Source organism: Cuculus canorus, chromosome 3, assembly GCF_017976375.1.
Source record: "Cuculus canorus isolate bCucCan1 chromosome 3, bCucCan1.pri, whole genome shotgun sequence".
Taxonomy (NCBI): domain Eukaryota; kingdom Metazoa; phylum Chordata; class Aves; order Cuculiformes; family Cuculidae; genus Cuculus; species Cuculus canorus.
Genome location: NC_071403.1, coordinates 80,791,135 through 80,913,030, shown reverse-complemented (window position 1 = coordinate 80,913,030; position 121,896 = coordinate 80,791,135). Strand labels below are relative to the sequence as shown.

Below are 121,896 nucleotides of genomic sequence, written 5' to 3'. Positions count from 1 at the left end.
GTCATCAGCAAACTTGCTGAGGGTGCACTCAATCTCGCTGTCTATATCATTGGTGAAGATATTAAACAGCACCAGTCCCAACACGGACTTGTCACGGATCTTCATTTGGACTTTGAGCCATTGATCACTACTCTCTGAATATGACCATCCAACCAGTTTCTTATCTACCGTTACCTCCACCCATCCAATCTAAATCTCTCCAACTTAGAGAGAAGGATGTTGTGGGGGACTGTGCCAAAGGCTTCTGTATGCCGTGCTCTTTAAAAGAATATAGGCAGAGAACACCGCGACGCCTCCTTCATCTCTGCAAAGCTCTTTTCCCGTCAAGCGATTCTATGACTCTACGGGAAAAAAAGAAAGCAAAAATCACTTGTGAGAAGACCCTCAAGTCTGCCTCTATGGGTTTTCTCTTTCAAGCCTTGGAACGAGCAGACACTGTGTGAGGAGCACTCGCCGCGTGCCTCTGCGGCGGCTCAGGGTGACCGCGCCCCCCGGCCCCGCCCCCCCCCCCGCGGCCGAACATGGCGGGGCCCGCGCTGCTGCTGGCGGCCCTGCTGGCGGCCGCCGTTTCCTCCTCGTCAGCGTCGTTCTCTGCCGGGCTGGGCAGCCCCGGGCAGCCGCGGCGCCGCGTGCAAGTGCTGTGCGGCTCCAACTGGAGCCTGGCGCTGCAGGGGCAGTGGATGTTGGAGTTGTGAGTAGCGCCCGCCCGCCCGCCCTGGGGGAGCGGGCACAGCCGGCGGCAGCGGGAAGGGGAGAGCTGGGCAGGGAACCCCGGCGTGAGGCGGGCAGGGAGGGCGGGAACGGGGACAGAGAGGGAGTACGAGGGTGGGCAGAGGCCTGGAGCACCTTCCATACCAGGACAGGCTGAGGGAGTTGGGCTTGTTCAGCCTGGAGAACAGAAGGCTCCCAGGAGACCTTATAGTGACCTTCCAGTACCTGAAGGGGCTGCAGGAAAGCTGGGGAGGGACCGTTTACAAAGGCTTGTAGGGATAGGAGGAGGGGGAATGGCTTTAAAGTGGAATGGGGAAGATTTAGACTAGACATTAGGAATAAATGTATTACTGTGAGAGTGTTGAGGCACAGGTTGCCCAGGGAAGCTGTGGCTGCCCCATCCCTGGAGGTGTTCAAGGCCACGTTGGATGGGGCCTTGGGCAGCCTGATCTAGTGGGAGGTGTCCCTGTCCATGGCAGGGGGGTTGGAACTGGCTGATTTTTGAATTCCCTTCCAACCCAAACCATTCTATGATTGGGAAAAGGTTCCTTGCCCAGGGTGTAGTGGCACACTGGAACAGGCTCCCCAGGGAAGCAGTCATGGCACCAAGCCTGACAGTGTTCCAGAAGCATGTGGACAGTGCACTCACACAGATCATGTTGAATGTTGGGATTGTCTTGTGCAGGGAGAAGAGCTGAGCTCAATGATCCTCGTGGTTCCCTTCCAACTGGGGTCATTCATTCTGTGATTCTTTGTGATTCTGTGACTCTGTGACCTGCCTGGTGTTGGGGGAGAGGGGCTGCACAGTGCTTGGGCATGGGGCATCCAGGCAAAGACACCTAACACCTGCGATCACCGCTTCCACCACACGTTGCTGGCCCTTGGCCTGCAGGGACATGCTCACCTTGTTGGAGGTGATCTGATAATGGGATATTTCCTCCAGGCTCTGGACCTGCCTGGACTCACAGTGTCCGAGTGCCTCAAGGTTAAACTGGGCCCTATCTGAGTTGTGGTGTCAGTGATGACATTTAAGCAGTGATGTTCAAGACAGCTGCCTGCTGGGCAGCAGTGTCGGTCACTGCACCTTGCTCTTCTTACCCATTTGGGACTTTCAGGCATTCTCTGCAAGCTAAAAGTCTGCATTTTGTAGGTTGTATTTACCAGGAGTAGGCTTCCAAAGTGGGAAGTGTCACATAATATCCTGAGACATCCTCATTTCTGGTCCTGTTGCTCTAGAGTTCTTGTCTGAGGAGATGAATCAGATTTCATTAACTTTTTAGTCCTGCTGTTGCTTTATCCAGCTAGAGGTTTGCCTGCTGAGGCTAGAGTTTTAAGTGCTTTAAACTAAATGTAGTGGTGTCATGACTTCACTTATGACTTGATACTGTTCTTAAAATGCATGTGACATTTTGTTCTTGGAGGCTAGTTCACTTGTCTGTGTTTAGAAGCCAGAAAACAAACTTGAGGGTAATTTTAAGACGGCAGTTAAAAATACCCAATTGTTTAAGTAGGCTGGAGACTCGCACGATATCTGTATGCTGTACAGCTATGAAATAGAATTTTATTGTGGCATGTGTGGAATTGCTTGAGTCTGGACAGTTTGAAACCGACTGGGTAGCCTGTGAAACAGACTAGGCTACTGATCAACATCAGAGGTCATGCTCCCTCATAAGTACTTGTCCACCTGCTTGTAAGTTTTGGTTTAGTATTGGAGTTATCTCCGGTCTTTTATGAGGAGGAGGGACTGTCACTTCCCTGTGGGCTTCACTGCTCAGGGTCTTACTGGACATCTGGTGAATATGTGGAAACGATCGTGAAATAGCTGATTGAGAGACCCAGGGATACTCACTATTTTGGCTAAGGATTTTGGTTTGATTTTAAGTCTTCTGATTTTTATTAATTTTAGGGCTGTTGATCTGGATGGGAGTCCTTCATCAGTTCATTTGTAGTAGATCTGTTGGCAAGACTGTAATGTCATTCATCAAAACTTCTTTTGTTCAAATAACATCGTGTCTGTTTATTAAGTCCTCTCTTTTCCAAGCAACACTTTTTTTTTTTTTTTTAAATGCAAGTATCATTATAGGATCTCTATGAAAAACAAAAAAGACAAAAAACAATTGCTCACCTGCTTTAGATTACAGGTAAATTGCTCACCTGCTTTACATTACGGGTTTGATGCCTCTTGTCCAGACAGCAATGGGTACTACTGGCTCTGTTTAGTGTCAGACTTTCTATTTGTGAAATAGCAGTGTAGGTGAATTACTGTATGCTACCACTGTTTTGTTGTTCTCAGGTGCACAAATAGAGATACTTCAGTCAGAAATTACTTGTGTGTGGGATTTGCAGTGGAAGTAGGATTTTTCTTTCTTCATCCCTTCTAGCTGAAGTATATGTACTTTGCTGACTTTTGTAAATATTTGTTATCCATAGCTGGCAAAATTGCAGGCACTGCAAGCACTGCTGCATTTCATTGATAAAAAAGTTCTGTGTCAGTTAGTGTCTGGGAAAGATATTGCAACATTTTTGCTTATTGTCACTCTTGCAGCACACAGATCCTTCCTGATGCGCTTCCAGTGCGATGCTGGAATTAACTGTTTAGAAGGTCTCCATGTTGACTTATTCTAGTCTGTAGCTGCAAGATAACAATTCCTTAATATGGGGATGTTTTTCTTTATTTTTAATATTGTTGTCAATAGGAATATAGAAAACTAATTCCTAGTGTGTTTATTTAAAAGTGTGTTTTGCATTTGTAAACATAGCTTGTTCCAAGCTTGATCGATCTTAATTTAGCTTTCTCTTCTTTTTGAAGTAGATAACAGCAAACACATACACTACACACCCCCAACAGTAAACTTGTTGTTTTTATGCCTCTGGTTACAAATAAAACTGTTTAATATATTACTGTCGCACCCGCAGTACTCTAGGTACTTGCCCATCAGGAAAATCTTTAGTTCTCACACAGGATGTTAAATATTTTGGTTCCCATTTGTTTCAGCACAGACTTAGTGCTGTATGTACCTAAAAAAGAATTTCTTAGTTTTCTCTTTTACTTCTAGCCAGGTGAAAATCACGAGAATAGTGTAAGTAATAGTCATGTTTGCAAGGCTGATTTGTTAAATTTATGGCATAGGCCCATACTTTGTTTTCTCATTATCTTTTGTTGTTAAACATTGCCCTGCTATCAGGTAGGCGAGATTATTGCAAGGGTTCAGTCCTCCTACTAGTGCTTTTTGTCTGTACTTTCAAGGGAGTGTCCTGAAAATCTAGCTGAATGTTTTGTTATTTACATGGTTTAATACTTTTAAACAGTTGGCTCAGAACACTGTGTGTGAATAAACTCCTGAAGAATTCCACAAATAATTTAACAATTACTGTATGTTAGCTTGAGAGTTCAATAAGACTGGGAATTGGGAATTTTCTGTCATTTATGAGAGTATAGCCTCTTACTTCCTTGATTTGTTACTATCCAGGCTTTTTGTTGTCCTATTCTTCCTAAAAAAAACAACCCCAAAAAGCGTGAGGGGAGAGAAAAAGAAAATGAAGTTACCAAAACTCCAGTTTGGTTCTGAAGCATCTGCAGCTCTCCTGACTGAGTAAATAGGAAGTGACCAAATTATCTATGGACTCATGAAATAATAAAAGATGAGCTGATTACTGTGCCGTGCATCGGCTGAACAGAAACTGATAAAATGTGAAACTGAACTATCCTCGCCAGCAGATACTTTATTGTTGTAGGAGGGAACAGAACAGTGTAGAATGGACAAACTTAAGCCACTGAAGTTCTGGAAGATTTCACATATTTTTTCAGTGATTGCTTTGCTCTCTATTTTAAAAATATTTTCTCCATATTTAAAAAATGCTTATGGATGGGGAACTGTTAGGGGTCTCTTTTAATTGCAGAGGGTACTCCTATCCTTTTCTTGGTTTTGAAACTAGGGAGCTGGGCAGTGAAGATATATCCTGCTTTGCTTCCCATCTTGTTCTTGGTAGTTGAAAATGCATTTTATTACTGAGCTATAGGACAAATGGAAAGTAGCACTTGAAATATTGTCTTAGAGAATACAATTTGTTTGGCACGTAGTGCATGGTATGCAGTTACTTTTCTGTTTTATTCAGATATTATTGGAAAAGAGATGCACGTCAAGTTACTGAAGTAAATACAGTGAATGAGAATTCGTAAGGTTGAGCTGGCACCCTTAAACAAATTCTCCAGAAGTGTGCCTCCTTGTAGTTCACTTCAGCAGGCCCATCTATCATTTAAGGCATTTGAATGATTCTCCTGCATTGGCAGGAGAATCCAGGGAAGAACCCTTCTTTGTTTGCTCTGAGATAGCCAGAGTTTCAGTAATTTGTAAAAAAAAATTTCACTGTTTCTGGAGTAAGTGGTTTTAGGTTGGAAGGTCTTGCCTGTCTGTTTTGAAGGGATTTTGGCACGCTAGAGGAAAATTCTTGTCAGCTTTGTCTGTGCTATTATGGTACAGGTCTTGGTAGATTACTTAGAGACTAACTTCTATGTCTTTGGCTATCACTTGCTCACTTGAAAAGTAGACTAAAACCATATAGTTAACCTTCTGAAGCTTATCTTTTGTTGAAATTACAAAGCTGCTTATCCTGCCTCAAGACCTATCTGGATTTAGGAATAAAAACAAATCAAATAATGGTCTTAAGGTAACACCCACAGACATCAGGCACTGTCTTTTCTTTTATATTTATGAAATCTGTAGCAGTAAGGCAAAACTACTCAAAAGAATAAAAGAAATAATTATTTCATTCTAATATTGTTTTACTGTTCTATTAGGTACTGTCTCAATGTTTGCACTTATAATTTTAATAGTACACCTGATCTGAATTCCAGCAAATAGCTTGGTTTACTGTAAACAGTACCTTTTAGAGTAGTTGTGTCTTGAATTGAGAAAAACTAGACTAAATGAGGAAACTTTCATCTTGCCTGTTCTGCTGTTTTCTCTTCAGCAAATCCTCTTGTGCTTACATCTGTAAGTTGTTTTTCTTTTGTTCCTAGATTCTTGCAACTTTGTGAAATTGCCATCAGAGCCAAGTGTAGAATGGTTTGGAGGGTTGCATCTGTTCAACACTGATAGTTACCCATAATGGAAGGGGAAAGGCAGATAAAAGGAGTCAGTTACATTCATTTGAAAATGATCCGAGTTGGTTAATTTTGTAGCCAGCGGAGCAGTTGCAAGAAGAGAGATTAGGGACTTGGAAACTGTGTATCAGAAAATCTTAGTCATTCTATGTTTACTGATCAGGTTTGTAGTGGTAGGACTGAATGACGTGTTTGAATGACGTGTTCTTAAACTGGTTTTAACTTCAAGTGTTTGGTTTTTTTTTTAATTCCAGCTATTAGTGGAGTTGCTAGTATTTGAAAGCCAAAGTTTCGTCTTCTGTGCATTAGGTCAGAGGTAGACATAGTCTTTGCTTTGACTTTTTTTAAGAACTTAAAAGTTTTCCTTTTGGATTGCTTTCTTTATACCTTCTGAAAAAGCTTCAGGTATTATAATGGAACTGGAATATAATATGGAACTGGAAAACACCTGGCTACTTTGAAATGATGATTTTAATCTGCTTAAGTCGACTATTCTTGCAGTGTACTTGGCCAGCAGATAGGTGTTAGTTCCCTTATTTATGGAGTGTAGGCAGTGTATGAGGATATGTCAGTTGTAAAACTTCGTTCTATGTAAGAGGTCTGGTGATGCCACAAATAAGGTATATGTTGAGATGTGCATTGTGGTGAATAACTTGGCAATGTGTAGTTTACAGGTATGTGGAGGTTTTTATCTGATTATTAAATGGTGAAGATCAGTGAATTGCTTCTTAATGTGTAACAGATTACTGAAAACTTTCTTCCTTAACCAAGTAACCAGGGCTTGACTTAAATTCCAGTGGACTTCGATTTTTAGAAAGACCTGGATGATATTTTTTTGGCAAACTTGTAGGGCATAGGGCACAGTGCAGACAAGTTAACAGCGAAAGGTATGACCTTGTGTAAAGGGAGAAGCTAGAGGAGTAGCAGCCCTAGTGTTGATGAGGTTGCTAATTGTTTTCTGGTCTGTGGAACACACAGAAGAAAGTTGGTTACACTTGCTACTGTAAGTGAACTGATATTGTATCTTGTGACTCGATGAAGCCTGGTTTCATGCACACGCACAGACCTGCTTTCGTGCTCTGACAGTTTTTTTTTTTTTTTTTTTTTGGGGGGGGGGAATGCAGAAATGGTAGTTGTGCTCTGACTCCTGTAGAAATAAATACAAGTCAGCCACAGTTCTAAAGGAATCATTAGCAGGCTGGACTGAAATAAAGTACCTCCAGAAGTGCAGTTCTTCAGGGTGCAGATTTTTAAACTTTTCGTAAGGTGACCTAAGCGTGAAGTATTTTACTGTTCTGTGTCTTACTGAAAGAGGAAGTATAAGGAGGAAGGGAGGCACAACAAGGCTTTGGCAATCGAATATTTTTATTTCTAGAAGGCACTCCTAGATTACCTGGTGCTTCAAATGCTGCATAACAAATGCAGACATTAAACCTTCAGAAAAGTGAGGATGTTCAGGTAAACCACCGTGATAGCTCTTGTGAAAATCTGATATCTATTGCGAGGTCTCTCTTCTATATGTGAGGACAGGGTGTATCCTGGCTGGCAAAAATTGAACGTGCAATTTCTGGAATGTAAACCAAATATTTTATGCTTGGTTGTCTGTGCTAATGTTCAGCTTGAGTGGATGGATCTTGTAGCATTGTATGTGACTGTTGCCACTCCACTTCCAGTACTGGTAGTATAAACTAGGAAACCAATAACTAAGGCTTTTTGTGAGGGTCATTGTTACATTCTCTCACTGCCAAAATGAATGTGAAATGTAAACATAAGTGTTGATATGGGCCAAATTTCTATTTTGATATCAGATAGTAATGGTTATATTAATCTTGAAAATCTTATGGCATGAGTTTGACACATCTAGAGAAGCTGGTTTTAGAAAACTTTCTGACTTCTGTATTTAATTTTACACCAACATCAGCTGCATTATCTGATAGATGTGTGCAGTTTTTTATGTGTCAGTCAAGCTACTGTAATAAAATAATACTCTTTTTAAAATACAGTATCTGTCTGGCTACTATTAAAAGCACTCCATAGGCCAGTAGCACAATGTGAAACAATTCTGCATGCAAGCCTTGTTTCCAGCATCTCTTTAAAAGATACTGAGGGACTGTTTCATGGCAGGGTAAAATATGTATTTTCAGTTAATATCACATGAAATAACATTGATTCAAAACCCCATGGTACTAGCTTTCATACTTAAAATCATAAATTACTAGTACAGTAAAATACAACACATTTTTAAGTTGTATCCTTTTAACTTCCAAATGACAAGATTTCCTTTTTTAAACACTGAGGTTTCAGAACTACCATAAAGCACTCAGACTACATTTTACTTTATTTCTTCTGTGAAAAATTACCTGGTTTAGGTTCTGTCTTATTTATGTGAAACATCTGTGGGTGGCTGGGGACATCTCTGTCTGCAGCCACTAAGAACGTAAGCCTTCCTGATCAGAAGACGGTCAGAAAGGGACGCTTTTTGGTTGGTTAGTAGTTCTCTCAGACAAACTGAAGGAGTAAAGGTGTTCCTTGTACAGGTTCCCAGTTAGAGTGTAGTGATTATGTGGGCTGTTAAGGATTATTTGGCTTTGCCCATGAAGAAATCTATTCCTGTTGTTAACAGTGTATAAGGGGTGTGATAACATATCTAGAGTACTGTGAGAAGTAGAGTGCCTATAGAATCTCTGTTTCTGCTCCCTTTCATTTTAAAATGCTGGAAACCTGCATGTATAGTCTTTTTTCATTTGTAAAATGTTGTCTGTGTATGGGCAATTGCTGTGGCTCTGTTACTGGCTATACCTAGCTGTTCTGTGTTACCTTAACTGCATATATGACAGATCATTGCAGGCTGCACAAGTCCGATGCAGGCTTTGCCAAATGATTCAGGGTAGAAGTTGGCAAATGGAGTTTTATCAGTTTTTAAGCATTTTCTGCTATTATCCTTTCATGTTAGCTGGTCTGATTCCATGTTGTAAACTTGGTCTGATTATTTCAGTCAGTTATGTAGAAAACTCAGCTTTTGAAACATGCTTTCTTATTTTGCTAAAATTAATCCTAGGTAAAAACAAAATCTGAGAAAGACAAGCGGTGTGAGCAGTAGGAATTTGATGTGCACTCTCAAGTCTCTGAAGAGTGCTATCAAAAAGGGCAAGCTTTGATGTATTGAGTAGTAGGCTGAGGAAAATGTAATTTCTAGAAGTTCAGAGGTGTGGGAAATCAATACAAAATGTTATATTGAAAGATGCTGCTTCAGAGGACAGCCTGGCTTTAATAATTCAGATGGCTGCAATGGAAATGGATTTATTTCATATGTAAATAAAATAAATGACAAGGGGTGGTGGGGTTTGGATATGAATTTCACACATCTGTGGAGATTTGGTTTTGGTTTAAAAATGTGAGGAGGAAGATAGGGATGGATGCAAAACTACTTGATTACCTTATCCACTTGATGTGATTAAGAAAAACTATAGGTTTTTTTTCCTGTGTGATTGATGTGTTTATATTTTCTCTGTACGGTAAATCAATTCGAATGTCTATAAGTGTAAGAATATTAAAATATTTAACCTGTCTTCCCCATTTAGCTATGCTCCTTGGTGTTCGGCTTGTCAACAGATGGAATTGGCATGGGAGAGTTTCGCAAAGGAAAGTGAACATCTAGATATCACTGTGGGAAAAGTGGATGTCACTCAAGAACCAGGTATAGTATGAAACACACTGCTTTAATAAAATGAATTATTCAATTCATGCCACTTAGTATCTGGGATTGTGCTTCATTTTGTTAACTGGAGTACCTGGGATACCAGCCAAATCAGAAAAGAGATTTCTAAATCAAAATAACATTATCCACATTTTGCTTCTCCACATAGTTCCCATCTGTGAGCCTAAGTTTCTAAACTCAATTTGAAGGATTGAAGAACTGAGGGAGTGATCTGGCTTAATACTGTATTTAAAGGGGCTTATTCTCTTTTAATCTGCTTCACTGAAAGCTGTTGCCTGTCTCATTCCTCTCTCCTCCAAACTGTCTCCAGAAGAATCCAGTTCTGTAGTCTCCAGTTAATGAGAGTTTCAGGGTGTGGTAGCACTACCATAGTGTCAGCCTGCTTTACTAAATTTGTAACTGTTTCCATGGTGATGCTGGTTTATGCCTTGTTTAACTGTAGTAGTGCTTTAAAGTAAAGGCATTGTTTTCTGTTGGTGATTCACATATACAAATGTGTGTACAAAAAGAGTTTCCTAACTATGCACAGAAGTCTTAATACAGTCTTATTTATTCATTTAGTGACTCCCTTCGAAGTTCTGAATGTGTTTGTGCAAGCAGTACCAATACTGTTCAAACCCCTGCATCTCTTGTTAATGTTTCATGCCTGTTTTGGTTTTGAGGGGATAAAAGATTTTATGAGCAGTGTCAAAAGACTGACAGAGTTCAGAAGAGAAGTTACTGGAATGAAAAGTCTAAGCTAAACTGGGGTTTTTTTTTTGCCTTACAAAGTATGTGGAAAATATGTCCATTTTATTATTTGGAAACATGCCAACAGGTTAGTTTTATCAAGTTAACAGCAGGGAAATTACTTAAACTCTGGTCTGAGAGCAAATTGAGTTCACATGAAAATGCCAGCTGTTCTAGACCTTGTGTTGGTTAATGTTTTGTTAAAAGTTTAGAAATGTACAAAAACTGATGCCAAAAATCTCTCTGTGGGGCTGCTCTTTAATGCATATACTAATCATTAACAGTTTCTTAAACAGATAAGTTTCATAGATACAAACATAAGTCAGCTTCTGCACATTAACAAAATAACGGTTACTCTGGAGTTAAGGCTGCAAATAAGGATCCATTATAATGCTATCTTATTATTTTCTCCCAATTAGACAAGAGATTATTTTGCCTATACAATATTCAAATCAAAGGATTTCAGTCTTGATTGTGGCATTTGGAATATGACTGTAACTTAAAAATGCAGTTTCAGAAGAGAGGCTCTAAAAATAAAATACTTGAGATCTTTAATTATTCTCCCTGGTAAAGAACTTGAATAGAAGTATTGGGCTCTGAAGGAGTCAGTTACTTGATACGTTCTTTTGGTCTAAATATTTCTGAGTTCTGAGTGATGCCAGATTCTTAAGACCTTAGATGTGACACTTAGACAGAAGTTCCTTAAGTATTTGGATTTCTGAACTGAGAGTCTTAATGTCTGAGGATGTTTAACTTCTGTAAGTCAAAGGACAGACCCCAAATGATTTATTTGTATGAAAGGATCTATCCTATACCTGCAATATCGAGTTCAACACAAAGCATGAAAACTGTAGCCACTTCTGAAACTATTATAGAATCATGGAATTGTTAGAGTTGGAAGGGACCTTAAAGATTGTCCAGTTCCAACCCCCCTGCCATGGGACACCTCCCACCAGATCAGACTGCTCAAGGCCCCATCCAACTTGGCCTTGAACACCTCCAGGGATGGGGCATCTACAGCTTCCCTGGGCAACCTGTGTCAGTGCCTCACCACCCTCATCGGAAGAATTTCTTCCTAATGTCTAATCTGAATATTCCCCCCTCCAGTTTAAAGCCATTCCTCCTCATGCTATCCTTGCAAACCCTTGTAAAAAGTCCCTCCTCGTCTTCCTTGTAGCCCCCCCCTTCAGGTACTGCAAGGCCACTATGGGGTCTCTCTGGACCCGTCTCTGCTCCAGGCTGAACAACCCCAACTCTTTAAGCCTGTCCTCTGATTATCTTTGTAGCCCTTCTCTGGATACATTCCAACTGTTCCATATTCTTCTTATGTCGGGGATTCCAGAACTGGACACAATACTCCAGATGAGGTCTCAGAAGAGACGAATAGAGGGGCAGAATCACCTTCCTCGACCTGCTGGCCACACTTCGTTTGATCTAGCCCAGGATACAGTTGGCCTTCTGGGCTGTGAGCTCACATTGCCGGCTCATGTCGAGCTTCTCATCAGTCAGCACCCCCAAGTCCTTCTGCGCAGGGCTGCTCTCAATCATGTCATTCCCAATCCTTTATTGAAACTGCAGATAGTTCTGACCTAGGTGTAGGACCTTGCACTTGGCCTTGTTGAACCTCATGAGGTTCACACAGGCCCATTTCTCCAGGTTCCTGGATGACATATTGTACTTCTGATGTGCAAATGCACCAGTCAGGTTGGTGTCATCTGCAAACTTGCTGAGAGTGCACTCAATCTTGTTGTCTATATCACTGATGATAATATTAAACAGCACTGGTCCCAGTATGGACCCCTGAGGGACACTACTTATCACAGATCTCCATCTTGACGTCGAGCCGCTGACCACTACTTTCTGAATGTGACCGTCCAACCAATTCCTTATCCACTGAACAGTCTGCTCTCTAATTTCGAGAAAAGGATGTTGTGGGGGACCATGTCAAAAGCCTTTCAGAAGTCCAGATAGATCACATCTGTTGGTTTTCCCATCTCCACTGCTGTGGTTACCCCATCATAGAAAGCCAATAGGTTGGTCAGGCAGGACTTGCCTCTGGTGAAGCCGTGCTGGCTGTCTCGAATCACCTTCCTGTCTTCCATGTGCTTTAGCATAGCTTCTAGGAGGATCTGTTCCATGATCTTCCCAGGCACAGAGGTGAGGCTGGCAGGTCGTTATTTCTCAGGGTTGTCTTTTCTGCCCCTTTTAAAACTGGGCACAATGTTCCCCTGCTTCCAGTCACCAGGGACTTCTCCTGACTGTCGTGACTTTTCAAATATCATGGAGAGTGACTTGGCCACCACATCAGCCAATTCCCTCAGGAATCTGGGATGCATCTCATCAGATCCTGTGGACTTATGTGTTCAGGTCCCTCAGGTGGTCACAAACCTGATCCTCCCCTACAGTGAGAGGGGCTTTATTCAAACTGGAAAACAAAGATTTATTACGGATTTGACCTTTGGAAGGCTTGTTAGGGAGCTTGTATACCTTCAGAACTACATCATTACCAAAGTTATTGAGATATTTTTATTATAGGCTTATGCTTCAGCATTTTGGTTGGTGTGCTTAAATGCTATGTCTTCTTGGTTGCACAATGATGCCCTTAATTAGCTTTGGTTATGTAACCCCTTCATCGAACTGAAAGTAGTTGAAGTGCGTTAGATTAGGGGAAAACCACTAGATGAGTGCGCAGCTGCATAAAATTGCACTTCTAAAACCTGCAGGAGAAAGTAGGCATTTAGGGTGCTTAATTACAGCAGATGCCCAAAGGATGACCCACCAGACCCTTAATGGATTTAGAACGTATTTCAGTCACTTCATGTACTAGTCTTAAAGTGCTTATTTTTTCCTCAGTTTTTCTATAGAAACATTCAGTATTTCAAGAGCAAGTAATGGAGATGCTTCTGGATCTCAAAGTTCTGCATGTTTGTGGTGCCTTTTTAAAGCTCCCCGTCACAACATTTACCTGTGATTTAAAACAAGGCTTTTTGAGTCTCCTGTAATTTTGAGAACTTGCTTAATGAAAGCAACTTTATTTTTAGATGACACCTATATTCTGTCTGTATTTTGGGGGGGGGGTGTGTGCAAATACTGAAGATTTTTTTCCTATTTTTGATTGTATTTTGACTTTATTAATGGTTGTATGTTGGTGTTTGATTTGCAGAGAAAGACAGATGTTTCACTATATTTCAAGTTAAACTACTAGCCTGTTCAAGTTTGTATTGCACACACCAAAACAATTTACTGACTGTTCTTAGCTTTTTGGAGTTGGCTCACATCTGGTTTTACTGATCTAAGGAGGTGCCTTAGACGCTTGGATGAATTTCGGCAACAGATTTTATAACTTATAGTTTATAGACTTCATTTTTTGTTCTGAGACTGTTGATACTTGCTGTAGGGTAGGCTACTGGTAAGACAAATTTAAGCCAGCTTTTTTGTTTTCTGTTTGCCTGACTAGCATTTGTAAGAACTTCAGAGTTCACATGACCTCCTCTGATCTTAAGCTTATTGTGTTTTCTACAGCTCTCCACATATTTTTTCTTGTACAGCTGTGCTTTCTGCTTTATTTATTCTACTGTTACATTTGTGTGTTTGTTTACTTTATATCTCCCCTGTGCTGGCACAGTTTTCAGCTGTTTTATAGTTTTCTACTACCCTGCCGCTCATAGCAATAAAAGGCAGAAAGCTGAAAAAATGCAATGAAGTCAACTTCCTTTTTGGAACTTTAAAGAAGTTTGTGCTTGGTTTGATTTAAACATATTAAAAAAAAAAACCAAACCTAAACAACAGAAAAAACCACAACCCCCTTTTTGCTTATTCCCTAGGGGAATTCACACTGGGAAGAATGTTACTACTAACACTTCTAAAAATACCTGGCTTAGTTCAGTCTGGCACATTTCTGTGTCCAAAGTTAGAAACTCTTCTGTTATAATGCTTTTTCATAGCTAGATTCCTGATGAAGAAAGCAGTTTACTTTATTGAAAGCTGAATGACAACTTAGTTCCCCAAAATATTATGACAGAACTTGGGAAAATTCAAATAACTAATTTGTACTCTTTATGTTGGTACTTTGTATGAGTGGCAGTTGCCCTAATGATGTTAAACTACATGTCCTGGGGTTGATAACCTCTGAAATGCTGTATTTTTTTTCCAAAATAGACTGCATTAGTAGTATGTTTTTTCATTTCTGCAGTCTTTAAGTTCATGTGTTGAGTAGTAAACAATGCTAAGAACTAAGGTGAGTTCTTCCTCTCACTTGCAAGTTTTCTAATTGTCAGGAGGTGGTAATGTCAAGTAACCCTGACTATCCTCAGATATGGGAGCAGGGAGGGAGTGATACTTTCACCTGACAGCTTAGCTAGCTAAATCATAAAGACAGCCTGCTTAGGAGGTGTTTGGGACCTTTTTGCTTCACAGCTGACTCTTTTGCAATGAAGCTTTACACTAGGAGTTCTTCATTGGTGTACCTAGCACAGCAGTGAAGCTGGAAACACTTGCACCTTTTACTCTGTAGCAGTACTGAGTGCAAGGCCAGAGAACTTCAGACACTTTCTGCCCAGTAAGCTACTTTTGATGATTTGGATAATTTCTGTCCTATGAGTTCCATTATGTTGTGAGTGTCTGGGTGATACTTGTAAAAAGATTATTGTGTATTTGTTGGTCAGTGAAATACCCACTTTCAGTGTGGGGATCAATTCCAGTCAGCTTCTTCAAGCCCTACTTCAACCTTTCTTTGTCTTTTCTGCTGTCTTATGTCTGATGCTTAGAATGCTGACATGACCCATTCTTCTGGATGATGTGAAAAATGGTACTCATGGCTTAACTTTACAGTATCTTTTGGAACAGAAGACTGAGACATCCCAGGTCTTATTATCAGTCTCTTGGCATACTCTTTGTATTTACCTAGAAAGGTATGATCTATGGGAAGGAAGGATAAGAACCTAGAAACATCCAAAACTTTGTCTTGCTACAATCGTGTTTATGAGAGACCGAGCCTTCCTACAGGATATAACAACAGTCTGGGTTTGCAGTGTATGTGGACTAATTGGAAAAAGCAGACAAGTAAATACAAAGATTATTTTTTTTAATAACTTGAAGTACCTGAGATCTGAAATGTGCAGCTCTAAATAATTTAAAATCAGCTAGAGGATCAATTAAAATCAACGGACAGAGTTTGATAGCTATTGTTGTCATTGCTGTCCTTAGTGGCTCAGCATCCTAGATGAAATAAATGTCACCTGGATGAGATTCTGCACAAGCACATAGCATCCTGGAATGTGAATGCATTTGTGTAGCTTTTCTTCCTCTTGTTTGAAGGGGCAGACTTGCTGGTCTGATCAAAAACTTCAGCTCTGTGCAAATACTGATTGGTGAAATCCATGTAGAAAAGTTTCCTTGTAGTAAACATTCTTCGAAGTCAGTTTTTTTCCTCATTTTGTCAACAATATGTAGCATCTGTTACTGTTTGTAGCATTTCTGAAGGCAAACTGCTTACCTGTATTTACAAAACAGTAGTAAAAGCTCTGCAGTCTGCTTTCTAGTCTAGAAATACAGATCTGTAGATATTTATAGATAAATCAGGATGCTGAAAAAATTCAGTTTTACGTGACCATTTGTTGTGGTGTTTTCTTCTCTTTTCTAGGTTTGAGTGGTCGTTTCTTTGTCACAACACTTCCTACAATTTACCAGTAAGTGTGGCGTACTGGAATCAGTTGTCTGTTTCAGTATGTGTTCTTTTTTGATGTCCTGTTTGAACAGTGGCATAGAAGATATAATGAACAACTGGCTTATTTCACTTCTGTCAATCTCCAAAACATTTCTCAGGGGCTCAGTGCACTTCATGAATGTTAAGTATGTAGTTTTAACTTATGGTAGAAGATTCTCCTACAGTTTTGTACCTGATAAGTGATGATTTTTCAGTCTGGAAACAATAAATATTAACTAGCATTTGTAAAAACTGGTGCAGATTTACAGTATTGCTTTCTAGAAACCTGACCATATGTGAGGAGACACATTTGACCTTATAGAAGTGTCACTAAATTTTCTTTTTGAGTAATTGTCTGCTTAAGTCACGCGTAAACCAGTATTGAAACCTTCCACCATTTGCTGTAGTGCTTCTGTTACTGTGTAGAATTCATCTATTTATTCAGTAGCGGTATGTAGCTGTTGACTCCTACTTGTCATTTGTTTTAAACGGTAACTCTGAAATGTAGGGGAAGATGAAAGAATACAGGCTTTTTATTTCAATTCAGGTTCTTGTTGAAGCTTTGATTGTATGATGAAGTCCTTATCTGAGGCGCTTTTTTTAAGTGACTTTACTGAGTTCGCTTGTTATTGATACTGTTAAAAATGGATCAGAGAAGAGATTTGCTGTATCTCTTCAATAAGATGATGTCATCCTTTAAATATTGAACCCTTTACCAGGTCATGATATTGAGTCACGCGCGCACACACACAGAGAAACACATGCATACTTTTAATTCTGAGTTTTGTCTAATAAAATAGTTTGGTTGTTAAAGCTGTTTTAAAACTGAGACATTCAGTTTCAAAACACATTGAAAATGCTTAGATGTTCAACTTTTTGAGCAAGTCACATCTATAATGTATATGGGGTTCTTTTGGTATTGTTTTTCTTTACCACAGGTGCAGTTTAAGGGATATCTGTTAATGGTGTTAATGTCTATTTCTGTTTTTCAGTGCAAACAATGGAGTATTTCGCAGATACCTAGGCTCACGGACACTGGAAGAATTTCAAAATTATGTTTTAGAGAGAAAATGGGAAGCTGTGGAGCCTGTAGCAGGATGGAAGTCTCCATCTTCTATAATGTAACACTTTGGGGTTTTTTTTATTATTAACGAGAAACATGTTTTATAGCTCATTATGCATTAAGGGTGCATTGAATTTGCTTTGAAATAGAAAAAAATACTTGCATGATGTAAAGGGTGAACCAAAGATGCAATGGCTTGCATTTCATTCTGGCTAGAGCTATTTTGTGTAAATTAATGTCAAAGATCCAGTGGATGTCCTTATTTTTATATGAGAATGAGGAAGCACTATAGTATATTTAATAATGGGGAGAGGAGCTACAGGACTACGTGCTGCAGTGAGTAGGGAAAAGGTGGTTATGGCTGCGCCTGGGTAAGGCTGTGGGATTGCTATTTCTTGATTATGCTCAACTGTCATCTTTAAAGTCACTGTCGCTGTGAGCTTTGCATTGAGCTGACTGAAGTGAACATAGTACACAGAAAATATATTTGTTTGCAGTAGCCTGCTTCTGACAATTTCTAGGGATTGAATGGCGTTGGAATTCTATGGATGGAGTCTTTTTCTGGGCAATTTGCTGTGTATCTCAGCTCCTCTCTTAGAACCTGTTTCTCCCTTTTCTTTGTATTCTAGGATGCATGGTATGGCAGGGCTATTTCACCTCTCTGGATGGATCAGGGTGAGTAACTGTGGTAGTGTTTTCCATATCCCCTCTTTATGCTTAGAATAATATCTAACCAGCATATTATTGTTAAGTCAAAACCTAACAATATTGTGCGCTTATGAGAGTTAAATTTTCCTTGCATTCGTGTGTATTGGATGTTTAATATCCTTGCACTATAAATTCTGTAGTGCTAATAGTCTATACCAAAAATGGCAGTTTGATTGTAAAGATTATCTTCGTTAAAATACTTTCTGTTCTGAAAATACTTTCTGTTCTTATTATCTTGGTATAGTTAAAAAGTTCCGTCAAAGTGTGCTGACATGGTAAAGCAGTTTTTTGAGACCTGCTGCAAAAATGGTTGTAGATGTCAGGAATTCATTTAGCATCTGCCAGGTTCTCTTAGTACTATTCTTAAAGATTACATCCAGGTTCATTTTCAGAGTTGTAAATCATACTCTTCTACAATTCATTTGCATCTAGTGAATTTTTCAGCAGAAGAAAGGGTAATGGTTTTATACTTTAGTAAGAATTTCTGCCTCTAGATTTCAAACTGTCAATCCCATTCACATGAATTTGGACGGTATTTATCAGAGGTAAAGGAGAAATATTTAGTGTACACTGAAGTATGCTTTGAGCTTAAAAATATTTCAAGACACTTTCATTTGGGAACTATCAAAGTTTTTTCTGTAGCATGAAGATCCTTAGAGTTTCCAGACCAGTTTTGTTCAGGAATCATACTCTTCCTTAAAATCTTCAAGCATAACCAAGTTTGAGTGACTGTATTTGATTGTAGCAAAAGATATTAATATTATAACATGTGCTACAAAAAATAAATGTAGTATAGAGTTTGAGCAGAGTTTCTGTCTCTTCCAGCAAGCATCTAACTAACCCAGAGTGAAGCAAAACTTAGTTATTGTGTTTCTTGTGTGAGCCATCTTTGATTCTTTCTTTTTCTGGATAGTATTGAGTTTTTATAGCCTTCTGGCATTTCTCTTCCATAGTTGCTGTATAATGACGTTGTCTCTGTCTAGTTTCCTTCCTGAAAAATGAAATGCTTTGGGAAGAGACTTTCTCTAATTTGCTTTCCGTTTTGATGAATATTTCAGCTCTACATTTCCTAGCTCCTCATATGCAGGGACAGCACAAAAAGCTTTAATAAATGTTGGGACCATTTTAAAAAAAAAAAAATTTCAATGCTTCGACATTCTGTCGAATGTTGGTTGTGGTTTGTTTTGTAATGGATGTACTATTGGAAGAGATCTAATGTCATAATTTACTTCCTACCAGACTATCTGACTTGATGTGATGCTTGGTTTAGTCAATTGAGTTTGTAGGTTTGAATTAGAGACTTCCGTTTCAAAGAAGTCTTAAAATTGTATTTGGATTATTCTCTTCAAACTTATAACTGAAATCACTCAGCGTCTGCTTAGAAGGGGTGGCTCCTTTTAAGAACTGAAGAGCTCAAGTAAGACTTATAAATGGCTTTATTTTATTTAATGAACGAATTCCCAAGTTTAAGTATGTGTTTTGATCTTGTGCAGCTTTTAAGCGTCTACCACTCTGCTTTCCAGACATAATTATGGGGATAAAGCTCTGCGTAAGGTTCTGGTGGGGTGCTTGTGAAGTGGGTAGAAAAGGACATTTTCTTTTAACCTGGCTTCATTGCTTTTTTAGTTCTGAAATATTTAAGTTCTAACTTAGCGTTTTCAAATAATGATCTTCATAGACGTGTTGGTGCTGTGACTATCATTGTTGGGGAAGCTTACTGTATTGTCTCCTTCCTACAGGTCTGTAAGAGATGAACGGGTTCATGCTGTGGGTTCATGTAGCCCAGTAGTTTGTCTCCAACAGTTGCCACCTTCTTGCAGAATATAAGGGTTGAGTGTTGTGATACTTTTCCTGTATGCCTTGAGCCTTCTTCATACATTTATCTGTAGTAAGATTACATATTGTGTCCCTAATGCAGAGTGTCTTAGGAAGTAGGAATTGTGAATCCTTTGCTTAAAAAGCCTTTCAACGGGAACAGCCCAATAAAGATAAACAAGTTTAATGCTATCATAGCACAGCATTTAAGGAATGAGTAGGGCTTGAGAGGAAAGACTTTAGTATAAATATTGTCAAATGAAAAGTCTTATTAGACATTGGTATATGTAATGGTGATGAGTCTAAATTATATGTGGTGTTAGATATGAGATTATTAAGTATCTTCTTTACATTTCCAGCAAATTCATAGCTACCTCACGGGCACTCTCGGAATTCATGTTTGGATTTCTTATGCAATCTTCATCTTAGCTACCTTATTGATTGGCCTGTTCCTGGGTTTGGTAAGAAAATGTATTACTTTTCTCAGTTACCTAGAACTTTTTGCTTTGCATTAACTTCTGAAAAAAAAGGAATAAACTTTACTGATAAGATATACTGAAGTACCTTATTTCGAATTGCTTTTTAATGAGGTATGTAATTAAAATTCTGAAGAATTCAATACTGCAGATCCGTTCTCAAGTGTTACCTGCTTCTGGTAGAGGTTAAGGCAGATTCACTCAGATAAGTAAACCTTTTTGTGTAAGTCATGCCTTAGTTTAGGTTTATTTCATCCAACTACTAAACAAGTGACTTCAATATTTTCTTTTATATTTAAGACTTTTGTACTTAAGGTTTGAATGCATGTGGTCAGAATTGTGTAAAGACTTCAACTTTTTGAAAACAGACTTTGAGGAGAGATTTTTATTAGCTGAAGTGAGATTGTATTTGTTGGAGTTAGCAATGTAAGTATGCTGCTGCACTGTTACTCAAAATGAAAGGATAAAAATATTTATTGAAAGGCTTTGAAGATCTGGGGGTTTAATTGACTTGCTCTACTCGAGGTCATAGCTTTGTGGTAACAGCTTGGTTTTAATAAAATCTGACTTGGCTTCTTTTTCCCCTTTGATCTTTTGGTTTGAGTTCTCATTAGTAATTAAAAAAATTGACCTCTCTTGTTACCAAGCAGAACTGTTGCATTTGTTTTCTCAATCTCCAAAACATCAGGAAGGTTATTCAAAATAATCTGCTAGCTATATATGTGAATGTTAAGGACCACATCTGGAGTCCTATGTTGCTTCATTGATGGAAACAGTTCAAAGTTGCTTTACCTGTGGAGCCAGGGTTATTTCCTTTCAGAATACTTGTGTAGCGTGGTTCTATGACCTCTCCAATATCAACATTAAATGAGAATCTGAGCTGGAAAAGGAGGCATAAGTGGGAACAGAAGTTCTTACAGACTCATTGTTTGGTCTACAAGCATGTTCTGCAACTGTAAAGACAGTTTAAAGCAGTTATGCTGATAACTGGTTTACCTAGCTGCTGAATTGCTATTCCATGTAGAATGTGTAAAGGTTGTTTCTTGCACTTGGCACTCTGCCCTTCAGCCGAAGTATTAGTATTAGTGAAATAAAGAAAAATTGCATGTGTTCCTCAGTAGTAGAGGGAACTGATTTCAAAGCAGTGTGTGAATTTAGGCAAAACCTTGTTTTTATACATTGTATGTGTACAGCTGCATTTTTCTAGATGGTAGTTTTCATCACTCAATGAGTGCAAATCAAGTTAGTGTAACTAGGAGCAAATGAATATGATGATTTCAAAGAAACTTTTCTTCTTCCCTCTTCACTAAAAAAACTCTAAACCTGAAAGAGCTGAAAAAAATATAAATTTAATCTCTCAGCTTTTTCTAAAAAGCTTTTCAATGATTGAAATTTATTTCTTTAACATGGTATCATCTCTTTACATTCCTTTGCATTATTCTTAGCACATGATGATGAGACACAAGCATCTACCTTTCATTTTGATTGTATGTGTTCTGCACTAGCCTACTTTAAATAACAGCAAAAAACCCCCTAAAAGACAAAATAAAGCACAAAAGTGTAAGTACACATTGTGTATTGGGGTGTCAGGAGTAGGAGCTGAATAATACTCCAAAATATAGAAATTCTTGACCAAGAAGGTTTTGTCAGTTTTACAATAAGTGAAGAAAAATTCCTCAGATGTGTTCTGGGCCTCTCTTTTTAACATGCAAGCCATTTTAATACTGAATAAATTTATGGAAGTAGGAGGCAGAAGAATTGGAGTAGAAAGCACAAATGTTGGTTGGTTGACACTGAGAACATACGTCTTTTCAATGTTTTTATTTAGCTTCTTAGGACAGCTCTTATCTCAGGGCAAGATATTATAATTTCTAAATTTTGTGTCTTTTTAAAAAGAATGAATAGGAACATACTTAATAACAAAGTGGCTGCTGGGATGGTTTGATAAAAAATGCTTTTTTTTCCTTTATACAGATATTGGTTTTGATTTCAGACTGCTTTTGCCCATCCAAGTCAAGATACAGAGCTGAAACATCTGGTAAGGACTCTTCAATCGGTGAGAGTAGGTTAAAATGTACACTTGTAGTAGGGAGAATTTAGATATTAGCTAACGTCAAGAAGTTAGATGTGAACCAATAATCCCGGTATTCATTTTAGTCACACTGACAAGGATTGATATGTTTGACTCTAAAATATTGGTGTCAGTGTCCACCTGGAGGATAGCAAAGCAGTCAAAAAAACCCAAACCCAACGGTAATTTGTTCTAGCTTCCACAACTGCGAAGAGGCTAAAGGCATTCAAAGTAAGGTAGTCATGAAGGGAGAATACTGGGTTTGTGTGTTTCATGCAGATGCATATTAACTAGACCTGTTGCTTAAATATATAAAGGAATTTGCTTTGGCAGGACACTTCCACATCCTAATATGCAGTCTGCATATTGCATTAGGAGATGCAACATTCTGAACCTGTGAAATTCTCTGTGTAATTTGTGGTTGGATAAAGGAGGACGTAGAGGGAACAAATCTAGAGACTGTTGATGTGGGGATGGGGGATGATGTTGCATCTCCTTCAAGTAAAAGAAGAAAGTTAACATCTTCCTGATCCTTAGCAGTGGAGCTTCAGAGTATTATTCTGCTCTCCTTGAACATAGGAGGCAAAATCTTGCACAGAAAATAAAGATTCTTGTCAGCACCATATGTTTATTGAGCTCCAGAATACCTTTTGGTATGTTTGTCCTATCAAGTGGTATCAACACTTAAATGTAATTAAAAAATTGTTTTTTAATTGTGTGCATCTGTATGTGTTGGTTTGCTGTTGAAGATGAAGGCGCATCTGTGGCACTTGCTGATAAGAATTTAGCCAAATCTAGAATTCATAAGTGTGTTAAATTACCATCTTCAAAATCTTAAATGTTCATCACTATAAAAAGAAAAATGCATCTGTGCATCACACCCTATATGCAGGGTGCCATCCCGTTGGCTGGTTGATGCAAGAGCAGAACCTGACAGAACTTGTTAGTATCTTATCACTTTCCAACTGTTTTTTTAATATATATTAAAAATATATATTAATATATATATTATATCTCTTAAAGAAGACAAGTAAAATTGATCTGTCTTTAGTTTGTAACTTGGTGGGACAAAATAAAAACTGTTTATGCCTCATAGGCAAGGAAGACAGATCAAAATTAAAGAGAAATACTACTAAGGATTTATTTGAAATAACTGAAAAATAAGGAAAATGTAGTCCCCTACACGTTTTCAATAATAATGTTCATGAATATTTCAGAATACATGCATGTTGATGTAATTTTAAAAGGCATTATTTTGAGATTCAGTCTGACTTCAATATTTGAAACTCTTCTTTTGTTTAGAAGAAGCAGTTACAAAGGATAATGTGGAGAATGCAGCATTAGAAGAACCGGAGGAGGCTGCAGAGCTTTCTGCAGATGATGCAGAAGAGACTGCAGATGTAAAAGAGCTTTCAGATGAAGATGCAGCAAATTCAAGTGCTGATGACTCAGAGGAGGATTTAGCACTTGGAAAAGAGTCAGGGGAAGAAGAGATGGAAGACTTAAGTGAACAACCTTTAGCTGATCCAGAGACTGAAAGCTCACTAAGACAGCGCAAAAGTCAGGTGGCTGATAATGGACTATAGTTTTTGATGGTGTATTTTGTACATTTGGACCAAAGAAGTGTCAGACCCTCTGTCTGAAGCTGAAGTTTAGACTTGATTTGTCGTTTGTGTTTACGCAAAACCTCTGCTCTGTCAGCAGGCTTCTATTTTTTAAGCTAACACTTGCTCATTGGGTTTGTTTCATAAGCACATATGCTGTGTATTGCATAACTTTAGCCATGACAATCAAAATAAGTGTATCCTATCTGTTTGAAGTCTTCTATGAGAAAGGCTATGTAACAAAGTCTCTGTTCACTGGCTATAGAATGGTCATCTATGCTTGTGTTCCTTTGTAGGTATTGAACACTTTTCTGTCTGAATATTTATTGTTTCTGACTGCCACAGAAGTACCAGATAAGTGATACAGTAGTGAAAGAAGGCACTTTCTAGTCTTCTATTAACAACGTAATGTGTAATGGGCTTATTGTTATCACTTTCAACTAAAGCACCTTTCCCTTTCATTGTTATTAATGTTTGTTTTGAAAATTTATCTTACAGTATACTGTGTTCCTCCAGATTTTTCAGGGTTTGGTAATTTGGAGGCATGCTGCACAGCTCAAACTTGTCAGCTGATTTTTTTCACTCAAGGATTTTGAGTAATTGAAAGCCTCAGGCTGAGAAGGAGTGGCAGCTAAAAATTTAAAATACACTTGGTACTTTTAAAAGGTTTAAGGGAAATTATTTTGGTTAGAGAGCATTTTTGCCGAAGCATCACTTTTTTTTTTGGTCCCCTTCAAGAGATTGTGGCAAGAAGTATATGCTTTGCAGTCAGTAAGTTGTATATTTCTTGCCAGTACAAGCTTGTCATATGCAGTGCAATTCTTCTGCTTCCAACTCAGAATACTTTTGGCAGAACTCAAACAGCTTTAGTAATATTGACTGAAGAGACACTTAAGGTTTTACCTTTGATTGCTTTTCTACTTTTTGTCCCTGGAATTGGCACATTTAGAAAAGGGAGGGACATGGGTGGATAGTTTGGTTTTGTTACCTTTTTCAAAGCAAATCTGTGTCTCTTGAACTGCATAAAGTGAAAATGGCTTGCCAGGTAGCCAGCATTAGGTTTGGGTAGAAGACTCGAATCCTTAAAGATACTGGTATTTCCCTCCTTTAATATATAAGGGTTTTTTTGGTAAAGAATACTTGCAGTGAGATCCTGTATGTTCCTGTCTTGTTGATGTGTCTTAATCTTGCTTTTTTAAAAAATTATATATATATATTGCATAAACCTTGATAACATACATGAATTTCATCTTCTTCATCAAGATGAAAGAGTAATTAGAGATGAAATAAGGTCTCATTAGAAGAGACAAGGTACAAGTGCTAAATGCTGGTTTTCTTTGAGACTAATAGGGCAAATTTGTTGAAAGGTTGTGTTTTTTTAAATGCTTGTAAAGAGCATATTTACTAAGGAAGCTTATATTTTCTTATCTGTATGCTGTTGCATATTGTGTTTTGGAACTATACTGTAGAAACTTTGCGTTTGTCTGTTACAGCTGTATAAAGAACAGAATTAAACTCCATATATTGAATATGAATTTTCCTAAGCAATATTTTCAGTCCGGAGTTTGAATTTCATGTAGTAAACGTGTAAATATGTTTTCACATATGTGAAATCGTACAGTTCATAAAATATTTTTGCAGGGGCACCCACAAAATGGACAACCAGCCACTCAAAATGAAGGCGCATTCCAAACAAAATTACTTAGTACTTCAACAAGCCAAAATAAACCACAATTTCAGATGTCAAGCTGGAATGTTACTACATAACCAACTTAAGAATTCTTGTTTCATGAATAATCCTTTAGAAGGTTGTAGAAGCTGACAGACAGCGGAACTCGGTAGCAGCTGATGTATGTAGCAGGGTCTTTTTCCAAATCGAACAAACAACTCCAAAGCTAGGCTTTTATTTCAAAAAATCAAGAAGACTGTGGCCATTGTAGTCTGGAGAAAAGAACTGTGCACCTAAATGCTCAAAGTGCTGATTTGTTGTTTCCAGGATGTAATAGCTTTCTTCATTTTCTGTGCATCAGGAGCACATAAAATTCTAAAAGCAAAGCAAGACTTCAACCACGTTTCATGAGACGAACAGGAATTGGCGTGTGTGTTCAGTTACATGAACTTGCATAAGATGAGTAGACATATCCCCTCAGTCATGGATCCAAAATTGCCAGACGTTAAAAATATGTGGGACTGTATCCAGCATAGACTGAGAGTAATGATTACTTTGGTTGTATACCAAAGAGGATATTTTTATAATGTATAGGGTCTTGTGATATGCAGTGTGTAGGAGGGATCATGTCAATACTAAGTTCTGATTCAGTTTCTCTTCTGTAATACCATGAAGACAATTATCTAATATCCTTTTCAGCTGTTTAAAGAGGTTTTAACTCTAAGAGATATGGAACATCCTTTTACTTCACAGTGGCTTTGGTGTATGGGCATATGAAGTATTAAAAAGTAGAGTGTACCTCTTTTGAGTGTATTTGGGCTTTTTGAGTGCTTAGGCAAATAAGCTGTTCTTATAAGTGCTGGATTTTATTATGGTGTCTTTGAATTGTTTCTAAAAAAACAAACAAACCCACAAACTACAAAGAAGGAAATATTACTGCTAACTTGGGTTTGACTGTTTGTGACATGTTTTGGAGTATCTGATCACAAAGTTCACTAAATTGTGATTAAGACTTCAGAAAAACTGGTGCTATGCAAGCATCGATATCTCCAACTTAGTTGAACATTTGTAGGAAAAATACTGTAGTGCAGTAGCAGAGATAGTCAACTCTGACTAATGTTTGTCCAGCAAACGAGTAGCAAACAGTAAAGGCCAAATTTGTGTTTAACAAAGACCGTTAGCTTTGCGGTGAGTGTGATGTTGCCTTCCAGAATTAGTTTTTTCCCACTAAAATGCATTTTAATTGAATCATGCAAATGTAGTACTAATTAGACTATTACTGTAGTATTAAAATTGGTCCAAAATGTCAGTATTAACCTTTTGTGCAGTCTGAGTGTTCTGTTGTCTCTGTCCTCTGTTATGATTGATTTAAAAGAGTGGAACTTGTTCTTGCAAACTCAGTATAGGCAATGTGTCCTTGGAGAAGCTTCTGCTAACACCGCTCAGAATGTTTTGATTAAATGTAGGGCTGTAAGGCTTGTAAGCTAGAGCTGTATGACAAAAATTACTTAAGATATTTGAGAACCAATTTAAATTCCAAATGGGATGTGAGCCCCCCCGAAAACCAGTCCCTGATGGGTCTGAACATGAATGCTTAAAAGCAAGTCATTCAAAAAATCTGGTGGGTTACTTCCTAAAGAGGATAGAGATACGTTACAGCCTTTCAAAACTCCTGTCCTTGAGATTGGTGTGAAACTTGTATGTGCATCTTGGGATGTTCTGTGTGTGCCAAACCTCTGTGGAGCAACACTTGTTATGTGGGTTTTCTTCATAGGAATGTTATACAGGATTGTCTTTCATATGGAAATGTTGCAAATTTATACTGTGGGTATTTTCGTAGAAATTCCATATAAATTTTGTATTCATGATTGTCTTGTAGTTATTTTTCATTTTCTCAATGTGTAGATGGCTCATCTGTATGACTAAGAAAAGATTTTTCTTTTTGTACTGATCTTCCAATTAACAATAGAGGTTGTGACTTGTGAAGATTGCTTGAACTCTTTAAAACAAACCTGTACAGTAATGAATTGCTTCCATTTTACACAAGTGAGAAAAATGCTTGGAAGGACTGACATTTTCATTGTGGTAACTCCAGGATGAGCAGAACGTTCTCGGAGAAGGTGTAAGATGCAACTGAGACTCCAATGGAGGCTGCTGGGCAAAACCACGTCACTCTGAACCCTTGATGACTCCACCTCTAGGTTAGCTTTTCTCCTCTTGAAAAATCCACTGTCAAACTCCCTGCAAATCGTGTGCTAACTCTGGGATTTGAAGGACAGCAGTATGCTTCTCCTTGCTAGTCAAGTAGAAGTATGGATGTCTAAATGGCGTGTTTTCTGACCATAGTTCACAGCAAGCAGTCGTTGCTAAAGGAGTAGGCCCTAGGGCCAGGCATGTTGGAGGGAGAACTAACTAGCAGGAACCAATGCTGCAACATATTTGGATGATGTGTACTACTACTACTGGATCCAGTACACAGACTTATCCACTTCAGGTGAGTTTCCTGAATTGTGTTTCACTGGGAACAGAATTGCAGCATGGGTTTCACAATTTGCAGTTCGCTTTGGTTTTCTTCTTTTCCATTGCATTGATTTTCTGAGGTAAAGTTGAAGGTGGAATGGTATTAAATGAAGCCCTTATGAGCATTTGTTTTATTGTTTTACTACTTAAATCAGCTGCTTCTTGTTCTGTCTCATGATGTCAGAATGTCAAATTTTCCCCATGAAAATGGACAGGTGGAATACTACTGGTGAAATTTGATTGGGTTTTGAAAAGTACTTTGTTTTAGCAATCAGACAAACATAAGCTTTATTTTCATAGAGGAAATATGAAAATAACTCTCCGGTGGTCTGCTGGAGCAGAAGAAAAGCTTGAATTTCTACCTTGGAATTTTGAACTGGACCGGTGGTAACTCCTGACTCTGGCAACAGGGCTTCCAGGTATTGTATGCTTCCTCCCAGGGGCTGATCACACACTGAAAATGAGAAGTGCCTGTTGCTGGCATCTGCAGGAGGTCTTTAGGCTGCAGTATTGTAGCAGGAAAGAAATAGATACCCTCCTTTTCCTCTTTCTGAGTGTTACCTCTCCCCATACACACAATGAGAAAACGCCAGCATGCTTGGCCCCAGGGCTGCCCAGAGGAAAACACTGCATGTTCCCTGTGATGCTTTTGCAGGTCTTTCCAGGAGCAGTCTGCCTTTCCTCCAATTTTCTGCTTGTCCTTCTATTCCTAACCCATCATGCACCAGCAGTTCACTTGTAAGTTCACTTGCCAGTGAACCAAGTCTGCTGATATCCTTGTTTCTTTCCCTTCCCTACAGGGGGGAAAAAAAGTGTTGTGTTTTACTTTAATGAAGGCTTTAGTGACTACTTCTTTTAACCAAACATCTTAATTTGTTTCTCAGTAGAAAAAAATCTTTAAAAACACTGTGTACTCTACTTTCATGTTGTCTTTACTGAGGAGAAAAGAAAGCTCTGTATTTAAGCGTACAGGGAACAAGTGGGGATTTAATAATCAAACATTTACATTTCCATTTTACATGAAAAAGCCGTTTTCCTTGGCTCATTAGAATTTCTCAGAACCTAATATTACTTCATACTTTTACATCTGTTAATTGGAATTCCAGCAGCTGAACGTAGACGCTGATGATCATCTCAGCACAGGCTGTGTGCCAGTTGCTGACATGCGAGGATGCAGAAATGATGGTGGTCATTCACAGTGTTTGACTGCCAGTACTGTATCGAGGACAAGAACAGGCTTGATAAGGGCACTTTTTAATGTCTAGTCATCACTGCAATTGGGGGGTCAAAAATGGAGCTGAGAACCTCTTTGTAGATCTCCCATGGATTGTTCTCATTGTACTCAGTCATCCAGATTCTTGCAAGAGAACTGGATCTCTGTTCAATGATCCAGTCTCCCTCCATCCCAGCAGTCTCCAGACTTCCCAACCGATTTCACAAAACAGAACTTCAGGGGCTTGTTATGGCTGCACAATCACTGTCTACGCCGAATGGCCAAGAAACTGTCCTCATCCATTGTTTTCAACTCAGTCTCATGCTGAAGTCGCATATGGTTGCTGAAAAAAAAAAAAAGCTACAAATATTTTCTGTTGATTCTTCTCACTGACGTGCAGGGGCTAAAGTAAATTATGTGAGATATTTGCTGAAAACACTTCACAATCTCTGAGTAAGTATTTTCTGATGTTATCTGGAGAAATTCACAGTTGTTAAATGAGGAATTTGGAAGTCAAAATAACCATTTACTTCCTTGAAGTTACTTGATAAAACAGCTTTGCATATCAGCCTTGAGAAATAGGTAATCACTGGGACATATAAATATTTCAACTATATACTGCAAGTAACTTTTCCAGTTAATCTTTACTGCAGTTAACTGAAGTGAGAAAAATCCCAGCTGACTCATCCTTCGCCTATGAAGCTTTTCACATGTTTGCAGGCACTCACAGCCTTTGTCCCTCTGATTCTGCAACAGGAGCACACTGCTTCAAACTAAAATGCTCTGTAGTGTGTTCCCTCCCTCTGGTGAATATCACAGATAAGGACAAGCATGTTGTAATGTTTTTTAGGACAGTTTTTTTGGTTTCCGATTGAGGCATTTTCTGAGCCAGAAGTTGTGTATCTGTATTTAATAGCCCACTGTAGGGTTTTTCTTCCTGAATTTGTGACACCCCTGTTTGTACTGGAGTGTGTAGTTTCCTTTGCAGAGCCTGGTTCAGCTGAGCTCCAGTTACATGTCATGATTCGCTGTTTCTAATGCCCCAGTGACCTGCCAAGGGAACAAGTGAAAAGCAGAAAATATGGGAGAGGATATCAGTGCTACCCTGATTGGTTTTGGACTTTTTTTTTTATTTTTGACTCTACCCTAATCACATCTGAACATTTCAATTGAATCCTGCATTGGCCTTTATTAGCAAGGTTTGCCATGGCTGCTTGGGCAAACTCTGCTGTTAAGCATGGTGCTGTTCTTTAGCTTCAGGGTTAAAGTTCAGACAGCTGATGTCTCATTAAGTGGCCACGAGGAGCATCTTATACAGAGAGATTTATTAAAATGAGGAGCCAATTACTTGGACAGAAGCTGCGTCAGAGCCAGTCTGTATGTCTGTGTCAGATATGCTGGGGAGATATTTGCTGTGGTCTCCTAGAGATTATGCCAGTAGGAGAGCCAAGTAGTCCTAGTTTAGCAGCAGATTAAACTTCTTGTTTTGCTTCCTTTTTGCTGTTATTGGCAGCTTCCATCGTGCCCCAGTTCAATAAACTGGCCAGTAATGGGAAGGAGGGAGCCCTGCTGACCTAGAGTATCTAGCTCCTGGTGGACTCCACCTGGTGGGCTGTGGAGCTTCTCAGGACAAGGTGGCTGGGCTGCAGCAGGAAGTCATTGCTCCCAGCTGGACGTTTTGTGGCTGGCGCATCTCAGGGGTTCCACAAAGGGTGGCAGGTGAGCAACTCTGCAATAGGGAAGGAAAGAGGAACTTTTAGCCCAAGTGGCAAATAGCAGCCAGTAAAGTAAAAGCAGTGCAACAACGTGTGAATATTGCAAATGAATATGTAAGTGGAGAGAGAAAGGTAAAGGTGGGAAGTGTTTTGAAGAGCTTAACGCTCTTTTAAGTGAATATAGACAATCGGTATTCAAAGAGGGGAGGGAGAAATCCAGTGGTGAAACAGTTTTGTTATCTTCAGCAACTTTTGTGCAACTTTACAACATTAAAAGCTTTTGAATTCATTAAGGTTGAATTCAGCTGCATGTATGAATATATTTAGCTATCATGTAATCCTTATGGTCTTATGCTCTAGGATAAATCCTTGTTTTAGCACTGGAGATTTTTAAATAAATGAAAGCAGACATGTCCCCAGTTTAGTGCTGGGAGTACAAAGAAATGTCAATGTTAAGTCAATTTGCATTTAAATTATATCTGACACTGATGTGTGATAAATACCTCATGGTGTAATTGTATGTATATTGATATTTGTTATCAGTAATTCCTCCCATGAATATTCTGACTGGCTATAAAAATGACCTCCTGCACATCCCGTACAACTTAATCTGAGATGCCCTCATCTGGGAAAGCATTTGGAATAATAGCTGCAGATTTCTCAGAGCCATCATTCTCTTTAAATGATTCCTGAGCCCGAGCTTACATCTGGTACCATCTTTCCTGCCTCACCCCCTGAGATATCCCTCTGAAGACATCTGACAGTCTCCTTTGAATCTTAAGCATTTTCCTCACTCTTTACAGAATGTGTATTCCTTGATGTTATTTATAAACCAGCAGCAAGGAAAATGGCTGCGGTTTTCACAGAAGTATATGTGTATTTAACTCAATGTTATCTGATTTTTTCAGCCTTACTGAAGAATGAAAAAAATCAAATAACTTAAAGCCCAAAATTACTGAGGGGAGTGAGGCACAGCCATGCCTCTATTCCATTGCATTTATTTCTCTCGCTGCATCACGAATAACACACAGTGAGCAAAACAGGCTCTCTGGTTTGCTTGCACCAGAGGTTTGCAGAGAGCATGGTGCACGCTGCTTTGCTCCTGTGCACGATGTAAAGTCTGCCACGTCTTGTGCTATGCTTAGGAAGATATGTTGCCAATTAAAATATTGATTTCTTGCTTCTCCCAGAAATCTGGTTTTAAGACAATGGCATTAATAACTGAGATGTGCACAGCCAGAAGGCTGAACTATATACACATGTGATATACTTGTAAATTTTCACTGTCAAATACCATATACCTGTTGAAAACAAAGTATATTTGTTGAATTTTAAGTCAAAATTCAATCAAGAAACCTTAATCAAGTCTGTTATGCTTTGGATGAGTGTCATCTCTTTGATAAGCTGGTTTTATTTCCAGCTAACGAGTGCATCTGACTTCATATCGTTTTAAGAATAACTAGATGGATTGTGGAGATGGAATTATCTTAAAAGGCAGGAGCCGTTTGCCTGAGGATGTATTAGACACTTAAGCTACCTGGCAAGCCAGATCCCTGCAACTTGAACCACTATTGAGGATTTTAATAGAAATATAAGGAAACCTGCTTGTGTTAGGTGTTATCCTAAATGTCCAGGCTGGGACCTGCTTTTATAAATCATCTGAATCAGGATTTAGCTTTTGGGACATAAACAGTATCTTTCTCATCTCAGTCTGCTGGAGTCTCCTGGATATTTTGGATAAGAAAGACATACCTGAGAGACAGTACATTCATGTTACTGCAAGTTCAAGTCATCCCGTGTTTGCTGCACCTATCTACTTTCCTTGATGATTATTTTTTTGTTCTGTTTGCCATACTTCATTCCATTGTGACCTAGGTTAGCCTTGACCGCACCAAATAAAACACAGTGCTGAAGTTCAGTATGACACAAGAACGTGGTGTTTAAATGGTTTAGCATTTAGAGAAGTTGAATCCTGGTGAGGTCCTATATTAATGATTTACAGACAAAAACAGAGCTTAAAAGAAGGAAGCGGGAATAAACTAACCCTGTGACATCTCCAAATATGTCTGGAAAACCAGTTTGCATTGCTGATTTTGAAGAGTATGCTAAAAAATTTCTCCCTAAATCAGTGTATGATTATTACCGATCTGGAGCAGATGACCAGGAAACACTAGCAGATAATGTAGCAGCATTTTCAAGGTAGGAGGATGGTTTAAGGTTGGGGTGGGAGATAGAGAATGTAAATTCTGCTTTATTAGTAGGTGTGGTGCAATATTAGATTTTTCTGTCTGAACAAAACTCAACTTCTCTGAAACTTTTCTGTTTTTTATCAAAATGCCTCTCAAATAATTTATTTTCGGAACAATTCTCTCTTCTTTCAGTCCTCCTCCTAACATTTTCTGTCAAAAACTGTCTCTAAAATTTATTAGCATATTTTTAGCTTTACCTGCATTTTACTTCTTTTGTTAACATAAATTCTCCGAAAAGTCCTCGGGCTCCAACATTTAATCGGCAGATTAAACCGTAATTTCTGCGTTTTGGGCTTTAATGCAGGCAAGAGATTCTCATGGTGGGGTTCTATCTTTTAGTGCCTGAGCCAGCTTTGCCTTTTGCCTGAATTAGTTAGGCAGCTTTCCCTGGTAAGTGTTTGTGCAACACAGCTATATCAGAGTTGTGTAGTGTACAAAAAGGAGTTGCATATCCCAGCTCTGGAGCAGGCCATGTAAGTCAAGGCTCAGTACCAGGTGGCCAAGCTATGCTTGAGGGGCTCCAGCCAAAGGTCAACACTTAGCCAGGGAATATTGTACATGATGGAAACTATTACAAACCGGTTTTGACTTCAAAACTGCCACTCAGAACTACTGGCAAAATCTGGACTTGGGTCACTCTTTGTCTTGGAAGTACAAGGTCAAAGTAAACCAGCATTTGCTGTTAGATTCAGTTGAAGAGTGTCAAAACTCATATCAAGTCAGTTGGTTCCCCATCCCCAGAATCTCTGCTGCTGCTCTGCCCTCAGAGTATCAGCCCAAGGGCTGCAGAGAGGAAAGAAGGCAGATGGAGGCTGATTGCCTCAGCCTGGCTGAGCCCAGTCAAACTTCTTAGACAGCTCTTGGCGTCTCTTTCCTTCAGGTGCTCGTCAGTGCAGACGTTTAACCCTGCTGCACTTGTCTTTGCTAATCTCTAAAGGCTTTATCTTAAATCCTTCTGAGCCTAACAAACCAAAACAAGATTTTTGCAGTTTATCTTTAGTCTTTCTCCGTCCCTGCTTTGCTTTTCTGCTGTAGAACAGCAATCCCATTTGCTACTCTAGTTGCCTTTATACAGGCTATGAGCAGTTCAGTGGGAAATCCTATGCACCTTTAGTAAGGCTTTAGGAAACATAGTATTAATTAATTTAATGGGATCTCAATGGCCAGATCTCAGAAATCAGCTCAGAACTCTGATTTTAGGGACACATATAGAAAAGCATTACAACTGGGAGAAGAAAACTGACCTCCACTGTGACCACTTATTCCAGACCTCTTAGTTCTATGATAGAATACCTCATCACAGACTGGAAATCCCCTTGTGCTTGGTGCTGTTCAAGCACAAGCCAAAGAACTCCTCCATCTCTGAGTAAACAGAGCAGGAGGGGCTGTAGTAGTGCTCACCTTCATTCCTTTTTTTAAGGCTTCCAGATACTAAGATGTTATTTTCCCTCATAAACCAAAATGAGATGTTAATGAAAGGCCACTCAAAAAAAAAGTGCTCAGAGGCAATAAACTGTAGAAGCAGAGAACTTTTTACTCTAGCTGCTAAAGCTAAACATGATTAAGCAAAATTTGGATCTAAACTGCCCAGAGACAGACTAACAAAAAGCTGGATATGTCCATTGTTTTGATATTAGCAAAGCTAGATGTTAGTGGTGAGACAAGAGCAGCTCTACTCTGAAGCCGTTTCCCACCACAGGGGCAAATTCCTCTGATAAGAAGACCTCCTTGCATCCGGCTGGTTACCTGTGGGGTTCAGGCTCACCTCCCCTTTCCTGGCATCTTCTATCATATTACCAGTAAGAGCATCCACTTTTAGGTGTTCAAAACTACAGTCCTTGTAGACAGCCTGAAGCTGAAGAAGGTATTAACTAGCACTGCCTTGAACAGCCCAAGACATAAAAAAGAAAAGTACAAGCTAGGTCCTCAGTGCTGGTTTCCTGCTCCTCAACAGCAAAGGTACAAAGGAGATGGAAGTTGTGTTTCTGTTTTAGCTCTCTCTTCCTTTGTCTGTATGTTTGTTTTAAATAAAAGAAGATCTAATTGCTGCAGTAGCTTTAGCCCATTTAAATGTCTTCCAAAAAGGCAGTTAATAACATCTAAGAGAGCTGACAAATGGGATTTACACTATTAAATCATAAATAACAGAACTCATTGACAGCCAAAGAGAGAGGTCATGAAGCAGACATGCTGAAGTCCAAGCTTTGCTTGTTACCTTTCCTTCACTCTACAACTACGTCTTTTTTTGGATGTCTACCAAAGCACAGAAAAGTGTGGTGATGTGCTGATTGTCACCTAGCAGATCAGCAGGAGAGCTGAGATCAGAGCCTGAAATCCAGCTCCCCCGGTGAGACAGATGGTCCCCTCCTTTCTGGTCACTGCAGTGCCAGTACAGCTGTTCCAGTGAGAATGGGCATCACAGCTGAAGTCATCTTCTGGGGCTTACCAGCTTTTACCTGCGTGAAGTGGAAAGGAGGCAGGGCTGGAGCATTGATATAGTGATTTACGGCTTTATGGATGAATGTGCTCTTTTATCTATCCATAACAAGAGAGGGATGATAGTAAAGGCAGTCAGAGTTAAAAATACCCCTTGTATAGCATTGAAAAACATAAATTAAATCATTCACAGTGTTCTTAGTGCCCTTCTGTACCTGTTTATTTGCAAAGTGAAATATTTCCAGTAAGCCGTTTGCACTTGCTGCCTGCAACCAGATGGACCTTCCTCTCTGCAAAAACAAGGTCCTTCAGTGGTCCATTGAAGCTTTGTGGAGCACAGGGCTTTATGGTCTTGATCTCAATAGCTACAGTAGTTTGTTTTTGGTTTTTTTTTTTTTTCCCTTTGGTTCTGTTCAGAAAAGCATAGTCTGATTTTTAAGGGTGCAGGCCTGCTTCTCACTCAGACTCTTACACAGCCCTTGTGTACATCTGAGCATACTACTGGTTTTCTCCCTGTTCCTGAGCACAACTTGTGGGTAAATACAAAGTAAGATGGACTTTACATCCCCGAGCTGCAAAGTTGGATAACTTTGCGAAAGGAAGAAGTACGCTCAGCTCATTTCCTACAGCCAGAAAGCTTCTGTTGATTCCTACTGTTAGAAGTTCAGTTGCAGGGTTCAGCCTGAATAAAAATGTTTATTTACACATTTATAGATATATGCTTAAATGTTTATTTTTAAATGGAAGAGAAGAAAGCATGAATTGTTAGCACATACCCTTTGTGGTGCAAGATTTTTTTTGCTGAACGAGGCTGCTGGGACAGATCAGAGAAAAATCAGTGTGGGGTTTGTCTGTGAGCTCTTTATTTTTTGGCAATGGAATGGTTTCATTTATGGAGAAGTAAATAGATTATTATTAAGGATTAATCTAGCAAATGAATGGTCGTGTCAAGAGGTGCTGCGATACCTTTGGAATGACCAAAGCAGTTTTTGGAGCAGCACAATCCATACTCATTAGATTATATTATAAAATGAATGTCCTGGCCTTTTGAAAGCACAGGACCTTGAAGTAGTTTGGACTTATAATCAGATACCAGAGTATGAAATGTCTCCAAAAGGCCTATACTTAAGATAAGGCTAACACCAGGCACAGTAACCCTTCTCTAGCTTCTAGTTCTGGGATTGACGGAAGAGCTGGAGCTCACATAGCAACATCAGTGTGTCCCTGCAAATTCCAGATAATTATTATTTATAGCTTTCAAATGATGAGATGGCACCAGTATAAGTGAGGCACTAGTACCAGAGAAGATGATTTGGGATGTCAGGGCATATGTTACTCCCTGTGGCATCCGACTGCGTTCACCTTGCATTTGCTGTACATCCTGAAACACAGTGTGTCCTTCCAGCAGCATGCTGTCTGGCAATTAAACTTACTCTCAAGCTGTTAAGGAACCAAGGGGCCTGAATGGAGAATAGATCTTATGACAAGGTCGAGATGCCTCTAGCTTGGTAGCATTAAAAAAATCGATCTGAAATCTCCCCTTTCAGCATTTTAACGGGGCACTTCTGCTTGTGTAGGAGCTTGATTCTCTTAATCCGCTATGACATGTTCTGCCACTGACTCCCTGATGGCCTTTGGAAAAGATGTTTTGGTTTTGTGTATGAGGAACAGCAGTCACTTGTTTATCAGTGACAACATCAATATTTGTTTTTCTGCAAATGTATCACCATCACGTAGCTAGGTATTAAGGGTGCTAAAATCTAGGCATATAAATAATTTAAATATTGGTTAAAAGGATGAGAATGACTGGGATCAAAGAAGCATGTGAAATTGTAGGAGGAGAAAAAGAAAGGAATACTTGGACTAATAAGTTGGTTATGTTTCTGCAATGTCTTTCATCTTGGATTTGCAGAGTGCTGTAAAAAGACTTGCAGTATGCATGGCAAGACACCCTGGGTGAGAAAATCAATTTTCCTCAAGGAAAAGCAGCCGTTGCTTAGTTTTGTACAGTACTAACATCTACCCTTTATAAGGAGAAGTGGAGCTGTAGGGAACTTTAAGGCAGCTGAGTGGGTTGGAGTTAGGATGGGGACTTTGCATGAACACTGTGTCCTTGCTCAAACATACTGCTTGTGATGCAGTGTGAAGGGATTATTTAGCATGGACTTGGAAGGGAAACAAGAAGAGCTGCTTCAAAATGTGTTGCAGTTAGAAAATTTCAGCATTTTTAACAGCTGAAAATGAGTAGGGAAAGCAGCGAGTTCTTCCCTCTTACTCAGTGGCCAAATAATTTACATTCTGAAACTTTTGGACATAGAGGGAAAAGGAAAAAACCCGCTAATCTGCCTTTCTTTCCCTTCATCCTTCTTTCAAAACAGCATTTAGCTGAAGTTGCCAAAACTGGGAGTACTCACTGCCTTTCCCACCATGGCATCTCCCTGCTTCCAGCTGTGAAGTAAGATGCATTCACTTGCAATTGCTGATAGCAGCATGTGAGTGTGGACCTGGCTCGAAAAAAGGGGGGGTGATAAGAAGAAGATGAATAAAGAAAAATATACAAGGACTTTACAAAATGTTCCAGGGAAGTTTTCCACTCAAAGGCTTGGAGAAATCAGGGGATGTGTGGCAGCCTTATGGATTCACGCTCCTGTTAGTGAGAAATACTGCTCCTGGGTTTTACTTGCTGGTGTTAAGGGCATTTCCCTATGGCTTGTCCAGAAAATGCTTCATTTCATGTGTCTGGCAAACTCCCAGCTGAAAACACCAAGGTTTTCAAAGCAAGATCAGGTTTTGTTTAAAGAGTATAATACCAAGGTAGTGATCTCTTTTGAGGGGTAGAGAAGCCACAGAAGAGACATTTACATTTACAGTCTGGGGCTAATGACCTGAGAACCCCAAAAAGCTCATGGACAGAGTAATTTAATGGAACATAAAGGCGAGTGGAAAGAAGGTTGTTTGTCACTACTTAAAACAGCATTGTTTTTCTTGAATACACTTTTTAGAGGATTTTTTTCTCTTTCTGTTTCTTTTCCCCACTAAAAGCACTACAGAAATGTTGATGCTGCAGGACTGACCCTCATGGCTTGCTTTGAGATGACAATGGTTTGCACCACATAAAAATCTGACAGGTCTGAGCCAGCGGAGGAACAAGGAAGCTGGGGAAGAGTGAGATTGCAATTCACGTACTTAATGCTTTTGAATTTGACCGTAAAAATGTGCAAGGTTATGAAAGGATTATTTCTTCTTTGTTTGTTCTTCTTTTTGCTAAGAAAGATGTCTCTGAGCTGGGAAAAAGCCTTCAGAATAAGGATTAGAAAGAAAGAAAGAGAAAAAAGTTGTGTTTTCTTTGTTCCACCCTCAGACCATCCTCCTCTGAAGAATAACAAACCAATACAGTGGCATGAAAACAAGTCTGAGGAGACATACTTGCAGTGTGTGTCTTGGCATCAAATAATAGATCTGACTCCGACAACTACACATCTCTTTCTGAGCATCATAACGATCTTTCTCCTCCCTGGGGAGTGCTCCCTGGAGAGCTGGCACAGCGTTGTGCTCTAGGGCTTCCGAAATTTGGGTCCCATCCTGTTTCTGTCCCTGTCTGCTTATGGAAACTTCTTGATCTTTCTATAATATGAAGATTTTGTGCTTTCTCTCTTTTTCTTTTTTTTTTTTTTTTTTTCTGCCTAACTTGTCAGTTTAATATGCAAGCTAAAGCTGACCATAACTCCCCGTTGGAGCATAGTCTGAGGGTAACGGTGGCTCTCCTTGCTAGTGATAATAGTAACATCAGTCTCAGGCTTTCTAGTGCTGAGCAGCTAGTTAGGTTCAGCAGTACTAAAGTTTAAGCTTTTAACTATTTTCTGCAATTAAAATTCAATAGCTAAGAGTGCAGAGTCCTTTCAGAGGGAGGAATGCCTTATCTAGAGGTTGATGTGTAACCAACAAAGGCTTGCAGAGAGCTTTTTGCCTTTTTCAGTGTACACCCGTGTGGAGAGGCAGCCCCCTTGTGACTTGCAGGAACAGTGGCTGCACTGCAACTTCACCTCGATGGTCAGAAAAAAATCCATTCTCTCAAGTGTCCCCAGGAATACAACCCTATTAATAAAGGTTTGGATACTGTAGTGTTGTGTAGTTGACCTCATAAGAGGGATCATGATCTTGTGCTGCCGTGGGGGAAAATGAAGATAGATTTCCGTGCAGGCAAGCTGCTTATGTTCAGCCTGACCACAATAAATTTAATTTCAGATTAAATGCACTTTAGTTTGCTGTGTGCTGGAGTCAGCTTCCATTTGTACTTGGGCTGAAGACCCCAGTGGAGAATAAAACCCTGCTCTGGGTTGACATGGTTTCTAGGGCACGCGTTGAAGGCTAAGCAAGGTTGGGAATGGTTGAGCAGATGGTGGGCCATGAAATTCAAGGACTAGATTGTAATTAGCCTTCTTGGGAAAGAAGTTGTGTTACTTGGTCTTTTCCTGCACCAAATCACAGTGGCTGCATTTGGTCTTTTCCTAGAAGTCTGGAGTCCCTGCGGTATGATGGGCTGTGCCGGGGACTGTGTGTTGCGCAGTAGCTAGTGACTGCCAGGGACAGGACCTCTCCAAGCAAAGCAACTCAGTCCCTGTGCCAGCAGGGATGCAGTGCAGTGGATTTCCACACACCCCTGAGCTGAGGAAAGCCACGGCAGCCATCCAGCCCATCCACTTCCCACATGGCAGCTCATTTCATAGAATCATAGGTCAAAGAATAGTTTGGGTTGGAGGGAACCTTAAAGATCATCCAGTTCCAACCCCCTTGCTATGGGCATGGACACGTCCCACTAGATCAGGCTGCCCAAGGCACATCCAACCTGGCCTTGAACACCTCCAGGGATGGGGCATCCACAGCTTCCCTGGGCAACCTGTGCCATTGCCTCACCACTCTCATTGTGAAGAAATTCCTCCTTATGTCTAGTACAAATCTGCCCCTCTCCAGTTTATAGCCATTGCCCCTCGTCCTATCATTACAAGCCTTTGTGAACAGTCCCTTCTCAGCTTTCTTGTAGCACCTTCTGGTACTGGAAGGTCACTAGAAGTTCTCCTCAGAGCCTTTCTTCTCCAGGCTGAACAACCCCAACTCTCTCAGCCTGTCCTTGTATGGAAGGTGCTCCAGCTCTCTGATCATCTTTGTAGCCCTCCTCTGGACCTGTTCCAACAGCTCCATATCCTTCTTATGTTGAGGATTCCAGAACTGGACACAATACTCTAGGTGAAGTCTCAAGTTTCTGCGTAGTCTCGCTGCAGAGACCCATAGCACAGGGACATGGAGGGCTAAGCATTCTGGCCAGACTAGTTTTATCAAAAAATCCCATGTTTTTTTGATCCCTAGTACATGGAAAGAACAACTGAAGGGGGCCACACACCCTCTGTCATCCAGTTCTGCCCTAAGGCTTTCTAGGAGGCTGTGACTCACCATAAACCTTATTATTTTGCAGCTCCCATCTTTTATTTCAAATTATATTCAATAATATTCAAAAGCTCTTTTATTCTTTCACACTTCATGGACTTTGGTCCCTCCTTGCCTGTTCTCTCCTTGCTTTGTGCATTTCATGGGTCCTGCAGTGCTGGGCCACACAATGAGGTTCTGCTCAACACATTCTGCTCCACTCAATGAGGTTCTGCTCAACACAGCTTTCACCATGTTTTTCTGGACAGCAGGAAAATCTAATCTTGCCCATTAGGAACTATAAATAACCCCAATGATGCAGGCTATTTAGTCTCTTTTATTTGTCTCTGTATCAGATGGAAGCTGTACCCCCGGGTGCTCAGGGATGTGTCAGTAATGGACCTGTCAACCTCAGTCTTGGGGCAGAAAATTAGCATGCCAGTCTGTGTTGGAGCGACCGCTATGCAGCGCATGGCTCACGCTGATGGAGAGACTGCTACTGCTAAAGGTAAACCATGCAAAGTTCCCTCTGCAGTGAATTAGAGAAGAATGGAGTAATACTGTGTCTGCTGATTGTGAAGCCTGGCTTTTATTCTTGCTCCTGATGCAGCGGCCAGGATGGGTTTGAGTTGCTGTTCAGAGTAATCGGGTTTATTTTGGGAGGGGAGAGTGTTGTTACGGTTTTCCTTTGCCTGTGTTGTGTGTGGGTTCTCCCTAGCTATGAAACAGAGATGAGAAATGCAGTGTCTAACAGTGGAATCATTTGTAACAAACACAAAATTGAAAACCACATCTATCTGTGTATCTTCCTATGCGTTTCATGGACATAACTACATACATTGTCATGGCAACATTCTTCCTGTCACAAAACTGCTTCTAAAAATTCAGAAGCATTTGCTTGAGTGAGAAAAATACTTGCTTTGAAGAGAGGTCTCTGTGCACATCCCAGGCAGGCAGTGAGATAAAGGCCCCTCTGGACTGGATGCTGCACGAGGATATTGCCAAAATGGAGGCTGCAGCCTAAAAGGCTGTGAGAAATTAGATGTTAGCCAGAATTCAGATGTGAAATGGTTTCTTTCTCCTTTAACGTGACCTGCAGAATGACACAGAATCTGAGTAAGAGGTCACGCAGTGTGCCTATTGCATACAGACAGTGTCAGGCTGTGCATTTCAATGCTCTTGTGCTGGTAGAATGAAAAAGTATACAAAACCTAAATAGGTAATACTAAAAAAAATAAAAAAAAATCTTGTGCATGGTTGAGCTATTCATCTAACAGTGTTTTCATGACCGATGCAGCACATGCTAGTGTGAAGCAAGTCTAATTACCTGCCCTGCAGTGGGAGCTGGTCCCAAGACTCACCAAAAAGCTGCATTGCATGTGCAGCATGAGGGGCTGCAGCACAACTCCAGCAGCAATCTCTGTAAAAGCACATTTCTCTGATTTTATAGTCTGTTTGGGCATACCTTTTTACTCTTCCACCAAGATTTATTGGAAGCTAGTGATTTTTATGCCTATGGTATGTGCCGGCAAGTTCCACACGATGGCGCTCGAATACCTTGAATTGGCTTCAAAGCAGCATCCGATGGGACGTTTTAGTGTTCCCCTGTCCTTTGGCAACTCTTGTGCGTTATTTCTCGCCCAGGTTATGCTGGGAGGAAACTGCAGCATTATACTGTTAAGTGCAAACATACTAATGCAATGTTAAGAGTGAGATTTGGAACACGCAAAATTCAATATGTTTCTTAGCAAAAATTCCCACTGATGCTGCAACCCAGACGCATTTTAAAGCATAAATCTATAATGGCACATAAAGTTGAGTGATACAATAAGGCTGACTACCAGGGCTGAATCATAGTAGATAATTTTGGAATTTCCTGACTTCTTGTGCACTTACGTTTTCAACCTTTAACATATGATTATTGCATTTTATATTCTTAGATTTTCAAACTAGGAGGGCTTGGTGCACTGGCAATAGTTTAAATGTGTGGTCAAATAAACATATCCATGGGAGTTGGTAAATTTTTTATTGCTTTCAAAGGAAAGCATAATTAAAATCACACCCTCTGTATTGCATTAGTGTTTCCGGTAGGAAAAGTATGATTTTGGTTTTGTGCTCTGTTAGAGGTGGAGTGGTTCAATCAGTGCCAAGCTTTTCGTTTGACCTTATAAGATGACAAAGATTAGTTGTAAAGTAAATGTTTGGCTTAAAGAGTCCCTTAAACTTGGGACATTCAACATCAGGGGTTAGGCTACATCCAACTTCTATTAAACTTTGTGATACCTCTGAAATATAGGAGAGCAGATTGTTGGTTGCTTTGAATCGGCTTTTGCTTTGGCTGCACAGGTTCACACGAGCCAAGAAAGTCTGATCCATAGTCTTGTGGCTTTTGCAAAGCCTGGGATACTTCATAAACTTGGCTTTTGGCTCAGACATGTAGGCAGCACTATAGGTGGTGGTGTCTGTGCTGTAGTGACAGCCCTTGAAAAGCATGGTGTGGTCTGAATCTTGCCACTTCCCAGCCAGGGAAGGAGGCAGTGTTCACCTTAGCTCTTGCTGGGAGATGTGGCAGCTGCCCAGAGGAGCTCTCACAGCACACGTATTTATGCCCAGCAGGTGCCACAAGTAACACATCTGCCTAGTTGGGCTTAAACCCTGAGAGATAATTTTGGGTTCACACCATCCTTATCTGCAGAGCAGATTGGTGCAGGCAGCAATAACAACTCCTTCCCCTACCTTTTTGTACTTTGAGAACGGTGTCTGATCCTCCCAGGATATACCTTTATGAAATAGCATTTTGCTTTTAATTCCTCTATTCTTCTGTAGCATGAATGCCTGCAGGCTGCAGTGTATATGCCCTCCCTAGGGAAAAAAGCATGGCATGGTGTGTCTGGCGAGGTAAACATCCCTGTCCTCACTTTGGATCTTGCCAGGATTTGAGGAGCTGCTGCCCCTCCCTGCTGCTGCTCCTCGAGGGATGCTCTCCTGCAATGAGCAAGCTAGTGGGAAAAAGTATGCATCTTCCCCAAAATAGGACGACGGCTGGCAGCCTGCCTTAAAGACACCTTCATCAACAATTCTGTTTCATTAGTAAAGATCCTTTTCTGGGAAAAACATTCGGTTGTGATTTTTAAAACTTCCTAGTGTCAGGCAATGCAACACAACATAAGTTATTCCAAAGGCTAACTAATTCCACTCTCACGCTATCAATTGTGATAACAGTCAAAACTTGTACAGCTTCAAATCCAGACATTGCATTTTGCTATACTTCTGTGAGCTGGGCTTTAAAAAAAAAAGAGATATTTTCTATATAGGCTGTAATACAGTTGCTCCTCAGTTCTCTTAGTCTTGTCTAAAGGGACCTGTAGTCCTTCCTTCTGGCGAATGCTTCTGTCCTTGAAATAATTTCAGGGATCTTGGCATTTTTTCCACTTTTTCCAGGTCTTTCTTCAACTATATTCATTAGCATTTCAGTTGTAGTTCATCCATGTATGGGGCAATTTTCCAAAGAGCAGCTTTTCTGTTTAGTAGACACTGAAAAATTGAGAGGAAAATTGTTTTGGATTAGCTGAAATGCTCAATTTGATCCAAAACACTATATTTTCTTTCATTTTCCTACTAGCTAATGCTTTTAGCCATAGTTCTGTTTTGAAACAAAAGTGTTAGTTCAGAAGAAAACATTTCTATTTTGAAAATATCAACACATGACATTTTGACTTAGGTGAACTTTTCTTGTCCTTCCCACTTGAATTTCAACCTCTAACTGAAAAATATTTGCCAAATTTGATGAATAATCTTAGCCATCATTAAAGAGCAAAGGGCTGCTCTCTAAACACTTCGACAGAATTTTTCTGATTCTACATGATTTTTTTGCTTTTCCATCAGAAGACTCCTATTCCTCCGTGCAAAGACCCTTAATTACCATCTGGATTTCATGCTGTGCTTGCAATCCAATGTGATCTCTGTGTCATCTCCCTGGAAGTGCAGTAATACTCATGCTGCTCTAAATAGGAACCACCTTTAAGCATATTGAAAGAAAATCTACTGCACAATCCAGCAGCTGAGCAAGAAGCAGCAACTTTTTGAAACCTTAACTGATTACACACAGATAGGTAGCAATATTTTATGGTTATTTCTATTCTGTTTATTTTGCTTCTAATTGCATAACACTGTCTTACTGACCGATTACCTTATATTTTTGTGCTTTAGTCCAGAAGGGGTACTGCAGTACCTGACTTCTCTCAGACTTGCTGAAAACCTGGATGAACAGTCTGACTGTTTTCTTGGCTCAATCTTTTGAAACCTTTGAATGCTAGTTGCTCAGATCTGATGTTTTTTATGTTTACCCTGTGCAATTGCTCCCAAACAACTTTGAGTTACTACTGACGCAAGAAGGGTTTCACCATCACCTGTGATGTGACTGCACAGTTTGCTTTGCCAAATAAAGAGTAGGAATATTGACAGAAAACTTTTCCCACTCCCTGCTTTACTTTAATTACTGGCAGCTCTATCGTTTCCACTAGAGAGAAAGCAACACCTATGTTCCTTTGACTCTTAACAGACTTCTGCCGTGTTTTTTGTTTGCTTTGGTGCCGTTGAGCATCTGTATTCAGATTCCTTGTGCTCATCTGACATCTCCATGACTGTGAAGGAGGGATTTTACCATCTGTTGCTCTTTGTGCTCAGCCATGATGATAACAGCAGGACTCTGTACCCACCTTTTACCTGTTACCTATGCGGTGATCCAAAAAAGTTGTTAATTTTGTAGTAAGGCTACTCCTTAGAGTCATTGAGAGGACAACATTCATGTGAGATGACATGACCTGGACTGACCTGGCCCTGAGTCCCCCCTGAGACTGGCATGGCTTTATGGAGCAAGCATACGCAGGCAGTCTGGCGTGACAGCCTTCCTAGATCAGCCAGATCTATTTTGGCCACATGTATTTTTCCCTGCTGTCTCCCATCTTCCTGCACAGCTGACAAAATGTATTGTGTCAACAAAATGATCATAGGCACAACTCGCATGCAATGTTTTATAAGGGGTAAGTGAGGAAAAGCTGGGCAGGGAGTTTCTCAGCCAAATATGTTTCATCAAAAAAAGTAAAGTTAAGTACTTTAAACAACTCTGTTTCTTAGGAAATGCAGCTCCAAGGACATAGCTACTTCTCTTGAGAAACACCATCGTGCCAAAAGGAGATCATGTAATGATCCCAAGTAATGTCCTCTGGCCCCTAACTCGGGGTCGTTGGTTTCACTGGTAAATTCAAGGAAGAACGATCACAGTTTGGCTACAGTGCTTTAGAGATGCCTCTAAAAGGGAAATGATGGGAATGTGCACAGCTAGAGAAAAATAGCAAGTTCCCATTGCCAGACAAGGTAGCCCTGACAAAATTTGCAAGTTTAAACTGGGCTCTTCTCCAGTATCCTACACTGATGTATGTTGCTTCTGGGTTGCCCACAGGGACAAGCTCCATACCCTTCCCAAACCCCTTAACAAAGTGGTGTCCCATCAGAAGTGGGAAGGACACTCTGAGATTTCAGGACGGAAAAAAGGTCTAAAAAACTTTACTGCTCCGTTCTCCTGTGGACTTCCCAAGCTTGATCCTGTCCCATGGCCAGTTTTGAATTTGTTGAATTCCGCAATAAAGGGAAGCCCCATTTTATTGAGGTTTATGTTCCCTCGTGAAAAGATATGTCCTTACTTGGCGCTTCCCTGGGCTAAGTACAAGCAAATAGCAGTGGGGCTGAGAAGCCTGTGCCTGCTCAAGGCAGGCATGGACCGAAGGCTCAAAGCTTCATTGTCCTGCTATCCAAAACTTCCTTAGCCTGCTGTGTGTGGTTAATGCCGTGCTCTCTGCACTGTCATTGACCTCAACAGGAGACTGTGATGTGTACAAAGGTAAACGTATGCTTTGGGCAATGCTTGGGATTAAAAAAATACCTTGCAGGGGAGGAGGGGGGTTAGTAAATGCAATCTGAAATGGCATGAGGAAAGGCTGGTTTACAAAAATCTGATGTTTAAACTCTGGCAAATGTCACATATTGCTGTAAGAGCACCCTGTGGGAACATGGATCCAGTACTGATTTGTAAAAATAATATTTGCAGCACCCTAAAATTGAAGTGTAAAATACAGTTGCTGGAGAAAATGAATTGCTTCTATTTTCTTCAGCTGCAGCTAAATTTGCCAGAAGTGGGAATATATTTTTAGCCTGATTTGAGGTAGGAAAAAAAAAAGAACCTGGCAACACTTCTGGAGTGTGTATCACGTGTTTTTGAAAATCTACAAAATTGTCAAAATAAGTTTTAAAATGATCAGAAAAAGCACAATTCAACTAAAACTGTAATGTGGAATCTCTAAATCTTTGAAGAATGTTGTGGAGGTGAACTTTGAACTTTGACCATGCAGCTCTGAAATGCGCATGTTGTGCTGGTGCTTTACCAGAGAGTTGTTAAGTTTATGTGATAGACGAGAGGAATTTTGTGAGTGTGCTTTCATGAACAGCATAACCCAGCTTGGGAGAGTTGAACTCTAAGCGAACTAAGCTGCTTAAATCTAATCTTAAATAAGATGAAAGCGTTATCCTCTCTATTGCCGCGTATGCAGATAAATTGAAAGGATACGGTATTATTTTGTGTTTTAAATCTTCCATTCACTGAGTATGTTTTATTGTGCAGTTTCTATTTTTATTTTTGGTTTTGCAACTACTATTTTATCCTTAGGGTTGTGGAGATAGAGTTGAGAATAAAAGTAAGAATAGAAATAAATGGATACCTAAAGGCAGACTGAACTATAATATTTACATTTTCCCCTTATCTGATCTGAGGGTTTTGCAGTTGCTGGGTTAGCAACCTTCCTCTCATTCATGAACTCATATTTGACAGAGCAACAAGAATGTGGATCCGTTGTTTCTTAGAATCACTTAATGGACTTTGTTTGGCAAATCACTTACTATGGGATTTGTGATAACCCACCACAGCTGATTTTAACAGGATTCAGGCATTTAGTATGTATGAGTTCTTCCAAAGAAACTACTTTCTAGACACTTAATCTGTGAGAAGGAACTATGTTCAGTAATTTTAAGGGGACCAATGAAGTGGCCGCAATGTACAGTATTGGTTCATTGCTGTTCATTGCTACAGTATTTCCACTGATTGAAACCTGCCTGGTGGCCCTGGAACGGTGTAATCAATTTGTTTGAATAAAGTGTTCCTAAGTTTCCACTTTAAGAGACTTGTAATCCTTATTTAATAAAATTTTGTCATAAAGGCCACTTTTTAATTCCTCAATGGCCTGGAGATGACGTTATGAAACAGAGATCCATTTACATTAAAAATATGCATACTGCGGTAGACCAGGAAAAATAAGTATAATAGTATTTTTGAGTTTTACAGTGTGTTTTCCCTTATTTTACATTAAGTGACAGATTATTAAAAAGAAATAAAGGATATATTCATAAAAATATCATTTTTTTAAGGGGACCTCCCACACCTTGGGAGTGATTTCCTTCCATAACTTTTTGAGGGTAAAAGAGGAAAGGCCAAAACACATCAGACATGAGCATCCATCCTTTTGGCCTCAGTGGAGACTTCAGAGACCCCTTGTCTGTTATACCTGCTCATCTTTGTATTTACTTTTGGAGTATTCTGGGTGGGGACTGCCACTTGGGATGTGGTTTTCCCACTCTCAGTGAGTTGAGAACTTCTATATTTTGTTACCAGAAGTATAAATCTTTGTGTGGAATCATACAACATACTTGGGGTCTCTGTCCTTCAGGCCATGAGGCAGGCGGGAAAGATGTTGAAGCAAAGAACAATGGAGCTTCCCCCTCAAGTCTTTAAATAAGGTTGTCTGCTAGACTGTGTCCTTCTGTTTTATTATGCCCTGAAATACTCTGTAGGGGTGATAACAGGGATTTTGCTAGAAGAGCACTTTGAGAAACATAGGTTTAATGCTACTGAGCATTTTGGAGGTGGCAGAAAGCAGCCAAAATGCCATGATCAAAATGCTCAAGGGAGCGTGTATGGCAGTAATGAGGAGGACCAAAGAGCGATGTTGAGAATGACAGACCCAAAACACTGATCTGCGGCCATGTGGCAGTGCACAAAAATTTGGAATCCTCAAATGCATTTAAAAATCTGCATGTGTGTACATCCTTAAATGTATGTGCCAACATTTCTGAGAAGTGATAGCCAGACACTTGGGGAGCCTGTTTGGATGAAGCACTTAGGATAAAGAATTATTACTATCGGTTAGGCTTAGTTTGATTATAATATCTTTTCTTTCCAGTGTTGGAGCAGGGATCATCCCAAAGAGCATACAGACATCAGTCACCAGAAATTTGCATGTAAACACAGAGAAAAAGCCAGAGAGCACTCGCAGCAGCCCACGGCTGTTACTAACTGCTATTAACGTAGCATTCCCTGGAAGATTGAAAATGCATTAACATTGAGGAAAGGTGGTGTAAAATTACGTGCACCAACACACTGTGGTGAGCCAAGTGCTCCTGTTCAGATGAGCCTCCGTGTTTTGGATAGTCTTGAATATGACTTCTTATTTCTCCAGCTTGCCATGCAATGGGGACAGGGATGATGCTGAGCTCCTGGGCCACCTCTTCCATTGAAGAAGTTGCTGAAGCAGCTCCAGGTGGCCTTCACTGGCTGCAGCTTTATGTCTACAAAGACCGGGAGGTTACAAAATCCCTCGTGAAGCGTGCAGAGCGAGCAGGCTACAAAGGGATCTTTGTGACAGTGGACACACCTTTTCTTGGCAGGCGCATTGATGACGTGCGCAACAAGTTCCAGCTTCCTCCTCACCTCAGGTAGGAGCCTACTGGTGGGATGTGGGACAGAAGCATAGTGCCGTGGTCACCATCCGTTGCTGTGGGAGAAATTTGTCTCTGGCCCAAGGAATTTCTTCAAGGTGCCACTAGCCACGCTGGGAGATAACACTGGGGAATGAACTGAGCACGTCTGTCACTGTGCTTGGGCTATGATCTGCTTTGGGTAAAAACTAAGATGTTTTAGCTATTTGTAGACTGTAAAAGATACTGTGTGCCAGGCAACAGGAGGCTGCAGGCTGACAAATTTTATGTGAAGTGGCATTTCTTTTTATATCTGTCAATATGTCCTTGGACATTTAAAAAAAAATCAGCTGGACACAGCCTTGTGCAACCTACTTCGACTTTGAACTTGGATCCAGCTGCAGAGTTGCCTGTGCTCTGAATTGGGGTCTGAACTAAGTGGACCAAAGGTCCTTTACAACTGATGTTATGGTGCCTTCTAACCTATGCTACCTGATTACAGTACACTGGGTCCAGGACCATGTTGCTACCAACTACGGAGTCCCTTTCCAAACAACTTCAACTCTTATTTTCATCAAATACAGAAACCTGTGGGGATCAGCCTTTCTAAATTCTCCACAAAGACAATTTCTTACCCCTATGTGTGTTTTGGGACATCTTCTATGTCTCAGAAGAATTTTTGGCCTCGTGACTGACTTCAGCGCCAACTCGAGTTCCTCGCTACTTCAGGGCCCATGCAGCATTTAATTTTAACAGTTATCCTGCGGTGTTTTAAGAGCATGGATTTTCCTAGCCTTTTGCAATGGTAAATTGGTACAGTATAGAGAGTACTCTCATAAACATATCCTGAAGTGCTGGCACAGTGTTAGCAGCTAAGGACTGACTGGAAGGGTATTTAGAGGATGGGGTATCCAGGAATCGAGGACGTGGATTTGCAAAATGGAGATAAAAATCTTGGGAGAATCTTGCAAGTAGGTCTTGGTAGTGACCACAGCCTGCCACAGCATATATTAAGACTACTGTGTTTGCTCTTATTCAGAGCCTGCAAATAACACAAAAATAGAGGGGAAAAAAAAAACAGCTGAATGTATTTTGAAGCAGATTAGCTTTGAGTTCTGGGTGAAAGCTAGTTTAGAATCTTATCAATGGATCTGAAATGCTCTTCCTATGTCTCCTAAGACTTATGTTACGCTATATACATACCATATGTAACATGTACATGACAAGAAATATAATATTATACCCTGAGGTCTTTCTTCTTTTTCGTAATATTCAAATTGATGGTAAGCCATGGGACTGATTCTTCACCTTGCAGGCAAAAGTACTTCTAAAACTTGGGGACACCCTCACATGCCTGTCCTCAAAGCTAATAGATGATGTGATGATGGCTGACAGAGCAGCCTTAATTCTACCTATGATTTCTGTATTTAATTACAATCTTATGAGGAAAACACCAGAAAACAAACAGTTCCTGACAAATCTAACATTAAATATATTCCCTATATAGTACTCCCGCTATAGATCTGTGATGACAAAATGTTATTGATACACATTGTTATTTTACCTAAAAACATTTAAATAATTCTTTAAATAGCTTTCTTTAGGGGCAGTATAATTTTAAGGCCTGGGGTTAAAGTTTTTGTGTGTCAAATAGTCAAAAAATATTTGAGGAAAACGATAGAGCATTTATGAAACACTTTGACTCTACCTGACTGAACTGTAACAAGGGTTTTTTTGAGTTAATTGTATGAAATAATATGAAGTTGGAGTAATTTTTAAAGGTTCGAATTAAGCATTTCAGATTTCAGAATGACACTCGGACAGTGTTTTGTTGCAGCGTCAGCTCGGAAATTCTCCTAGTGTGGGGCTCTGCTCAGTTATGTGATAACTTTTTCTTGGCTTCAGGATTTCAACAAAGTTTCAAAGAAACAACAAGGTGCCATTGTGCTCAGAAACGTATGTAAGGCAACATTCATTCAAGTGTTGATCTGCATTTCACAATCCAAGAAAAACAACAGTTGTTTATATAATCTTATCCGTGGTTCTGTTTTTCTCTGGGTACCCCACCCTCCACAAATCAACAGCTGAAAAACTGGATCTTGCTGAGAACCCACTCCTTTCTCATTTTCTTCTGGGCCTGGAGCTGAACAGAAAAGCTGTGTGAAATGCTGCTCATTGCAGGCATAAAATCAGTGGTGAAATTAGTTTCCATGCAATAATCCTGTGCGCTTCCCAAATATGGAATATGAGTATAAAATAGGGCAATGTGGAACAAGAGACTGTTTCTAAAGAACAGAGCAGTTGGCCTTGTGTGGGACATGGATGTCCTTGGTGGTACTGGTGTTGCTGATTGTGGTTTAGTGCTTGTGAGCACTTGGAGCTGCTTTGGCTTTCTAATAGAAGCACAGCCTAAATTTCTCTATTCTCCTTCCTTTCCCCCTCTGCTTTGTCTAGTAAGACTGTGAACTCTTTAGAGCAGGGGCTGTTGCTTACCATTCAGTTCCTTGAACCTGCAAGACTGATTCGGTGCTAGAGAGCAAATAATAGCTAATGTTTTCATATGAACTTAATTCCCCTCCTCCCACCCACCACCCCACTTTATTTTGCAAGGAAACAGAAAAAAGACCCAAGATGAGCTGGCTGGATTTTGGCCTTGTCAGACAGATGAAAATTCTGAATTCTTCACAAGGCTCCATGCAGATCCACCTAAGTCATGAAGCTCAACAAAATTTCCCTTCCTCCTGCTCCCCTTGACCCACTTAATCCCCTATTCCCTCCAGTAGCTGATTTCCTGGATTTTAAGAAAAAACCCCAAAACTAACCCCAAATTTGTGGTATGAAATCTAAGCAGACTACTGGTAGAGGTGCACCTCTTGACTTCAGCGGGTCCTGGGTTATGTCAGGCAAGATTGATGTCCTCTTCACACATCCAATCTGTACCACTCTAGTGTCTGAATGTCCCATGGCTTCTGTATTTATTTTCACGGTGCTCCTGGCAGATACTGTTGTTCCTGTGTCATGGTGGGAAACTGAGGCAAAAGGAATGGCTAAATGTCATGCCCAAAGTCACACAGGAGGTCTATGGGAGGATGGATGCTTGAGCCTGAATTGCTGCTCTCACTGCTGGATTTTCCCTCTTGATTGTGGATTTGATGCTGAACCTTCAGATTTTGGGTTTATCATGTTTATTTTGAAAACACTGGGACACTTGCCTTGGGCTGGAGAAGCTCGCACCAATGTTATCAAATGTTTTGTGAGTCAAAGATTTCAGCTAACCTAAGGACTGTGGTCTGACATGCTGGAATAGATTTTTTCCTCCTACCCTGCAGTACAGCAAATGTTTAACACAGCTGTATTGAATGCCAGCATTAGGGACTGATTTGTGGCTACAATGAATCTTTCTCAGACTATTTTTCTATGTCTTTTGTCATTTTAGATTAAAAAACTTTTCAAGCAGCGACCTGGCATTCTCCACAGGGAAAGACTTTGGAGAAAATAGTGGGCTGGCTGTGTATGTGGCTGAGGCAATTGATGCAAGCGTCAATTGGGAAGACATCAAATGGCTTCGAGGGCTGACCTCTCTGCCCATCGTTGCAAAAGGAATACTCAGGGGTGTGTAGCTCTACTCCTTCCCATGGGGGAGGCAAGGCATTTCTTCTCACAGAGGCACCAGAGAAGGAAAAGTGCTCTTGCTGGGAACATTTCTCTATAATTGTATAGAATTGGGTTGTTTTTTTAATGGCATGCATCAGCTTTGCTGGTATTGAATGTAGTGGGATGTATGTTCATATTTCTGTGTTGTGCTAACCGGGGAATATTTCCCAAAACAGAGCCAAAAACAATCAAAGAGAAAAAAAACCCTTCTCTTCCTCATGCATGATTAAGAACCCAGCATCCAAGACACTTGCAGAAGTGAATACTTAAATAAGAGTTGTTCAGATGGTTTATATGGCTGTACTTGAGGGTGTGTCCGTCTTGATTTTCAGTAGGTAGTCACTAAACCAACTGGTCGGTTGGTTGGGTAGCATCATCACATCAGTTATATCTGAAATCAGATGCAGGTAGGAAGATTGAACTTGCTCTGTTCATTGCGCCTGTAAACTCTAACTCTGATCCAAGTTCTATTAAAAGAGCACTGAGTGCAGTGGAGTGGTTTCATTAATGATCATTACTGTAATAATACTGATAATTTTGACCTGTTAGTGAATAGTTGTGGGACATAGAAGAGAAAATGAAGGCTAGCAACCAAAGTCTCTGCTAAATTTGCGTGATAAAATATTCTGCTCCAACTTTTCAAATTACTTTTCTGGTCTTATTGCTTAAAGATATAACTTTTCCCTGTGAGATGGGGCTTTGGAAGGTTAAAGCCTTAAGGTTGTTATAGCTGGCAATGTTTTTTTAGTGATGCCAAAATTTCCTAATGTTGTGTCAATAAAGTGTATATCTTGTTTGTTTGGGTTTTTCCTAGCTGATGATGCTAAAGAAGCTGTAAAGATTGGGGTAAATGGTATCCTGGTGTCAAATCATGGAGCACGACAGCTTGATGGGGTCCCTGCAACTGTAAGTACTGGTGCCAAAGTGCACCACTAGTCTTGGGTTCTCTGCACCTTTTGGCTTCTTGTTTGCTTTCTCTGAACACACAGTAGCTGGAGGAAAAGCCAGTAAATATGTGTGCTTCATACCTTAACCAGTAATCTCTCTCCACTTTTTTGTGTATGTCACACCATACTCTGAGTTAGACACAGCCTCCCTTTGGTCAGATGAAACAAAAAACCCGGAATGTTTTACATGTGGTTGTTTCTTCAAGCTATCTGAGCACCCTGTCCTTGACTACAGCACCCTGCATGGAAACCTGGGAGAGCAATTTCAGATGGAATATTTTTGTCAGTTAAATTTTCAGAAACTGGAAAGTCTTTAAGATATTTTTTTCCAGTCTCCTCTCTTATTTCACCGTTCTCATCTTTTTTTTGAAAATCCCTTGTTGCCATTTGCTGTGCACTGAAGGTTGTACCGGAGTTGGTTTTCCCCTTTTAATATTCTTTGGAGGCTTCTGAAAAATTACAGAGTTACAGAACAGCTAAACACAGAAGGAGACCCTCCCTTTTTCTCCTTTCAAGCATTTTTACCTTTGGAAAAGGTACAGAGTGGTTAAATTACCATTTTTTTCCTTTTTCCTTTTCCTTGTCGTGCTACCCCATGCCTTTTCCAAAGGTGAAAAGGGATTTGAGAAGTTCTTAACTGGCAAAAAAGAAAGAAGTAAAGGAAAATGAAAAAGTATGTGTTCAGGCTGAAGGAAAATCCCCAAAATTCCAGTCATCACTCATCTTACTTCATTTGGTGTGGGAAAGCTGTACAATTGAAAAAGGAATGAAAGGGAGGAGAATCAAAGCCCAGTTGTGACTGTTTCAGTATTCCTAATGTGTCCCTGATGAAAAACCTTCTGTTTTCCATGATGATTTTCTAGAGGGAGAGTGGGACAGGGTAAGCTCTTTTTCACTGCAGAATGTTTTGCCTGTGAAGTCTTATCCGCTCAGGTGTCCCACTGGCATATCCCTCCTCTTCCCCAGACCACTTCTGCTCTCTGCTTTTCCCCTTGGAGACAGCTGAGGATTTCCCCATCAAATTCTTTCACCCACTGATTTTCTGAGTTCTTCAGATTGGACCCATTGATCTCCTGCACCAGGGAGCGAAATGGCAGCACAAATGTTTTTCTCAATTATTAACAAAGTTGAGGTGTTGTCCTTTGAGACGCTCTTGCCTGACTTAGTCTGCAGGTACTTCTGGGGACTGGTAAGAAACATGCCCTGACTCCTACCCCCAATGTCAGGACTTCTCCACTTTCAAGAGAGAGAGTGATATTTTTCTTTTTGAAATGTGATTTTGTGGTGTTAGAGAGTTTGCAGCTGTTCTTTTTTAGACATCTTAAGGTGAACTGAGTTTTCAGATTGGGGGTGCCTAATAGCTCTGAAATGAATTTTTCTTCTTTACTGTCTGTTGTCTGTATCTATTTGTCACCTTTTGAGAATGTATTCCCCAAGTTCACTAAAAATATTTGAAAATCTTGAGCAAGTCTGTGTGTGAGGTAATCCAGCAGGAAGAATGTATGAGGATATTAAAAACATTATGAGAAAACTCAAGAAATAGAAATAATTTTTTTTGCCAAGTGCAGCAGATCAGAAATTAAACTTGTGAACTACTTGTTAAGAGTTACTCCTTTGCAACACTGTAGTGCACAGGAAAAGGTACTGTTAAAGCTGATATGTTCACTGGATTTCATCATGCAAAATATTACATTACACAATGCAATTTTCATAATATAAATATCTGTATCAGATCACACCAAATGTTTCTGGTTTGGAAACATAATAATTTGCTTAAATTTCATGGATTTTCAGAATGTGAGCTGAACCCAATCTGGTTAATATTTCTAGTGTTTAGTTACATATTGAGGAAATCTATGTTTTAATTGTGGTTTGCATCATACTTTAGCTGTTATTGCACTTCAGTGTTGGTACAATTCATCAAGACCTAGAACGTGATCTCCTTATATGGAAATAGATGAAAAATATATTTGGCAAGAGAGCAAAATCAAAAGGAGGGGAAAAAGATCATAACAAGTGCTAAACTTCAGGAAAATTTTAATCTAAATCTAAATACTGCCACATACTGTTTCCAGTCTCTTTAGTACTTGGCTTCCAGATCTGTGTCTTTCCTGATTTTCATGAATAGGAACTGTTTAGGGACAGTTGCCTTATAATTAATGTTTGATACTTGAATTTGAAAGGCTTGTCTCTTCATTAACATCTCTCGCATGGTGTGGACATGTTTCTGAACTCCCTGGTTACTTTCCTGTAACTTGGTAACAGCAAAAATCCTTTCCCTCCCTGCCTTCACCACTGGTGTAGGGAATAAATAGAGCTTGGTGAAAGCAAGAGACATACATGCATTAGAAGAAAGCATTTCCCACCTTGCTCAAAACTCAGAGAGAGCTGGTTTTTTTCTTATATGAAGTTTCCTCTACAATTATTCCTGTAAACAAGATGCATTTTCATTAATTTTTTTTCAGTCAACTCTAGGAATCAATTCCTCAGGGCGCATCTTTCTCTTAACTCTAAGTCTATAGATACAGTGCCAACCTCTGGGCTCCTGGAAGTTAGCTGGCTTTTTATATATGAATAAAAAACATTGGCAAAAAAGGCAAGATGGTTATTCAAAAAGTGTTAGTGATTCAATTTAATCACCAAACTAGTGAACACTGGAAGTTTTGGGGAGTAATATCAAGGAAAGTCATCCGCAGTGTCTGCTGTTTCTTATATTCTTCAGAAGCAGAAGTATCTTCAGATACTGGCTTGTGTCAGGTACATGTCAGAGGATCAGGTGGATGTTTTGTGTGACTGCAAATAAATTTGACCTTTGCATATATGTGCTATCATGCTAAGTCACTGCTGTTTTTTAATATAAAGCTGTGTTATTTGTGCATGCAATTGCTCATATCGCCTGGATCCTGTACATAAGAGTTCATTAAAAAAGATAGGGTTGCAGGCATAGACTAGCTGTGTTCCTGGTTTCACTTTTTTAGATTGATGTCTTGCCTGATATCGTTGAGGCTGTGGAGGGGAAGGTGGAGGTGTTCCTAGATGGTGGCGTAAGAAAAGGCACAGACATTGTCAAAGCACTAGCACTTGGTGCCAAAGCTGTGTTCATCGGAAGACCTCTCATCTGGGGCTTAGTTTATCAAGTAAGTTGGAAAAATCTTGAATTTTTTGTTTTAATGTACTTAGACTGGCTGTTTAGGCTGAGTGTATGCATGCGTGTACATATGTGTGCACACAGGAGTGCGTGTGTGATGGTATCTCATTGTGTCTGTGTGTATCCAGACCATCTAATCTAAAATTTGCTGTCAAGTACTCAGGAGTTACAGTTGTACATATAACTTTCTTGGCACATATACACATGTCTGTCTCTGCACACATCAGCTATATGTACAAATAATGTCAGCAGTACATATTGTCTTCTGGTCTCTCAGGGTGAAGAAGGAGCAAAAGAAGTTCTCCAGATGCTGAAGGAAGAGTTTCGCCTCGCAATGGCACTGACAGGTGAGACATGATTTCCTTTCAGTAAAAACCATCTCTGTCTCATATTTCCTCGTAGTTTTCATTTGCCCTGGGCAAGATGCTTTTGTAACCTATAGAAGGGAGATGGAAATGTTTGGAATATAAAACAGATAAGTCTATCGAGAAACGGGAAAAGGGCTTGTTGTCTATAGGACAGGGAACTGAGTAGATTAAGTAAAAATAAGCAAAACTTTTTTTTCCCCAAGGAGAGCAATAAATTCATGGAAAAGTGGTGGCAAATTCTCAGTCACTAAAGGATCAATTTCCTCTGAAAGAATGTAGATTTCTATGGGACAGTAAAAGAAAAGGCTTAGAGTGGGATAGAAAAACAGAGCTTTCACCTGATATGTAACTTCTCCTCCAGGGTGCCGGAGAATAGAAGAAATTGGCAGGACACTGGTACGAAGACATCAAGTATTGCCTGCCAAGATTTAAGTCTGAAGACAATTGCCTCATGTGTTGCCTGTTGTACAGAAAGTGTGCTACCAGACAAAATCAACTTTGATTTTTGGGCCTCCTCCCGCAATCCTGACTGAGAAGGGTTGGTCTGTAGGAGATCACTTGTTCAAGAAAGTACTTAAAGCAAATTTTATAGGTGTTGCTGTATTCTCCGAGGCTTTTAAAGAAAGCTGCTCTAATGAGAGTTGTGATTAGAGATGGGCCTTTAAGCGAGACCAGTGTGGAAACTTCAAGGTGTTTTGCAACAAATGCTAATATTAAGTAACATGAGTGGAAGTAATTTAGCTGTTAAAACAAAACTGTAAACATAAATGTTTTGATAGCAAACAGCTATCAAAATGCAGAAATTTAAAATGTAAAAGATACTTCTTGCTCACTGTTTGGAGAAACTACACTGTAGACTGTAGAGATTAAATGTTGCCTTCTTATGAACATAGTACCATTTCACTAGTGACTATGTGCTATTCATTTATAACCATGTGGGCTTGCAATATGTAGGTTGTAGGAGCTCAGAGGACTCTTAGTTGTAAAGAACTGAACAGCAAAACAAAATCAGGGAAATTCTGCTGTTTAATTGACAAACCCCTTTGCAATCAGACAACTGTTATGTATGTGCATCGTTACAGGTCAGGTTCTTGGCTGGTGCAAATCCTTGTAGCCTTATTGCCTTCACTAAACTCTGCTGACTGCACCCAGCTGAAGCTCTGAGTCACATTTTTCACTTGGATTCATTTGTTCACAGTGGAAAGTGAAGGCCGACGCTGCTTGGGAAGGTCTGTAGGATTTACAGCCATGTGCAAAAGAGAAACTTGAATAATTTAGGTATTAACCTATGACTTGGGAAGATCCTAGTGGCTCTATTCAGTTTCCATGGAAACCCTTCAGACAGATAAATCTTAGTGTTATTGACTCTGCTTATGATGAAGACACAAAGACATTTAAGATCTCCTCCTTTATTCTCTGAACAATCCAAATACTCACTGAATTCAGGAGAAATTTTGCTTCATACTACAAAATGACCTTTCCTCGAGTGAGCAGGCAGAGGAGGTAAGTCTCTAATAATCTCGTCTCGGATAAAACTAAGGGTGGCGCTTCATCTGTCTCGCTTCCTTTGCAGGTATAACAATATTACCAGGAGCAGGAAGAGGCTACTGCAGAAAGGTTTCGAAAATCTTGCTGTGGAAATTTCGTGTTCATTTTTTAAGTAGGATTAAAAAAAAAATAATAAAAAGGCTTGATCTCACTGTTCCATTGTCACTGACATAATTGGCTCCACCATTTGTTCCTCATCAGTGTCAGAAGGACTCGTGCATTCTGAAGTTCCCTTTTTGCTCTGTTTGAAATATCCCTCACTGAGCTTTAGAGAGGCAGCTTTGTAATAAAATGATGGAATATTACAACGTGAACTAAACTTGGGGCTGGAACTCAAAATGGGGAGAAAACCTGAAAGGCTGCATGCTTGCCCTTCGGTTGTAAAATTTGTACTCTTATTTGCTGCAGAATGTAGTGTCTTATGTGAGGGTTGCATAGCAACAATGTAAAGTTTATCTGTATAAGGAAATATGAATGTTTCTCAGAGCATAGAGAAGCATAATTTCTGCTGTTTACTGCACTTATCATATCTGTTGCAATGTGGACTGTGTCAGATGTCAATTACAGACTGACTTCAGAAAGACTGTTTGTTTTAGATAATATGTTACTTAAAAGATAGGGGCATAATATCTTATGTTTACATGTTTAAGATCTATTTCTAAAGTTTAGAAGATGCTGTTTCCTGTCTTTGCCTCGGCTGGATCCAAGGAAAGTTCTGTAACTCTGTGGCCCAGGATAAATTCTGATGATGAGGATGTTGGTTTCGTTACTTGTGCGTAATTAACTACTTCTCATTCCTCTGGGACAATGGGTTTACATTGGTTTTTCCAGCTTGTTATCTGAGAATTGTCTGACTGCCTTCCAGTTCAACCCTAGTAAGAACAGACATGCATTAAAAAACACAATTAAAGCCAAATACTGAAAGGCTGTGAGACAGTGTTAACAGAAATGAAATTAAATTGCCTGGTAGACTTCAGTTTTTAAAATATTCCACAGTGAAGAGAATTTCCCTTGGTTTTAAGACATGCAAACACAACTGCTTCTGGAAGTTATTAAAAAAGGTAGAAATTCCATTTGGTTTTGGGTTTGGGTTAGAAAGCAAGAAGACTAAGTTCCCTCAACCATTTTAAAAGATGAACAATGCCCAGGCTAAGAAAATAATGTGCCTCACAGTTGCTGTACCTGGAGAAGCTGAGAAGAAAACACAGCACACGTAACAGGTGAAGGTGGTGGGTCTTTCTGCAGTTTGTGAGGGTGTTTCTGGTGAGTATATAAACAATATAACAGAAGAAAACAATAGGGTTTTGTGAGATACGTTAAACAGACAAATGCATTATTTGCCTCTAAAGTAACAAGCGAACCAAATGAACTCTTAGGAAAGATTAGACACAGTCTTCAGATCAAGGCATAAAAGTAGGGGGGAACAGAAGGTGTATTTTGTGTTGATGATGCTTTAGCATATCTGCCTATCTGTATGTCAAATATAAACAGTGTCTTGGTGGTTTTAATTGTGAAATTATTTTCTGAATTTACCTTGGCCCCATTTTAAGCCACAGATATCAAGACAAAATGTCTGCATAGAATAAAATCTAATAAGGGAAGAACAGTGAGTAATATTTATGTACCCAGAAAGACAGAATTCAACTGGTGTGCTGGGTGCCTAGAGAAAAATAGCCTATTTGGGAGGCTGGTGACTGAACAGTAACTGAGTAAGATTCCTTACCCACCTCTGAGATAGCCCAGGAATGTGCCCTGGAAAAGGAGATTGCAACTCTTAATGAGAGAATATTTATCGGATCTTTTGTGGAGAGAAAAGATCTAAAGCAAAACCTGTGAGTATGAAAGAGGAGGAGGATCCCATACTTTTTAGTAGAAAGTGGTACCTCCCAAGAGGCTGAGATGTGAAGCAAGCTTTTATAATGCATACTGATGTTTCATATACAGAGGATGTGGATTTCTCTGGTGCTGTTGGTTTGGAAGATCCCCTGTTTGGAAAGGGCCCCACAAAGCCTCCTTGGCCCCAGTGAGCCCATCAAGGATTAAACCACTGAAGAGAATATGGAAGTGTGTAACACTACAGAGGATTTGTAGAAACCACTTAGGAGATTTGGAATGGCTTCATCCCTGGTTTGGTTTCTCAACAACTGGACTCTAGAGACTCATTTCTAACAAGATGTACTAAAGAAATCTGTTTCAAAGTGATAAGGTCTGTGATGTTTTCTGGACATCTGATAGAGCTCATCAAGGCTGGGCATGCAAGGAGCAGGGCCCTCCTAAGAAAAAACGGTATGCTTCTGGAAAAGACCACTTTGAGCTGCAACACATGGGTGATTTGTGCCCAGAGGACAGGTTTGTTTGCGTTTGAAACGCATTTTACATGGGAGTCTGGCAGTTAAATACAGCAGAGGAGAGCACCAAAACACGGAGGTGCACGACTGCTGTCATGGCGGTCTGGTGAGCAGAAGGTGGCAGAAGTCAGTTGAAGGTTGTGAAACTATTTGACCTTTCAGATAAAAGTAGAGGAGACGATTGGTGCATCTTCAGGACACATTTTACTCCCTCACTTAGCCTTTGAAGTGAAGACCTCTGCAGCTTTTTGAATGCTCAAAGCCTCTGTGTAGAGTGGGGAATCCAGTAAGTAAGTAACAGGAATCATACCTCAATGCGCTAAAGCTGAAGAACTGTGAAAGACATGATTTGTTTTCTTGTGACCTCCACTTCTTGCTGTGACTCTGGGACACGTTATTGTGTTTTATTTTTACTAGCGGCCAAATGAAACAAATGGCTCTGGAACTGGTAAGAACTATGCCTCCATCCCGAATTTTTCAGGTTAAGCATGAAACTTGTCTGTCTTACTGGGAATTTCTGAGCATAAATAAACAGACACTTAGAGTAACTCACTTTGATAAATGGGCAGTGTAGTTTGAGGCCTGCTGGATATGCAGGCAATTCAAAGACGAAGCAGAGCTTGAGAAGTAGGCAGGAATGGCTCTGCTTTTCTTGGCTTTTCAAATGATTTTCAGGCTGAAATCAAATACCGAGAGCACGAGGAAAGCTGGCTTCTGAAGTCATGATTTTGCACTGAACCTCACTGTAAGGATATCTCTTATAAAGCTACTTTTGATGTGGAAATTTGGCTCCAAACCACACTGAAGGCCATTATAAATAACCACTTCATCACAGGACACATAGGAGTTGGCTTCCTCGAACACTCCTAGAAAGCAAGTCTAACCTTATTGAACCATAACCTCAGCTAGTGTAAATCAGAGAAGCTTCATTGACTTCATTAGTTTATACTGATTTGCACCAGCTGTGACTGTGGCCCACAATACAGCAAGATATGTCAACTTTTAAATTCTGTCACTGAGTGTTGAACAAAACTGTTTTTAAAACAAGATTGACAACCCCAAATTTAGATACTAATGAGACACAGCACTGTAATTGTTTCATGATGCCTATATGCTCCATTTTGTTTTCATTTTTGCATTGCTTCTGTTCTTCTTATCTCCTGCCAAACAGAGGGAAACTACCACATATGTTACATTCATAACAAAGATGTTTTGCTGCTTTGACAACATGTCCTCCAGATGAAAAATGCTTTTGTGTTATAGAGCAGCATCCTCTTTGCATAGGTACTTTTGTCATGAACAAATATAAGAACACCCTTGAGGGCCAGCCCATGTTTCTCCAGGGCCTAGAATTCTCAAAGACGCACTCAGATACTGCCCCAGCTGAACTTCAAAGGTTAAATTCCCACTAGGGTTTTCCAGCTCCTAAGTAATCATTTCAGATGGGCAGGATCAACTGTGACCAGGAGCACTCGGGTAGGAATGCCCCATGACCATCAGTACATCTCCTTCATCACAATCTCGCTGGGTGTTTATGTAGTTAACCATATTGAGTTATCAAATGCACTGATGGCACCTTTATAGTATGGAAGGCTGGTAGAAACCTACAGACGGTTTGTTCAGTCAGGCTGAAGACATTCATATAATTAGACTGACAATGATTGATATTATTATTTTGTGCCAACAGCAGCTGTAAGTTCCAGTCAATGTCGAGACAGCGCTGTGCACTGCAAAGATGTTTTTCTGCAAGCAGCAGTCTCTACCCAACAGAATCTGAAGTGTAAATTGCCAGACAAGGGAAGAAAAAGTCTCTCTCTCTAAAATGGGGATAGAAACAAACTGATTTCCTCCATCAAATAGAATTCCCATTCCACTGTCTTAATTATAAATCATACTGTTTTGCTTGAGGCAGACAACTCTGAAGTGGACAGCACATATTACAAATACCCAGCAACCATGGGAAAGGTCCATGGATGAACTACAGAGCAAGGCCATGGCAGAGCCTTTAATCTGTGTATTTTTCCTTGCAGGAGGTGGAAAAGAAGGTGAGTTTTTCCTTATTCAGCTGGGACTGTATCTATCTTATACTCTGCCAGTTTGCCAAGGAAAATCTGATCGTGATGATTTTGCAACACAGGAATGGAAGACCTCTTGTTTTTTGCTGGTTATCTATAATACAATAGCATAACATAATTCTACTTGCTTTCTTCCCAAGCCCTTCAGTATATTAAACTCTTTATTTCTGTATACATGCTTTATTAGATTTTCCTATAAGGAGGACTGAAAGTAGTGGATTTAAAACACCTAGTTGTAATTAAAAAGGTTCCTGCACACCAGTTACTCATGTTCAGTTTGTTTCACATGAGATTCATCTAATTTTCAAGAATGATCACAAAGACTTCAAAGGAATGTGCAAGAATCCTACAATAAGGAAACATGGCATAAATTTATCTCTTATACAGATTCAGGACGTGAGTTGTACACATTTCCACTCGGTATAGTTAACACATAAATTCAGCATGTATTGCTACTAGACGCAGAAATCTAGCATGGATGTGAGATAAACAATCTTCATAACTGGTGAGACCTGAATGCTGATCAGAGATGGGAATTTGAATGGGAGGATCATCTTGCATACATAACCTTTCCTCTGAGTCTGTATTCATGCTTTATCAAAGACAAGCTAGCCTGGTGTGTTGAAGAGTGTAGGTGGGATCTCTGTTATAGTTTTAACACAAACTGTCACTGATGCTGGAATTACACATCTGCAGCCTTCTCATCCCATAGTTAAGAGCAGCAAAAAATACTGAATTTGGAATAAGCAAATTCCTTTTGACAGGCTTACATCTCAACCAAAAACCTGGAAAACTGAAAAAGTGCCCTTTATGCAAAAATACTCTCCACTGGTCAGCTCTTTGAAAGAATTACAAACAGGGAAGTTTATATTGGGAAAAAAGAACTTGGTCCCAGTCTTAGGAAAACACAACAGAATATATATGCAAATAAGAGTTGCCAATAATCCATTTCATTTTCTCGCTGCCTACTAGGGAGTTTGTTCCACAGCTTCTAATCCATACCTGCTGGTCCAAGGGTGCCAGCATCCATCTCGTATTTGTCGTGGCATTGCATCTCATTGCATCCTGCATATTGCCACTGTGTCTGCAACAGCCTTTGCTGCAAAGTCCTTGGTTTCGATCTCACAGGGAAGCTGAAATAAGGGAGATGCCTGGACCTTTGGGCAGAGTCTTTTGCTGTGTGGAAATAGTCTGAAATGAGATGTGGACAGGAGTGGGTGTTGATGAAGGGCTTTAGGCCAGAAAGTGAGAGCTCTTTTTCATTTTTCAAGAGCCCTCTCCCCAGGATTAAAGTTTAAGTTAGTTATAGTGTTTTGCCAGATGGCACAAGGGAGCCTGGATAGGGAGATGTTTGCTGTAAGCCATAGGTGGCCTGCAGTGCTTCGGCAGTACTTCATGTCAGTAAAGAAACCGTGGAGTACCTTCTCAAGATAAAGGATCCCCACCCCTGGTTCCCAGGCTACACCTCGCCTATAGCCATGGTAAAGAAGTTAAAACAGAGGCTAGCAAAGACTTTAAAATCCTCTTGCCTACATCATGTTACAGCTCACCAGTATTGTCCTGGGGCCAGAGAGGTAAGGGCTTGCTGTTCCGTAATTTCTGCTGTAAGGGTCATGCATTTGAGTAAATAAAGAAGCCCACCACAATTACAATGTTCTTTCCACTTAATCTGTTTAGATGCTGATACGATCTTTGTCAACAATTGTTTAGGGTCAAATCATGAGCCAGTACAGCTCTGTTGCAATCTGTGGAGTTGTACTGATCTATGTTGGTTGTGAATCTGAACGTACAGGCTTATCTCTCCCTACCCTCCCAAAAGACACCGAAGTTTTCATTGTTTTCACTGAAAGTTTTGTGTGCATCCCATCAGGCTCATAGTATTTGAATCTGCAAGACTTCAGGTGGCACACAAGGTGTGTGATTGTCACTTTTATCAAAAGTGAGACAACAGCTGGAGGAAGGCAGCAAATTTTGTGGCAAGGCTGTGATGAGTGCTTTCAGTTTGACAAGGCTCATAGAGTTACCTTCTCAACACTGCTGATTGTTTCCCAGCCAAAGATGCCCTGTTATAGAGTTGATACTGAGTATCAGACCAGCTTGTGTGAATGGAAAAATGAATAGCCCTGGTGCATGAGGTGTACACTTTAATGCACGAATAAACAAGTACCTTACAACTTCCATACTTCACTCTCCATGTTATCCATCCATAAACTATACCTTGCCTTACAGGATTCAGTCTCCTGACTATCGCTTTTCATGTGCTGTCTATTAACATGGAATGCTTCCACAGCTGTACAGCAAGCCTGAAAGACACCTCTGGTAGTTCTAGCCCCAGCTTAATTTCTGGTTATTCAGAGGTGCCAGAGAAACTCTGAAGACCTCATGGTGCATCATTAACAGTGTCTTCTTATGTTAGTCTATGGATAGTCACTTGTAAGTAGTTATGGATTGGTTCATAACTGCTGCATAACAGACTACAAAACCACACACTGCCTAAATAATTTGCTGGCATGCTAATGAACAGTAAACCCAGACGGTTCAACTATCTGCATGCTCTGCTTTTTATCAGTTTTAAGTGTGTTGGGTTTGGGTGTATGTGTTCCTCCCTCAACATAAAAACATACTTTTGATCTATCACAGAAAGTTCCTTTAACCATAAAGATAAAAAGAATAAAAAATTATTCCTTTTGATTCTCAATGCTTTTTCCATTATTGCTCTGATATGGATGGGAGTTGTACTGTCAGTTATTACAGAGGATGTAGAGTGCATTCAAAGAACAAGGAACTGTAGAGTACATCCGTCCCACAAGCTTGTTTCTTAATTTGTGTTCCTCTTTACTCATACATTTGGAAATCTTCAGTACTATACGATGAGCAAAGATGTTGGCTGTAATGTAAAGCATCTCTAAGCCAACCCTGCATGCTGCTGCCATGATCTCTACAGCTGTGATTGCAGCACAACCATGGAGAAAGCTTCCATTCAGACTGAATCTTCCCTGCAGTATACTGGATAGTTTACCTTGGAGGATTTTCTTGTCTTCCTCAGAAGCTTTTTGTTTATTAATGCAGGAAGAGCACTTTATGTGTACGTATGTATCACTACATGTATTAATAGATGAGAACTTAGTAGAGAATATCCCAAGCTTCATTGCTTTTGATGATTAAAGTGCAGTGACTGACTGACCTTTTCCGTAGAGTGTGAAAGCTTTGTAATAGCAAAGTGTCTGCATGCCATATAACGATGCATCAAAGTAAAGGTGTCTTTACGCAGCAGATAGTCCTTTTGAGCAATATTCTTTTCTCCACAGCCAGCCTTTTTCAGTCTCGCCTTCCCACCCTCTTGAGAAAATGACTAAGGAGAAATTCCTTGAAGTTTTTTTCCTTTTCTACTTAGCATTGGTCTACTCTTCCCTTCCCCACTGTCCCATTGGTCCATTGGAAGATGTCACTGTGATTAGGTTTTTTTTCTTTGTTTTTGTTTCTACTGCTGGCAGTAGACTATCTTGTGGTGCAGAGTCATCATGGTCAATGCCAGAGCAGGTCATTTCAATATTTTTGTGCTCAGTGAAGTGTGCCAATTAATTACTGTTCATTTACGCTCTCAGTTCCATTGCCCAATAAGATGCTTTTAGGCAGCACAACAGTATGTAAACAGCTGATAAAAATGGGGTTGTCAACCTAGTGAGAACTTTGGATTTCTGGATGTAGTGTAATATTTTGCAAGAAAACAGTCAGCATATAACATTGGGGGGTGTTCAGCATCAAAAGCAGTGACTCTTAGTACCTATTTTCTCTTTGGGGATTAAAATTTTCCAAATTGAGTGATCCCAAGTCAATTTCAGCAGGTGATTTAGATCTGCAAAACAAAACCTTGCAGGTGTGTCTGGCTAAGGAGTGTCTTTTGATGTGACATGTATAAATACATCCCAGATGTGTAGTCACAAAATGGTTATTTGTATGCGGAAACAGAGAAGTCACGCTGAGGTACGTATCTACTGTCTGCCTTGTAATTTTTCCTGCCCTGATCATAACTCTTTGGAATTTGTTTATGTCCATAGCTGAGTGGCTCTAAAGAATAAAGCCCTAACCAATGTGAAATCCCTGGGTTTCTTGGTTTTACTGTTCTTGAGACATGTTAGCTAAAGGTTGTCTGAGGTCCTTACTGAAACCTGCTGGTGAGTTTGGGTCTGATTTCACAGAGAGGAAGCATTTTTCCCTGTAGGTGGAAGCTGCGTAGGGCATAATACATTTGCAGGCTTGTACAGAAGTGTACTTAGCTAATTATCAAATAGGTGAAATGAGTGCTTGATCTTGGTTTGGAGGTTCCAGTGAGGTGATTTTGGGACTCCCAGATCTGAAAACAAGACTTAGAGTATCCAGTGGCTGAAAGCTGAAGGTATTAAAAAAAAAAAAAAAAGTGTGGGGTTTGTTTCTTTTTGTTTTTAGTAATAAGGATTATTAGTGTTGGAATATTCTCAAGGGATGTGGTAAGTTGGCCTTTGTAGTATTTAAATGAAAAATACATGTTTTTTTTAAGATATGCTCTGTTTTGGTAAGAAGATATTAGTCTTGCTGGGTGAAATATGCTGACATTTTCATGGTGGAATTGAATTATCTAATTGAAGCATCCTTAAAAATTAATAGGACTATCCCTTTCTTGTTTTTTTTTTTTAATTTTTATTTGTGGCTGAACCTATGTGAACCAGGCAAGATAGGATAGTTTGCATGACTGATTTGTGCAACTCAAGCTACAAAGATGTGTATCTGCTCCCTGATCCTGAATGTTGCTGAGCTCTTCTGTATCAGAACTTCCCTATGACTGGGCGTTTAGGATTTGTAAGCCTCTAAATGCTAGCGATCCTTTGGCTTAAGGTCCCTGTCTGGATCCACGAGTTCAGCTCTTTTAGCTGGAACGGTACCTTGCAGAACTAGACTCGTTAAGGCTCTGTTCTGTTATCTTGTTTCTCTGACATCTTAGCTTTTGTCTTCACTGCTGGGGATGCATCAGATGCCTCACTGTCCTTACAGACCTATAGTAGGTTTGAGAGCATAATTCCAGGCTTTTTAAGAAAGGGACATTTGTAAAGCAGCAGCCCCTTGCTAATCTGCAGAGGGAAAGCATGTATAACAGGCAGCGGGGATTCCATTTTTCAGGATCCAGGGTTTAAGACAGGCTTAAAGGAGTCTTATTAAAAGTGTTTTCCAGTGCATGTGTCTCCTTCTGACAGCACCTAGGTGGTTAAGAAACCAGCATTAAAAATAAAAGCGTTTCCTCTTTTTTTTTTTGCACAACAAACAGTTCAAGTGTCTGGCATTGGACTCAGAAAGGAAACCTGCAGTAGTCATGTCCCCTGAATTAAACCCACCAATATCTTGAGCTGCCAACACTTCTATTACGTCAAGGCATCGCAAAGTTTAAAGCGTAGCAATGTAATATATATTTTTTTTTTTTCAGTAATCCCAGGGTAAATATTAGGTAGACAGCATTTCTGGTTTTCACATTAAAAACCCGACTGAATTTGAAAAGCCTGCAAGTGCACTTTGGGGATTTTGGAAAGTGTCATTTGGCCATGAGCTAAGACCAGAAGCTGCCATTTTGCAGATGGAGCAGGAGGGAAAGGCATTTGGCCTCATTCATAACTTCACAGCTACTGCAAATATCAGCTGATGAATATTTATGTTATGACTGGCAGAGGCCTGAAAGGCAAATTTGGGGGAGGAGCAGTGGGGGAAGCTTAAGTTAGGAAAATGGTTGTCTGAACTCTGTGGGATTTCTTTACCAACACTTTCCATGCTTGAACAGTAGCTGCTGAATGAAATCATTATGTACTGAGCCCCTGTGCAGGAAAACGAGGTTTGTCAAGACTGTTCGTTAGCACCTCGTACTTTGTTTGAACCTTGGACATTTACTGGGCGCTGTAAGGGGAAATTTTTTCTTCAAATCAAACACACTGTAAAGCTAGCTAGTTTTCTTTTGTCTAGTTATTGCTGTGATGGCACTGATTGTAAAACAGAGTCTCATTGTTAGGAAAACAGGGGGCCAGACAGGAACGTGCTACAGGGTGGGGTGGAAACTGAGGAGGTGCTGCTGCAAGGCACACTGAGATGGCAGATATGGAAAGGGTTAAACAGGAGGGGTTGTTATCAAACAGACCTGTAGTGCTTGACTGTGCCCAGCTGTGCTGGTGTCTGTAGGCTCATCCCCTATGCCAGGAACAGGCTTGAAACCAGAACTCTCTCCCACAGCTGTTGATAAGCAAAGGAGATGAGGGGAAATGCAAAGTGAGGTATTTGAGCAGGAAGCTGGGAGAGACTAAGAGCCAGTTAAGTTTTCCTCTCTGCACACAAGCACCATTGCATTTAACTGCTGCAGGCAATAAATGTTAAGGTAAAATGAAAGCGAAGTTGTTTTTAGCAAGACAGTAGTTCCACAGTAATTTCTGCGTGTATCATTGATCTCTAGTGTTTCTGGTTTAGTTAGTTATTGTAAGGAAATGAGAGGAGAGTACCTTTCTTCTATATAACAATTTCAAAGTAGTGTATTTCCTCATATTTGAATTATCTCAAATCAATCATTGAGGGGGTAAAAAAATCCAAATCTCTTGCCTTTGCCTTCACCAGGCTGTATATTCACAGCAAGGAGCAATTTTTCAATAAAGTTCAAGAATGTGACTTAATTTTTGGGATGAATCAAGCCCAGGAAGGAAACTGGCTGAAAAAACCCCAACCTGCTGAAAGCCAGCTAGAGCTTCCCAAAGCAATGGCCAGCTGTGAGGGGCTGAGCTGAGCCCCCTTCAGAGGACCCACAGGGTCAGAAGAGTGGCAGCTTGGAACTTCATGAAATGCCAATGCCTTAAAAGGGAGGCAGTGCAAGTTATATATATATATATATATAAAGAAATGCCCAGAATCAGTTGGTCACTCAAAGAAATCATTCTCCAAGAGCTCTGTAAAATTTACCAGCCTCTGTTTTAGAGGAGCAGGGAAAAACCTAAGTTTTGCCTATTGTACTTAAGAGAAATCCCTAAACTCTGCACTGATTTGTCTGTTGTTTCTCTGGGAGGTGGCTTTTCTCAGACTGCTTATTTAGAGATGTCTTAATTCCTTTACAAGAAGGACAAGGTTCAGAAAATGCCCATGTGCAGGAAACCACAGGGCCATTGCACCCTATGAAACCATTTGCAACTCACTTCTGCTCCTTCTGCCCTGTGGGGAGATGGCCATGTGTCTGTCTGATTTACAGAAACCAGCAGATGGTGCTGCAGTACATCAAGTGTGCTTTTTCCTCTGGGCAGGGAGAACCTGGCACAGATGTACTAGGGGCTGCCTCTGACCTCCCCCCTGAGGCACAACGGGCGTGTGCCCCCCTCGAACCCCTCATGCAATTGCAAATTCAGGCATTGCAGCTCTGTCTCCTCAGACATCACGATCTTCGTTCTTTCCAAAAGTGCAAAGCTGTTTCTCATGGGGAATCATAGAATCACAAGGTTGGAAAGGACCCACTGGATCATCGAGTCCAACCATTCCTAACACTCTCTAAACCATGTCCCTCAGCACCTCATCCACCCGTCCCTTAAACACCTCCAGGGAAGGTGACTCAACCACCTCCCTGGGCAGCCTCTGCCAGTGCCCAATGACCCTTTCTGTGAAAAATTTTTTCCTGATGTCCAGCCTGAACCTCCCCTGGCGGAGCTTGAGGCCATTCCCTCTTATCCTGTCCCTGTCACTTGGGAGAAGAGGCCAGCTCCTTCCTCTCCATAACCTCCTTTTAGGTAGTTGTGGAGAGTAATAAGGTCACCCCTCAGCCTCCTCTTCTCCAGGCTAAACAACCCCAGCTCTCTCAGCTGCTTCTCATAAGACTTAATTCTCCAGCCCCCTCACCAGCTTCATTGCTCTTCTCTGGACACACTCCAGAGCCTCAACATCCTTCTTGTGGTGAGAGGCCCAGAACTGAACACAGTACTCAAGGTGCAGTCTCACCAGTGCTGAGTACAGAGGGAGAATAACCTCCCTGGACCTGCTGGTCACACTGTTTCTGATCCAAGCCAAGATATCATTTGCCTTCTTGGCCACCTGGGCACACTGCTGGCTCCTGTTCAGTCCACTGTCTACCAGCACCCCCAGGTCCTTCTCCTCTAGGCAGCTTTCAAAAGGGAAAGGTCTTTTGGATTGAACTTCACTCATGTAGCAGCAAGATGGGGTAGCCATGAGGGTGCCAAGGGCTGCTGGGTGAGGGTAAGGTGCATGCTTCTCCTTAGGGTGTGGGAACAATGAGGTAGCCGTGATCCCCTAGGACTTTGAACTGCTCAGCCTTCCTCATGGTGAGGAGTTTGCCTGGTCTCAGTTTGATGGGTGCCCCTTGGGTAGGGCAGCCATGCCTCACTCCTTCCATGGCGCTTTTGTTCTGGATTTATTCCCACAGCTCAGAGTAGAGGTGCTTGGGCCATAGGCAAAGGCCTGTTTTTCCTCATTAATTAAAAAAAAAAACAAACCAAAAAACACAATGGTGAATTAGTGCCCCCACTGTAGCCCTCATGCCAGCCTGGAATAGAGCATCAGAACCGTCTGGAACCTTCTGCCTCCTTCCAGAAACACCTGGCACTTCACCTCTAGGGACAGTGGGGACCTTGAACTGTTGCCTTCAGCCTATGTGGTGAAAATATGAGCTGAACCTCCCCCCCCCCTCCCAGCCCCCAAAGGAGAGCAGAGGAGTGGAGGGAGATGTGCAGAACCACATGTGATGCACCATGAGCACACAGGGTGTGAGTGCATGCAGGGACGACTCTGCAGAACATGATGGCATAAACCAGGACAGACATGGATGTGATGTATTGGTTTTCCCACCTCTGTGGAAAGTCTTCAAGATGTTTGCCATTTAGTTTTGAGATTGTCCATGCCAGCCAGCCAGCACCTGGTGTCCAGCAAGCTGACAGTGTGCCACTGGAGAAGTTGCCAAGGAGCCGCTGACCCAGGAGCATGGGCAGGGAGAAATATGCTTGGGGAGGAACCTGACAGTGCTGTGCAGCTGTTTTTGTTATACCACTAAGCTGTAAAGTTGAAAAATGATTTGAAAAGCAAGGGATATGGCGGGAGTACTGGTGTGTCCTGCCTTTGGGTGCTTGGGGCATTCTGTGTAATTACACTTCCCAACCACCCCCCCCATGTTTTTGGATGACTTAATATCACAGCAATGAAAGGGAATAGCAGCAACATACTTGGAGTGCAGAGCCTCTTCCCTGATCCTTCTGGCACCAAACTGCACCAGAGTGAGCTGAGGACAGAGGCAAAGTCTGACTGCTCCTGTCTTTTCAGCAAAAATGTGGAGCTTATTTCAGTGTGGTTGCCCTCAGTTTCCTTTTTTATAAAAAGAATCACCCAGGACAAGAAGGATAACTTGTGCATGATTAACTGGACAGCAGGGTAGTAAGTGGAAGGTCCTCGCTGGAGATGCGGCTATTTGCATCAGGGGAACATCAGGCTCATCTGTACCCAGTGGTTTGGATGATGGTGCTCTGCAGAATGGGGTCACAGCCCCTGGGACTGCCTGCATCCCTTTCACAAGTAAATAGGAATATGTACCTTTTGTTTCTTCTGCAAGATTGTTTGATCATTGAGTCAGGAGTGTGTATGATGGTTTTCTGGGCTTTTCTGGTCTGCTGGGGAGCCTGTTAGGAAGGTGACCCATTTCTTTCCAACCAGAAGCACCTAGAAAAACCTGCCCCTAAGAGAAGTTATTCATCTCAGTGAGGGAAAAGAGATGGAAACACAATTACTATGTCTTATGACTAATGCAATATGTGACTCGAAATGTTAAGCAAGAGTGCTGACGCGATAGCCTCTTCTCCACAACTTGAAATCAGGGTGAGAGTTGTCAGGTTGAAATGTGAAGTAGTTCCCCTGAACCCAGGTCTCTTTGGCTTTGCATCCAAAGCTGCTGGAGTTGAAAGTTATTATGTAACCTAGAGAAAATGGAACTATTTAATGGGTTTATTCCTTTTACAAACACAAAATGTAAAGGTCTCTGTTGTAGTCTTTGTGTTGTCTATATCAGGTTGAGAGTGGATTTCACGCAAGAAAGCGAGTGGGTGCTGCAGCAGTGCAGGAGCCCCTTGGTGTTAAGGCCTGGAACCCCACTGGAGGTTCCTGCTGTGGTTCAGGTAAACCTGGGAAAGTAATCTTTTCCTCCTTGCCAGACCCTCCTCAGTAATTTGTGGATTTGTTGTCCAATGGAGATTTGGATTAGATCTAGTTGTGGGAATGGGTGCTGGTGTTCCTTTTCCAGGATAAGATGGGTGTGAGGTGTTTTTCCCTCCCTCTGCTGATGTGCCTGTTCATGTCTCTATTCCAAGAAGTTTGAGGAGGTTTGAATTGGACTGTGAAAGGCTGGTTCTTTGCAGAGCCTCCTCATTTCCATGGTTTGGAGAAGAAGAGCTCTGTAAAAAGAAGTGATTTTTCTGAGTTGGTGTTTTTAGACTTGAGAGTGTAGCTTTAGACTGAGTTTGAGTGACAATAGAAATAATTTTTCAATGAAAATTGGAAAGTTATGGAAACTGAAGTCTATTTTAACAGAATGGAAATAAAAAAAGAGGCCTTGCCCTTTTTTTACCGTTGTGTTGAAATTATTAAAATAATTCAAACCACCAAAAAAACCCCAAACAAACAAAAAGTTACTACGATTACTTAATTTTTGATGAATTTTCCTCTGAGAACTATCAATATAGAGAATTCTTATGTTATTAGGGAAACCTTACCTTCCTATTTTGTTCATAAGCAAAGTCTTGATTAAGGTAAATGGCTCCGTTTGAATATTCTGCCAGTGGTATTTCTCCTGGAGAGCAATCGCTTGCTGTGGTTTGCTGGGTAATTCTTGAGCAAAGTGATGCTGTAGTCCCACAGCATTGGAAGGGATATGCACTGAAAAAATAAAATGCACTGTTGGTGTCATTAATAGCTCAAGTTCTTGGTGGATCTGGACATAATTTTGTACAGTCAGTTAAAAAAACGTAGCTGTGATTTTATTTCTGACTTGAAGGAAAGTTAGCTTTATACCTCACTTTGAGAGGTGACATGCACAGTTGTTATCCCTGAAATTGGAGAAAGGATTTTATTTTTCTTCTGGGAGTCCATGAGCTTTAGCAGATCACAATACGCCCCCCATCCAGGAAAGTGTTGTGTGGTTTGAGGCTTTATTATAGACCTCTTCTGCAGCCTCACTCAAGGGTAGATTCATGCTTAAATGGAAGCCCAGCAAGGCAAAAGCCAGGTGTTTAGGATGTGGCATTGATGACTCAGTAGGTGGTACACTTCCTTCCCTGTCAACATTAAACAAGTGCCCTTGTGTGGTAATAGGGATGGGTTATTTCTTGGCTGGCATGAAAAACTCAAGGTCACTACTTAAGATTTTGGTCCTTGTACAGGAAGGTCTTCTGTTCTCTGTAGTGAAAGGGAAATTAGTGTCAGGTTCACTTCAGCTGAAAAAACAACCTTCTTTAAAACTGAAACTTGTAAAATGTTGTATTGCAATAGAAGCAAGAAACCTCAGAAGATGTCAGGGTCCCATAGAGCCTCATGTAAAAATAAGGATGAGTAAATAGGGAATTCTCCCTGCTCATGTTCAGATGGAAACATGACTGAGTGAGCACCAGAGGCGTCTGAAAGGGCATGAGTGAATTTGGAGCTAGGATCCGAGTGGGGTGCATTAGAAGAACTTTAAAACTCCTATCTCTGAGCGGGTATATGAGTAGTACGATCCATTCAGTTACCTGTTACTTGAACATTTGAACTTGAATAACTTGGATTTGATGTTGCCACTGGAACTTGCTATTTGCTACTGATTTGAGGACTGATTATCCTAGCAGGATAAGGGAAGGACAGATATTGTCCGTTCATTTGTGACATGGCTAGGCTTTTCGTGTCTGAGAAGTGAGAACTGGATTTAATTGTAACTTTAAGCTGTGCCTTTGGTCTGAAAATGGCCAATGGTGAGGCCATTCAAAGCTCCCTGGTGCTCCAGTGCTTGAACCCTACAGAGAAGCACAGGAGACATCCCTCCAGCTCTCAGAGGGCTCCCTGCTGCAAGCCTGCAGATGCAGAAATAGAACTGTATATCCCACAGTTTTGAACTCTCTGAAACCTGCCAAGGCTCACAAATGACCAAAGCATACATGACTCTTTATTTAAAAAAAAAAAAAAGGGGGGGGGAGAAGAGATTTAAAAAAAAAAAAAAAAAAAGAAGTAAAAATCACATCTTTGAGCAGTAAAAATGTGGATGTTTTAAAAAATGTAATTTCAAAAGGTATTCTCTTAGTGACTGAAAAAGGAACTGGAAATCTCCTATTTTATTTCCTTCCCTCAGCCAGGTCCTTTCTGTACCCATGATTTTATCTGCTGCAAATAAAAGGCTTCCTGGGTAGGCTGTGAGATGTTTGAAGACGGAGCACTTAAGTAGTGTTTGTCACCTGTCTTAAGCATAGCTGGATGGCTGCTTATATGGCATACCCACTGCAGATGGCACAGCTAGGGATTTTCTGTTCCAAACTCTGCTTTAGGGGGACAGGGAGGATAATCTTATCCATATCAATTTTAAAATGGGGAGAATGGTACTTCTAAAGTAAGCACATCAGATAAAGAAAAATACAGAAATAGCTCACTGCTCTGTGCAGTAAGATATACCATTGTTTCTGTTTTGCTGGAACTGGACCTAGAAAATGAAATTGGTGAGCAAAATTTTGAGTCCTGATAGAATGAAAAACATTTCTGAGCTTAGTTCACATTTTAAATCTGTGTTATTGTAGCCACAGAAATAAAAAAATCATTACTGTAAGCAAAAACTCCAGTTCTACAGCAGAGTTTTACAGCAAATGGCACCTTCTGCATCTCTAGAGCTACAACTTACATGGGCTTTTAGTCTTATTAGAAAGATCACAGTACACCTTTTCACTATGAGGCTTTTAGCCTCATTGCCTGTCAAGTTTACAGTAGATATGTTTCTTCTTCCTTCTTCATTAAATCATTACATAAGATTATGCGGCGTTGCATTAAGCAGTTTCAGGAAAAGTTAAACGTCTTTCTGCCTGCTTTCATGGCCTCACTGATTTTTATTTTAGAGGAAGTCTAGATGTCCTAAATGCTTTTGTTATGACAAGGAGTTAGATCCTTAACCTCTATAGGGATCTCTGAAAACCTTCTTATATGCTTGTCTGTGCTAAAACAATTTTGAAATGCTGATCTTTATTTTTTTTCTGCCTCATCTGCATTTTTCTGTAATAACTTGAAGAAATATCTGGTCTAATACTGTCCTAGCTTTTCTTAGATTTAGCCAGCTTTTCAACTTCCTTCAAATTACCCACAGAGAAATGTTTTCCAAGTAGTGGAAATAAACTTGGTATCTCTCCTCCTGTATTTTGTAAACAAAATAAAATACAGTAGTTGTGGAACTTGAAAATAGTTATAAAAATAAATGAAATAAATTTTCCTTACTTTCAGAGATGCAATAATATCACAGTGAAACGCTGCAGGCAACCAATGTGTGGCTTGCTTTTAAGAAAGAGAATTGGCAAATTACTAATCTTGGGGGTTTTGCCATCCCAGGTGGCAGGGTTTAAAAGATGATACTCTGATTTACTGGGATGTGAAAACCTGTGTCATATTGCATGTGGAAGCAAGGCGAGTTTGAAAGGCAGACCAAGAAAACAGATTATGAAATTAAGGAATATAAAATTAGGAAGTGCTGGTTATGATGATACTTCTGCCAGTTGTTGGATGCAGCTCTTTTGTAAGCCCTAAATAATCAGCTAATAAGCTGTTACATTCAGGATGGACAAGAGGAAAGGAGCACATATGTCTTTAGTGGTAAAGGTAGTTGCTGGTAGTCGCATTAGTGGTAATGTTTCCACTATAATATAACTGTCTGTACTGCCTATATTTTAAAGGGAGAGGGCAGGAAAAGTACCTTGACTTATATCCTGATTAGTCATGTACAAAGGAACAAATGTTGAGGAAAGTTTTCACTGAACTATGAAGTTTACTCATGGTGGATGTTATGACTTCTTAGCCAGAGGCTCAGCTGGGGTTTAATGCTACAGACAGACACCCAGGGAATGACTACAGAGGAAAATAGTGGCCCAATTAGTCTTGGACTTCCAGGCAATTCGTACCTGGTGCTGATGTTGGAAAGCTTTTATTTTTCTAGGGATCTTCTGTCATTTTGAAAAGCTGAAAGTCTTTGTGTGGATTTCAGTTCTTCTGGTAAAATTGCAATTTTCTATGGAAAGCAAAGCCTCTCTTTGGAGGGGACAGTTCCGATGGACGTATAGGCTGTTTTAGATGGAAGATGTTCCTACCAGCTCCTCACATGCTAAAGACAGTATTTCATAATGAGCTTCCCTAGTGAAGTGAAGCTATTCCAGTAATTCTGGTGCAGACAGAACGTCCCAGGACTGGCGTATGGCTGCATTCATTGCAAGATGTCCCACTTTCTTTTAAGTTTAAGACTCGTTACTGTCATTCTAAGACTCTTTGCATTGGGCAGGGGCAGCCACAAAACACCTTGTATTCAGTAATAAATTTACCATTATCTGTAATAACTCCTGTAATGTGAGGCATTATATTGAACTATGCGATCTAACAGCTGTGATTGCTAGAACCTGCAGTAAACCAAGCGCTAGTGGCTTTTGGAAAAAAATTAAACCGATCCATAGCGAAGTTTATAGGAGTTTCTGCATGCTCTATTGGTGATGATTTGAAGGTAGTTTGTGGGCTTTCACGCTCAAATTTAAATGGTTCCCAGATTTCCAGTAGAATATTTTTTATGTTCGAGTACTGATAAGGACACAGCTCTTTAAAGAATGCAGAACCTGAGTAGTTTGAGTGGCAGCTGAACCTTGCCTCAGCATAGAAAGAGGAAGGTAAACCCCAGTGGATGTGAAAGTAATGTATGCTACTAGCAAGCATTATATGGCATGAAAATCTTCTCTCAGGTTGGTCTGCCTGTCTGGGGAATTGTTGGAGTACAAATGATGAAAGATGTTTTCCCAGGAATAGCTGTTATTCGGGATGTGCTGTCTGTACCGGGCTCTGTTTCCAATCACTACTAGTGACAACAAAGGGCCTCATGGCAGTCACAGTTATGTTACCATCAACAGAGAGAGCAGAAGTTAAATGAATGCCTGGATTAACCCAAAAGTATTTTGCCAGGAAGCCACAACACATTGTGAATCTGGACTTACTCTTAAATTTGCCAGTACTGCTTGAGACTAGTATTGATTTAGCACTTCACTTAAAATGAACAGCGAGTCCAAGGGAGGTGAGGAGCATTAGGTGGAGGTGGACAGGGGAGAAAGAATGGAAGCCTGTAGCTGGCAGTCCCTGTGCAGCTGCAGGTTTTCATATATTTGTCTCAATCATCTGTTTGTTGCATTGGTGTTTCCCATGACCTTGGGATTTTGCTGTGAAAGGAAAGTTTTAAAAATTACCATCATTTATTTATAATTATAAATGGTAATAAAAACAGAGACAGTTTCTGGGCTCGGTAAATTCTTCACAGCAGGGTTCCCTCTTGACCCCAATCTCTGTTCCAGGCTGCCCTCCGTTCCCTTTCTGCACTTAGCTTTCCCTCCTTTGAATGATAACCCTGTTGTTCCCAGTAGCTCAGCTGTACTATAGTGCCCCATGGTGTTGGTCCCACTGTTTCTTGCACCCCAAGGCTTTCTGCACTATTGCTGTGCTCTGATGGGGAAGGACTTTAAGCAAGAACAAGTCCAGAATGTTTAAATTAATCTATAAATTAGATTCAGCAAAATGACATCCAAGTATGCTGTTTCTACAGCAAACAAACTGTGTATTTTCTCAGAAATTTTGAAGCAAGATTTGTAGGCTGTGTATGACAAAAATCAGTGCCATCAACAAATACTGACTTTTACAATAGAAAAGGATATTAGCCTTAATAATTGTGGCCTATGTCAGGTGATCTAGGTCTGGGATGAAAATTAAGTTAATTTACCTCTTAACATGATCAGATTATTCTTAATGTCTGATATTTAGTCTTAAATATCATGTCATAAAACCTCAGAGTTATCACCAGAAAAACAGCATGGATATTTTAAAATAAAAAAAACTCAAAACAACAGTGTTTTTTTTTTCCTTTTTTTTTTTCACTTGGGCCAAAATCCTGTGATCTTTTTAAAATTAAAAAAAAAAACTTATTGTAAGTATGGGGTAAAATGGATCTAATAACTGGTTGGAATAAAGAATTGGATCTTAAATGCTTTGTAATGGAATTATTGTTATTTTAAAAAGCATACAGTCAATAAATGTGTTTGAGATATGCTGATTCACGTCAGAAGAGAATCTGGCCATTTAGTAGTTTGGGCTTTTTGGTGGAGTTTTGTTACTAGTGTGGAAGTTAAATGCACTGTATAAGACCTATTTCACCATCCCCAAATTCACAAATATGCATTAGTCTGAACTTTCTCAGAGTGACAAACTCCTCTTTTGTGTATTAGTCTGGATCTAAGAAGGATAACTTTCTTTGAATTCAAGTAAATAATTTCCTTCTTATACAGAAAGTAGACCTGGGATTCTTGTATCATGAAGTCTTAGCAGTGAAAATCTGCCAGTTATTAGAAGAGGTTTGCCCAAAATAGAAAGAGTCGGGGGGCTCTCTTCCCTGAAATGAATGCATCATGAGCTTCATCAGCTTTAATTTTTAATATTTGTTTAATTAATATTGAGGGAGTTAAGGTTAATGAAATTAACATTCTGTTAAATGTCAGGTTGCTCTGTCGGCCAGCAGAAGAGGCTGTCCCTAGACAGGTTTTAGTTTTAAGCATGGCATCAAGTTGCCAGTCATCAGTTGAGGTCTAGCAACCAATCACATGTGTTTCCTTAGAAAAATACTTACAATTAATATGAATGAAAACGACATGTACAGCTTCCCTAGTGAGATTTGGACTTTTGTTCAATTTTAAAATAACAAATATTTTGTTCATTTTTCTCTAGAGTCATCTGTTTGCTTTTATTCCAATGGAAATTAAAGCACTAACCTCGATCAAAGTTTAGATTTCTTGTTAGTGTTACACTATGTTTTCAGAAATTTAACCAAGCCTAAGTTCATTCAAGGATATTGGCTCCTCTTATGAGCCTACACTCCTTTTACTCAAGTTCTTTATTGAGAAGCTGTGTTGCATTTTAGTGGGCAGAGTTAAAATTAACCTCTGATCTACCTAAATCCAAGACGATACTGAAGCCAAGTCAACAAAACCTCATAGATTGTTAGAACTAGCTTTAGGAACATGCATTTCTAAGTAATTTCATTTTTTGCTCCTCAATACCTGTCAGCAACAGAAGCTCGTGCTTATATGTGATGTTCTAATTTTAACATCCTTCTCAAAGAATGGGAAAAGGTTGGATCAGATTGATTTTAATTCTACTTAATTGCTTTGTCATTTTTTCAATTGTCAGTGTCTGGAATTGTGACTGGTAGGAAAAGAAGTTATTTCTATGACTGCACAGAGAGTGATTTTGACAGAGGACTGGACTGAATTGTTTAAACATTGTACGGCCAGAGCCTTCCAGAAATTCCTTTAAATTGTCTGGGCAATAGACAAGCTGAGCAAGAAACCTACTTTCATGAATAATAAATACTGGATTTTGAAATTAAGGGAGTCAGTTGATGGAGTCTGTGCATGGAAGAAAGGGAAGTCACTCTGTATAACTGCATAAACACAGATCTTGCCCTGTATGACTCAAAATAAGACTTTGTGGCTTAACACTTCTGAATTCTTATATCATACATCTTCAGAAACTTTTTAGAGCTGTTTGCTTTGTAATAAGCAATTCAGTACTGCATCTATCTAATCAAAAGCTCTTCCATCAACACTAGGCTGAAAGTTTCCTGTTCTTTGTTTTTCTGTCTTCTACCTTCTTACTCACTGTAACCTCTTCACTGCCAGGTCATACATGACTTCTAAGTTCAGGCTTGTGTTTGATTGTAGTATGAGCTCCTAAACCACTTAATTTGGGAAAGACTGAAATAGAAGTTTGAAAACAAAAATTTATCTATCAAAAAGGCCATTTTACCACTATGTAAAAAAATGTCCAGTTCCATCAAAGTTTAGCTTTTTTTGTCTTGGGATATAACACTTTGGTGATGTCAGATGCACACTTACATTTTTTTATATAATTTTTTTGGCCTATTCACAATGGCTTGAGATCTGTCTTGGCCAAAATTGTCAGAGGGGGTCAGAGAGGAGGATGCAGTAGCCACACTGAGGTCATTTTTGCTTAATATGTTGAGTGTGCTCTCTTAAAACCTGGGCTAACTATCTCAGGAACATTTGAATAGCTTGGATCAAGTACAAGTGCTTCTATACTGGAAACTAATCCTGATACATTTTACAGGATGTTTCAGATTACTAAAACACAGACTGTGGACGACAGCAAATTAGAGGGAAGGAGGACACTGCTGAACTTGACTCTGAAAGAAACAGTCAGATGCATAAAGACTCATTTACTTTAAGGAGGATGAGTGAGAGGGCGTTGGGACACTGACTAAGTATGACAGACCCTTGATGGCTGGGGAGATGGGAGTTACACATGATTTCCATTATGTAAATAGCAACTTAAAAACACAAACGTCAATCTTTGTAACTCTCTTTGCTCCCCACAGCCTTCTATTAGCCAAATACAAATAACAGCTTAGCTGCTGTGTTCCCCTTCCCCCACGTCTATGCAGCACTCTGCTCTTAGTTGTGTCTTTTAAGGGAATCCACACCACAGGACAGTAGTGGACATTATGGACACTGGGACATATATTCTTCATGGAAAAGAATGTGAAATCTTGGCAGAGGCTATAAAAACCTTCCTGTGAGTCCCACTGAGAGTTCCTTGAGACTGGGAATGATTGTTGCAGGGGACATGCTAGAAACAATGTGATAGACAAGGGAGGACCTTCAGGTTTATGAGAACCTGCCTGTCGTGCTCTACCGCTGAGGGGCTGAGAAGGCAGAAAAATGCTGCTGTGCACCTGAGAGTCCATACTGCCCCCTGGAAAAGCAGTGGGTGGCAAATATATCCCTTCTGTTTTTAAATAATGATCAGTTATGAGATCCTGATACGAAGAACCTCTTGAATAATCCACTTCAGCCCTGTTTTGTATCTGCTTTAAAATCCTTGAGAATTTGATGTTTGCTGGTGTGTTTCTACTAAAATATTTCCTTGGTCCTGACCTTTTATGTTATACTATTATCCCTATGTTTACATTTAATAATTTATGTAACAAAACATTAGGACTCTTAACTATCAGAGTTTGCTAGAATTTGAATTATGCTAGAGAAGCATGAACAATATATTTCACTTTACTAGCTACCTGCTGTTTGATTGTTCATTATTCCAGACTGCATTTAGATAAAACTTGGAATTAAACACTAATGCATAAAAAGTCCCCCAGGATGCTTTATTTATCTTGACATCCCTGCTTACATTGGAGGAGAAAAAAAACCCACCCACCTGAAGATAATTTGCATGTAAAACTAACCTGTTAAAAAGAAAAGCAAAGAAATTAAAAGGTCAGCTTCTGGTTACCATGTTCTTCATCATTTCAGAATTATTAGGCATCATCCTCTCTTAACTCCCTTTTATTTATAGCTGAGAGGAAACCAGGCTTTCCTGAGCATACATCGATTATGAAAACAAAAAAATATTTTCTTTTTTTTTGAAATCCCAGTTTCTCTGCTAATTCTGAATAAAATAGTCATTTTAGAGAACTGATTAAATGATGGGAATTAGGCAATAGGTCTTCCTTTTTTTTATGGAAGAGGTCCATAGCTAGCTATCAGTTCGGTAACTGTTGGTTATTGTGACATCGATCTACTCAGTGTTTTAACTTTTTATAGGATTTTGTCAGTAAATAGCTGTATCTTTTTAATGCTATTATTAAAATGTGATTTAAATTATTTTAATAACTTTGAGGTTTAGACTTCAGCATGGATATGTAATTAGTGGATAAATATTTCATTTTAAACAGAAAAAAAAAATCTCACATTTAAGTGGCTGAATTGATCTTATTTTATTTTTAAATGTTTTTTTTTTATTCCTAAAGCACACAATCAAAACTAGACTTGATGTTGGTGTAGGTCACTGCATCATACAGAGGAGCCAGAGCTAAACTCGCAGGCTTTTCCTGATGATGTGAATGTCAAATGTAGCAACTTGCATCGATTCTGATGCTTGTGCAATGCTTTTTTTCAGCAGAGTTCCTCTGAATCTGCTGTGGAGTTCACAGCTGTTGTCGTAAACCCTGATGGTCTTCCAATACATGTGTACTTTGGTGTGAGAATGGAAGCCTGCTATGTCATGGATTGACATCTTGAGGTAGAAATTCATATCTTGCCTCTAACAGTCTTTGAGGGGCCCATGTAGCATGTAGGTAGTGTTTTGGAAAAAAATGAGGTGTATTCTTTTCTGCTTAGCTTCTGTTATCAGTAACTGATAGTTTCAACACCATGTAAATAATTTCATGAGCTCTCATGTTACTGGTGCTCTGTTTGCCAAACGGTCATGTAAGTGGCATTTTATTTGTAATAATTCACCATTAACAATAACTTGGCTTATGGTCGCCAGATAGTGAACCAAATGCTTGTTCGGAGATTTTTCTGCTAAGGTTCTTCTACTCCCACTCTTTCTGTGCTCGTGCCTCAGCTGAACTGGTAGAAGCAGCATGCTTTTTGAAAAAACTTTTGTCTTAGTCCTAGACCTGAAAAGAACAAAGATCTCAGATCTCCAATTTGTGAAGTGGGAGTTAATTAAACTGAAGTCTTGTGTAAAAGATTATGTTCATATTATAGGCTTGGAAAAAAGCTTAAAAACCTGATATGATTTCCTTCGTCTTTTTGTATTGGAAGAATTGTGTCCGAGACCTTACATTCATTCAATTTGAATTCATTCAAATTGGTTGCATGTCTTGCACTGATCTCAGGTGAAGAATCAGACCATAGTGAAATTAACAACATAATGCCTCTAGGAATAAATACCAAGGAAACAGGAAAAGCTCCTAGGATACTTATGAATTTCTGAGCCTGGTAAAACAAGATCATGTGTTGTATGATGCTCTCATTAGAAAATGAGTTCAAATATTCACCCATAGGAGTTGCAGACACTTGGACAAAAGAATGTTAATAAAAAAAAGCTTTGATGGAAACAGGCTTGTTCTCAAAATGTTTTTTTTAAGCCAGTATTACGCAGCAGCATTTTACAGGTAACTTGCACCTCTGTGTGCATGTGCAGTGTGATATGTTTCCACTAAGCCCAGACCCGTTTCCATTTCTGCACAGAAATGGTGTCAGACACATGGTTTGGCACAATTCAAACTTAAAGCATGAAGAGGGTAACAAACTGGCATTCATACTTTGCAGGTTTATTCAAGAGGAGATGAATAGGCTTGCTGTTTTTGGAAGACTGTTCTTCTGAAGAAAGCACTTATATAAGAGTTTTAATAAAGGAGCAAAAAAGGTGTAAGCCCTCAGCATTGCTAAAATAATAGGAATTAGACCATAGAGTCACCACCAGCAGCTTTATCAACCTGAAATACTGGGTGACAGGGTGGGCCTGCAGTTCGAATACCATGTGTTTAGAGGTCTGGGATTTCACCCACTTCAGACCATGTAGCTATGATATTGAATGAACTTTTGTTGTCCTGAGAATATTTATGACTGTTAAAGCAGAAATCTTAAAAACAAAACAAAAAAGAAACCCCGAACCCAAGCTGGAATTTTCTTCTCTCTCTCTCTGTGTATTATTTCTGGCTACCATGGCATTTTTCCTATGAAATTTGGCTTTGTTCAGTTGATAGTATCACTTTGGTCAAACCAACTACATTTCCAGACCTGGGCTGCACAGACCATTACTGAGGTGAATAGAAGGTTTTTAACAAATAACCTCGTTAACCAGCTGTTGTGATTTTTGCCCGGCAAGAAAATTTTCAGTGTGCAGTGTCACAGTTCTCTGGATTCCTCAACCCAAGGGGAAGTTGCCCAACTTTTCATCAGGTGCTTTTTTTTTTTTTTCCTTGTCACATGTTCTGTGCTGTTTACCACACATGAGTTGCAGATGGTGACTTTAATTTAAAACCCCAAATGTAATAAATTCAGTGGATTAGTATTTGGCCAGGATTGAATCCTGAGATTGTTCAATTGACTATTATGGAAAACACATCAGCCAAACTCATCCCTGACCAGAGAGCAGTGGTTCCACCCTCTTTGAAACAAAGGCTTTGTTATGTCTTCCTTGTACTCTAGTCTCTACTCTGCGTTTGTTTCTAAAGCAAAATCAGAAATTTGTAATCCTTGGCAGTTTGAATATTTCAACCTGGATTTTTTATTATACAATTTACCTACTAACTGATTGAATGTAAGAGATGACTTCACTGCTGAGGAACAGCATGTTTTCAGATGCTTCAGCCTTATTTATTTTTAGTGTAGCTTTAACCAGGACTGAACTGTAAAGCGGAGTCCAAGAATCGAAGTGCTAGTGCTGTTACCCCATACTCTATGCTATATAAGGACTTGAGTCTACTTGTTTGGATATAGCTTTCAATATATCCCAGAGTTTGGCGCTTGGTTGTTAAGGTTTGGGTTATACTGTTATTATACATTCAAGAGTATGAGAGTTGCTTTTTTTCATAGTAGGTTTGGAAAAATGTACTAGTTTTTATTTCTCTTTTTCAAAAATAAATAGGATAATAAATATACTTAGAAATATTTCTATCAGATACATGATAGTCTCCATTATTTAATTGCATTTTATGAACATGAACATACATGTAAATGCATTATTTATATTCACTGTGATGAAACTTTAGAGGGATACAATCAATGGTATCATTCAATTTTTGACCTGTACTCTGTCTACTGTGTTCCTCCTCATTATTTATAACAATTCTCAACTCCTGTCAGACATAATGAAAAAAATCATGTTGACAACAGATTTGTCTTCCAAGTGTGCAGTAAACTGACATGGGCTTAGAATGCCTTCCTGCAGTGCAGACAGTCTAAAAGTCCTGTCATGCTGCGGGGTAGGAATAAGGGATGCATTTGAGCTTTACAGTGTAACCCTTGTGAAACTTAATTTTCCAGTGAGTTACGTGATATCACCTTCTTATTATTTTGGCCATTTTTTAAGAGAGATTTTAAGTGCTTCATTAGTTATTCCCAGGAACTGAAGATGAGATTCCAAGAAGTCTCACAGAGGAAAGTAGGAAAATAACAGGTAGCAGGCTATAATGTACTGGGCTGCTCCTGCTCCTTCTCCATGTAAACTGCATGATCTGTTAACCACTAGTCATGATGGGGTCTTCAAAAAACCAACTATTACCTTAGAAAGTGGATAGGCTACCTAAGTAAGGACTGTGCCAGTATTAGGCCTGAAAGACGAGCAATGAATGATTTCTACTTTTTGGATGAATAATTGTAGAATAACGTATAAAGCTGAACAAGAGAGAGGAAGTGAATATGGAAAGAATGACAATTCTGTACAGGGTCCTTTGCCAACTATTCAGTTTCTGTGAGAGTGCATTTTTTGACATTTAGTAACAATTATTTGGTTTATTTTAGTATTTGAGGATGTCAAGGGCCTGACCAAGGCTGGGGATTTGTTATGCTTTGCACCATGCACATGTAGGAACAGCTCTACTCATAGGACTTGCAAAGTGTAGGAACAGAAATAAAGACACACAAAGGTGCTATTTTTTTCCATGGAGTGATGGAAAAGGTCAAACAGCAGGTCATAGGAATAGCCAAGAGTAAAGCTCAAGTGTACTGACTCCTAGTCTTTTGTTCCGCTTACTAAACTTTGCCTCCTTTAGCAGGAAAATGGCAGCCAAAATGCTGCAATAGTCTGGGGTGGGACCATGGGTGGGAAGAATGCAGAGAAAAAAACCCGTGTTCAGCTTTTTATGAAGCTGCCATAATCACGATTGTCACTAGAAGTGACAAAACTGCATGTGCAGTTTTTCTATTGAGTTTTGATCTTAACACAAGTTTGTTAGTGGGTCTTGGCTTCTCATATTCCCACTATTTCAGTGTTTCTGTCTGCATAGTGACTATACAATCTGACACTTCATTTGATTGTCTTATGACTTTCCAGTGATGAATAGTGTATACACCCAATAGTAATGTAAGAAATTAGGCATCTTTACGTGGTGAAGTGATGGAAATTTAAAGTCTATCTTTTCAGGAAGAGTTGAACAAATGTTGTGTTCGTTCTTCTGAAGGCTTTACATACTGCCACAGGTACAGTGGTTGCCATACTCTTTTATTATTTTTTCCATTTCTGACAGCTAACAATACCATGGTATCTCTGCAGCTTTCATTGTGTTCACTGCAGGAAATGTATAAAACATATCATGCATATGGCAATAAAGTTAATTGACTGCCAGCTCTAAAGACATGTCAAATAAGTGCTGCATACGTAAAAATTCACATGCTCAGAGTATGATGGGAGTGTTGAACTCAGTCATTCTCCTGAATAGTGAGTTGATTTAACTTTTACCATTTACCACTGAGACTTAGATTTATGGGTTTACAATTATTTCTGTGTCAATATGCTAGTGCTTAATGCAGATTAGTTTGCTCTGAAGTAGATGGGAATGATCAGATTTCCTATTCACCAATGGATGAACTACTGCCACAGAGACTTAATTTTTTTTCACACAGCCAGCCAAGACAAAACAAGGGATTCCCAGTTCCCAGTTTGTTGTTCTGGTGATTGGTGGAGTCTGTTTCCATTCCCAAGAAGTTACGTCTGTCCTAAGCCCATTAAGAATGCTCCTTCCTATTCTGTATCCTAACTAGAACAAAGTGTACTGATCTGACCCCAGTTGTGATCCTATAAATTTCATTTACAAGGAAATTTATGTGGGAGGAAAAATAGTGTCAAAATACAATAATCTATGCAAGGAGAAAACAGAAGAGGCATAGATAACATAACCTCTATAAAATATCTCCACACGTGATTTGTGTGGAAACAGTTGCTCTGAGATCTGAAGGAAATCTGTTGCTTTTGGCAGAACTTGTAATTCTACAGCTCAGTAGTTATTAGTGCCTCTCTGTGATGCTTTCTGAGGTATGGACTTATCTTAAAGACTTCCTGTTTTGTAGCTTTTAGTCCTGTCAAAATGTGTGCCTTAGCATGATTCAGTTCTGTTGTTATAATGATACCGAGATTTACAATGAACTGGTAAAAGATTAAAAGATAGTATGACACCAAGCATAAGAATTAACATAGTCTGGAATGGAAAGTAGTAGAGTACAGAAAATTTCAGGCTGGATGTTGGTTTAGCAGTAGTTTAGGTATTCCATGTTTTCTATAACTCCATCAGTCCAGTGAGCCTATCCTCACTGTAACACTTTTTAGGAATAAAAGCCCCTTTTCCTCCCATCTGGTAGCTGTTGTAATGCAGCTTGGTCTAATAAAATTGCAGAAGGAGATAGATATTACCAAATTAAATTTATCGGGTTTGAAAAATATTAGCAGTGTGATTACAGAAGTAGTTAGAGGACTTGATATCTAAGGCTCTTCTGTGCTAGGTGCTGACGCGGTTATGTACGCTCATAGTGGTGGTCTATTCATTGGTATGTAAGTGATGTTAACCAAAATAGGGAGCAACCATCTCTTTTAAGTTGTAGAAACACAGCTCACTTTGAAGCTAAGAGACAACTATAGCTTCATTTCTGTCAAACTGTGAAGAAAGCTGAAAGATAAACTGGTATTTGGCAAAAGGATCTGATCATGCACGGCCTTCCAAAGGCAGTAAAGGATCTGACCATCAGTGGTGAACACTACAAAATCTTCCTCTTTGAAAGGATTTTGGAAGTAATACAATACTGATGGTGTCCTATCTCAAGACTCTCTAGCCCTGCCAAAACCTCCTACTACATAGTAACAAAAACCCATGACATCAATTAATCTTCAAATATCAAATCAATGCACTTTGGAAAAAATATATGTCAAAGCAGAGTTGTTAACTCCCAAAGATAGGACAAAGGCAAATGCACCACCTATGGACATTGTGTGTGCTCTAAATTTCAGTCAGTTTTATGTATCAGGATACTCAGGTGCTACTGAAATGTGCTACTATAAAATAGAAAGGTGAAGTAAATAGAATTAAAAAGCATAGCTAAACCAAGTATTTTACCTGCAGTGCTTTAAGGTGTTGGACAGCACTTTGTCAACAGGCTCAGCCTCTTTTCCTGAGTAATGTAGTATACATCTCAAGGAAATGGATCCTAGCTCAAAGAGAGGTCTCATCTGAGGTTTATCCACACTCTAAAGAAAACATTAGCAAGCTAAATAGAAAATAGACAATTCCCGTCAATCTGCGAGGCAAACCAAGAGAAAGCATGTCATGCTTCCACAAGCTCTGTGTTAGAACTAACAGAAGTGTTAAGCCATGAGATTGTGTGCATTTCACCAGAAACAGAACAGAGCACTCAAACCAAGAGAACTGGAAGAGAAATGCCCTACTATACAGCATCACACTCCGTAATTAACTCGTGATGCAGCACAACTCTAGTACTGGCCTAAGCAGCATGTGGGGTACTGGAGTAATTAATCTGAATTAATGATTTACTGTTCCTTGTTAGGCTACAACTTCGAGTCTGCCTGACAGTGATTTTGGTGAGAGAAGCAGGATCCAAAATGAAGACGTCTAATTCCTCTAAGTGAGAAGACTTATGTTGTTTTACCTCTTTATAGGGAGGTGAAAACCTTTTGTCTTGCAAGGGACCCAAATTTTACCCAGGCCTCAATAGCAGGCAAGTCTTGAAAGAGAAGGTAAATTGCCTCTTCTTCAACTGCAAAGGCAAGCACTGGACTAAGCTGAGTGATCTAAATTGATGATTTACTGTTCCTTCAGTATTTCTTCTCCAGCCACTGGAAAGATGAGGTACCTTCAAGCTGTTTTGGAAAGTGGAGTTCTGATTTAAATGTCAGAAATAAAAAGTAAAAAAGTGTGAATGGACGAATGAATGGAATGAAATGATGGACTAACTCATAAACTTACAGTTAACAGTTACTCACCTGGTCTCCTCCACAGTATAAAGTCACTTTCCTCCTTTCAGTGGCAGGTTTTTTTTTTTTGTCGCACGTGGTTATTAGTCTAGTTAAAAAAAATAAACATAGATTTGACACAAAACCTGGTCTCTCTCTCACACACATTCATGGAGCATGTGAAGAGATACCTACCTGACCTGGCCCTGCGACATGTGGGACCAATCAGTCAAAGGGTTTGCTTTATAGAACAGTTGTTTAGATAGCAATTCACAAGGTTTACAGAGGAGATAAATTTGACTGGACTCCAAACCATGCCATCTCCTTTGCTTGTCTTGAGGTCGAAAGGGGAAAAAAACATTTACTAATGTATAGAGGGCTGGATGAGAGCTGAGTTCTCGTTTCAACTCTGCCACAGAAGCACTTGTGTTTATAGCTGGTCTAGGCTACATTTACATACATAGGAATTAGAGGCTTCGGAATGTGCTGCTGAACTTGATGCAAGCATTGGCTCTTGGAAAGGTGCTGATTTAATAACTCCTGAACTCTGTAGAGGTTCTTCAAGGGATGATGCAGCTTCGGAAAATCCAGTTTATTTCTGTTGGTTTTGGGAGAAGAGAGCTTCATTGGCAGCAAACATTTTGTAATAGGCTGGAGTTTTTGTATTGTTTTTTTTTTTTAAAAAAAAAAAGAATCTCTGTTTTGAGCTGTTATTAATTGTCACTGTGCAATTGAAAGGTCAAACTTAATGTTCTTACTCAAGCAAAATCCTTCCCAAAGCCAATGGAGTTCTGCCTGAGAAAATACTGGATAGGAGCATGCACAAATGTCAGCATTGGGACTGGAACTGAACTGTATTCAGGCACTAGCTAAGAGAGTTCCAGAATAAACTCTAAATGTATGAAGAATTCTATCTTTAAAGGGTAGTTTTAAATAAGAAGTATTGGATGATATCTTCATTTTAAAGACCCTTAGAAAGGAGAAGAAAGTGGCTATAATTCATGGCTCTGTACCCTGGGCTGTAGAGATGCCAGTTATCAAAGTATTATTAAATAAATCTAAGGTCAATCTAAATGCTGTTCCAAAAAGAGCCAGTTGTCTGTCAACATTCTGACCCTGTTCTCCACTCCTGAGCAAGTGGTATAAAGCTGACTTTCAATTCAGGCCTGTTCGCAATGTCTTTGCGTCCATTTTTTTTCTGAATACGTATGAAGCAGTGAGAGTATTTACTATCTAATTGACAATATATGATGTATCAGCCAGGAAGGTGCTGGAAGAAGCCGGATTTCATTTGATTAGTGGCTGCATATGCAGCTCTACTGCTTGTCTCTTTTCATCCTGAACTTATGGTCCTACACCAAAACACGTGCCTCTGGCTGTCTGGTGTTTTCTCCTGTGATACTGATTCTGTAACATTCTCAAGAAGAATATTCTATGTGTGACTACTAAAGCCCTGGCTTAAACATTTCTTATTTCTGTGTAAAGTTTCTAATCCTTGCAGATCTAGTCTAAGTAACCAATTACAGGACAGGAAAAGTAATTACTAATTTTTGTAACCTACTTACAAAATGCAGTGTACTAAATTAAATACGAAATGTTAACGACAAGCTTCTCATAAGTTATTTTGGGAAGGAAATGGCAAAGAAGTTCACAAGTTGTTTCAAATAAATCTGAGAATATCTCAAGCTACTCACAAACAAAAGAGAAGAGATGGAGGTTTTCCAAGAAATTTATTTTACTGCTCAACTCTATTCCTGTCCAAAAGGTTGGAAAAATGAACAGTTACTTCTTGCTTTTGCAATTTTAATCTCTAAACAGGATGGGATACAGTCTTGAGTAGATTGTGGGTATGTCTGAATTGAGTGATGTCTCCTGGAAGCATGATCAAATGTTTGCAAGTCTCATACCATTCTGATATCTGTAATATCTATGAATGTGACCTTCATACTGACTGTTCATGTTAGTTTTAAATCTGCTTCGGTTATGTTGGAGGTGAAGGCATATGGAGGGGTTCTTGGATCTTAAATTAATAATAATGATAATATTAAAAGTTGGAAAGACTAAGCCAGATATCAGCTATCCTTGTGGTAAAGCATGATATAATGTCTGTATAGAAACTTTTTCCAAACACTGACTATTTAAAAGGCAAGATAAACTAGAGTAAATAACATTCCTTTGCATCAAAACAAAGAAGTTCAGGCTCTTTACTTCAAGAAGTGCCTTTTTCATAATGTACAATTTTCTGATGGTCAAAAGATTGTGATTGTGGAGTTTTCTCTATTCTGACAGAGGAAAGTGTAACAAGAGCCAACAAATTGAATGGATGCTTTTTCTTCTAAGTAGCAGTAAGGCTATGTTTTTAACAATGAGGTTATTTAAAAGGTTTGGAAAAACTTATCCAGGAGCATAGTGGATCTCCATCACTGGAAGTCTTTAAATCAAGAATGGATGTCTTTCTGGTGACTGTGCTTGTTACTGTAGCAGGAGTTATAGGCTTTGAAATTCCATGGTTTATATCATCCAGGAAGCCAGAGTAGATAATAGTATTTGTTCTCTAATAGCCTTCCAGTCCACACAAAGTATTCAACTAGATTGCTATTTGCAGCATGTGTAGAAGAGAAAAATTAACAATACTCATAACTGAGCGATAGATGACAGGTGGTTTCCACTGGAGTTACAGATCAGGTTTCCTTTAGTTTTCCAGGTATTGCACTAATTTTTCAGGGAATAAGAAAATTGCTAAAAGACCTTTTGTTTATTTTAAATTTCATTATAGCAGCCTTTCCACTCTTCCCACTTGTCCTCCCCTCCAAATTCAGTGTAGAGGTAAACAATGCATAGAAGTGGTGTACTGGTCCAAATATGTTAACACCGACACTGAACAACTGTGTTTACATTGGGCATCCTTTAAATAATATTAATAAAAAGTTGACTGAATTTCTCCGAGTATTCTGAAATGAGTTTTGAGTGAAAACAGCTTTCAGCAATTTGAAAAAAAAAATCATTTGAAAATGGCACATATTGACTGTGGTTGGCCATAATATTTGTGAATAACCATAGAAACATGATGAACAGGATCTACACAGTTACTTCCAAGCTTCATTGCCAGAATCGGTGTATTCATATAACACTTCTGATATACTAGGTAGTGGCCAGTATTATATACACAAAAGAGAAGAAAAAGGTCTTCCTTGCTGGTGGTGCTCTGCAAATAGATCAACATTATGGATGCTCTTTAAGAGACCATAGCCAATTAATTAAACCACAGAGTATCTGCAAATATTTACTTGATGGCTGTGGTTTGAAAAAGGCTGTAACAGTACATAAAATAGATTTGCTTTACATTTCAACAGACTTGTTGGCAAGAGTAAATGATAGAGGAGGAAAAAAAAAGAGGAGAAAACTAAAATGAAAACAAATAGATTATATTTCCGAAGTCCTACTGAATATGTGGTTCACTGAAATTATCAGAGTGTTAACTGCTTGTAAATCTGCGTAGAGTAGGTTGTAAAATTATTTTTAGTATGACAGCAGAAACCTTTCTAATGCTACCATTGTGGCACTGTGTCAGCTGAGTTAGAGGCAGCAAGAATGGCATAAGAGTCAACTGAGCAACCTGAGAGCAAGACAGTTTAGCAATATATAATTTTCTTTCCAAATAGAGGAAGAAATATTCTGATGGAATATTCTGTATTTATTGCCTGTGAACCTCTGAAATCCTAGGGAGAGTACATTTGAGGATGTACTGTGATGATGCTGTGGTTTACATAGTCCAAATAGCAGCTATGTAATTTTTGAAGACGATCAAGAACCCTTGCTCAGCTGCTTAATAGAGCGTGTTAGAGCTCTGCTGTCCTCAGTGGAAGTGGTACCTTTCCAGCATGACAGATTTGAGTCCCTTATTGCCAAACTCAGTTTTCCCTGATGAATCATATCTTATGCTTCCATAAATTTTAAATTTGGTTTGAAATGAAAGAGCTTCAAATAGACGTCTTTCAATTATTTTTGTTTCCAATCTGTTTTGGGAGTTTGGTATTGCTAGGGAATATGGTTTTTGTGGTTCTGCAAAGCATGCTTTCTCCTGTAAGACCATTTTGCATAGCCCATGCATCAGTCAGAAAAGAAAGAAGTCAGAAGAAGATGCTGTTGTGGAAGTGTTCTGGAGATTAGGAGAGATCTACTGCTCTCAACTGCCTTTTGCATTTTCAGTTTCCATTGTGCTGTAAATGGTATTAATTACTGTTTCCACTGAATTGTACAGAGAGATACTGGATATGTATTAGTATTTTAGGGGCCTTTTTAATAGCACTAAGAGAAAAATCTTGTGTTGAATTTGCCTGGCAAAAGCTTTGGTAACAAAGGGCAACAAGGGTGGCTTCTGCTGGAGTCTTCTGGGAACTCCTAGAAGCAGGGGCCAACTGGCTCCAGAGTGAAACCTGCTACTGGCCAAGGCCAAGCCAATTGGCAACAGAGGTAATGGCTCTGTGATAACATTGAAGAAGGGGGAAAAAATAAAGGAGGACATCAGTGGAGAGAGAGAGGGGAGGCACAGCCCCCTCTGCCGGAGTCTGGGCTGCCAGGGCACAGTGGACTGGTTGCCTGCTGTAGAGGCAGAAAGAGAGGTGTGATGTAGGAAAAACAGCCCTTCAGACACCAGATGCAAGGGAAACAAGGGTGCAGACATCGGGTGCAGACATCAGTGACAGAGAACATTAAGATCAGTGAAGGAGTCGGAGGAGGTGCTCCAGAAGCTTGAGCAGAAATTCCCTTGTAGGCTGTGAAGGAGACTGTGGTCAAGCAGGCTGTTCCTCTGCAACCCAGGAGGAGTCCTGGCAGATATCCACCTGCAGCCCATGGAGGACCCCATGGTGGAGCTGGTGGAGGTACACAAAGGAGGCTGGGACCCCATAAAAACCCATGCAGGAGCAGGTCATGGAAGACTGCAGACAGTGGGAAAGACTCAGGTTGGAGGAATTTGTGGAGGACTGTCTCCGATTGGAGGGACTCCATGCTGGAGTAGGGGAAGAGCATGGGGAGTCCTTTGTATGAGAAAGGAGAAGTGTCAGAGACAACATGCAATGAACTGACTGAAATGTCCATTCCCCGAGCCACCGTACAGGAGGTGGTAGAGAATATTGAGAGTAAAAGTTAAGACTGGGAAGAAGGGGCGAGTGGGGAAAGGACATTGTTTTGGGGATTTGGTTTTGTCTTAGTATCTTGCTCAAATTTGATTAGAAATAAATCAGATTGACTTTTTTTTTCCCCCCAAGTCTAATCTGTTTTGCCTGTAAAGATAATTGGTGAATGATCCCTCCCTTTCTTTATCTTGACCTACAAGTTTTGTCTTAGTTTTTTTTGATACCCTTTCCCAAAGGGACTTAAAGGGAAAGGACTAAGCAAGCATCTACGTGGTTCTTTGTTACCCGCAGGGGCTCGTGTCTTCATGACTCTCTGTTTCAGGCTGCAGGGCTCAAAACCATGGCAAAATAGTAGAGTGCAGAAATTCAACTGCACATTTCTGCTGAAAAAGGTCTGGAAGAGTTAACAATGTTGACAGAGACTGTCATCTCCTGGTTTCAGGTTTACTTCACCAGGAAGAGAGACAGGAGTTCACGTCCTTCAGACATATTGTTTCAAGCTGTCTACAAACTAGAGAAGATAACAGTGCATCAGATTACATTTTTATGGGTTTGCTTGTAATCACAGAAAAGTAAGATTGAATTTTTGAGTGTTGATTTCAGTGGGAGCAGAAACACACAGACACTTCTGAAAATCTTGCAATTTATTTAAAAAAATGAAACTCCAGATTTTTAATCTCAGTTCTGTGAAAAATGTCAAAGATAGAAAGAAGTATTGGGCCCTGCATGTGTGCAGAAATAGGTATCACAATTCTACTTGATTAATTCTGAAGAAAACCAGAGTGAATTTATGCAAATGAAATTACTCAGAAAACCTGAGACTTGAAAAAATAAACTAAGGGAGGTTGAAAACTGGCTTTTGAATGTCAGACTAAAAAAAGAACTTCTTACTTAAATCATAATAATTCCATTTCCCCCCAGGTACTCAAATTGAGCTTTGTCTTCCAGGCCAATGGAAATACATTGTACAATGCTCTTGCAAAGTAAAATGGCTTCATCCACTTAACGGAAAGAGGAAAGGTTCCCAGGCTTTCCGTTCCCAATTCAGTTGAATTTCAGGTCTCATGCTCAGTTTCACTTTCAGAGTGCCCTAAGAGAAAATGTAATTCAGACTAGAGCTGCATTTGCAAGTTAATGGCACTGACTGTAATCCTTCAAAATGATGGATACTGGAATTTACCCCCCTTTACAGGAGGAATCACATTTCTCAATGTCACGTAAGGAAAAGAAACAAACGTGCAGAAACAGCAACTGGCCTTCAAATCTTTGAAGATACATTTGTGTTTCCAAAGCTGAAGTAATTTTCCTGCCAGAAATCATTGTGACCTAAAGTTAGAACTCCTGTATCTGTGCCCTTTATCTCTGAAAAGGTCAACACAGTACACAATTCTAGGTATTATGGAAAAAATGGGAATTGCAGGGGAATCAGAGAGATCATCCAAAAGGCTAAAGTTTTTCTCTTGAGGTAAAGGAGAAAGCCCAATTTCTGTTCTCAACCTCTCATGTTCTGCATGATGTGAGGTATCAGCAAGTGTTTGAACACAAATATTTATCAGTTTTGGCTGGTTTTACAGTATTATATCTGCTTTTGCTTTCTTTCATGTGTTTTTATTTTACTGCTGTTCCTTTGCTACACATTCACACCTATGCTATGCACATGAGGAGGTCCTTGGTGAAAGGTGATATCCTCAAAGCATTCAAGAGCCCTGGTGGGTAAGAAATTTATGGTTTTGCCTGAAAGAGGTGAATGGAAGGATGTTGCAAAGCCATTCTGATCTTTTCTTCCAATAGTACAAACACTAGTAGCAAGAACATAGGTCTAAAAGGCATTGCTTTTCACAGGCAATACGGGGAGTGTTATTTCACTGACTAATCGAACTACAGACCCAAACTCTGCATCCCTGCAAAACTATCCATGTCCTCTGTTGGAGCTAGATGGGGAAGGTATCACTTTGAGTCTATCAGATGGGCACAGTCCTCAGACCTGAAGCTCAACATCGAGCATGTCAAAGGTGAGAAACCCCTAAAAACATCGAATGCAACAGCTGATAGAACAGAAGCATGTCCCTTCTGGCTAATAAAAGCAGGTGGAAACAGCTGGGTGTGCTGCTAATTGAACTACTCTATTCCTTCAAAGAAGGTGCACATCACCCGCATGGGTAAATATAAAGGTTTAGCCACACAGACAATCAGCACTCAATCTGAAGGGACTATGATTGTTAAGTCTTTGCAACGCAAGGCATAACAGCATTGACTGGATCCATGTTGTGCTTCAAACTAACTGTTAGAGTCTTCACCAGGTTATTATTCTTCCAGATGACAGCTTTCCATTCAACATTAATGGAAGCAGCATGCAAAGACATGGTTTCATGTCATGATACATGTCACACTCTGTCTTATGGCCACAGACAGAATAAAAATACCCATGCTTACATTGCTGGACTGCACTGCAGCTTCAATGGAGTGAAGTACAAGGTATTAATAATTATGATATTGTAGGGGCAGTATTCTGAAGAATCTGGACAAGAATTTTAACTGGAATAATACTAGCAGCTCCTCGTGTCCCTTTAATGCTGTCATACCTAGTCTGAGGCATATCAAATGATACTAAGGTATTGTACTGTTGAGTGGAGATCTGGTATTGTCCATTTACTTCCCTTATCTGTGACTCCTGTGATGTGGAGGGGACAGAAGGGGTGAAATAAGTGATTTTCCTGGGCAGTAGCAGGCATTGGGTCTTGTCAATAATTGTGTTCTCTGCTCTTCTCAGGTATTCCTGTGCAGAAATATTCTCTTACCAGTTTCTTCCCTTTAAACAGGCAGGGAATAATACCAGGAAAAAACACAATGAAAGGAATGCTACTTCTTTGTTGGTGTTTTGAGAAACATTTTTGTGCAAAGACTCTTAATGTTTGTTTTTGCAGAGAGATATTTACCTTAAAATGCAGACAGTTGACAAACAAGCTGGAGTAGGCTACTGGATTGCATCAAGACTGTTTGGTCATGCATTGACATTTGGTGTCATGAATCCATTAATCAAAAATATTTTGGAGGTAATTCTTCCTGGTTCATTAATCCACAAATAATTTACACTGGGAGCAGTGGGTCTAAACCTCTTTGGCAGACTGAAATTGAGGAGCATGATGAACAGCTAGCCTGGCTCCTGAGTGACCAGACAGCCACTGCTTGCCAGAGGTCTCATTTTTTTCAGGCCTGCAGTTAGTCTGTTGTGCCTGGAGGGAACTCACAGTAGATATTTGTGAATGATAAAATAAAAAGGGACTGAGGGCCCAGAGTCTCAATGGAGGATCTTAGGTGAAAGAAAGCATAGTTGTTAACCTTCCTGTGCTTGATATGTGGTTTGTCAATTAGGCAGCAGAAGCTGAGTTAGTTGTATATTGACCTACAAGCATTAAACAACTGGCTGGGAGCCATATCCTGTGGAGACTGTACTGTCCTGATTTGAAAAGCAGTACCACAGTTGTGGTTCCACTTAGGGTTTTTGAAGAACAAACTTTATTTTTTAAAAAAAAAAGAGAGAGAGAGAGAGAGAAAGAAAAGTATCTTTCACCAGGTGCACTTTGACTATTTTGGAAAAAAGAGTTTTGTACAGAAATATCCATAGTTTTCCAGGAGTTATTAACATGCATAGCCATGCCTGGCTTGACCATGCAGTATGCTTCTAGACAGAATGACAAAGCTGGAAAAATGAAGTCAAGGAAATATGAGCTGATTTATTTTTTATGTGTGACAAGCTAAACCTCGATCCAGTGCATCTGTGGGGCAAAAGAATATTTATTCAGTTCCACCATTGAAAGCACTGAGAAAAACATGAGGTGAGTGTGAATTGTCTCAGGTGAACCCATGTATCCTCCAGACACAATTAAAAACTGGCCCAAGTTTTAATACAGGCTACTTAATTGGATGCCAGAAATTCCACATTTTGAGGTCCAATTTGACCTTTCAGTTACAGAAAAGAAGCATTTAAGAGTCTCCAGTGAGTGTCAGTGTGTGAACGCAGATGCCTTATTTGAAAAAGGCGCTCCTTTACGATGATACATTCCAGGAGGAAAAAGCCCTGATCCTGCATACAGCTTGAAGCAGGCTTCAGCTTGCTGCCACTGACACCACCTTGCTGGAATCCACTCATTCCAGGGAATGGCACGCTAGTAAATACAAGCATATGCGGAAGCTGTGGTAGGGTTCAGGTCTAAATTAACTTCACAATTTTATCCGATCTAAATACAACATAAATTTGAGAGTGTACTTTAGCTTCAAGATGGATACTAAAAAATGAAACAGAAAGTGTTCAGATAATTATCTTTCTCAAATGCCATAGAACTTGTAGAGGAACAAACAAATTGATTACTGTGAGACTTTCAGTAAGTGGTAGAGCTTGTTAAAGCTGGTGCAACCAGGTGAAAATGGGACTTGAATAAACGTGCAGGGTCATTTTTAATCCAGCCAGCCTGGAGGTCATAAATAACACTGAAACCTGGCAAGATCACCTGTAGCTTACACCACCCACCCAGGAGAGAAGCAGGGAGTTTAGGCAAGTATTCTTACTCATAGAAGTTAGAGAAGTCAGTAATCCCTAGTGAGTTGTTCTGAAGGAGTACTTCTGGAAAAAGGAAGTCTTAAAGCATTTGAATCTGTTTGCTCAACAAAGCTTTATCTATGCCCCAAGATCTGGAGAGACTCTTGCAGCTCCTGCTATCTCAAGCTTGACTCCTGTCAGCACTTTGCAGAGCAGGGTTAAAGCTAAGTGGTTTATCTGCAAGCTGCAAACACCGTTTGAGTAAATAGGCTTGTATAAGCTGTGACTCACATCAGCTACTTTAGCACACAGTCTGTGATTCCCTTTCTTAAGTTTAAAAAATAGTTTCATTACAACACCAGAAAATTAACTCATAGAGGGAAATGGTTTGCCGACTGATTTTTAAATACTATGTGATGCTTACAAGATTTAGGAATGATGTGGGGATCTCCAGACTTAGCTTTGGTTTCTACTGTTATCTGGATCTGTATGTACAGGTCCTCATTTACTATTATGTTATGCTGAAACATGCAAACTGATGCTCTTGGTTCCATATTAATTTTTTCAGTCAATTAAATTAATGTAAAAAATTTTAGCTTTAAGGGTAAAAATGTCATCAGTAACAGGCATTGCTCACTGGAGTGTGTTCCTCACTTGCCAGCTACTACTTGGCAGGAATGAACAGGCAAGGTCATTAGTTTGGTACTTTCTGGATTGGGATGCAATACACTTCATAAAAACTGCAAAATCCAGGGGGAAGCCGGACTACCAGTTCTATTTGTTTGCTGAGCTACAAGGGATGTTAAAAATCTATAGATAACATCTCTACTTTGAACAAGTGTTTTTTCTGTGCGTAGCTTGCAATTCACACATGGCAGATGTCCATGAGAAAACTACATGAAAACTGGACTGTGAATCAGTCAGCATTGAGTGTGCTTCTTTCACTTGAATTACACCTGCAGTACTTGCTAGTGCAACTGTATATGCTCAAAAAAAATTTGAATTAGCTGTTTTAAGTGTACAAAGTACTCTAGCAAACAGGAAATTCCTCAGCAGACTTATATTTGTCTTTAAAAGTAAATATTTTTCTTACTGTATCTCTTTAAAAACCCAAAAAGTTTCACAGATAAAGAAATGGAAGTTCTTTCCAGGCAGAAAAACGTATTGCATAATAAACAATGTGTGGATTGGATAATTCTAGTGATTTCATCATAACCTATGGAACATATAAGGGAGTGATCTACAATCTTATTATTTCTAGTGGTTTTTAAATCAGAAGTTGGTCTTTCAGCTATTATGGCCAGGGCTTCAAAAGTAAAGACAGTTATAAAATAAAATATTTTTAAGTCAAAACTTAGGATTCATGTTTCCAGGCTTTTTTACATAATTATGTGGACAGAAAGTTAAAAGAAAAGGAACACAGAAATTCTCAAGATTCCAAGAGCTGGAGCTTTCTTTTCATTTTATCTTTTTTTTTTAGAAAAAGCCCACCAGTAGTCAGAATAAGTAGCAGAAATCATGAGTGTAGCAATCCTCTTGTCACATTGAATTTCCTGCTTTTTAAATTTTTTTTTAAACAGATGATGGCCCTGGTTAGAGGGTGAGACCGTGTACAAATGTTTGTGGTTTAAAGCCCAGTTTTCCAAAGAGGAGTCCAGAATACACAATACATCACCTGTTTGTACTCCAGCTCCATGAGGCAACTAAGACAGAATTATACAGCATTTCCAGATCAGCTCTCCCATGAGGCTCTATAGCTGAATTTTGGTCTCTGCAACACACAAAAATGTTTCCCCACGTGAATTCAAGTATTGCTTCTTGGCTGTACAGCATGCTACAGGCTTTATCCACTGGTGTTACGCTCTTACTCTTGTTTAACTATTCCCAAACTAAGGTGGGGAGCATGGGTTAGCTAGCATAGTATTAGTCTGCCTTTGGCTAAGGATGTATTTGCATTGCTTGCTATTACTGCTAAGTGGATTATTCGCTGTTTATGTGAAGAAAATTTGTAATGTCTTGCAAGGTTGTAATATACCTAATGAGAGACAAAGGGGATTTTGCTAAATGGGGTTCCTTTATCTCCAATGTACTCTACCTTTGTGACTGACTTTGGGAGCAGCAGATATCAGACCCAGTGTGAAAGTTTTGGTTTGATGTTATGTGAGTTTAGAGTCCAAATTAGGCATGACAAAAGGAAAATTGCTATTGTTTTCATAAGCTTTTGAGGATATCCAGTGAATAACACCAACAAAGACTATACTAAAATTAGGACTGATGCTGGCATGTGGCTTTTTCTCTGTGCCTTTCTCCTAGAACATATTTCCAGTGTATGAAGGAAAAACCTGCTTTGTGAGAATGAACAATTTCATGACGGTACACAGATTCCCTGTGCTGATAATCCACAGGAGGATTGACCAGTGTCGGAAGTCCCAATGTGTGTGTTTATTCTGCCCTATGGTCATCCATATTGGGATATTTATTGGCTCTTTTCCCACTTGTTCCCCTTTGGCTCTCCTCTGAAGACATAAAAGACATGTAGGCTACATATAGCCTCCCAGTACACTGTATAAGACCAACAAAGTTGGACCTGAGCAACCAGGTTTCTGAATACAAACACAGGAGGAGGCAGAGCATGACTATTATATGCAAAAATGGAGAAGCTGGCAATAGATAGCTCAGTATTTTATTACAGTTTTTACCCTTTTACAAATCCTGTAGTTCCATTGATTATTAACGTATTTTTAGTTTTTAGAACTATTTCTCGTTCTTTAGTTGTAAAAGCCCCTTGCCCAGATGGCTTTAGACTCTCAAGTGATATGTATATTAGGAAAAGCTGTGGTCATTTTTTCAGACACGTTGTGGTCATATTTTCAGTGAGGAATTAGGGCAAGAATAAGACCATTATTCTGCCCTCTCTGGTTAGAAATGTTGGATAGAGGCACCTTTCTGGTGTCATTTCATGTTTGTTCATTTTGGTGTGAACAATGGATGGTGTCAATCATGCTGTTGTGTCAGTAGAGCAGAAAGACTACATAAGGAGGGGAATTGATGTGCATGCCCAAGGGAATATATATACAGTGCAAATAAATGGAGAAGGTAGGATACTCAGAGCCACTGAGTGCTCCCTTTGTACACCAGATTGTGATTTTTGGCTTTTGAAGGCAAGTAGGTGGGCAAAATAAAGCAAAGAAGAGGTTTTTCAATAGCCAGCTCCAAGCTTGCCTTTGCCAAGAAAATAACTTCAGGTGCAAACGGAAACCAAATCATATACAACTGCAGGTTGAGTTTCAAGGGATGGAAATGTTGTGTAAGAGTCAGAGTCCATGTTTGCTTTCCTAGAGTGTTTTTTCCCCCACTTGCTTGAAGAGGAAAGTAGAACTTAGAGTAAGGGAAAGAAAGAGCTGGTAGGACTGATAAAGCAAAGCACATATTGACACTGCTTGACAATAATGTGCATTTAATGGCTGACAAAGGGAATGCTAAATAAATATAGACTTTTCACTAAGTGCTGCTGGCTGGATCTATTTTGGTTTTGCATTTTTTTTCCCCTGACCTCAGTGTTTGTGCTAATTATAAGCTGTGCACCAAGAATATTTAATTTGGTTGAAAGGATGTGTGGGTTTTTTGGGTGGCGAGTGTGAAGTAACCAGGCATACTACAGAGGTGAGGTGTCCTAAAGTTTTAAAGCATTCCCTGTCCACCTAAACAAGTATTTTGTGGTGTTGGACTTATATATAGCTCTAGGACTGAGGCCAGCCTTAGGGTGTTCTCTTCACATCCCCTTATATTTTCAGAGCTATAACTCCATAATTCTGCAAGGTGGATTCAGTTACACCAGGATAAATGTCCTTATTCCAGTTTTATTTGTTTTGCTGATACGTCTTTTCTGATTTTAAAACTTTTAAGCCTTTCTGTCAGCCTCTTTGGGAACTTCAAATGCTTGTCAGAGCAAAAATTGAAGGAGAAAGCTGGAACACTACTGAGATTTCGGTAAATGTTTTAGCCATATGGAGCTCTAGGCAGCTGATCTACTTTCATATCTTTTATACAGTTTTCAAGGCTGAGACTGACACTGGGTGGTGTGGGAAATTGAACGGGATCTTTTTCTGCCTACCTCCACCTGGGATACAAGTTGGGAGTCATCCTGAAGGATTGCCCATAGCAAAATAAGCCAGTCTTGATTCACCTGGCTCATTCCACTGCAGCCACTCGAATCACTGTGAAAAGGCAACTTGGAACCAGTTACAAGATACAGACTTCTTGTAAAGTGCAGAGAAACAAGGGCCAAAATATTTTCATTTTTTTTTCAACCTGGAAATCTTTCCAAAGACTTAGTTTCAGAGAAAAAATCTTACTCTGCCAAGGTTTAAAAAAATAAAATCTATTTATTATTCCTTAGAGCACGCACAGAACTTATCTGTTGGCAGGAACCAATACAACATTCTCAATTGGATTATTTAATTCCTGTTTTATTTGTGGTGAATTGGCTGCAAAGAAGTAATGGGGCACCTCTGGTGAAGACATGTACTTTGGCAATCCCTTCAGGAGTCACATTAGTCGCTCAAATTAAAGGTTCAGGTGTATTGGTGTATTAGGTGTTTGTATTAAACTCATCCATTCAAGATACCAAGGAAGAAGCCTTTAATCTCATCTGTTGATCAGTGACAACTCAGCAAGTTCATTGAAGGTATTACCAGCTGAGGTGAAATGTGTGTTTGCTGCTGCTGAGTCAAAACAAGATGGAGAGTTTATCACCTTTGAATTATTCTCCATCTCTGAAGTGGATCCTGTCCCAGATTCATTTTGACTCTCATCTGTTGTACATGTGAAGAAAATGTTATAGGTCACAGGTAGCAAGTGCTATGGCTTATCAATAAGGTGTACCAGTTTCAATTGGATTTTGGAGAACAAGACTTAGACATATTAGCTGAGGAGAGGGTTAATGGTGCGTAGGGATCACAATACTGGGAGTGTTACAAGTGCTGATGGAAGGTTTATTTTTTCCAAGTCCTTCTATGGACTTGCCATGTAATCCTTGCAGGCTTCAGTACCAGAAGAGCAGCAAAGCAATTTGACAGAGAAACCCCACTGAAATACTAGCTAGCAGAAAACATTAATGTTGTAGAATATTATTTCTGTTATAACACTATGTATAATGATCTGCTAATTATGAGCAGTAATCTATAGTTAAAGCTAACTGAACCAACTGAGCCATAATCCCTGTAGTCTAAGAATTCTTCTGTGGTCACGGAGACTAATATCTCTAGAGAATATCTCGGGTAGTAGATGTTGTCTGTCTTCCTACTGACTACAACGAGATAGGGTGCTCCAAAATTAAGCATGTTCTTTAAGTTTCTGATTGTAGACAGTATGAATCTGGAACTAGGGATTTCTTTTTTCTCTCTTCTTTTTTTTTTCCTCTCTTTAGTGCAAGAGAGGTTTAAAAAAATTAATTTTTTTTTACAAACAGCAATCAAGTTATAATAGGATTTTCTTCTTTCTCCTGCTACTGTGAAGAACACCACAATTTCTTTTTTCTTTGCACCCCAGACATGAAGCTGAAAAAACCATTGAGTTTAGAGTAACTATGACTGGAACGTTTAAGAACCAAAGTCGTGCTGGCCTTTGGGGTTCAGGTATGAAAGAAAAATGTGGTAACAGTAGTTATAGCCTTAGAGTTTCAGACTTGGATCTGTGTTGTTTTAGGGTCATGTCTGCTCAAATGATCGTCAGGAACATGGTAACAGCAGTGGCATTGGTGTTTTCCAGGTTGATTCTGCCTTCGAGGGTGTGTTTCTCCCTGCCTCTACATTTAGGAAAACACAGCCCTGCATTACTACAGATTTAGTAAGTAGAAAAAACCAAAAGCCTTAAGCTGAAATCTCAAACCTAGCATGAATCTGTACGAAACCAAATAAGTACTCTGAGACAAGTGTCCAACTATATACTGCTATCTCTGAAGAATAGCAAAAGCGTGGAATATCTTAGATATAGCAATCCAGTGAGACTGTTGATTCTAGCTAGGTTGTCGTGTGATGGGTCAGTTTCGTGGTGTCTTGGTACCTTGTCAGTTCCCACAAATCTGCAGAATAAAAAAGGAAAGCAGATACTGATCGGTTGACACACAGTACAGTGTTTATTCTGCCAGTGTCTTATCATCATAAAGGCCCTCAAAACAGTACGCCTGGAAACAGACGTTTCTTTTTTTTTCAGTAGTGGGTGGGTGGTCTGACTCCTGAACATTTCTTACCCATTATTGAAGACCACTATATGAAGGTGAGCGTCCACAAAAATGAAGTTTAAAAGCTTACGCTTCCGTACATAAAAGTACACTTGTTTATACACTTTTTTGCTTTCCTACATAGTTAATAGTAGTTACCACACATACTGTTTAATGGTTGGAGTTGCTAGAAATTCACTGAAACCTAGTCTTCAAGTTCAAAGTTAAAGGACTAAAGCAGAGCTGCTACGTTGTCGTTATTGTTATGTCAGCACTAAATAATGCTATAATCACTTTCATAGCTGAAAACTACATTTTGAGTGGTTACAAAGACTGTACGTGGGGCTGGTAGAAGAAAGGAGAGTGTACTTTTGGGAAGCACTTTAATATTCCGGAAGTGGAGTGGTGGTGCTTTTTTCAGGTCTTTAAGTAGAACTATTCTCTTCCTGTTCCCGCCCTCTCTTCCCACGTCTCCAGACTAAGTACTTAATAGAATTTAGATATTAGATATTGGTTTAGATAGAACCAGTTTGTAGTTTATAAAACATCAGTAATTGTGAAAATTGGAAGTGTTAGATTTTTTTTTGTCAAATACAAATGTTTCTAGTGAAAAATCCTGCTAATTTTATATTTATGTATGTAGATAAATGCATATATTGCATTTATAATGCATATAAACAAATATAATGTGTTTGGACTGATATCAATGCATACAGACAGACACTTTTGGGACCTTATTTGTCATCCTAGTAATCAGTAAGGCAGGCTGACTTCTCAGAATCAAGTATTAAAATATAATTGTAGTAATAATCAGATCTTACTATAAAATCACTGATTGTTCCACAGCACTAAGACATAGTGGGAGAAGTGGTATGTATGTGTACAGGTTGTGTATGTTATAGAGGAACATAATCTTGCCAAAGCTGAATCATCTAAAGGATTGGAAATGATCTAAAGTAGGAAGGAATAGAGGCACACTTTCCAAAAACATCTGCTGAAGGTTTTCTTGCATCAATTGTCATGACAATAGGTGGCACCCTTATGCCAATAAATATCTTGTTTAACTTAACTAGACTTGGATATAGCTACTGGAATTCTTTTAACCAAAAATATTGGAATTAAAAGCAAAAGCACGTCATCAAAGCGGAATATTCCATACAGAAATGGAGGTCATGCCTGGAAAACAACAAATTATTAACTACTATTGAGTTTAACATATGGCTTAACTACCAGTACTGCTCTGCTGAGGAATTTGAGAATTTTGAGTATGGGCATATATTGCGTGACGTACACAAACTGTATAGGTGTATGCTTTATTGCTGAAGATTTTGACTCCTTTGGTGTTACTTCAGAGTGCTAGAGAAACAAAGTCTGTCCCATTTTATTTGCCCTGTTACACACATGCTTGTGCGCATCGGATATCCAGACGATCTGAAACTCACACCTATGCAAAATCACAAGGGGAATCTTACAAGAATGGACTTCTCATAGTAGAGTTTTTGTCACTTCTACTTTCAGTGTAGGCAAAAACTTGGAAAAAAATGTTAACAAAACTTTGTCAAGCCACAAGCAGGCTTGAAGTTTGTGTAAATGTTCAGGTCACTTCTTACTATACCCTGAACAGACCTTATTCACTACTCCTCTGCTTACATTAAAATGAGATTAGGAAGAGGTAGAAGAAAGAACATTAAAAATCCCTAAATGTATGGTAGAACGCTGAAAGGACACCTCGTATTAGGAAGTGTGAAAAGACATCCACTTTCATTGTATATTGATTTTTCCTGATATAATTGGGTATAAGACGAGAAGTTTTGCTAAGCATAGATTTATGCATTTTTTTTTTCCTTGAGAATGGGTTTTAAAAGATCTGATGTAATTCTGAGAACATAAATTGTCTTAGGACTGCAGATGGCCCATAAAATTTGCGAAGTCTTGACCATAAATAACCTGGAATTGGATCAGAAAAAGCTTCAAGATTCATTGAGCTTTGCTAGTCTTGGCAATGTCTCTGTTACACTTTTGCTGGCATTTTGTTTGATCCTGGCATTGCAAAAGTAACATCTTTGGGTGGTAATGAAAAACTAAAAGGGAAAAAGAATTTTGAAAGAATTGATGGAATTAATGAGGTTTCATTCTTATTTATAAGACTTTTCACAGCTGTTGTCTCAGCTAAAATTTCACTGAAGTGGCTGTGATGTTACAGGGAAAATTAACATTTCCAGTATTTCATGAAAAGTTTTTTGCAAAGTAGTGTAATACCTGGACAAATTATATTCAATAGGATGAATGCTGTCTTCAAGGTATGGAGCCAAAATGGAATAGTTGATTTCTGCTTAGCATTTACTCCTCAGCAGTGACACATGTCATTTTAGACAGCTGGTTAGAGAGCCAGTAGGACCAAGAGGCTGTTGCAAGTCAGTTAAGTGTATCATATTGTCCTTAAAAGATGCTAAATGATGATGATTTACTAGACACTTCCATATGCTTCTCTTGGACTAACAAATATTATCTTGCCACTATTAAGTGTCTCTATTTCCTGAATTCCACAGATGGGAAAACTCATGGGTAGGAAATGAAGTATCTTGTAGCAGTCATATTTTGCAACTTCTAAGGAAAAAACAGCTCCTAAGCTTTATGTTTAAAGGAATCTTTTTTCCCCACCTGTAAATTCTGTTTGCTATAGTATAAAAGCAGTTTAAGGATCTGTACCCCTTCAACCTTTCATGTGTGTGACTGCTCTTCCTGCAGAAAAGATGCATATTTCTGGATAGAAATGCTTGTAATTGAGACTTTTGGTATTATCACTTTTAAATAATCTTTGCAGAACCAACAACAAAGAAGGTAGAACTCCTAGATGGAATATCTATGTCAAAGCTGCTGAGAGCACTCCAACCTGTTTGGAGGCCTACGACGTGCCTGTGCCTGTGTATTAGGGTACACAGAAGACATTTCATTGTAGCAGGTCCTTGAGGGTAATGCAGGAGAAAGGCTTGGCAACCCAAAACTCTTCCAGTGAGGCTGTCATTTGGTAGAAGTATGTTCTGCTTTTTGTATGGGCAAAGAATTTAAACCGAAAAAGAAAAACTCAATTGTCTTTTAATCTTTCATCAACTAAGTTTAGGCTATTATTTGAGAGTGCAGAATGTTACTAATCCACAGTTTCTGAAACAACAAAGGAAAAAAAGTACTCTATATTGAGGCAAATATGCTCTACGGAAGAATGTTCTCTGTGGGAGAATCCACACCCATTTCATTTTGCTTTCATGACTAGAACTCTATTAATACGGCTATAAATATATCCCCTGGTATTTTGCATATAAAATCACTTATATCTTACATAAGCTGTCAAGGTCCTGAAGAACAGTGGTAAAAACTAAATCTTATTTTTTATAGCTCAAAATGTCTTAAATAGTGTATGTAGAGGCTGTGCTGCAGCCCACTGTAGCGAGATTCCTAGTGCAAGAAGTTGTCACAAGTTCTGGTACATGAAGTGTTGTCCAAGGATAGACATCTCACTGGAAAAAAGAGGCCTTACATAGACAGAACAGAGACAAAGATGCAAAAATACTGAGTCAATGCTTTAGATAAGCTCCATGAAGTAACAGAGCACGGGTATTGCAAAGTACAGGAGAACGGAAGAAATGTCTTCTTATTACAAGTAGTAAGGAAGGAAATATGTTTTGCCTCATGCAACATACAGTTAAACTACAGCCTAAGTTTAGGGAGGGTAAAAGGATAAAGGCTCTTAAGATCTTAACTTTTTACCTGGCTATAGAAGCACTCTTTGCAGTCCTCCTGAGTTTGAGAGTTTTTAACTGGAGTCCACTAGGAGTTGAATCCACGATTGTTTGTTCTCAGGTATAAGTGAGGTATCACTGATGAGTGGTAGATGAATACACTTTTTTTGCACAGGTTCAAAAAAGTCAGCAGTTTTTGAGGGACCTTGCTCTCTAATAATTCAAGTATGGGCCTATAGGCGGATTCCCCCTTTCTATACAGCAGCTTCTCTAAAACTTTTTTCCTGATAGCCGAAAGTACCTCATTATCAGAACAGTATATTTGGGAAACTTAGCATAAGCGTTGTTTCATAAATGTTGTAGAATTTCCAAAATCAAGATCTTGCCTGATCTAGTGGATTAAGCATTAGAATCATAGGCACTGGTGAGTCTAAATACTATTTTTGACTTTGTTCTTGTTGGGACAGAATTTAGATTATCTAGAGCATACTGCACCCTGGCACTTGTAATGGTATTGCCCTGTCATTTTCATAGTTTTCCTTCAAGATACATTATGTGGATTTTTCACTATGCAGTCACTTTTTGTGAATTTTTTTTTCTTTCATACCTGAGCATAAAATAAGTAATTTCACATTTATTTTTACTGGTTACTATAAGAAGAGTGTTCTAACGGAGTTTAGGTGTCAGTAATACTTACAGAAGTAAATGCTGTGGTGTATCGAGCACTTGAATAATCCTTCATAAGAAAGAAAGGACCTATTTAGAGCTTTTTGTTCTGTATACACAATGTGTGAAGTGTTCTGGCTTGCTGATCATCTGGTCAAATTTTATATAAAACCCAAACAGATTGTGTGGTTTGCAGGGAATTGCAAAACTAACTGAAGCAAATGAAAAATACATTTCTGGTCTAATTCCATTTTCCAAATCTACGTATTAAAGATGAAAATAATAGCCCAGGCTTCAAAACTAACAATGTTCTCCTTAGAACTTGGTATCTTTGTTTTCAGAGTGTTAGGAGTTTCCATGAGTTACTTGGTATTAACAACACGCAGAGATGGGTGTGGGTAGTAGGACACTGACCTTCATGGAGACTGTGAGAGACCAGGAAATTTTGAGCAATGTGAAGGTTGGAGAGAACATCCACATTTGCAAGCTTCACTGCAAGTTTCTCAGGGTTTTGAGTTTGTTCCACTGGGGGCTCAGTTTTAAATTCCAACCTAGACTTCAAGGATGACAATGCTTTTCTAGAAATAGGTCTTAATGCCTCTGTGATTCAACTCTCTGTTTTCTGCTTGTGGGTTGTGTGCCTTTGGATGCTGAGGGCATAAGCACTTTGGGGCCTAGTCTCCTCCTTTGGATCTAAACAGATCCTTGTGTGAGGGACTCTGAGCTCATGAGGACAGGACCTCAAATTCTCTCTCTGATTGAATATCTCTCTCAGGTAGGAGAATAGAGGTGTGAGTCAACAAACTGTGCCCTAGTTTTTAGGCTTGGGTAACCTACACAAATGCCTGGAAGCGTTGCAAAGATATGAATAAATAGTTGCAGAAGATGCCTAATTACCTGGTGAAGTAGCTGTGGGAGTGAGGTATGCTTAGCCTTTTGTAAGATTGTACAGCTTCTGACATGCTTTGTCAGACAAAGTTTTGGCTTTCCTTTGTTTCCAGTAATACAGCAGAGATGCTAAGTGTTCTGTTGATTCCTTGGAACAGGTCACCTCTTAAAATCCCCCCTTTCTCTTACCTCCACGTTTATCAGCAAATGGTTAAATAGGGCATGATATCCTTGCTAATCTTCAGAAAATCCAAGTGCTTTCATGCATCAGACATGGGACCTGTGGGGAGACAACAGTAGGGTCGACCACTAAAAAGTGCTATTTTATTGAACATGGGCAAGCAAATAAGGTTTTGGTCAAAGTGGTTAACAAAGACCAAACTGGCACGCTACTCACTGATTTTTCTGAAAGTTTTGTGTGTATTAGGGAGCTATGGGCTTAGCCGAAAACCTTGGATGTTGTTAATGAGCCACTGTGCACCACTTACGAGCTCTCAGTGTAAGGTTGAAAGGTGAAAGAAAAAAAAACCAAGACTTGCAAACCATACTGCAGAATGCACATATTTATCATGCATGGATCTCTGGAGAAGTCTCCCACCAAGCTGACACTGGCACTGACAGCCAGATGTTGAACTCTGATCAGAGCAACAATGAAAATAGACTGTGGTTTACAATTGCTTGCAATAATAAACAAAGCAAATCAAAGGATCCCCCAAAACACACTTTCTCTGTAAAAACCTACATGGTTTTATTATTCTAGTTTCTAAAGCATATTTGTCATTTTTGTAGAAGAATAATTAAATAGTTGCAGATTCCTACCAGGGACAATTGTCAGGGATTGGACTGGGGCTTACTGGTCAACCACATCCATCCCAAAGACTGTGCATAGTCAGTAAAAACTTCCTTAGGGAGGATGTTACTCACCAAAATCTACTTTCTTAAATTTGTGATGCATTACTTAGAGAGGGCTTTTCCCACTGCTCTGTGCAAATTGTTACAAATGTCACTTTATGTAGGTTCAGTTGGACTGTGCAATATTCAGTCCTTAACTGATATTGAGTTCATCTGTCTAGTTACCAGGATGAAACAAGAGCTTCCATACCCTCCAAGCAGACGTTAATTGCCTTTTACAAGTAGATGCAAATGACAAAATGCCACAAGAAGCCTTTGAAATACATTTTAATATCTAAGCATTTAAATGTGTAAAATGTAAAGTGTAAATGTTGCCTGTAGAAAAATGAATTTAGCCTTGCAAACTGATCTGGAAGAACTGACCTGTGAATGAGAAAGTAACAAAAGCGGCTTTAATGTGAAACCAAGCCTCTGTGTCAACTTGCTTTTTCCCCAAATCTATTTTAAAGCTTTAGCATTCTTCTAGCATAAACTTTTCTATGAAGTTGAAAGATGCCTTGTTCTCCAACGTTTGTATCACCTTACTAGGAAAACCATGGAGAAAGACTCATAATGTGTTCAATTATACAGCTACATCTTTACCTAATGTTGACATGAAATACTTTCCTAAAGTTGGAGGATCACATTCCCTAAATTGTTTCAGCTGATCAAGCAAAATTTGGAATTCTCTCTGTCCTGAAACTTCAGAAATGTAGTAGTTTCTATTATCCTGACTCAGTCAAACCCCTGTCACTTTCCTGGAATCTTTGTGGGCTGAAATACTTGGGTATTTTTACTTTTGCAGACATCTGTACACTTCCATGGAATAAAATGTTAGAAAATTTTAGTTTAGTAGTATTTTATTACTTCAGAATAGTTCCCTGTAAGGTAGTCTAGGTGGAAAGTAAAAGAACAGGATAATTGGTCTTCTATTCTGCCCCTCCCCTTTTTACCTTCGTATATTACTTCTGCAAGGTTCTGGATTTTCCTGAATCAAGGTAGGAATATTTATTGGGTAACAAAATACATAGGTGATAATTTCACCCATGCACATTAAGTTTTCAGATTTCAAAAGACCCTGCACACTGTCATCATTCCCTTGCTTCTCAGAGGTCACAGTTTAAGAAGCTAGTTGTTAAGGAAGAATATCAGAAATGGAATTCCTTCAAAGAAATCTGTGATTTCACTGAATTACAGGTGAAAGAAGGGAAGTTTTGAGCATGTTGCTGAGAAGTTAAATGGTACTCCTTGTTAGCAGCCTTTATCTCTGGTGAATATTACCGCACGATAGCTAATTGGAACCTGCTTCCCTGACACTTAAGATGATCTCTAAGAAGGTGAGATAAAGGCAAAAAGTGGTGGAAGTATCAACACAGATCTGCCTGTCAAAGTTGGTGGCTACGAAATTCTGGGTGTAGACAACTGTGACCTCTTGAGTTTTAAGGTGAGTTTAAAAAGTCCAGAAAGTAAAGACAAAGACTGTGTGCCCTCCACTCTAGGCTATGCAGATGCTTTTGTTCATTGTCCTCAAGACCCAGAGAGCTTGATACCCTTCACTGCATTGTGACATGGCTACAGAAAGGAGGAGGGTTAGTCCTGGCTGCCAAGTGGGAATACAAGTCTAAATGTGAGACTGAAGAAGGCTTAGAGCCTGTGCCTCCCACTTCCTGGGTTTATACTGTTCTTGGTGTCACTTCTGAAAGGGTCAGGTAGTATTTGTTGAGAGTATCATCATTTGAATATTTATCATTACTGCTGTAGGTAATGTAGTAGCTGTCCTGCTGTGGTCCTGTTTTCCCAGTATTCATGATAGACTACAGACTTCTCAATGAATGGAAGTCGGGTGCAAGCTGGAGTGCTTTCCTAGCTCACTGGATAGTCTTTACAGGCTGTGACAGACAAGCTCTTGTGGTCATGGGATTAAAATATTACAAGCTTTGTTTTGAAACAATGACACAAGGAATGTTTCCAATGACTCTTTGTGCAGTGGTTTGTGATTTAGCTCATGTCTGGAAACCACAGTTTCTAGATTGCAGGACAGCTCATAGCTTGAGAATTTCCAAAGCAACTATTAACTGGAATGTCAGTTTATATAACTGTGTCTGTGTGAGTTCAAGTTTTGTCCTCATACAGGTGGCAGTGGTGCTGGGCAAGAGATGGGAGAACTGGAAAAAAACCCTTACCATTCATTTCACATGGCTGTGGTCGAAAGTCAGACTTTGACTCTCACCCACCATGTCTCAGGTTAATCTGTTGGGCAAATGAAGTGCAATCATGGCACAAAATTATATTTGCTACACTGAAGACTTTCCTATGACGCTGATCCAGCTTCTTATGAAGTCAATGGAAAAGCATTTGTAGGCTTCAGTCAGAGTCAGAACAGCTCTAAGTGGACTCTGTAGGTTCTTCAGGTCTTAAATGGAAGCAAGGACCTCTGTTCCATTCTGAAGCTCATTCTGAAGCAGACACTGCAGACACTGCAAATTGTATACAATTAGAAAGCACATAGAAGGGTGTTGGAGACCCTTTTCTAAGAATGAGGAAGACCACCTCTGTTGTATCTTGGTTATATTTTTTATTCAATATTAGCCTAAGCTAGAACACTTGAAGAGTCCTTGCAAAATACTGTCAACCAAATACATATCAGCAAGAAATTACTTCAGTCGGACCCTCTAGTCCTATAGAGGAGCCACACTGTGTATGTACATTAACTGCCTAACCTCAGGCAGGAGGCATGGTTTCAGACACACCTCCACAGTTAAATGCTTTGTGCAGTGGTTCTTAGAAAACTCAGGTTGAGATCTCTGCTTTTTTTTTTTTCTTCACCTTAATTGTACATAAAACTAAGGTGCAAAGTCAGTACTGAAAATGCTAGTCTACACAGTGTTGCATAGCTCTACTGTTTCCTTATTCAATACCTGCTGAAGCAAAACCACACAACTTCAGTCTGCAAATTAGGTAGGCTTCTTAACATAGGACCACATGAGGTCAAAGAAAAATAAGAATGAGAGACTATTATTTGCTGAAGACACCATGAGCAGCAAGAAAATATGTACGCTCCCCATACACCGTGTCCAAATTCAAAGCATGACTGAACTGACTGAGTGGACATTAACAAGCGGGAAAATCGTTAGGAAGGCATGAGAGGCAAGAGACTGTATTCAGAATATACTTTGTTTTGCTTGGTTTAGTATATCTCCTAGATGAAGATGAAAGATTCTTCAGGCATGCAGAGCTGGGGGCTTTTCTGCATTTGTTACCACTTTTTTTCTCTGATGGGGAGTGGTGTCTGCTGCAGATTTGGTGCCTCGGGAAAGCATTAGCGAAGCCAAGAACAGATGCTATACTGCAGTGCACCCAGATTGGTAGAACATAATGAAATTGTGGAGGAGGAGGACCAAACACGGTAAACTGATGAGGAACCAGGTTTGGGCAAACACACTAGAGTAAGAATTGCTGACCTGATTTTTTTCCAAAATCATCTTCCCAGGCTCTCAAAATAGTAATATTGGCCTAAATATTAAGAAATAGAAAATGGTAATGTTACTGCTGAATTATTTTTGTTTACTTCCTCATCTGTTTCACCTGAACATGGCTAATTATGTGTTGTTCCAACCCTTTTGAAACTGAATGGTCTTAGAATGCCATATAAGAGGAATGCCTAGCTTTGTCCAGTGCCTAATTAGAATTTGTCTTTAGTCTCCAATAATTCTTTGAATTTTTCCTCATATCTATCAAGACAAAATCTATGCTTTTAAGGTCAAAACTGTGATTGCAGCTTAGGGTCTACGACAGAGCAAAACCTTTTTAACAAGAACCAAAAATATCAAGGAATTCCTAACACAATTGTGAGAAAAGTTAACATTAAAGATATGTTTACTGAAAAACGGCGCAAGTGTAGTAAAAATGAGTAGTGGAAGGTAGTGGACCTTACTGCAGAAAATTAAAAACTGCAATTCATAGCTCAGACTCTCATGTCAGGAAACGAGGTGATATGCTTTCTTCATAGCCATGAGTTTGTAGACTTTACAGCAACCTACTTCTGAACCTGACACAGATATTTTCCAGAAATAACCTGCTGCTCAGACTCTGTGAATCTGAAGATTATTGGACAAAGAGGGACAGCAATCCTTTCCTCTGAGTAGTCTGGGGATTATTTTGTAAAATGCAGAATTGTGCTATAACCTTAAACGTAAGATAACAAAACGAATGAAAGGATTTTAAGATAGATTTTATCTTGACAAGCGAGTGATGCCCTTTAATGCACTATAAACATATAACCCTCCCCTCTTCTGCATTGCAAGGTAACATTTTCTTTTGCTTTCAGTTTACCTCCCACTCTAACAGTTGTTCTGTTTTCCATTACTGTAACTTGTAGTGTTATAACAAAAAAAGTTGAATCATATGAGAAGGGTTCAGCAAATCTTATTTGTTCCACCAAAATTCCTTCCATCTGTTGAAGCTTCCTTTTTTTTTTTTTTCTAATTTTTGTCACGTGCTTAATTTTAGTAATTTCTCCCACACATTGGAGACCAGCATCCTTCCCTCACCACTGACAGGTTTTAAGGCCTTACGAGAAGTAACCAAAACCTGTTTGACTTACCACATCCTTAGAAGAATGTAATCACTGTGCATAACTAAAAGCTGCTCTCAAAAAGAAGGTAGAGGAGAAGAGCAAAAAAGAGGACTTGGACTGGAGAATGTAATTGGTGATTCAAATTAGATGTGCTAAATTGGATGAGAAGAAAACTAGACAAGAGCTAAGCTTCTCACTAATACTGGAGGAACATACAGTTTTAAAATGGCCAACAAGATATAAAATCAATTAGCTGAATTCAAATGAGGGAAAACATTGCATTTCCAAGATAAATGAGCAAACTTATATGGGACAGTGCCAGGCAGTGTGGTGTCTTGAGCATGTTGCTGCAGTAGGTAGGCTCTTGGAAGTTTCTCAGCTGGAGCTCAGAATCATACAGGATTTCATCAAGGACTACCGTGCACTTCATTTTGTGTATGTATGTTTTGGGACAAGTTTCCAAACGCTTAATACCTCTTTTTCCTCTGGGAAAGGATAATTTGGGTCATTGGTCTCCGAAGAACTTTTTCCGACAATGGTTTTGATTCACTCAAGGCAAGTGAATGAGAATTCTATTAGAAGCAAATGCATAGCAGAGACATCTACTACTGCCCTTTAACTGCAAGAGACTTTGCTCTTGTGTGTTTTATTCACCTCATAAAAAAGGCTTAGTACCTTGTAAAAAATATGTATCACAGAGAAGATGTGAGACTTAGCACAAATATATACCACACACATAGGGTGGTCTTTTCTTCGCGTGTATCCAATAAACTTTCTTTTTTTTTTTAAAGTCGTTTTTTGCCAGCTTCCCATTGTCTCCTAATATATAAATTTTCCTTGGCATGGGCCACACTGCATCCAGTGTCGTTGTAGGCTTTTTCTCTCTCTACCAATTTATAGCTACCCAATAAAGAAAAAAGCATGAGGAGACACTTTGTTAGCAAAGTCAAGGTGTGTAAATGTCTATAAGAAGTGATGCTTACACTAATCTTAAGTAAACTGCAAGAACATATGAGACTTAAATGCTTAATATTTTCTGGATGCTACATTTAGGTACAGGACCAGAACTTTTGCTAGCCAAAGTGTTAAGGATTAAAGATACAGTGCTGTCCCACATAGGCTTTGAATATGTGTTTGAAAATGGATTTGCAAATATATAGGTCGTATTCATAGCCAGGCCCCAGAGGGATCTTTGCTTTCTTCTATTGGATCAAAGGTCTATATTTAGAGAGGTAGAGGACTTGATGTCCTTCCTCATAGCCAGTAATCCATCGATACAACTGCTGCCATAGTTGTCTCTGCAGTTTCTGTTCCTCATTCACATTTTCAGTGGAAAAGCCAAAGACCTTGGAATGTGGATGTTGAAGCATGGTCTAAATTATCTGTCTTTTGCAAGGCAGAAGTTTGCTTTTCAGCACAATCTTTAATTGCACAGAAAAAGTTAAGTTGCATGCTGGTGCAAATATTCTGCTTATTATTAACATGTTTTTAATTTGAGAACTTTTTTTTTTTTAAAAAAAAAATCTATTTGAGAGTGCTCTTCTCTTTTAAGATGTTGGACTTTATTTTGTTAATCTTAGGATCACTCGAGTTTCCTGTAGAGGAATAGTCTATCCATGACCCTCCTTTATCTATTTTATGGTGCTGTTTCTCATAAAAGATGGATTTGTGGTGATGCGTTTTAGTATAGATTGAAAGAATCCAAGGGTCAGAAAAGCCCATGAAAATCAGTATTTTGACCTACTGGGTATTACTTGCCTTTGAAAATCGCACCCATAACAATTTCTGGTCCCAACAGCTGCAGCTAGATTAAAACTTTCTAAAGAAAATGATATTTTGACCAATCACCCTACATTACCGTTCTTGTGAAACACTGAAACAGCCTCTGTAAAATGATTTTTATTTTTAATATTTTTTTTTCTTAAAAGGGATGTTTTTTAGGAGAAACCACTTCAAATGAAAGATATTACTTTTTCAGTTTTGTTGCACTTTTGCGTGTAGGGGGGGCACTATTTGGCCTGTCCAGTGAGGTGTCCTTCACATAGCCTGTGTCCAAAGAAATACAATATCATCTGAATGAAGGTTTCAGCAATATCTGTTTCCCACTAGAGCATTTGGAATTCTGCTTCTACAGTTAGAAATGGGTACATTGAAACAGAAGTGCATTTCTTCCTTCCACCTCACCTCTCTGGGCATGACTGTATTTCACTAAAATACAAATCAGTCACTGTGAATTTTTTAAAGAAGCTGGTAAACTGTGTTTTTTTCAAGTAAGTGGTATTTACTATATTTACTTCTTCTGATGTCATAATTTCAACAGAAACTTCATGGGCATTTTGAATACATTGCTGATGATGTTGGGAGATCTCCAAAAAAATGAGGGAGTTAAATAAGCTTTAATCATGCACTGGTGTGATAAAAAAGTAAGCTCAAACAGGCCATAAAGTAGGCTGTAATACGGAGGCTGAATACTTACATGAACAGCATAAACCACTGGGTGTGAAACTTGGCTCTCCAGGGGCCAGTGCTCTATAAAGCTGGCTGGAAAATAGCCTGCTTTGATGGGATTCCTTCTCACAGGGATGTAGTTGGGGTAGTGTAGTGTCTCTTCTCTCACTAGTGATTTCTTATTTGTCCCAGCAACAACATTTTCATCTCATGACAACTTCCAGATGTCTGAAATTTCTCTTTATTCTGCCTTGGAATGAAGACATGTCCACCCAAACCTATGGCATTTCTTTCACATGCTTTCACAAGAAGGAATGACTTCTGGTTCAAATTGAAATAATGAAGTTTTAAACCAAACTCTTTTTTTCCTGAAATTGACTACAAAGTCCTCCTGCTTCTCAGGAACATTGCTGTCAAAATTTCTTCCCATGGAATATTTTAACAGAACTCTATTCCTTAATGAATAAAAGTTCTGACAAAAATATTCTGACCATCTCCTATAAATGGTTCACAAATATTTTTTAACCATCTTATTTGGATTTACACTTTCTTCTGGCAGGGTTGTGTGTCTGAAATATCCTGTTATTCCTTCGGGCAGTAACTGTTTCTGTATCAAGATAGTCCTTTAAAAAATGAAATCGTACTGTCTGAATGTCTTCTGTGCCTCTTCTCACCTCCTTCCATCTAAGCCTTTCTTTATTGCCCCTAAGGAAGTCCTTGCAGTCGAACCTGTCCATCTCTACCCATGACAAATTACTTTCCATGAGGTCTCTATTCCTGTGTCTAATTCAATTGAAATCAGCCAATTGGTTCAGAGGTTCCTGGTGGGAGGGAGGACACACCTGTGCCCACAAACACAACATGCTTACATCACCATCATTTCCTTCGAAAACCAGCTAAAACCCACAGAAGCGTAAATTACTGCACGTGGTGAAAAGCCTTGGTGAAAGAGGTCCCGTGGTCCAGTCTGTGCCCCAAATCACATTAGTACTGTCACTGCAGTCCAAGTCCATGTCCAACAGATTCTGCAATAAAGCTATGGCCTTGAGGGTTAAGGCTCTTACAAAAGTTAAGAGGACTCCTGGAATAGAAGCTCACACATCTTTGTCATTATTGGTGATTTATGCTGGTCTCAGTGCAATTTTTGCAAAGAGTTAACAAGAATTACCCTTGGTGATTGCAGAAACACTTTTCATGCTTAAACAACATAAAGTCTGTTCCTTATGGGGTCTTTTCCCCTAACCAGAACAAAGGAAAAGTTGGTTTTACTGAAGCTGAATTTTGAAGTCTTCATTATTTAAGTAGGTTTGATATTGGTTTACACTTAGACAAAAAAAAAAAAAAAAAAAAAAGAGATTGCAAATGTCCACTAATAATACTTCCTTTTCACTCTCCTTGAGCTGTACTTGTGTCTCTTTTACGGCCTGTTTCTCTTTGGTGGTCTTAAACCCAGAAGACTTCTTCCAGAGCTCTGCTGCTCATGCCAGATGCCTGCAGTGAAATTCAAGGGTGGTAGGAATGGACTCCAGCCATTATACAACCACAAAAATCTCCTGATGATTCAGAAATTTCATCTAAACAATAAAAAGCAGAGTACAGATAACAGAGAAAAGAAGGAAAAAAAATAAGGTGCAAGTGTCTGTCCCCTTTACATTTCATGGTCTACATCTGTTGTAGCTAAAGATTTCATTAGTGCAGCTGTTGTTTTGCACTGTCTACTTTATACTTCGTTCTTCCTGTCAAAATGTAATACACTCAGTCTGGGCTGACTATTTTAGATGCCTTATTCTTAAGATGCTTGGGTGACTAGGGGGTGATTCTATCACTTTATAGATCAAACTATTATCAGTGTAGAGCTTTACAGGATATCTATCAAAAAAAAAAGAATGCTGGTGGAAGGAAGTTCATTGAGTCAACAGCTGTGGGAACAAAAAAAA

The 121,896-nt window shown here is 39.6% G+C and overlaps 2 protein-coding genes across 2 annotated transcripts; both read left to right on the top strand.

Annotated features, from left to right (window-relative positions):
• Positions 1-508: 508 nt before the first annotated feature.
• Positions 509-27,848, top strand: TMX4 (thioredoxin related transmembrane protein 4). The gene is made up of 8 exons (XM_054063033.1): positions 509-691; positions 9,397-9,512; positions 15,904-15,949; positions 16,959-17,087; positions 17,659-17,704; positions 19,912-20,013; positions 22,003-22,066; positions 23,402-27,848. Exons 1-8 carry the CDS (start codon positions 522-524, stop codon positions 23,683-23,685), a joined length of 957 nt encoding a protein of 318 aa, XP_053919008.1. The 5' UTR covers positions 509-521; the 3' UTR covers positions 23,686-27,848.
• Positions 27,849-32,813: 4,965 nt separating this feature from the next.
• Positions 32,814-58,571, top strand: HAO1 (hydroxyacid oxidase 1). The gene is made up of 8 exons (XM_009556484.2): positions 32,814-33,019; positions 41,283-41,434; positions 49,491-49,746; positions 53,165-53,340; positions 54,197-54,288; positions 57,308-57,466; positions 57,755-57,824; positions 58,207-58,571. The coding sequence occupies exons 1-8, from the start codon at positions 32,883-32,885 to the stop codon at positions 58,275-58,277; spliced, it is 1,113 nt and encodes a 370-aa protein (XP_009554779.2). The 5' UTR covers positions 32,814-32,882; the 3' UTR covers positions 58,278-58,571.
• The last annotated feature ends 63,325 nt before the right edge of the window (positions 58,572-121,896 follow it).

Bases quoted from the DNA above. Each gene is read 5' to 3' on its own strand.
- TMX4 (XM_054063033.1), top strand. From the start codon at position 522: ATGGCGGGGCCCGCGCTGCTGCTGGCGGCCCTGCTGGCGGCCGCCGTT. The intron at 9,513-15,903 runs GTATAGTATGAA...TCTCTTTTCTAG, and splicing joins GGATGTCACTCAAGAACCAG to GTTTGAGTGGTCGTTTCTTT. The intron at 17,088-17,658 runs GTAACACTTTGG...TTTGTATTCTAG, and splicing joins AAGTCTCCATCTTCTATAAT to GATGCATGGTATGGCAGGGC.
- HAO1 (XM_009556484.2), top strand. From the start codon at position 32,883: ATGTCTGGAAAACCAGTTTGCATTGCTGATTTTGAAGAGTATGCTAAA. The intron at 41,435-49,490 runs GTAAACCATGCA...TTATTTCTCCAG, and splicing joins AGAGACTGCTACTGCTAAAG to CTTGCCATGCAATGGGGACA. The intron at 54,289-57,307 runs GTAAGTACTGGT...TCACTTTTTTAG, and splicing joins TTGATGGGGTCCCTGCAACT to ATTGATGTCTTGCCTGATAT.